The sequence below is a fragment of the Oenanthe melanoleuca genome, chromosome 18 (genome assembly GCF_029582105.1).
Source record: "Oenanthe melanoleuca isolate GR-GAL-2019-014 chromosome 18, OMel1.0, whole genome shotgun sequence".
Classification (NCBI taxonomy): Eukaryota; Metazoa; Chordata; class Aves; order Passeriformes; family Muscicapidae; genus Oenanthe; species Oenanthe melanoleuca.
This window is the reverse complement of record NC_079351.1, coordinates 2,002,396-2,145,119: the sequence shown is the minus strand read 5'-3', so window position 1 is coordinate 2,145,119 and position 142,724 is coordinate 2,002,396. Positions and strand designations below refer to the sequence as shown.

The window sequence follows — 142,724 nt, the reverse complement described above, 5'->3', positions numbered from 1 at the left end:
TGGGGATTGGATATTCCTTGGAAATCTCTTCACTGTGCCCATGGATGCACTTGGGGTTGGATATTCCTTGGACACCTCACTGTGCCATATTTTCTAAGCAAGCTGCAATTTTCCCAGGAGATGAGGCTGCCTGCTGGATGCTGAAATACAAACCAAGCCTGCAGGAGCTGCACACTGATCCTGCACTTGCTGGTAGAGCTCCCCCAGATGACTCCCAGCCCTGAGCTGGGGCAGGAAATGTTTTCAGCACAGTCTCTGTTGTTCAGTGTCCTTGGGACGGGCTGTGTGCCCACAGCTCCTCTGTCACCAGCAGCAGCAGCCTCTGAGCCAAGGAATAACTGCCTAAACTAAACACAGAGCAGGATCAAAGGCACTCTGGGCATCTGCTGTCATCGTTTGTGTGTCTGCAGGAGTGCTCAGCCCTGCTGGTGACTGATGGGTGGCTGTGTGACGCCAGAGGGATGGGCACGGGGAATTCTGGCAGAGATGAGGAGGAAGCTTTCACTTCCAGGGTTGTATCGACTTGTTCTCAAGTGCTTGATGGACTTTGGTGCTCTCAGAAGAGTTTTTTAGCTTGGCATTTCCTCTTGGAGCTCTGCTGTGTTATACAAGCCCTCCTGGCTTGCAGCTCTGGGTGCACCTCGGGGGAAGCTCAGGCAGCAGGACAGTGAGGTGTGCTGGAGTTGGAATGAGCCAGGAGCACGTCCCTTGGCAAGGCAGCCTCACCTCAGACACCAGTCCTTGAAAAAATCCAGCTTCCCCATTTCCCAGATGTGACTTGTTCTGGGAAAAATCGGATTTCTGCTCCCAAGTGCCTGATCCACAGAGTGCAGAGGGACAGAACCCCCTCAGCCCCAGAGGGATGTGAAGGGAGGACCAGTCCAGACCCCCAAACCCCAAACACTGCACCTGTCCCTGCTGTTCTTGCCCCTGCAGGAGAGGTGGAAGCTCTGTTGATAAGCTCATTAACATCAATTAGTGCATGAGATGGTTTCAGGAGATGGTTTCAGTGCTGCCAGGCTCAGGCAGGCACCTTCCTCCTCCTCCTCCTCCTCATGTCCTTGTCACTCAGGTGTCCTGGCAGGGCCACAAAGCAAAGTGGGGTGGCACTCACAACAGCCACCAGGCTCTGCTGGGCTCTGTCCCTTGGTTTTCAGCTGTCTCACCTCCTCACAGCTCTCCATGTCCAAACTCCTTTTACCACAGTTCTACCATCCCCAAAAACCACCACAGCCTCCAAACCCCTCACAGAGCACTTCCACCAACACACAGGAAGGATTGTGCAGAAAATCCACAGGACAGAGCTGGTGTTTGGATTTTATACCCCATAAAAGTCCACTCTGCCTTGGAAGCAGAGTCAAAGAAGTGGGAGATCCAACTGTTATCCCTTGGAAATTGCTCAGCTGACTCCAGAGGAGGATCAAATCTCCATTATGCAATAAAGCAGAGCATGCAAAGAGATTCTGTAATCGAGCTGAAATCCAAATTTCCCCCCTGTCATTGGGAAAAGGCCCTGGCCCCTGACCAAAAGTATGTTCTGTGCTGAGCAGCAAGTGATGCTCAGGATCAGGAGCTGAGCACTTTGGGAAAGATTGCACAGTGGCAGAATAAAGGGCTAAACTGATAATCCTATCAGGAAAATAGAACTTAATCAGGAGTTATGTATGAGAGATTGAACCCAAATCACAGCAAATTCACCAAATTTGCCTCTATCTGCTTCTCACCCCGGCAGTGGAATTGGCTGCCTGGTGTTTTATAACTAATTACCTGCATTACAAGCCAAGAGCACAGCTTTTCTAAGAAGAGAACTATCTTTTTTTCCCTGAAAGTTTAATCCTCATAAGAGGATTCCCATCCTGTCTTTGGCAGAGTCAAAAATCAAGCTTTTCACATGGCCCTTAGCAGGAAAAAACTTCTACACTGTTCCCATCTGCACAGTGGTGCTGGGCTGGAGCTTCTGGCACAAAGCTCCTCTGACCAAAGCCAGGCTTTGCTCCAGTTTAGTGCCCTTTCTTTCCACTTTTTTCCCATTTCTTTGCCTTTTTTTCCTGTTCTGGAGATTTCCCATGGCCTTTTAATGGCACATGGCTGCAAATTCAGATTTTGCCCTGTGAGCTGCAAACATCTCACCAGGGGCTGAGGGGCATCTTGACCTGGGTCAGGATGGACAGATGTCCAAACAACTTGGTTTTACTTCAGGGGATTAAAAAAACCCAAAACCTCAGACATCCTTGTCCTGAAAGGACAGTTCCACCAAGCCTGGCTTAAAGTTTTATTGTGTGGATGAGGAATATAACTGGATATAACTGGGTGTTATCTAAGCAAGCCCACGGGCACACACAGCAAATAAAAAACCGTTCATTCATTCATTCATTCATTCATTCATTCATTCATTCACTCACTGGCCTTTGCTGTCACTGGAGGAAGCTCCCAACAACCTGCAGCAGCCAGGGCTGTTTTACAGGAGCAGGGATGTCCATGCTGGGTTAACTCTTCCTTAAAAAAAGGATTCTCCTCCTAACAGCTGCTGGAATATCCCTGGGCATGGCTGTCCTCTGTCTGGACCAGTAAAACCAGCAGATCCCATTGCCATGAGGCTCTGGGGTCTGGCCCAGCTGTCCCTGTCCCCAGGCAGACAGAAATCAATGGGATGAATCTGCTGGAAACAGCAAACTCATGAGATGATGTGGAGCCCATGCTCAGCAGTGGTGACCATTGAGGCACCAGCCCTGCTGATGTCAATAAAGTGTCTTGGAATGACAAATAAAACTCATCAGGGCCTCCCCTGTGAAGAAAATAACTGGGGAGGGACAAGAGAGGAGAAGGGGAGGAAAACAGCAGCTCACAACTGGGTGGGTTTTATTTTCCCTTGGATTAAAAGTCTCATTCAGGGGGCTCTGAAACACATCTTCACCCCAAATAAGCCCCTTTTCCAGAGGGCATGAGGGTGGTGGGCAGCCAGAGAGGGAACAGCAGGGCCCAGCTGGGGGACAGGGCTGGGACAGGGCTGGGACAAGCTGGGACAGGGCTGGGACAAACTGGGACAAGGCTGGGACAAGCTGGGACAAACTGGGACAGGGCTGGGACAAACTGGGACAGGGCTGGGACAAACTGGGACAAACTGGGACAAGCTGGGACAAGCTGGGACAAGCTGGACACTTCCCAGAGGGTGAATGGACCGAGCTGGCCCAGGCTCTGCCCTGCCACTGCCCCTGGCTTTGCCCTTCAGAGCCAAAGCTCCAAGCAGGCTGAAGTGGCACACGGTGTTCTGTGAGCCCTGCCTGGCCTCTGCAGCTCTCAGAATCTCCTGTGGCACTTCAAATCTCCCTGTACAGCTGCTTGTGAATCTGCTGCCCTGAAGCATCGAGGAAGGACAAACACAACAGGCTTGAGGCACTCAGTAAAAATAAACTCAAGCACCACTCAAGCCTCCACTGAACAGAAGCAGTTCTTGGAAATGAATGGAGCGAGTTCATTGTGAAGGACAGGCCAGGAGGCTCTTTGGGAGGGAAGCATTTAGACCTCAGGCTTTGTGCTGGTTCCTGTGAAGTCACCTCATGGCTCTGAGGCTCTGGACAGATGTCTGTAGGATATTTTTGGATTGATATTGGGGCCATGACCATCCTGTGACAGTGGGACAGTGGGGACAGGCAGGGCACAGCCAGACCCCCAGGGCTGGGGCAGAGCCGGGCTTCACCCCAAATCCACCCCAAAATGGGGCTCTGGGACAAGCAGCAGGGGCTGGTGGCTTCTGCAGGGGTTGGGACAATGCTCTGAGCCCTGAGTGAGAGGAAAGGTGGATTTGTCTTTACAAATGAGCTGTGGGTCTGCTGGGAGATAAAACCAGCACTGAGAGATAAAAGAAACAATGGGATGGATTCCACTGATTGATGAATGGGAAAAGATATTTGCCTTTACAAATAAACTGTGGGCTTGCTGATAAATGAAATTGGATATTGGAAGATGAAAGAAGCAATGGGGAAAAACAATGAATTCTATAAGAATTAAAAATTAAAAGGGAGGATTGTGCATTAGAGGGGAATCTCAGGTGTCAGATGTTTGGGCAGTCTGTGCCTCTCAGGTACCTTAGCCAGTGGGGAAAGAGAGAGGGAAATTGGGATAAAAAGGAGGCTGCATCCTCCAAAAATCTGAGAGATCCCAGGGCAATGCCCCATGGCCTCTCCCTTTATTCCAATAAAGCAAAAAGGGCTCCTCAGTCTCCTTTTTGGACGGAAACCTCCAGTGTTTGTGGATTAATTTTCCTGATATGAGAAAAGGCAGCCTGTGCTCACCCCAAAGTGCCCTGCACAGCACCCAGCCTGCCCTCAGCCACCTGCCACCCTCCCACAGAACATCTTTATAAAAGATTTGGCATAAAGGATTTTTTTAAAGGCTCCATTGATGCCAGACAGAGGCTAGACAGAATTAAGGGAATAAAAAGCAGTTCTATTTATTATCTTCAGATACATTTTGGGATGGGATACACCCAAAATGGACAATGGGTTTTCACACTTTTATAAGTTTGATCCAAATCTCCCAATTACAGCTTCAGGTAATGAAGCCATTTACCCCAAATTTGCTCCCCCAATCACTTCTGTTTCCATCTCTGAGGCAGTGAGGTGTCCTTGATTCCCAGCCCAGAGAGGAATTGTTGTGTCTGCCCAAACTGGGAGAGCAGCAGCTCACACTGGTGTGGAGTTTGGATTATACACTGAAGAACTGCAGGGTTATGAATATATGAAAAATATAAAATCTGAAATGCTGAGGCATCACCATTTACTCAAACTGCTTTTATCCCCCCACTGCTGCTCTGCTGAACCTCTCCCATCTCCTGAGCTCCTCCAGCCACCTCCAAACTGCTTCCAATCCAAGTGACAAGTGCAAGAATCACAGAACAAACCCTTCCCACGGCAGAAACTCTCCCTGCTGTGTGCTCTGCCCAGAAAAGCACCTGTGGAAGGTGCAGGAGCTGCGAGGATCTCCCCAAACACCCCGGGGTATCTCACACCAGTAATTTGTTAATGATCATTTATGCAAATGTGGCAGATCAGAGCTCTGGGGCTGCCTCAGAATTCCTTTAAGGTTGCTAATAGAGCAGCGGGATTGATTAATTAGCCGGCAGAGCATCGTGACTTCCTGCTTTTGTTGGAATATCAGGGTGCTCAGTGAGTAAATAAGTGAGATGCCACACATACCACGGACAGTTTTGGCCAGCAAAATAAAACACTTCAGGTCTGATTAAAAAAAAAAAAAAAAAAAAAAAAAGTCCTGTTTGAAGATTTGGATGTGCTGTAATTAAATACAGGAAAAGTAAAAAACAAAAACAAAAACAAAAACAAAAAAAAAAAAAAAACAACAAAAAAACAAAACAAAAAAAAAAAAAAAAAACCAAACCAAAAAAAACCCCCAAAACAAAACAAAATTAAAAAAACAAACAAACAAACAAAAAAAACCACCCAAAAAACCCAGAGCTGCCACCTCCTCCCTCCCTCCCTGCACTGCTTACAACAGTTTGGGGCTGGGAAGATTTGGGGGGTCCAGGAAATGAAAGTCAGTCATGCTCAGCCTCCTTCTCTTGTGGAAAAAGAGCTCAAATCTCCAAATTCTGGTTCTGCACAGCAGCAGGAGGAGACCCCAGCCTTTGGCGGTGATGCCAGTAAAGGGCTTTTCCTGCATCCTCCCTTTAGCAAAATGCCATTTATTGGGGGGTTTGTGCCTGCAGGGCACAGCAGCAGCTCGTTTAAATACAGAGATTGGCTCAGAGGAAGTTTTTAATTCCCCCTCAGTGCCAGCAGCGGGAGGAAGGAGTTCAAACAGGGGGAAATACAGCCAGGCTATAAACAGGAACTTCAGCAAAAATAAGAAATCCTCAATCCCAAGACATGTCCTGCCCTTAATCACCCCCCACTCAGCTGCCACCATGCTGCTGCCTTTCCCTGGGCATCACCTCGAGCATCTCTGCAGGCAAAATGTCTTCAAAATGTCTTTAGTATTTCTAGTGCCATGGGAAAATCCTTCCCTTTTTTTTTTTTTTTTTTTTTTTTTTTTTTTTTTTTTTTTTTTTTTTTTTTTTTTTTTTGCCACCAGAGCTGTTCTGTTCATGAGTGGTTGTTCCATCCAGGCTGTGCAGGGATGAGCCAGGGTTTGCTCCCAGTGCTGTCACAGGGGATGAAACCCTTCAACATTTTTTTTTTCCCCCTAAAACTCTGTTTTTTGGCCTTGGGCATTGCAGTGCACAAACTCCATGGACATTTTTGGAGCAGTTTAGGAGATGAACAGCTCTACACAAACCCCATGGACATTTTTTGGAGAAGTTTAGGAGCTGAGCAGCTCCACACAACACCTGAGGACACTTTTTGAGGAATTTAGGAATTGAGCACCTCCATACAAACCCTGTGGACATTTCTGGGGAAGTTCAGGAGTTGAGCAGCTTGACACAAACCCTGTGGACATATTTTTGAAGAATTTAGGAATCGAGCAGCTCCACACAAACTCCGTGGACACTTTTTGAGGAATTTAGGAGTTGAACAGCTCCACACAAACCCCGTGGACACTTCTGGAGCAGTTTAGGAATCAAGCAGCTCCACACAAACCGCGTGGACAACTCTGGAGCAGTCCAGTGGCCGTGCAGGCCGTGGGGTGGCCATGGCAGGCCGTGGGGTGGCCATGCAGGCTGTGGGGTGGCCGTGCAGGCCCTGGGGTGGCTGTGCAGGCCGTGGGGTGGCCGTGCAGGCCATGGGGTGGCCATGCAGGCCCTGGGGTGGCCATGGCAGGCTGTGGGGTGGCCGTGCAGGCCCTGGGGTGGCTGTGCAGGCCGTGGGGTGGCCGTGCAGGCCCTGGGGTGGCTGTGCAGGCCATGGGGTGGCCATGCAGGCCCTGGGGTGGCCGTGCAGGCCATGGGGTGGCCATGCAGGCCCTGGGGTGGCCATGGCAGGCCGTGGGGTGGCCGTGCAGGCCCTGGGGTGGCCGTGCAGGCCGTGGATGGCCGTGCAGGCTGTGGGGTGGCCATGGCAGGCCCTGGGGTGGCCGTGCAGGCCCTGGGGTGGCCATGGCAGGCCCTGGGGTGGCCATGCAGGCCGTGGGGTGGCCGTGCAGGCCCTGGGGTGGCCATGGCAGGCCCTGGGGTGGCCGTGCAGGCCGTGGGGTGGCCGTGCAGGCCCTGGGGTGGCCATGCAGGCCGTGGGGTGGCCATGGCAGGCCGTGGGGTGGCTGTGCAGGCCGTGGGGTGGCCGTGCAGGCCGTTGGGTGGCCATGGCAGGCCCTGGGGTGGCCGTGCAGGCCCTGGGGTGGCCGTGCAGGCCATGAGGTGGCCATGGCAGGCCGTGGGGTGGCCATGCAGGCCGTGGGGTGGCCGTGCAGGCCATGGGGTGGCCGTGCAGGCCCTGGGGTGGCTGTGCAGGCCCTGGGGTGGCCGTGCAGGCCATGAGGTGGCCATGGCAGGCCGTGGGGTGGCCATGCAGGCCGTGGGGTGGCTGTGCAGGCCGTAGGGTGGCCATGGCAGGCCCTGGGGTGGCCGTGCAGGCCGTGGGGTGGCCGTGCAGGCTGTGGGTGGCCGTACAGGCCGTGGGGTGGCCATGGCAGGCCGTGGGGTGGCCGTGCAGGCCCTGGGGTGGCCGTGCAGGCCGTGGGGTGGCCGTGCAGGCTCTGGGGTGGCCGTGCAGGCCGGGGCTGGCCCAGCAGCCAGGGCACTGAGTCACGGGCACAGAGCTGTGCCAGCCCCGCTGACTTCAGCTCCTGAGAGAGTTCTTGGTGTTTGTCCCTCCTCCCTTTCACACAGGAATTGTTACTCATTCCCCACACAATGCCAGGTGGGTTTTATTGTGGAACGGGCAGTGACATGGAGCCCTGGGCATGGGAATGCAATTGACTGAGACTCTGTGTTTCCTACATGACTCCAGAGCACAACAATCACAGATATTAAGGTGCTGGCACTGGGAGCAGCCTGCGGGATAATTATGTGCTATGAGCTAATTTTTGGGATCTGTGCTCGTTGCCAAATCTCTGCAGCTTTCCTGTCTCCCTCGAGAGCAGCTCGAGCTGCAGGTCCCTTAACTCCCTCATCCCCTGGCTCATTCTCACTTTTTTCCTCTTTTTCCCCCCTCTTTCTCTCAAGTCTTATGGCAGATCCTCTATCTCTAGCTGGAAGTTTTCAGGCTGTTCTTTAAGGCCCTTATCACTAAAATGCATGGGAAAAAAATCAAATTAAACTGGGACAGATTTGGCATCTTTCAAATTTCCTGAATTTTAACTCCAGAAGTTGATGCTCCTGCAGATTTGGTAACTGTGCCAGGTCAGGGGTCTGTGGATGTAAACCAAAAACCCCCTACAGCTTTATCACTGGATGAAAAGAGACAAATGGCTGAGGAATCATTTTTCTGAGTCCTTGTAAGAATAGAACAAATGTGCAAGTCAAGAAGTGCATCATCCCAGAGCTGCCTGTGAATGGAAGGTCATGGAGAGCTGGGTTGGGATGATGAAGCCACACTTCCCTTCTGAAACCCCTCCAGTCCTGCCCCAGGGGTCCCTGCTGCCTTCCCCTTGGTTTATCTGTGCAAACACTGAGAGCTGAAGAGCAGGGGAAGTGTTTCTGTCTGCCCCTGCCTGTGCTCAATCATTGCTGCCCTTCCAGCTGAAATTGCTTCGGAAATGATCTGTGCTGTGATTCAGCCCTGAGCCCCAAACAGAGCTCTCCTGAAAGGCTGCTTTGCTCAACGTGACTAAGCTGGGCTGAGCTCCCCACCTTTTGAGCCTTGGCTGTTGTCACTCTCTGTGACATCACTGGCAGTGATGCTCAGGGACTTTGCACACCTGAGCCCAAAGGAAAATAAAACCGGATAAAGCTGGGATTTGTTGGTTTCCTCCTGCTGCTCAGTAAGGGCTGGTGCTGCTGGAACTTTGGTTTTCAGTCTAAAATCTGTAGGGTGACCACGCTGGGGGTTCCTAATCCCTGGAAGTGTCCAAGGCCAGGCTGGGCAGGGTTTGGAGCAGCCTGGGACAGAGGGAGGTGTCCCTGCCTGTGGAATGAGTTGGGCTTTATGATCCCTTCCAACCCAAACCATTCCATGATTCCATGATTCCATGATTTTGGGGGTCACTTTTGGCACTAGTGGCTGCTCACGCCTAAGGAATCAGAAATAATTTGTAAATCCATGAGTGTCCACGAGCCAGGCAGAGCCCAAAAGGCCTGGGGATGTCCAGCAGCCTGTGAGACAGTCACTGAAAACTTCAACCACACAAAGAGCTCAGCCTCTCTCCAGAAGGGCAGGGGAGGGAGGAGAGTGTGAAGAAACTTTTAAAAAGTCCAGTTTGATTTGGGATATTTAAATTTGGGATGATTTGCTACTTTTTGTCTAAAAATACCCAATTTCTAACAGCAACATCCCCCTCACAAGTGCCTCTATCCCTGCAGAGTTCTCAGAACCTCTCCCAGAGCAGCAGCTCTGTCCCAGCCCCAGCAGCCTCAGCCCTTGCTCTGGGATACCTGGGGTGAAAATGAGACAGCACCCGAGTCAACTCATCCTCATTTCCTGACAAAACAAACCAGCCCCCTCAGGCTTTCTCCCAGGCAAAAAAGAATCATTCAAACACCAAAATGACACTAAAATAAAGAGCACCCAGTGAGAAACCTGTTTTCCCTTGTTTTGCTGAGCAGGAAGTCAGCAGGGCTTTGATGTGGGGACACACATTTGATGGCAGTGCTGACAGACAAGCCCCCCAGGGCTGGGGAGCAGGGGCTGAGCTCACACAAACCCCACACCCACACAGGATACTCAGGGATCCCAGTCACCCACTGGTTTGGGCTCCCCCAGCCACCAGCTCCAGCTGCTCCTACAAAAACCATGTGCAAGGATAAATTTTTTTCATTTTTTATCCCCTTTTGTTCCTGTTTTGGCTGCAGATTAAAACCCAAAGTGTCAATGAGCTGCCCCCTCCCCTCCAAGGTTTGATCTGGAGTTCTGAGGAGAATCAGGTGAGTGTTGCAGCCCAGGAGCCCCTAAAAAGGGGATTTTTAAAACTTGTGATCCCACAGTCAGCCCCAGAAAATGTCCCACGCTTCTCTCCAGGGGCATTTGGAGCACAGAGAAAGGAGCTCTGGCTTTTTTCTCCTCTGGGTGCTGGAGAATGAGCAGACCCTGGGGTGGATAACAAAGTGCCACCCTCCTGCTGATAATCCCCTCCTAAAAGTCATCACCCAGCTCAGGATACTCCAACTGGAGAAATCCCAACACCTCCCAAGACTTTTCTCCTCCTGGATTTCAGGAGCTCCTCCTCACAGCCCTGTCACTCACACCACACAAATTGCTCACAACCAAAGCCTCAAAACTCTGTGAAAACACAAAAATCAGCTAAAGACACCTGAAGAAACTCTCCACACCATAATTTTTATTAAAAACTGAATTTATACCTGAGCTGGAACCCCCCAAACTTTCAGTTCCAAACACCATCCCCCTCTCCCAAGCTGGTGCTTGACCAGTGATGGTTTCTGTTGACACCAGATGGTTTTCATCCAAGTCACTATTTTTATTCTGAAATAATAACATCAGCAATTGTGAATGAATTAAGTTGTCTCAGCTCTCACTTTCCCACCAATTATAGTGAATTATGAACAACCCTTGAATAAGAGAATCTCCCTTCTCAGTTATTGCTGCTCAAAGATATATTTGCCTGGTGGCCAGCTCTGTATTATTTGACTGATTTATAGGCCCATAACTTATGGAATTAGAGGTGATCTTTTTTTCAGAGCTTTAACTCTAAGTGGTTTCTTTTTCTTTTTTATTTTTTTTTAAACTTTGAAATCATGTGGAAAATGAATATGATAGATTTTCCCTCCATATATTTTCAGCCCTCTAATAACAAGCTGAACTTCACTTGCAGCTTTCCAGCTTCACCCTCACCCCACATTAACTCTGGAACTCGTCATTCCAAACACACTCAAGCTGAAATGGGCTTTAGGTTGTCTAAAATATTGATCAACCTTTAACCCTGCAAAAAGCCAGTAAGAAACTCAGGAATCTCTTAATAAATTTGGGAATATGGTGGGGTTTTTTTCCATTAGAAGTCAAATCTGCAGAAGATTTTATGTGGGGAAGATTTTAAAGTGTTATCAGCAGAAAAAAAAAATCCTGCAGTGAGTGCAGCATTGCTGTTGCCAACATATATTTGGTCAAATTTATTTAGGACACAAAAAAAAAAAAACCCTAAAAAGTTTATTCATATTTCAGCAGAGCTGGCATAATCCTTAAATGATGGAAAGTTTTAGGGCTATTCTTTGTTGTGACACTGCTCTGTATGACCTGGAGGTGAAATGTTGGAGTCAGAATTCTTCCTGCTATGAAACATCCCCTGGTTCTCATCAGCCCCATCAAAATTTATGGGGTCTCCATGGCTGAGTGGAGTTTGGAGGGTGATTTTAGCAGGACAAAGATGCCAACTGCCCATCACTTATCTGAACCTGAGGCAGCCTCTCAGATTTCCCCAGAATGAATCTGTGCCTGGAAATGTTGATGAGACTGAAAAGGAGAAGTGTCCCTGTACTTCAGGAGTTATTCTGGGATTAAAAACCCAAGAGATTTAGAGATTTTAAAAATGTTCACCAAAGGAAACAGGGCCTTTGACTTATTTTCCTAAATCTAGAGAATCTGGATATTTTAATTTTTTCTGCTGTTGAGCTGGGATTCTGTTGAATTTCTCTAAATTATTTTTTCTGGTGATATCTAACAAAGTGAAAGCTGACAGTAAAGAACCTCTGCCTGCCCCACCTGAAAACAATGCCATGGAATTCCCTGTGTGCTGGCTGCCCAAATGCCTCAGGGAAGGATTTGTTGTGAAATAACAATAAACAAACAAATAACAAAAAAAAATTTAATAGATCAGGCTTGCAGAAATGTCTCCAGACAAGCTGGACCAGCAGGGACCAGCTCAGTCTCCCAGGATATGAGGAGTATTTTCCATGGGATAAATACCAGAAAAATTGGCTCTGGCTGCTCCTCCAGCACCTGAACTTCCTGTGATGATTTTTTGAAACAACAATTGTTTCTGGAGCCCTTCAAAGTGGTTATAAAAAACCAGTGACACTTTCCCTCTGTCCTCCCATGTCTCCTGTTCTCTGGGTTGCATTTTCCTTGACCAAAAATCACCTCTTTGATGGATGTCCCATCCCAAAACCATGGGGTATCCATCCTGCTGGGATATCCATCCTGGTGGGATTCCCATCCTGCTGGGATTCCCATCCTGCTGGGGTATCCATCCTGGTGGGATATCCATCCTGGTGGGATTCCCATCCTGCTGGGGTATCCATCCTGCTGGGGTATCCATCCTGCTGGGATATCCATCCTGCTGGGATATCCATCCTGCTGGGATTCCCATCCTGCTGGGATTCCCATCCTGGTGGGATTCCCATCCTGCTGGGATTCCCATCCTGCTGGGGTATCCATCCTGCTGGGATATCCATCCTGCTGGGATTCCCATCCTGCTGGGATTCCATCCTGCTGGGATTCCCATCCTGCTGGGATTCCCATCCTGCTGGGATTCCCATCCTGCTGGGATTCCCATCCTGCTGGGATATCCATCCTGCTGGGATTCCCATCCTGGTGGGATTCCCATCCTGGTGGGATTCCCATCCTGCTGGGATATCCATCCTGCTGGGATATCCATCCTGCTGGGATTCCCATCCTGGTGGGATATCCATCCTGGTGGGATTCCCATCCTGCTGGGGTATCCATCCTGGTGGGATATCCATCCTGGTGGGATTCCCATCCTGCTGGGATTCCCATCCTGGTGGGATATCCATCCTGGTGGGATTCCCATCCTGCTGGGATTCCCATCCTGCTGGGATATCCATCCTGCTGGGATTCCCATCCTGCTGGGATTCCATCCTGGTGGGATTCCCATCCTGCTGGGATATCCATCCTGGTGGGATTCCCATCCTGGTGGGATTCCATCCTGCTGGGATAACTGGGGTGGAGGTGCTGGGAGGGAGCTCTGGGATCATTCCTGCCCTGCACCAAAGGTGCTGCACTTTGGGAAAAGGCCCAGAACCACAGGCTGATGTTCTTAACTGGTGCTCAGCAGCCAAACCCCATCCCAGTTGTGAGAAGGGAGTGCAGCACTGAGAGCTCAATGTCTTTGGTGCTAATTTTAGGCTGGCACTGGGGCTGTTCCATCCACAGAGGCAGCTTTACAGAATAATAGTGGCTCAAATAACACCTCATGTGCAAGGAGTGAGGGGGAAGACTCTGGGTCCCTCAGCTGTGTGGGGTTTGAGCTGAGTTATGCAAACAAAGCTGCTTCAGCTGAGGAGTTATTTACAGGTTGGCTCGTGCAAGCCTTAGTGACAGATTTAAACAAATTAATTTTTCTGACTTTCATTCGCTGTCTTTCCCTCCAGCTATTGCATGTAATTACAGGAAATCTTCCTATATCACATCTTCAAAAAGCAATAGAGAAGATATCCACTTCTGCTTGCTTTCATGTTTGTTTTGGAGGGGATGAGAGGGTGTGGTGGAGTTTTTCCTTGCAGCACCTCCGAGCTCTGCTCACACCACCCAGCACAGGCACCCCAGCACTCCTCTCACTCAGCACAGACAGGACCTGGCAGCCCTGCAGCAATCACTGACAGCTTTCTTGGCTTTTAATGATCATGGGAGACATCCACAGTAATCAATCTAAACACAGCTTTTTTATTTTTTTAATTATTTTTTTATTTTGGGAGGATTAAAGAAGAAATGCAAGTGGTTGTTCTTTTAAATCTGGGTGTTTTCTTGCTCAGGGAGCAAAGTGTTGAGAGTTGTGCTGTCACATCTAAGAGGCAAAGTTCAAAAGCACAAACTTTATTTTGAACCCAGCATTAATTTAGGAGATGGAAAGACCTGGCCATACCTGCAAACAACTCCTAAACCAACATGTTTGAGCCCAGGGCTTTGGTGAGCAAAGAAAGGGGGAAAAAATCTGGAATTGGCTTTGATCAACCTGAAACATCACCAAGAGCATCTTTGTCCCCACTAGAAGGTATAAAACTAGATTAGGAGAGAAAGGGAATTAAATAAAAACCATGGTGCTCATAGCTGGATAAAACAGAGAGGGAGAGAGAAAAACTCTGCTGGTTTGGTTGCCTTCAGAGAAAAAAGTGGAGTTTTTTTTAAATGGAAAAAAAAAAAAAAAGAATTTTCCACTGGAACCTGGGCAGAAAGTCAGAATGGAATGGATGTAATTGAGGCACAGACCCAAATGAAGGATCACATTACTGATATGTTTTTTCCTAAATGATTCTTCTTTTAATCACATGTACTGTCAGGGAAACCTCTTAGACACATAAATACTGTTGGGAATTAAATTGGGTTGAGAAATGTGGGGTTTATCTTTTTTTTGACAGAGGCAAATCAAAGGATAAAGGCTGGATGTTTGATAGAAACATAACAGAGTTTGTGCCAGGGAGCTTTTACCTCCCCAACCCTGTGTGAACAACTTGCAAACCCCACTGAATGTCAAGGCACTGGTGTGGATATTTATAAAGGGAGCTTGATTTAAATCAAAGAGAGCCCAGTTCCTCCTCCCTGGTAGTGGGATCACTTCTGGACAGGGTTCAGACAGACCCCACTCCCCCACCCATCCCAGCCACCACTCTGACATCACCTTCCAGCTTCGTGTCTTTTTACCACCACATAAATTGCACTGAAGCCCAGTGATATCACTGCTCCAAAATCCCCTTAATCCTCAAAGCAGATACAACCACAGGGGTTTAAACACCTCTGCTAATCCCTTATGGGGAATAATAAACCATTTGTTGGAGGAAACTTTATCTCCCAGGCACTGACACGGACACGGCTGTGACATGAAACTCCAGGAGTGATCCAAGGGTTAAGCACAGGAAGTCAGGACTAAAAACTTGACTCAATTAAATCACAGATTTAGGCAATTTTCTGACCTGCAGGTGAAGGCTGAGTTCCTGGCAGGTGATGTAAGTTGTGCCTTGCTGATGGACACGAATGCACATGACACATTTCAGGTATCCCAGGACAAGTCCCTTAACTTGGCTGAGGCTCTTCTGCAAGAATCTGCTTTTCCAAAAGGGTCACCAGCATCATCAGCTCTCACATGAGGTCCAGAAAATGCTCTCTCTCTCTCTCTCTCCTAAAAAAAATCTCTAAACTGTGGATTAAAAAAATTTAATTTTACCTTATATCACCAGAAAGAAAAAAAGGAATATAAAAATCAGAGCAACCAAAAGGCACTGATATCTTTGTGCCTCATGGCAGAGGCACAGCCATTCTTTAGGAGCTTGGCTGAAGTTTTTCCAGCCAGGAAAAGTCCTCAGGGATGGACACACATCCCCAAGTCTGTGGATAACTGACCTGAGCTATGGCAGTGCCCCTCCTCACCTGCTCTTGAGCTGAGGAGAGTTGGGATGAGGGGCATTCCCTCTTTCCAGCTGTTCCCTGCTGGTCACCAAATATAAACAGATTTTCCATAGATTCTTGGGCCATTATGGTGATAATCCCAAATCTATTTGGTCTCATATTCTGAGAATTGTAATTACAAACTCTACAACACAAACAATGGGGTCAATAACTCAACCCATCCCTGAAACTGGCTGGTGTGGGAGTAAGCTGGGATGGAATTTTGGGGCAGGAAATTTTCCTTTTTCCATGGGAAATTGCTGGGGGAATTCAGGGAAGACAAACTGCAATCACACCCAGAGGACTCTGCCCAGCTGGTAAGGATATAAAAGTCCTTTTTGCACACCTTGAGTTTGATTTTCAGACATTTTTTCTTAGAAAATCAGACTCAAGGGCAGCCAAGGCATAGCCCCAGGTACCCAAGTCCTACAGGATGCATCACTGAAGCTTGATGAGCTTTGTTGTCTGTAAAACCATCCTGGAGATGTCCAAACGCTGCTCCAAATCCAAATGGAAATCTTAAATGAGGCAGCAGTGGAGGTGTTTGGAAAGTGAGGACAAGCAGCCCTGAAATGAGATCCCACCACAGATGCTGCCCTTGCTGGGGCTTGTTTGTTCTGCAACACCTTCCTAGCCCTGGATGGTTGCAATTTCCTTGGAGTTTTTAATTTTTTTTTTTAAGAATAAAGTGAGAAAACAGAAGAGGAAAAATGAAAAAAAAAAAAAAAATTGATTTTTAAATCAACTGTCATTCCTGGCAAGGCTGAGGATCCCAGCAAGGTATTTGTTTATTATCAGGTATTTCCTCAGGATCAAATCCAGGGGAGAGAAGTCTGGTCCTGGTTAAGGTCTGTTTAAAGCCCTCCTTGAAAAGAGATTTATGCAAGGAAATTACCTAACCTGGGGCAGGGGCTGAGTCAGCGGCAGCAGCTTCTCCTCGCTCATTGTTGGTGCCTCAGGGGGTTTTTTTTTGGTTTTTTTTAGCCCTGCCGAGGGCGCCCAGTGAGAACAGCGGCGGGTCCTGGCTCACAGAACGGGATCAAAGCTGTAATTGTTTCGGAGGAAATGACCCAGCAGGAGCAGAGTGCTGGACCCTGCGTGTGCTCCAGCCTCACCAGCAGCCCTGGCACCTCCTTTGGGGTCAGGGACCCACGGGCACCTCCTTTGGGGTCAGGGACCCACGGGCATCTGGCTGCCACAGCATCCCTTTGGTGCTGCCCAAATCCCACCTCTTCCCGTGCTTGGGATGGATGGCTGTGCAAATTTACACTTCAGCTGGAGCTTTTCCCAATTTTTGGTGCAAATTTCCACCTCAACAGGAGCTTTTTCCAATTTTTGGTGCAAATTTCCACCTCAGCGGGAGCTTTTCCCAATTTTTGCTACGTTTCGGAGAAGGGGACATCAATCTCTTCTCAGTTTTTGGCCACTTTTGTGACTGCTGACTCTGGAGATTCCCACCTCAATGGGAGCTTTTCCCATTTTTTGGCCAGTTTGGGAAGAAGAGGACACCAATCTCTTCCCAGATTTTGGCCACTTTTGTGACTGCTGGCTGTGCAAAGATTCCCACCTCAACAGGAGCTTTCCCCAATTTTTGGCTACGTTTTGGAAAAGGAGACATCAATCTCTTCTCAGGTTTTGGCTGATTTTGTGACTGATGGCTGTGCAAAATTCCCACCTCAACTGGAGCTTTTCCCAGTATTTGGCCAATTTTGGGAGAAGGGAACGTCAATCTCTTCCCAGTTTTTGGCTGATTCCATGAGTGGTGGCTGTGCAAAGACTCCCAGCTCAATGGGAACTTTTCCCAATTTTGGCTGATTTTGTGACTGCTTACTGTGCAGATTCCCACCTCAACAGGAGCTTTTCCCAATTTTTGGTGCAAATTTCCCACCTCAACAGGAGCTTTTCCCATTTTTTTGTCTGCTTTTGGGAGCAGGGAACACCAATCTCTTCCTAGTTTTTGGCCGATTTTGTGACTGGTGGCTGTGCAAATATTCCCACCTCAACAGGAGCTTTTCCCATTTTTTTGTCTGCTTTTGGGAGCAGGGAACACCCATCTCTTCCTAGTTTTTGGCCGATTTTGTGACTGGTGGCTGTGCAAATATTCCCTCCTCAGCAGGAGCTTTTCCCAATTTTGGCTGATTTTGGGAGAAGGGGACACCAATCTCTTCCCAGTTTTTGGCTGATTCCATGAGTGGTGGCTGTTCAAAGATTCCCACCTCAATGGGATCTTTTCCCAATTTTTTGGCCATTTTTGGGAGAAGGGGACACCAATCTCTTCCCAGTCCTTGGCTGATTCTGCGAGTGGTGGCTGTGCAATGACTCCCAGCTCAATGGGATCTTTTCCCAATTTTTGGTCTGTTTTGGGAGAAGGGGACCCCAATCTCCTGTCGTGGGGGGACATCAGGAGGGCAGCACCAAGTGCTGTCCCATCCCTGCTGCAGCATTCCCCAAGGAAGTGGCCCTGCCCCTTGCAGGCAGCAGATTTAAAGCCCAAAAGATGGAAAAGTTCATCCTTCCTGCCAGCAGCCAGTGGGACACATTTAATTGATGGGACTTCCACTGTTTCTTTGGGAAACAAAAACCACTTCCCATACACAGCTGAGTTCAGGGACACTTCAACCCACGGGCAGGGCAGCAGCTCCAGAGCACATGACTGGGGTTGAAACGAGGTTTTGGAGGCAAAGCACGGCCTGAGCAGGTTGTTGTATTATTTTTCCAAGGTCACTGCTGGAATATCTGGCAGCCTTTATCTCATGGCTGGGAAATTTTACTGTACTTGCAGAAAACAACCAATATTTCTCATTCTGCTGCCCAGCTCCTCGCTGTTTGTGTTGGTTTAACTTCCCTGACCCCTAAAACACGAAACTGGAGTAACGTGGGCTTGAAGCAGAGCCCGAGGTGGATGTGAGTGATGTGTGTAACACAGTAAAGGAGTGGGAAACAAACATCCAGCAAAGCATCCTGCATGGAAACTCTTTCATCTGCATCGATGGTTGACGTCCCTGCTGACAGAGCGTGGCTCTGCCAGCGGCCTCTGATCACTTTGAAATGCCTCACAAATGCGTCTCCCTGCACTTTAAGGTTTTCCGCTGCTGAGAAATATCTTCATGCTAAAGATTTGTTTACAAGGGGTGGCTGTTTCCACTTGCTGGAGCGTTTAAAAAGTTGTTTTTTCCAACCACAAAGTAGATCTAAACATTAAGTGTTTCTCAAGTTGGGTTTCCAGCTCCTAGACTGCTATAAACATTAGGTTTCGTTGGTTTAAAGCAAAATACGGCAAAAAAAAAAAAAAATTGCTGCTTTCACTGAGCCTCTAATAATGTAAAAGAAAAAGAAAAAAAGAGTGTTTTAAAAGAAGTTTTATTTTTAAAAGGCTGGTTGTGCAAAGCCCTGTGGTTGAAAGCAGGGTCATGGGGACAAAGCACTTCCCTGTTTGCACTGAGGGTGCCAGGGGTGGGTTTTGGTGCTGTCCCCCTTCCCTGCCACTCTGCTGGGAGAGGGAGAGATGAGGCTCAGCTCTGCTTTAACTCCTCCAGCCAGAGGAATTGAGAGCCTGGAGCTCCCAAGGCAGGGAGTTTCCTGCAGGGTTGTTTGGGGTGGATTCTTGGGGGCTGTGAAGCCCCAAAATGTTTGAGCTCTGCTCCAGGGGGACACTGAGCCCTCTGCTCTCAGCTGTCCCCAGTGCTTGTAACAATTCTCCTTGCAAAAAAAACCTTTCCTAAGCCTGGGTTTATTCAGGGATCTGGGGATGGGAGATCTTCTAAGTGCAGAACTGTCCTGAAAAATAAAACATTCCTGGAACTGTTCAAAGCTGGGTTGGACATTGGGCTTGGAGCAGCCTGGGACAGTGGAAGGTGTCCTTGCCATGGCAGGGGTGGAATGAGATGGGCTTTAAGGTCCTTTCCAGCCCAAACCAGTCTGGGGTTCAGTGGTGATGGTGATCACCATGATCACCCCACTGTCCAGGCTCAGCTCCTCTTCAGGGTTTTGTGATCATTGTCTGCAAACTGACAGCCCAAACAAGAGATTTCTGTTTGGAAACAAGGGCTGCTGCATCATCACACACTCCCAGCTGGATCATGGAAGTGAATGATCAAAAGGAAAAGAATTGCTGGTTTGGAGTGGAAAACACAGGGTCTAGAAAATATTCCTGTGATACAGAAACGTCCCTTGGATCAGCTGTAATGTCACCAAGTGCCTCAAAAAAGAACACAGCCTTTTTGTAGAAAAACCTCTAATTCATAGCCAGGTTTATTTGCTACAACATTTTTACAATCTCTGTAAAATTAAGAAAGTTCTGGGATTGGTGGGAATTAATTAATGACTTGAGTCTCCTTAACTTCCAGTAAATTCTGCTTAGGCTGCAGCTCCTTGTGCCTTCAATATTTGAATGCTGAAACCCAAGTCAGGCCAGAACTGCTGAGTGCTGGGGGAAGCTTTTCCTCAGGCAGGCAGGGAGAGCCACTCTCCCATTTACCATAAATCTGCTGTCACATCTCACAAAACTCCTGCCAGCCCACCCTGTGCTCATCCCCCTGTGCTGGATCCGTCCCCATCTCCTGGGGATGTCACCTGGCTCTGCCCCTGCCCCTCTGACAGGAAAATTCTCAAATGCTGCTTCAATGCTTTTGCTCTAAATTGTTTATTCTTATCAAGAAAAGCACATCAGAAAGCTCCTGGATATTTTGAGATGACTGTGAGAATCTCCTTGCTGCTATTCCAATGTCCTCTGCACGAAGCAAGGAGCTGCCCATCCCACAGTCTGGTTGAAATGCCAAAATTAAGTGATTTTTAACATCCTGAGAGTAAAAACATATTTTGCTTCCTGGTTGTTGTTCTTTTATGAGGCTTTGAATCAAAAAAAGTTGCACGAGTCTTTTCGTGATGAAAAGGAAAGCCACTTGTGTCTCCAAAACATTTCAAGTGGAAATTGTTGATACACTCTCACTTTAGCCAAAAATAAAAAAGCACTTCAGGACGACTAAACAATAAATGTCTGTCATTCTCCTCCACAGTCACTTCTCCATTTCCCTCGTGATGTTGTTCATTTAAATGTGACCACAACATCCAAGTTTCCTACGATCAGAGTTTATCCTGGTCCTTCTCATTTCCCTCTCTCCCCATTTGAAGATCTCCATTCTCTCTGCAGCTCAGGAACAGAGCAGGAAAATCCACACACATCAAAGCACCCACGTGGGGAAGAGACAGTTCAAGAGCAGCAAAAAAGCCTCTTGCTCTATTTCCCTGGTCCAAGTGAGCCCAAAAGAAGGATCCTGATGCTGGGCCGTGGCTCCCTTGGAGCAGGACAAGGACACCTGTGCTGGGCTGAGCAGGGCACAATGCTGGGAAATCAGGGAAAGTTCATCTGCAGGCAGGGATGGCTGCAGGGAGACAGTGCACTGAGTCCACAGAGCCTCAGCAACGGCACGGGCCAGCAATGGGAACAGGATATGTTTTTCCCATGGTTTGGGAACAATGTGAATACTTTCTCACACACTGTTGGTGAAGCACTTTGGCACACCTGTGCACTTGGACAGCTCTATTATAATCCAAGGCCTCCTGCTCGGCTGCTAAGGGCTCTTTTCCTCTTGAAGAACATGGATTGATTATGTGGAAACATGATTTGGTTTTGTATTTGTGCTGGATCGTGGATCAGGAGGAAGTTGCAGCATGTTCTGGCTCCTGAGCAGAGCTTTCTGCTCCACAGCTCAGAGTGAGAGAGGAGCAGGGACAGCCCAGAGATGTTTACACAGCTCCCTTTTTATTTTGACCATCCTGAATAAGGAAAAATTGTTTACATGCTCCAGAGGATGTTTTGCCACTGTCACTTCCTACAGAAACGTCCTCAAGTTTCGAGTGCTGGCAGAGACAAATTGCTGCTCGTGCCTTTGGCTGGAGTCCCCCAGGAGAGGGGACAGATCTGGGCCCATCAGTCCTGTAATCAGCTCTGCCAGATCCAAACAAACCACAGCTGCTCCAGGGCACCTGCACCTTGTTATTCCAGATGATTTTGGGTGGGATGCACAGCAACAGGAGATCTGGGACCCCTGGGCAGGTGGGATGAGCTTTGTCCTCAGATATCCCCATCCCACTCCTGCTGGAGCCACACAACCATTCCATGCCCCTGGCTTCTTAAACACCCCCTGCAATGGATTTAGAGCTGGATTTTATATTTAAGGATCAGTTTGGCATGGTCAAGGGGTGGGGACAGCACAGAGCTGCTGCTCTAAGTGGATCCTGCGTCACCTCCCGTTTTGAGAGTTAGCAGAGGGTCCAGCTGGTTTTTCCTTCTCTCCAGAAGATTCCTCAGCCCCCTCAGTCCCAGGTTCAGCACTAGAAATAGAAATCCCACTAGAAATAAAGATCCCCTCAGCGTGTAAATTTAGAGTCCATCATATTTGAGCACCACCAGCAGAGCCAAACTCTCAGATTCCTGAGCAGCTCCAGTCGTGTCCCCTCAGTGGGACAGCACGAGGTGTTTTCCTAAGCTGTAAAACAGGGTTTTACTCAGTTCAAAGTTTGCCATTTTCCATCCCCACGCAGAACCAAACAGGGCACAAAAAGCCAGAGAATTGCAACATTTTCCCCCATAAATGTCCTTTAAAAATGTTTTCAGCCATCGTTTGGCACGGCAAACACAATTTCCATCAAAAAACCCTTGAAGGACAGGATGGTTCCCCTCCTTCCCCTCCACAGCTGGGAAGGATAATCTGTCCTGCAAAAACCATAAGGAATTTTCCAGCTCAGGAACCAAGGCCCAGCCAATACCTGAGTGCAGGAGCACGGGGATGCTGAGGGAGCTCTGTGGAGCAGAGTGTGCCATGCTCAGCCTTGGAACGAGTCAGGAGGAGTCAAATGAAGAAAACACACCAGGCAGCATCACGCACAGGGCTGGAGCTACCTGGGTTTTATAACATCCACTCGGCTTCCAATTTCATCCGCTTGGCAAACGCTCTGCTGGTGGAAATAATTGAGAGTCAAAAGCGATGGAGGAAATATCTGAGCTATGAAATGTCAAGTTGCTTTCCAAAAGGGCTCCAATCTCCAACCACATCAAGAAGGGTGTCTGAAAAGACAATCAGGATTTTGGTCAATTAAATGTTTTGTTTTTTTTGGTTTTTCTTTTGGTTGGGAATGCAGGGCCAGAGGAATGCCCACCTTGGGGGGGTTTATCCTCTACACCCTGCAGACCTTGTTTTTCAGCTGCAGGTCCTGGGACATTTTCTCCTCAAGGATTTGTATTTTCTATCAAATTCCATTTAGGTTATCCTTAGTGAGCAATGTGGAAGCTTGTTTTCATTTTTGTTTTTCACTTGCAGGTCCTGGGATATTTTCTCTTCTATAAAGTTCCACTCAGGTTATCCTTAGTGAGCAATTTGAGAGTTTGTTGTTTTCACTTTTGTTTTCCAGCTGCAGGTCCTGGGATATTTTCTCCTCAAGGATTTGTATTTTCTGTAAAGTCCCATTCAGATTATCCTAAGTGAGCAATGTGGGAACTTGTTTTTATTTTTATTTTTCAGCTGCAGGCCCTGGGATATTTTCTCCTCAAGGATTTGTATTTTCTGTAAAGTTCCACTCAGGTTATCCTAAGTGAGCAATGTGGGAACTCGTTGTTTTCATTTTCGTTTTGCGTCAGGGAGGTGAAACCTTCAACACTTCCAAACTGCAGCCAAGGAGGTAAATACTCACTCTCCAATTAACTCCTACTAAAACTCCATTTCAACCTGAGACTGCAGAACCTGCTGCACAGGAGGGATTAATTTCAGATAAATATCAGCCACATCTGCTGCCCAGCAAACCCTTAAATAAATAAAGTGGTTCCGAGTGGAAAAGTCATTCCTGAACACAAACCATGAGGCATCATCCATGTCTGACAAATGGATATCAAAAGTACCAACCACTCACTCTTCCATGTGACAGCTTGTTTCTCATCCCTGAAGAGGCAGGAATTCTGTAAGGACTCTTTCAGTGTTCTTTGGAGCCTCTCAAGCTTCATAAAAAGGGGAAAGAAGGATGAATGTATTCTTGAATGTACCAAAAAAAAAAAAAAAAAAAGGCCAGCTTTATTTTCCTGGGGGAATAGAACTATATTAGTTTACATCCTGTGGTATGAATAAATAAACAATCCCTAACCAATTTCAGACTTGCTGCTGTTTTGGCTGGCAGAACCTTTGCTTGGAAAGGCTCAGCTAACGCTGCTCTGACCAGCTCCCATTTTCTCCTTCCCCTCACTTCCGTGCCCCTGGGCCTCCCCACTTCCACTCTCCCTCCTTGCTGATCCCTTTCATGTTTCCTGGTTTCCTCTGCTGCCTTTTTTTAAGAGACAAGGCCCTTTCCACATCCATATTTTAATTATTCCCAGTTGCCAAATTGTCTCTGCCAAGGAGGTGGCGTCCATAAAATTTGTATTTATGGTTTGGGGATTAATAGCACAGGGATGTGGGATAAATAAAATGTTTAAAACAAGCTACTGAGTCCTCCAGGATGGCTTGGGGTTCAAGGCCTTGCAATCTCTGCTGTCACTGATCCTTGTTTTCCCTGTGCATCCCCTCTGCCTCATTGCTCTGTGGACACCATTCCCAGCCCTCATCCCAGGATGCTGCTCCATGTGGGTGACAAAGCAGCAGGTCCCTGCAGTGCTGCAGTTTCTGGAGCTCTGAGAAGGCAGCAGAAAAGGAGGCACAAAAATAAGAGCCAGTAAGGAGATTTAAAGCTTGGGTATAATCAGGGAACTGGGTTGTGTGGGGATAAACTGCACCAGTACAAGTGGGGAAGGAGCACGATGGCTCCTCACCATCCCTGGGCTCACTGCCACACCAGCAGCCTCTAGGAGCCTCAGCTGTGGAGGCCAGGAGCTGCAGTCTCCATCATCCTCCTCCTTTGGGGTGTTGGGGATGCAGATCCCTGGGGAGCCTTTGGGAACAGAATCCTTCATTTCACAGGGCTGCCTCACTCCTGCCTCCATCCAGGAGACACCAGGGCACTTGGGGACAGGCTGGGGACCTCTCCAAAGCCCCAGGCTGAACCCACACCCTGGCAGGTGCTGAGTGCATCAACACTGGATTTCTTCCCTCACATAAATCCAGCAGGGGAGAAAACCATCCTGGAGGCGAAGCTGGCTTGGAAAACGCTGTTTATTCCCTTGAACTGCCTGCGAATGACACAATAGAACAATGGGCTGGAGGCGATGGAGAGCAGAGCCCTGAGGTCACCTTCTCCTGTCCCAGCTGGTGCAGCATTGTTCCCTGATGGGAATTTCTGCCCGTGGCTCAGCTCCCTGGCCATGTGTTTCCTACCACTGCTGCTCCCTCCCCCAGTCCTTCCGCCTCTTTGTTACTCCCTCAGCGGCCAGGATTATTAATTAAACCTCACTCAGCCTCTGGGGCAGGTTGGTTTGAGGAGCCTTTATCTCAGAGGTGGGGAACTGATGCAAAAGGAATGGGAATGACCTTGGTGAAGAGGCACCATCCATGGCAGGAGGATTGTTAATGGCACCTCGGGGTGCCTGAGCTCAGCAGATGTGCCAGGGGGGAGCAGGTTCCTGGGATGGCACTCATGGGGCTGTCCCCGCTCTGGGATGAGAGCTTGGATCTCCAAAAAGCTGGGTGGGCTTCATCAGAGCCTTTGGGATGAGCCACCCACCCGAGGATGTGGGACAGGTCCTTGGGAGATGGATTGAACCTCAGCCCTCTGAGCTCCTGCAGGTTGTGACAATATTATCTGTGTGGGTGGCTAAACCCTCTGTCCTTACCAATCTAAAAGAAACGTCTTTTCTTTTAATCTTTTTCAAATTACCTTCAAGAACTGCCCACAGGAGAGGAACCACCCAGCAACACAAAGTGAAAAACGACATGAAATAATCTCTACAATACATCCCATGGTTAGCAGGGGCTTTAGGGGACTCAGTATCACTTGCAGGCACAGCTGCACGTCCTTCCTGTTCCACTCAGGACTCTGTATCTCCATCAGGATGATTTATTACAGCAAACAAACCTTTTTGGGGAAGAGTGCAATGGCAGGGAAGTGGCAGCAGCTTGGGGAGGCACAGACAGCAAAGGATCTCCTGCTCTGGCTTGGGATCAGGGACAAGGCCAGCACAGGGGGCTCAGGGAGGAACTCGTTATCATTTATTAAATATCTGACACCCCTCTCTTAGCTCAGAGATAAATATCCATTATTTAACACGATCTAATGGATTTTGCAGGATTCAGGGAGCTCTGCTGCTCCAGTTGTCTGAGCTGGCGGCTCCCAGTTTGTGGCCATATGGTTGGCTGTGAATTGGGCTAATAAAAATGGAGTGAACTTTTTTCCTTCTTTTTTTTCCCCTCTTTTTTTGTTCTTCCTGACCCTACTCAGTGCCATAAATACCTGTGTGTAGCAGAGGGTTTATTAATAGCACAGTAGCATCCACTGACAGCAGACTGGTGTTAAGTCTGACTTAACAGTCAGGCTCTGGATCGCAGCAACGTGGAGCTGGAGAGAGCTGGGACAGGAATATGTGGCCAATAAAGATTTGGGAAGCTAAAATCATTCAGAAAGCTCAAAACTGGGCAAAAAAAAAATTTATACCAGTCTGCTGTGGGACAAGGTTCTGAAATGGAAACACCTTAAGCCAATATTGCCCCTCTGAGGTAGCCCTGAAATTCCATATAAATTTACGGCGGAGCTGACAGTGAGATTGAGTAACTCGGTGTGTCTGGACGTCTGGCCCAGTCCAATAATAACATGAAAGGGAATTTTGTGCATATCCTTTGCTGATCTGGAGACTTTGGACTCGAGTTTTGCAGCTTTTTTTTTTTTCTTTTTTTTTTTTTTTTTTTGTTTGACGGTTGTCTACAAATTGTCGGATTCTCGAACGGATCTGTGATTCCTGAGAGCCCATAAATTTTTCTCAGCAGTAGCTGCTGGGATGTGAAACTTCTGCAGCTGCAGTGCCAATCAGGAGTTATTCAGCTCCTACAGTAACAACCCCCTTCCCTTACGGGATTGCCTTGGTCTCTGCCTGTCCCAGGCATGCAGAAGCCGTGAGTCAATGCCCAAAACTCCGGCAACCAGAGCTCCAAACTGGATTATTTTTAGTAAAAACCTATCAAAATCAGTGCTTCTTGATTTGCTTTCTTGCTTCTGAGTCTGCAGGGCTTCCACATCCCCTCTGCTGGAAACTGAGCTTCGAAATGAAGCACGCTGCAGTTCCCACATAAATCCCACGCTCTGGAAGTCAGGAGGGAAAGGTTTTCCCAAGAAAACTGGGTTTTGGTGGATTTTTGGATCCTCTGACAGCTGATAGAAGCGTGAGTGCCAGCTGAGGCTTCGCACACTTGGGAATTTCCTTCTGTGTCTGTTCCCTGGGGATTTTGGAGGGTTGGATTCTTGAGGAACATCTTTCAGCAGAGCCAGTGAGAACATCTCACCTCTTGCTGCTCTTGTGAAAATCCTCTGAGTGGCTGATGAAGATCTGGTGTCTGCTGTCATCAGGGCAGTGGCCATGCCCAGATTGCACTGGTTGACTTAAAAAATCAGCTTTTTCCAGGAAAAGGCTTTTGAAGCTGAGTAGACAGATAATCTTTATCTCAGCCATGACTGAGAGCAGCAGCACAGAGCTGAACCCACACAGGTCAGCTGCCCTCTCACTGAACACTCAGACCTCTCTTTTCTCCTGAAGAATTGAAGGAATTGAAAAATTGTGAAGTCTGGAGGGGAAAAAAATAGCATTTTCCTGATGGCAATTGAGTGGTTCTTCCTAGGCTGTCTTCTAAGGGATACTTACACCTAGAGAGGCAGCAAATACCAGGATTTGGGTTTATCAGGATGAACCTCTGCTTCCACCACCCTTTCTCACGGTTCCACCATCCTTTCTCACGGTTCCACCATCCTTACTCATGGTTCCACCATCTTTACTCACGGTCCCACCATCTTTACTCACGGTTCCACCATCCTTACTCATGGTTCCACCACCCTTTCTCATGGTTCCACCATCCTTTCTCACGGTTCCACCATCCTTACTCACGGTCCCACCATCTTTACTCACGGTTCCACCATCCTCACTCACGGTCCCACCATCCTTACTCACGGTCCCACCATCTTTACTCACGGTTCCACCATCCTCACTCACGGTCCCACCATCCTTACTCATGGTCCCACCATCTTTACTCACGGTTCCACCATCCTTACTCACGGTCCCACCATCCTTACTCATGGTCCCACCATCTTTACTCACGGTTCCACCATCCTTACTCACGGTTCCACCATCCTTACTCACGGTCCCACCATCCTTACTCATGGTTCCACCATCCTTACTCATGGTCCCGCCATCCTTACTCATGGTTCCACCATCCTTACTCACGGTTCCACCACCCTTTCTCATGGTCCCACCATCCTTACTCATGGTCCCACCATCCTTACTCATGGTTCCACCATCCTTACTCATTGCCAGACAAACCTGAGAACATCTCATGGGTCACACACCACAAAGAGGCGGAAATGGAAGAGCTTGAGAGAGGCTGTGCTGCTCTTTGGAGGGGATCCCACCATGCTGCTCCTTCTGGCTTTCATGGTTTTCAGGATGAGTATCAGTCCCTTTCCCTCCCCTCATTGCTGTTAGTCCTTCAATCCTCTCTAATTCCCACTGCAGTTTTTCACTGCCTCACGCTGCTGAACAAATATTTTCAAATATTGGTTCAACTGAACCAATCTCTGGAAACATCTGAAACATCTCTGGATGGAGAGAGCAAAGCAAAGAGATGTTCATGGTGTCCCACTGGAACCCAAGGCTTGATGGAGCTACACAACTCCTCCAGTTCCTTATTCCTTCAGAATTCCTCCTCAGAACAGCTCCCCTGACCAGCACCTTTCTTCCTTCCCCAAACTCTTTAACCCAAAACCTTGAGTGCACTTTTCGACCAAGATGTCCAAAATGTCCATGTCTCATTTCTCTATTCTCCTCTTCCCTGTTTCCCCCCAACCTTCCCATTTTATTTTTCCACTGACAGGAGCAACTGAAAGGACACCCTCAACTTTCACATCCAGCTCCTGAACCTCAGCTCGTTTTCTTTTTCCTTTTCTCTACCACGTGAAATTGCTCTGACTTTCTGAGCAAGTTTTATCCCACAAAACAAACGGTGCTGAGCTTTCCTACAGGCAATCCCCAGCCACACTGGGCACGGCAGGATGTGTTGAACCGCCTTCTTCTTTGCTTCCCAAAGCAAATTCCACTTTCCTCCACACATTAAAGCAGACGGGAAATCATTTGAGCCCTTGGTATAAGTCAAACCTCTCCAGTAAGGTAAATGTTTTTCCTACAAATAATGCCCTGCATGTTTGATCAACTTTGAAACCACAATATCTATAAGCACCTCGAATGTTAAACAAGGCATGAGCCAGATGTATTTACCAGCCAGGAGACTTGAAAGCCATTCTTGACGTCAAGCTGTGAAGATCAAATATTCCAACTTGGTGGCTGCCAACACGGTTCCCAAGCATTGTCCAGATCCAAACCCCATTGTACATGTTTTTGTTTTTGGCTTTTCCTCAGACCACTGGTGTTCTTAAATAAATAAGTTTCTAGGTCAGCTTGCTGATGGATGTTAATATAGGCATGATTTAAATCCAGTGGTGATATCAGCTTCTAATAAGGGATAAATCAATGGCTGTGGTTGCTGTGCAAACATGTAGGGAATAACCTGGATTTCTGAGCGGCTTTTAGGGTGGGTTGGATTTGTACTGATGGCTTCTCTCTGCAGGTTACAGAGCAATTGCACAAATTCAGGCCTGGATTCTGAAATCGTGGTTTAGTGGTAGGAGCATCAAAAAGTGATGACACTGGTGGAGCCAAGGTCTTGAACCAGATCAAGTGTGTTGGATTGTAACTCTCCACCCATTGCCATCAGTGAGTCCATAAAAATCTGGCTCTGATATCTCTGGGACAAATTCACCAATTTTCCATATTCTGATCAACAATTTTATATATCCTGATAAACATTTATGGCCTTCCTGGAATTCCAGCTGGGTGTAATTACTGTCCTTGAGATAATCTGAAATGCCATAGGGTTGTTAAAAAGGCAATAAACCTCATTTGCATCTGCTCAGCTCTGATGGAATTTACACGTGAGGATTTTGTGGTGAGGGTCACATGAGGATTTTCTCTTTCCTGCTTTCTCTTCAGCTTTGTTTGAGGAACAACCTTTGTCCCACCTGGATGCAGGAGGGACCACAGGGGAAAACAAGGACACAAGGGGAGTGTTCCTGATGCCCTTGGCATCTTTTGTCACTCCAGGAGCCGATGGGATGTCCCAGGCTGTGTCCCCTCCTGCCCCAGCACCCTGGACATGCCCAGCAATGGGTGTAAGTGGTAAATAATCCCACATGGAATAATTACAGCATGTTCTAAATGCTCTTTTTTAAACGCAGAACGAGGAGAAAGGATGAAAGGATAAAACCTGGCACCCACTGTGCTGCTCAGGATGAACAGAGAGAGAAAAAAAGTACCTGGCTTAGGCATCCTCTGGGTGATCCAGACACCACAGGGCTCTGGAGTGTCTGCCTCTCCCCAAATTTAGTTTCCCAGTCTGATGCTGCTCAGCCTTTACACCCCAGTTCAAGTCTGAGCCGGATGCCCCTGATTTAGGGCTGGCTCTTTCTCCAGGAACACCAAATGTGTGGAAGGTCCAGAGGCACAGACTGCAGCATCCTCTCCTCGAGCCCCTGAAATACAAATTAGCCAGTCTGGTATTCGATCACGGGCTGTTCTTACAGCACTTTTTTCATTCTGCACTTTGATTTTCCATGGCTGTTGCCAAGACAGAGGCTCTCCAGGACCCCCTCCCAGCCCATCCCATCTTGTCCAATCCCCTGGTTCTTCATCCTTGCTTTTCCCTCTTTATTTTCCAGATCAGACCTTGGCTCCTTCTACCCCTTCTCTTCCCCACTGGCTTTTGTGGCCTGTTTGAGAGCTCGTTTTTGTGTCTGATGAGTGCCCATGAAATCTCTCCTCGCTGGCACTGCCTCGCCCCAGCGTTCCCAGCACTGACTGGGTTGGTGTTTTTTTAATATTAACTTCTTCTGCCTTCCTCCTGGGTGTTGGACTGCAATGAAAAGGGCAATGAATTAATGAAATATCTATTGCAGCTGACTTTAAATGATCCTAAGAAAAAATAAATTCTGAGTCCTACTTAGTCCTGATTAGCTCAATTACCTGCCAGCACAGGCTGCTTCTTTATATTTCCTAATTCTTTGCCCAAGCTATTATTAAATGTCTGAAGGAATTGCCTTCCTCTGCTTTCCTTGAGGAAATAATTCCAGTGCCTAATAGCTCTCCCTGGCAGGAAAACTCTGCTGAAAATCTTCTTTTTGCACCTCCTCCCTTCACCCGGACGACACTGAACAATTCCTGTCTGTCCTTGAGGAATATATGTCTTCACATATTCATAGCTAATTATTATTTTTTCCACTTTCACAAGGATTTGGCCACAACATGGTTACACTTCAAAGATCCCAGCCTCAGATACTTTGGGAACATTGCCTCATTATCTGCAGTTACTGGCAGAGACATCCAGCTTCTCATCTGAGCTCCAAAAGTTGGCACCAAACCCAGCTAAAGCAGCACTTTGGGCTCTACCCCTGACTTCAGGAGGAGTTTGGGACTTTGGGAAGTGACACCCAATCATGGCAACATTCCCTCTCCCTCTTTACTGGGTCCTCAGCCACAATCCAGCCAGACAGGACAACCTTGCTTGGAAATAAAATGTAAGGAGCTGCTTTTGCTCCAGGAGACTGTGCTCTTCCCAAGAGCTGTGGGGAGCAAGGTTGGATTCCTGGGCTTAACAAAGGTTCTTGGTTTGCCTGGATTGCCCCCACATGCAGCACCAGAAAGGTTTTCCTGTCCCAAGGTGTTGTTGCAGTGCAATAGCTGCCCCCAGGGTTTTTTGACATCTTTCAAACACAAGGGATGTGTACAGTGAATTTTGTCATAGAGAGAAATGCTTGGAAGGATGAAAAGAAAATCACACAGAGGTGAAGTCTGAGGGAGAGCCACAGAGAGTCCTGACACATCCCCAGGGCTGGGGAAATCCCTGCCTCGGGAACTGAACAAAGCAGAGGGCTCTGCTGGATTATTTTGGTCATCCCTGCAGTTAATTCCAGCAGGTTACAGGGAGCCTGAGAACGTTCAGGCAGCAGCTTTAGTCCTGGTTTTGGAGACTTTGAGCGGGGCTGAGCAGGGATGTGCCAGTGCAGCCATCCCCTCTGCCAGCACTGCACAGCTGGATGCAGGGCCTGCTGCACATCTGGATGCAGGGCAGGATGCACATCTGGATGCAGGGCAGCACCACTGCTGGAGGCTGTTACACACCTCACTTTTTAAATCAGCATCTTTAAAAGCTCTGACCTCAGACAGAGACAAACGTGGTTAATTACAGCTGTGATGGGGCTTTCCACACCCCTTGTCTTTGGGATTTTGGGGCTGGCAGGCTCCTGTCACCTCTCCAGCTCCTGATGGAGACATCCCCATTTCTCAGCCTGGGTTGCAAAGATTCTGTGGGGCAGCCTGGGCTGTGCTGCCTCAGCCAGAGCTTCACTGGAGCCCATCAAGCACAGAGCTCAGTTATTATTTCATAAAGTGCTCTGTAACTAAACTGATTTACAGCCTTCCTGGGGGCTGAGCATCCCAGCCTGCCAGACTCCAGACTGATGGGAATTTAAAGGGCTTAGCTGAAAACTCCCAGAAAATAAAATAAAACAGGGAATCATCTGCATCTGAATAATGGAAATTATTCCCTGCCACAATGGCATCAGCAGAAATGCCCAGTTTATCTATTTATAGCCTTATCTGGGTCTAAATAGCCATAAATAGCAGTGTAAAACACTGCAGCTCCATGGATGTGTGGGGATGTCTTTTCCAGCCACTGAGATGTTAAATCAATTTTATAACAAGTTGCTTTTCCAGCCACTGAGTGGCTGTAAATGTTAAGTGTTTTTACAGGCGATTTTTTCCCCAGCTGCTAAGCAGCTTTAAATGTTATCAAAAAAAAAAAAAAAAAAAAAAAAAAAAAGTTGCTTTTCCAGCTGTTCAACCACTCTAAGCATTTTTAATGGATTTTTTTTTTTAACTTGCTAAAACCTATTTATATTTTACTCACAAAGCAAGTGCAAAATTGTCCTGGCTCTTGTCTAGGTCTTGTTTTTATTGTATTTTTTTTTCTCTTTTTTTGAAACCTGTGAATAAAAATTCTCTGTCTGAGGAAACTTTTTTTTTTTTTTTTTTTTTTTTTTTTTTTGAGGAGAGAAGGGGCTTTGCTTTAACGAGTCCAAGATGAACATTATGAGTTCATCTCAGCATTTAGATACCTCAAAAGCACCGTCCTTGTGGTACACTCAATGGAAACACTGTTCTTGTGGTATTTTCAATGGAAAAAAATATTATTGTGGCTTTTCCAATTCAGGAAATGCTGGTCGGTCTTTAAACCAGGGGAAAAAGAGGGAGTGGAGGGTGAGAGAGCTAAATTGAGGTGACAGCGAAATGGAAGAATTATTTTATTGTAACGAGGTGGGGAGAGATATACGAAGAGTTTCGGGCAGGAAAATGGAAAATTCTTGCGGCCCTTGAGGATTCGTAACAGTGGGAGAAGGAAAAAGATCTGGAGCAGTGTTAAGGGAAAGGTGTAGGGCAAGGCTGGGAAGGAAGAATGGTTTGGTGGAAAAACAGAACAAAAAGAGAAGGAACAGCGTAGAGATGTTTTAGAAAAAGGGGGATAAAGATGAGAAATCTGTTGGTCAATGCAACAATTAAGAATAGATACGAGTATTCCATTTATTTTTGGTCCTAAAGTCAAGGATCCAAAGTATTCCTGCATGTTCAGAGGAATTAAAGGATTTTACTCCCCTGGCCAAACCCATCCTGGGACTGCATCAGGACTTGTTGTGGTCACTCTGGATTAAGACTTGTAGCACTTTGGATCTGTTATCCAAGGCTTGAGATCAGCCAGGGAAAGGTGGGGATGGTAATTTCTAGGTGGAGCCTTGAAATGCCATTTCTGCCTCTAAACCCACCAAGGTTCTGGAAAAAACATTCAAACTGCAATAATTAAAAAAAAAAAAAAAATAACAAGGAGAAAATTCAAATTAATTTTGATATCCATCAATTCTTTTGGGGGAAAAAAAAAAAAAGTAGGATTTGGTTTAGGCAGGAAATGGGCAAGAAGTTCTTCCCACTCTGAATAATAATGATTTTCAGAGTTGTTTGGGAGGTGGGTTTAGTTGCCCTGGTTGGATCAGCTCCATGGTTCATGGATTCAGATGCTCACTGACCCAACAGAGCATTTACAGCAAAATCCACCAAATATCCACATAAACACCACAGTTTTCCTCTATGAAAAGTAAATATTCCATATTTCCATGTGTGGAGCAGGGAGAATTGATTTTCTTTTCACTTAAACCCGTGAGATTTCCCTCTGCTCTCCCACCAGGTCAAGATCTGAGCAACTTCTCCAGTCTACAAAAATTCAGTTTCCAGCAGATCCAAAGTTTGCTTTAACCAAAACTGGATTGACCCAAATTTGCAGCAAAGTCCCTTTGGCCACGTTCTCATCTCTTTGTCTTTGCTTTCGAAGAACTTTGGAGTTATCAGGTTTTACTGGCCAAAAACATTGTGGAAAGTGAATTTTGGAATCAGACAGAGAAGTATTTACAGAAAGTGACATTCTGGGTTCCACCAGGAAATATTTGCAGCAGATGTGCTCCCAGATGCCTCCAGCCAGTTCTGAAAACCCATCATGTGGCCAGGCACAGTTTAGCAACTCAGATCAAATTTTGGAGACTCCCAACGACTCCCCAGGGCAGAGAGATCAGAAATTTGGTGTTTCTGGAACAAATTTATCTGGTCTGATAAAATCCAAGGCTCCAGGAAATCAGTGGGAAGATTTCTTGTCTCTTCAGGAGCTTCAGTCAGCACCATCAGGAAGGGATTTAAAAAAAAAAAAAAACAACAAAAAACCAAAATAACAGAATTTGCTTTTAGATCATCCATAAAGAGAAAGGAAAAGGTAACAAGTGGATTCATATCCAAAATATTTTAATCTTCCTGGAGAATCATTGCAGTTGTAAATCCTGTTGGATCTTCCTTGTGTTAATACAAAAACTGAGCTAACAGCTTGCATCACCTCACAGTTCTCCCCACTGACCATAATTTCATCAGCCTGTTACTAAACCCACACAAATCTAAAGCTGGAATTCCCTGCTGAACGTTGGATCATCTGGCAGGAGATAACTGGAAAAGCAAACCCAGGGTGGCTGCTGGTTCTGCCTCCAGGGAGCTGAACCTGGGCAGGTCCTTGAGGACAGTCACAGATTTTGGGGAAAAAAAATCTTTGTGTTTAGGCTCAGCTCTGTCAAACTGGTTTTAAATCCTTCTTGATGGTCTGAAACATCCCTCGTGCTCTCCCAGCTACCCCATGAAGGATCTCTGAACCCCAAAGTACAAATTGTCCCCTGGGCAGCAAAACAGTTCGAGTTTCTGTTTTTATTTTCCATTTTCCTGGTTTAGAATTGCTGTTCCTTGCTGGGATGGGAGGCCCTGACACCTCCTGCTCTCTTGGGTCCCACAGGTTTCTCTACAGCAGGTTCCAGGGTTGAACCCACCTGGGGGTGAATCCTTTGGCCACACAAATCCCAGAGATGCTCTCTGTCTCTGGGCATGGATGGATTTGTGGTCCATGAAATAAAGGAGGTGTTGGATAAATCGATTTCAGCCTGTCCACTTCACCCCCTTTGCTGGGGCAAGGTTGTTGAAGGTTTAATTTTTATTATTTTTATTCTTTATTATTTTTATTTTTTATTATTATTTTTATTCTTTATTATTTTTATTATTCTTACTATTTTATTTATTATTTTTATTAATTTTTAATTTTATTGTTTTTATTATTTTTTATTATTTTTTATTATTTTTTTATTATTTTTTATTATTTTTTATTATTTTTTATTATTTTTTATTATTTTTTATTATTTTGTCCAATCTAATGGCAAACTGCTCAAACAGCAGAGCTTCTCCCACATCCTCTGGAAGAATTTTCCACAGCCTAACAAGATTTCAGCACTTGGAAGTTTATCCTTAAACTTTCCTCTACTTAACGTTGTGCTTTGAGTCCTTATACCCTTTTCACCACCCTAAACAATTCCTCTTCTCCTCTGTGTTTACAATCCACAAGATTTCCCTCTGCCTTCCAAGGAGAAGTTTCCAATCAGCATTCATGAAATGGAAAAATAAATGACAAACAGAAGGTTCAGCAGAGAAGAACCTCCTGCCCTGCAGCTCTCAGATGTTTGTGCAGCCACGGGGTGTCCTTCAGAATAAACCCAATTTCCAGCATTTTCTGCTGCCCAAAGGTGGGAGACACATCTTCAGCCCAAAGGAGCTGCAAACCTTCAACTCTGACATGTGCTGTTTAAAAAATAAGGAAAAAATAAAGAATTTTAAGCCAAACCCTGAATTCTTTCTTTTCTGACTCTTTTGCTGTTGTTTTTTTTTTTTTTTTTTTTTTTTTTTTTAGCATGAAGTGGTTGAGTCTACACGGTCAAGGGTTGTTTGTGTGGAGTGCTGAGAAAGAGTTAAACCTCCCAGGATGCAGGAGCTTTGTTGTGTCTGATGAAGGCAGACTTTCATTAGGCCTTTTACCACCAGCTCTTGGAACCCTTCCACTTCATGCAAGTCAAAAAACCACAAATATTCCTCTCCTTATATCAGTACCAGAAGCTGGGAGCATGGAATGCTTCAGAATGCTTTGAACCCCATAATTGTCTCTTGTAATAATACATTTTTTACATTTGGGCTCGGGAGTTATCAAGGAGAAAGGACGTTGCATGTTGGTTAAAATGAAGAATTAAATTATGGCCATGGAAACAAAAAAAAAAAAAAAAAGTAAAAGAAAGAAAAAAAAAAGAAAATAAAGAAAACAAGAGGTACTTTCCACTGTTCTCAAAAGAAAGTGATTTGGGAAGGGATGAATCAGAATGGAGCTCTGGATGATTTTGTGCTGCATGGACAGAGGGGAGCTCAGGGGGATGGACCTGAGGAAAGCTCTGCTACAGCAGCTCCTGTGAAACAGAAAATGAGGGGTTGGAGTGCTGGGTCATTGAGTGTGGGGTTTCTGTTCTGTGTCAGAGAACATGGGGATGTTTCCATGGATCACAGAGCTCTGCTGCCCCTTATCCCATCATTAAAGCAGCTCAAATCCTCATTGCTGCTGGCCTGGCCCTTCCCAGCCCTGCCTGACCTCAGCTTTTCTTCCACTAAAATCACTTTGTGCCTTGATTTTCTTTTTTTTTTTTTTTTTTTTTTTTTTTTTTTTTTTTCTGTAGAGCTCTTAGATCTACATTTGTACCCAGCAGCACTTTTATAGGAAAACATCTGATTTTATTCCCTCTGGAGATTTGTGATCCCTGTGTCCTGAATAACTCCTTAGCACTTGGTTTTTTCCTTCTAGACCATCTTCCTCCTCTGGATTCTACCTGAGATGTGGCATCATTTAATCACAAAGATCTTCCCAAACCACACTGCAGAATTCCTCTTGAGTGATATTTAAATATTTCTACAAATGGACCTCAGGAAAGATTTTGACCATGGGAATTCTAATCCCTAAATAAGCTGCCCTCCTGAGAAAGTCCAAGATGAAGAAGCCAGAGAGAAAAAAACCCCAAAAACCAGTGGTGCAAGGAGGTAAAAGAAACCCAAACCCCAACAAAAACCCATCTTTCAGAAGCTGGTTCAAGTCATTGTTAGTACCCTGTCATTTGTTTGTATCCCAAATCCACAAAAGACATCAGAAAATGAAAAACAAGACCAAAAATGAAACCTAGCAATGTTATAAAAGAGTTTACAGCACAATAATTTTGTGCTAAATTAAAGGAGTATTTACATCTGGAAAAATGTAGATGGAAACAGAGTATTCTCTTTTTTTCCTAGATTGATTGGATGATGATTTCTGGGTTCAGACATCAGCATTCAAAATAAAAGGAGAAGCTCTGACCCCTGTGGCTGTGAAATGAGCAGGAACAGGGGGTGCAATTCAACACAGGAGGCAAAAAGAACTTTATCCCCTTGGTGCTGCACAAACAGCCCAATTCTGAATTCTGGGCAGAACCAGAGCAGGAGAACTCAGGCTTTTCTGGGATTTCATGGCCAGGTGATCCCAAATTATCCTTTAAGAGGGAACTGGGGTGTGACCCCAGCAAGCCTGTTCACAATTCTGTTTAATTCAAGCCATAATTTCACAAGAAATCAATGAGGGAGAGTGACCTGGACTGAGAAGGAGTGAGGAGAAACAAGGAAGGAAAATAAGGATATATTGTGATTAAAAGGGTCTTGTCAGCATTTTAATATTTACTTATCATTTCAGGAATTTTATTAAAGAACCTGGAAATTATTCCTGGTTCAACTCCATTAAAATTCACTTTGAACTGCCAGAGGGCAGGGCTGGATGGGATATTGGGCAGGAATTGTTCCCTGGGAGGGTGGCAGGCCCTGGCACAGGTGCCCAGAGCAGCCCTGGATCCCTGGAAGTGCCCAAGGACAGGACCTGGAACAGCCTGGGACAGTGGAACTGGGTGATCTTTAAGGTCCCTTCCAGCCCAAATCATTCTGGGATTCTGTGATTAGAACTCGGCGAGAACTTTGCTCCTTTTTCCACTCTCTATATCCCCTTGGGAAATGCATCCCTTGTTTGCTGCAGGGGAAATCCCAGCAGAGCCTTCCTGCTGGGGCTGGGATGTGCCCAGGGATCCCAGCACGGGGCTGTGTCAGAGAGGAGCAGAGAGGACAAAGCCAGGGCTGGAAGGGTCAGTCCCTGCTCCTCCTCACTCCAGATTACCCCGGAACAAACCCCTTTGTTCCAGGCTGCCCCTGCTATCGAGAGCAGGGCTGATAAAGGGGGAAAAAGCATTTCTGTGGCTGTTTGATGTCAAAAGTGCCTGGTTTGGCTTTTCAGCCTCCTGGGCAATAACTCACTGCCTGCCCTTATCTCCCCTAACCAGCCCCGGTGGATCCACAGGGCAAAGAGCAGGAGCAGAGTGCCAGGCTCTGGGATGGAAACAGGGCCACGGGAAACAAACCCAGAGCAGCCCCCAGAGCCAGGGGAACATGGAAATCCCTGGGAGATAAGCTGGCACCCCCTCACAATGAGCTGGGACAGCCCAGTCTGGAGCAGGGGCAGCAGGACAGGAGGGACAGGGATCCATCCCTGCCTCCTGCCAGCCAAGGGAGCTGCACATTTCCCACTGTGCATTTCCAGCTGCACATATCCAATTGTGCATTTCCAGCTGCACATTTCCCACTGTGCATTTCCCACTGTGCATTTCCCATTGTGCATTTCCCACTGTGTATTTCCAGCTGCACATATCCAATTGCACATTTCCCGCTGCACATTTCCAGCTGCACATTTCCAGCTGCACATTTCCCACTGTGCATTTCCAGCTGCACATTTCCCACTGCACATTTCCAGCTGCACATTTCCAACTGTGCATTTCCCGCTGTGCATTTCCAACTGCACATTTCCAGCTGCACATTTCCAACTGCACATTTCCCACTGTGCATTTCCAACTGCACATTTCCAGCTGCACATTTCGAGCTGCACATTTCCCACTGTGCATTTCCAGCTGCACAATTCCCACTGCACATTCCCAACTGCACATTTCCCACTGCACATTCCCAACTGCACATTTCCAATTCCACATTTCCCACTGCACATTTCCAACTACACATTTCCAGCTGCACATTTCCCACTGCACATTTCCCTCCCCTCCCACAATTCATCCTCCTTAATCACCCCAGTTAAACTGAAAAAAGTGTGAGCAATAAAGGAACACCAGGACAATTCCCAGCCACGTTTCTCCAAGGATCTTCTCCCTGTGGGAACCTCCAGAGCTGGTTCCTGTTCCTACAGGACTTCCTTGACCATGGATAGTGGAAGTTTTCTGTGCTCTACAGCTCAACAATGGGCTTGGGAACTCTTAGAACCTTTCATTTCCTCCCTTTTATTTGGAAAGGACTTTCCTTTAAGAATCCTGCTATTTAATAGATGGGTTGTGATGTCAAACTCTTTAATAAGAGCTCTGCTTTTTCCTCTGCAGTTTTGTTTTTATTCTAAACAAGATTTTTTTTTCCTAAACAGATACAATTTTAAGGAGAAATAAAAAAAAAAAAAAAAGAAAAAAAAAAGCCAAACATGACCAGAAAAGACCTTATTTGTTATGGAAAAATTATAACAAAGATTTTCTGTGGTTTATTTTTCTCTTTGCTCTTCCTGTTGTTGGTAATAAAGGAATTTTTATTGTTCTTTGGTGGTAATCCTAGCTTTATGTTGAAAATCAGAAAGGACTTTCTTCCTTTCTTTTTATTTTTTAATTTTTTTTTTCCTTCTCTGTTTTGGGTTTGGTTCTCTGGTTTGTAGCCTGGATGGAACTAAACCAAGCATTGAAAAATGTTGCCACACACGGTCAGGAATGGCTCAGCTCCTGAGCTGGGGATGCTGCTTCCCAAAATCCTCCCTCCCATCCAGTGACTGACAGGGAATGAGGAGCATCTGCACAGATTCCAGGATAAATGGAATATTCTGACCTGGCTTATGCAGCTGTAATTTCAGGAAAAATCCCAGAATTTGGAAGATTGAGGCCAGGTTTGTCCCCACTGAGACCATGAGTGAAGCACCCACTTCTACCTGGGAGGTGCCACCCAAGGATGGCTGAAAAAAACCCCCCAGTGACCTCCCACAGATAGAAACAGCCTTTGTGGAGATTTATTTTGGAAGGTTAGGCTGGGTTCATACTACTTTTTTTTTCCCCCTTTTTTTCTTCCCTCCTGGTGGTGGAAAGCAACAAATGGATGGAATTTTTCTTTCTGCAAAACTGGAAAATTAAATTTGATTTTTAATATGAAAAGTACCAGCAGCTGAAACGTTATAATTTCAAGACTAATTTAACAGATACTCTGCCTAAGTACAATCATGTGCTGATCACGATAACCTTTGTTTTCCTTCTCCCACAGAAGCTGTTCTGCCAATATTTCTGCCAAATAAGTCTAAACTTGGATCATTTAAAAAAAAAAATAAAAAAAATCCCATCCTTAATTAATAAAAACACGACACAAACCAGCAGCAAAACAAAGAGGCGCAAAGCAAGGAGAAGCTTCTCCCTCTCGTTAAAAATGACAAAATCCCAGTGTGGAGAGCTGGATGTGCTGGCTCTGCTCCATGCCAGGGCTGCCCCAGGAGCTTTTCCCACCAAGGTTTTCCTGCTCAGCCCTTCCTGGGGAGCTCCAGGGGGAGCTGAGCAGAGGGGGAGATGGATGAGAGTTCTACAAAACGCTTTTTGTCTTTCCCCTCCCATGATAACGCCGAGAGGAAACAATTACAAATAACATCTCTTTTATTCTAACTGCTCTTTGACATGATGGCTCTGGAGAGAGATCAGACCAATAAAACATCCTGAAATCTCAGGTTGGGAGGTGAATTCCTTTGGAGCCAGGCTCTTGTGCCAGCGAGGGAACTTCTGCACGGTGAGTGTTCGCGATGTTTCAGTGAGTGGAGGCTTCTGGAAATTATCAATATCCAATTTGGAGCCTTCTCACTCACCCTGCTTTGTGCTGGGGGAGCCCTGAGCATCTGAGCACAGAGCTCTGCTCCTGCCCCTTCAGAATCACAGAGCCTTTGCTGCCCCTTGCAACCAGCCCCAAGAGTGGTGCAAATAATTTCCATTGAAGACTGAGAGTGTATTTTTCTTGGAGCATTCTTAACCTTTGGGAACTTTTCATGTTCTCTAGCCATTGTGTTTGCTTCTTCCTTGTTTTCTTACAGGGAAAGCCGAAAGCGACTTGAAATTAAAATCTTTTTTTAACAGCTTTCTCCTGTTCCCTTGGCAAAACAAGTTTTTGAGCAGTTGGAACGATGCAGAGCCGTTTACTCCCTCCTCAAATAGTTTTCCCCTTCTTCCAAGAAATCCTGCTCAGTTTTGGATCTGATCTCTTGCTTGTGTAAGGAGGGGACACCTCCAGGTCTGGAGAGATCTGCCCCAGCTGAAAGTTGTCACTGTGAGGTCAGGGGACAAAGTTATTTATGCCAGGCCAGATTTTCTGAGTGCTGCTTGTTTGTTTTCCAGCATTGCAGGACCCACTGGTGATTGAGGGTGGTGAAATGGGAGCAGGATCTGGTGGAAGAATGGAAGGTGCTGATGCCCAGTCAGGCTGGAATGGGAGGGAGCCTGGAACCACAAATCTGTAAAATCTGGGATTTAGGATTCTGGCTTTGTCCATCCTGGGACAGAACACGACTGGGACACTCCCTGAGGGCTCTGCTGTCACCTCAGCTCCCTGTGGGATCCCAGGGTCACCTGCAAGTGCTGGAGCTTTCCCAGTTCCAGCCTTGGACTCGAGACCCACCTCAACCTAAGTGAGCCCCTGTCCCCTGCACAACCACCTGAGATGACCCAAAATCTTCCTTCCTTGTAATTCTCCTCAATGAGTGTGTTTGCTCCGAGGACAGACACATAAATCACACCAGCTGAAACCCAAGTGAGCCCTGACAAATATGGTATTTTTAAAGGTTAGCTGTTGTTCTTTTTAATCAAAGAAAAGCAAGGGGATGGGGTTGGACATTTATGATGTGCAAAAGAGGTTGTAACCACAGAAAAATCTGCCTCCAAAAGCCAAATATTATTCATTTTGGTGGAATGCACTGTTAAAATAGCTCAGCCTTTAAGGAAGAGGCAGGCTTATGTAAACCAGCGAGTTTACTTTCTTCTGAACACACAACCTTACAAAAACCCCATCTGTGTGCATGGGGTGTCTTCCTACAGACTCATGGACGTCCCTGGATCAGCTGTGCCCCTCAGGAGAGTCAGGGAGCACATTTAGGGGAGATAAGCACAGAGGAAGGTGATGCTTTAATCCCTCACCTCTTCCTGGGGCCATTAAGCAGCATCAGCAAATCCCAGTGCTTTACTGGGAGTCAATAATTCACCTTCCTGCTCCACCACTGACTTGACCAGGCTGGAAATCCATCCCCAACCCTCTGCCAGAGCTGGGAAACACCTGAGCAGTCCAGCAAAAAAGTATAAAGTCTGTTAAAGAGAGTGATTAAAATATTGCCATGTCTTCAAATTCAAACAGAATTTATTTAATCAACTCTGAAGTTTCCCGTGGAAGTTCTACAGGCAGGACTGAGGAGCTCAGATCTTTTTGTGCTGAGATTTTCCCTTTCCAGGGATCCTGAATGGGATTAAGGACAGGTTTGCATGGATTCACCTCTCAAATTTCTCTCCCATTGATTCCACCTGCGTTTTGCTCCCTGAACAGGGCAGGATCTTCTCCCATTTCATGGAGCCCCAAAATTTATTCTGACATTAATTCACACCCATAACGTGGATGCTGCTTTTCCTTCCCTACTGCTGCCCTTTTCCCCTCCCCAGCCTCAGGATCATCCAAAATTGATGCCTTGTCCTGTTCAATAAAAGGTTGAGGTTGGTCTTGCTTTACCTGGAACTAATTGTGATTTTCCATGATGCTATTTAATCACTTCTATTCAAGAAATGCTATTCAATAAATGTTATTTAATAATTTTATTCAATAAATGCTACTTAATAACTTCTATTCAAGAAATTCTCATCTATAAATGCTATTTAATAAATGCTATTTAATCACTAACTTCTATTTAATAACTTCTATTTAATAACTGCTAAGGGAACCAGCAAGGGGTGATTGTGTCCTGGGGCTTTAATTACTGTCTATAAATCCTGCAGTGTTTGTGGCTCTCAGGGCTCTGAACCACACAGATTGTGTTTCCAAACACTGTAATCTTCCCTTTTTCCTTTCAGCTCTCCACACTGCTGGAAAATAGGGATTGTTCCTTAAAAAATTGTTCTGGAGGCCAACCCAGGCACGTGAGGGAGGGGAGAACAAAGGTCAGTGTTGATTTACCACGTGCACAGTGGGATGAACAGCTGCTGCTTCCTGAGATGAGATGGCTCTGCAGAAAAGGGCAGGGAGATAAATGATAGAATGATAGAATAAATGATAGAATCCTCATCCTTGTGTGTGTGTGCAAACGTGGAATGCTGCTGAAAACCCATTTTCCTTCTGAACCAAGCTCTTAGGGAAATAGATAAACTGAAATTTAGATTTCTTTCACAGCTCGAGTGCCACAAAACACTTCAGGTGTCTGGGCATGCTGCTCCAAGGGGACCTTCCTGTCTTTCCTTCTCCCCAGTCTGCTTTTTGTTCTCCTCTGTTTTCCAGAATAAGGCTCATTTTCACAGAATCCTGGAGTGTTTTGGGTGGAAGGGCCCTGAAATATCTGATTCCACCCCTGCCATGGCAGGGACACCTTCTCCTGTCCCAGGCTGCTCCAGCCTGGCCTTGGGCCCTTCAGGGGTGTTTTTTTCCAGCTCCTGTGCAGGTGGAAGATGCCCCATTCCCACAATTTGTGCCAGGATGATGAGCTCTCCTGGATCAGGATGCCTTCAGCAGTGACTTTGCTGCTGGAAACTGCACTTGGAAAAGTCAGCAAGAGCAACAGGCAGATCAAACATCCCTGTTTCTGTTTTCCCTCCTTTCATTTTCATGTCCTGTAGCTGAAAATGTGATCATTAACTGAATGTGTCATTTGAAAGAGTTTAAAATAGAGACAAACTACTCAGGGTGATCTTTGTGTACTTGGTGTTGTTAATTTTCATACTTCAGCTTCTCTTCTCCCACCACACTCTGTCCCCATCAATTGGATTTATTTTTTTTCTAAATCCTGCTTAATTTTTGCTGGGAGTGGATGAAAAGCTGTGGCTGCTTTTCTTGGCCTCAGGAAAAGTTCTGTGTGTGCAGTAAAACTATTCCCTGCTATTATCACCCCAGGAGTCAGACACATAAAACCCATTTTATCCATGGGATAAAGGAGACTCGGAAATGCTTCTGACTCAGGGTAATTGGTGAAAAATGCTGAATTCAATAGGTGATCCTCACTGGAGAAGTGGAATAGAGTGGGCCTGTGTTGATTTATTTGTTTAGCAAGAAGGGAAAACCATGAAATCCTCAATATATAGGGAGAAGGAAGAGGAAAAGGAAAAGAGAAAAGAAAAGAAAAGAAAAGAAAAGAAAAGAAAAGAAAAGAAAAGAAAAGAAAAGAAAAGAAAAGAAAAGAAAAGAAAAGAAAAGAAAAGAAAAGAAAAGAAAAGAAAAGAAAAGAAAAGAAAAGAAAAGAAAAGAAAAGAAAAGAAAAGAAAAGAGAAAAGAAAAGAGAGAAAAGAAAAATCTTTCTTACTGTGAAATCCAGTTTTGAAAGACAAAGTGGGTAAAGAACAGAAATTTAGGGTTTGAAAGATGACAGAAAGGAAGATTAGTTGAGAAATAATCCAGCACAGGTGAGCCAGGACATTAATTTTATTATTGACCTCATGATGACACTCTGAAGTAGAGAGTCAAGCAGAGTTCTCAAGGAGTTTTTCAATGAAATGGTAAAATTGGCAATAATTAAGGGGTTACATTTAAGATGAGCAAAACTCTCATTGGAATGGGGTTTCTCAAAAAAGAGAAGTCCTGGAGAAAATGAGGCTCATCCTGATCCACAGAGATGGGCTGGTAGAAACACACCACTCATTAGTGACCATTAATTTATTTAATTTAGAGGCATCCACCCCACGGGGTATTTAGGCTGCAGAAGTGAGTTATCTTTCATTTTTGGTGGGATGTGTGTGATATTTGCTCCATTGCTGGGTGCTCACACACTCACCTGAAGTGACCCTGGCAGCAGAAAGGTCCCAGAGCTGCCCCAGATTCCTGAGCTCTGCAGAGAACCTTCCCAAGGACCTCTTGTGTTCCCACTTTGTGCAGCTCCTCTGCTGCAGGGTGTTTGTGACAGTTTGGTGCAGTTTGATGACAGGGGAAAAAGGGCTTTGATAAATATCAAACCCTGTCATTACCTCATTTTGGTGCACTCTGCATTTTTCCCAAACAAATTCCAGGGAAAAGTCATGTAGGAAACCAGAACTTTCTACAAAAGAGAACCCACAGGTTGATTTTTTTTTTTTTTTTTTCTTAATATGCAGGGATAAAATTTCTTCATTGAGAAATACATGGCAGTGAAAAGAAAAAATTACCCCAAACCTACCAAAGTCCAAACCAATTTTTCTCGGAAAAATATTCCCATCTTTAAGCTCCCCTGTGCCACAGTGCCCAGCAAAGATACTTCAAATGAAGAAAATGAAACCACTGTTACCAGGGGGCAATTATTGATAATTTCATTTCTTTTGTCTGCTCTCAGTGATGATGTTTCTTCAAACAGCAGGATGTATTTATTAATTATTTTGATATTAATTTACAGGCAACTTGGAAAATATGACAGCATGATAAAGAAAGGAATAAAATCACAGAGTCATAGAATTATAGAGTTGTGGTTTGGGTTGGAAGGGACCTTAAAATTCATTTAATTCCACTCCTGCCATGGCAAGGACAGCTCCCACTGTCCAGGTGCTGCAGCCCCAGTGTCCAGCCTGGCCTTGGGCATTCCAGGGATCCAGGGGCAGCCACAGCTGTGCCAGGGCCTGCCACCCTCACAGGGAAGAATTTCTGCCTAATATTTGATTTAAACCCACTCTCTGTCAGAGTGAAGCCATTCCCTGTGTCCTGTCATGCCTTGGTTTTGTCAATTGTCCCTTTCCTGCTTTCCTGCTCTCTTCAGGCACTGCAAGGCCACCATGAGATCACCCCAAACCTTCTCCAGGCTGAAAAACCCCACAGGAGCAGAGTTCCACACCCCAAACCAGCTCAGTGATCCTTCTCTGGACCCTCTCTGGCAGATCAAAGCTGATCTTTCCAATTCTCCACCAAAACAGCAGGCCTGAAGTTTAAACCAGCACTCACAGAATCACAGAATGGCAGAATTGGGCTGGAAGGGACCTTAAAACTCATTTAATTCCAACCCCTGCCATCAGAGCAGCTGCTGGTATCAAATCCATATCAAACCATTTTCCACCTGGAGCTCACTCCGGCCCCAGGAGTGCCTGGAGAGGAGTTCCAGCCCTGCAGTCACTCTGGTGCCCATGGCAGCAGGCTCAGCCACCCTGGCACATCCCAGCCAGATTTGGTGGGTGTGCTCTGCTCCCTGCTCAGCCCCAGCCCAGCCTGGGCTTTGCTCAGGGCACACACACCCAGCCCTGCTGCACTGGGGAGCAAATGCACCTCCCTGGGGAGGAAAGTGAAGCTTGGTCATTTCTTGGTCTAGGGCTGCACAGGGTCCCCATCCAGCTGGAAACCCTTCCATGGAAATCGTTAGAAAACACCAACTTTCCATGTGGTGATTTCCTGAGAGAAGTGTGGCTGAAATGGGGCTGAAGTTCAAGGGAACAAACACGAGAAGCAAAATAAAGGCACCAACTCCAAACCCAGCCAGATGCAGGGCAGCCAAAACTGCCACATTTCCATTCTTGCCACCATCTGCCTGGTTCCCAGCAGGGTACTGGGTGTTCACTGGGCTCAGGATCCTGCTGGAGATCACCCATGGTGGATAATTCCTCCTTGGCTTGGTCCTTCCAACATAGATCTCATATATATAAATAATATAAATGTAAATGTAAATGTAAATATAAATATAAATATAAATATAAATATAAATATAAATATAAATATAAATATAAATATATCTAAATATGTATAAATATATATAAATATATATTTATATATTTATATATAAATATATAAATATATAAATATATAAATATATAAATATATAAATATATAAATATATAAATATATAAATATAAATGTAATATGAATATAGATATAGATATAGATACATATATAGATATCGATATCGATATAGATATAGATATAGATAAATATAAATATAAATATAAATATAAATATAAATATAAATATAAATATAAATATAAATATAAATATAAATATAAATATAAATATAAATATAAATACAAATATAAAGCATCACTAAGTTCCCCCTGTGACAGGGGAGCAACAAAGATTCCAGAGCCCAGGAATGTTCATTTGGGATATTTGGGATGTTCATTTGGAATGTTCATTTGGAATATTCGTTTGGAATGCCATGGCTCTGCCATCCTGGTGACTCCTGTGTCCAATTTCTTCAAATTTACAGTTCCTGCTTCTTTTTCCTCTTCTTTCCTTCAAACTGGTTTTGTTGGCATTTGTTGAGCCTGGAGTTCTGCACCAAGGCATCCACAAGACACCTGGAGCAGCAACATCCTCTCTTCACCTCTGCAGCTGGAATCAGGGGTTGGGATATTGCTGCAGCCCTCCCAGGAAATGGCAAATCCTTGGAAAGAGGTGTGTGCAGAAAGGGAACAGGCAGGGGAGCCCCTGACATCCTGGGCATCACTGGTGTGGGTTAGAGGAGTTCTTGGTGTGGTGTCAGAAATAAAACAGCTTTGGATCCTTTGTTGGGGTTAGGAGTCACTTCAGGAGCAGCAACAGGGAAATCCCACTCCCCAGTGGAATGGAAACCCATGGCTGAGAGCAGCAGCACCCCCAAAAATCAAAATGAGGGTTTGTGGGGTTGTTATGGGAGCTCTGGGGCTGCTCCTGGAGCTGGGATTTGTCACAGGGGACAAGGACAGCGTGGGCACTGCCCCAGCTGTCATCAGCCATGGAAGTCACATGGACTCATCTCTGTTCAGTCCTGAATCCTTCTGGCACAGGATCTCCAGCAGCTCTGCCCCGTCCATGTAGCAGGGACAGCACCTGGAACACCTTCCATTCACTATTTAAAGGAAAAAGGAACTTTGTCCAGAGCTGCTTCTGTCTAAACAACTTCTGGTGAGCACTCAGGTTTTTAACTTTTCCCTTGTTGATGTAAAAACAAGTGTCTGCCTCCCTGAAAAATTGGGAATTTTTACTGCAGACTTTGGGCAAAAAGCAAAACTATTTTGGCTCCAAACCAAAAACTTTAAGCTTAAAATGGCAAACCTCTCATTTTCAGCCAAACAATGAAAACGTTGGTTTTGGCTGGACATTTTTGGTTTTCCAACTGAAGTGATCTTTTTCTCGGTCAAAAATTTTCCATGAGGTGAGGGATAAACATTAAGGGTAACAGCCTGGTGGAACTGGAAGGAAGGAGGGAAGGGAGGGAGATAAGGAATAAAAACAGTTTATCACAGCCACCACAAGGCTCCTGTTACCAAGGTCTGTGACAAGGCACAGCACCAACCTGCTCAAGAATCCCTGAAACCTATAGCCTGGGATATTTATAGCAGGATTCACGGTCACTGGATGTTCTCTAAACAGATTTATAGAAGTGTTTTTCTGCTGCTTGTTTCCTTTTTTAGAATATTATCACCAGGAGAAGCACTTCCAGCCTCTCCTACCTGGGCAGAGTTTTCACTGCTGTCCCCATGATATGCACAGGCAATAAAGAAACCCCAGGTTCCTGTGGGTGACTTTATTAATCCACAAAAATTCCAAGCCCTGTGCAGGCACTTGGCAGGCAGAGAGGATGCCCTGTTGGCTCTTTCCCAGCAGGCTGGAGGGAGAAGGGAACGTGTTTGTAGGTGGAAAAGCCATTCCAGACCAGGGCATGGGACACCCAGGCACAGGATGTCCCTCAGTATTCCCCAGATCCAGCTGGGTGTGGGTATTCCTGCAGTTTAAATCCCACCCACGACTCTGAAGAGTCTCAGAAGGGGCTGGAATCAGGAATCTCTGCAGATGGGGAAGGATGGGAGGATGAGGAGGTTGGCAGAGGGAGGAAGGGAAAGGTGAAGCCAAGAGCAGTGAAGCTCTTTCTGCTGGTCCATACTTGCTTTATTTGGGTATTTTTGATTTTCTGGCTACTATTTGGCTCTAGAGGGCCAGGGAGGCAGCTGGGCAGTGTGAGGGAAGTGCTGTCCCACGTCCCCAGTGCTTGTCCTGCTGCTTCCCTCTCCCTTCCCACTTCTCCAGGAAATTCTCCATCACTGTGGCAGCGCTGCTGCTCCCACCCACAAGGGATCCTGGCTACTTAGCAGGATAAAGATGGACTCAGCTGTCAAGAGCTGATGCTCTCCCCTCCCAGTTTTCGTGCAGAACCCACCAGCAGAGACAATTTTTTAATCAGTGCTCTAATGTTTCCAACAGAAAGCGGCTTTCGGGACGTGACGCAAACCAGCGGTTTAAAGCCATAGATATTTCTAGTTAATCTAAAAGATTAAGCACCTCACAGCCACTGGAAAGTGCTCCTTGCAACTACAGTATTATGGCCTTGGATAAATCTGATTTTATAATCCTGCTTAGTCTACACTGATCTGGATCAAAAGAGCCCCAGCGTGGAGAACGAGGCTCAGAAAAGCAGCATTTGGGCAAGGGGAGGGAAACAGGATTGTGTGCTTGGTGCAGGGACAGGAAGGTGGCCCAGACTGTCAAATCGTGTTAGGGACACACCATAATCCCCAGTTACCCTTCCCAATGACACTTCCCTGAGTCACCTTCCTATAAAGGCCCTGCAGGGAGAAAGGAGGGAGCAGAGGGGGAGGAAGGCTGAGGGTGATGAGTGAGGAGGGGCTGGAGGTGCTGGGGGTGCTCCAGACCTGCTCAGGGACCTGGGCAGGCGTCCCCTGCATCCCACACGGGTCTGGAATGTGCCTGAGGGCTGCTGTGCTCAAGGGCAGCCCCAAGGGGAAAAAAGAGCTGGTGCTTATCTCCCTCCTCACCTTGGGTGAGCAAACACACAAACCAGTGGTTTACCAGCAATCCCAGTTTGCCTTCCAGCTCTGGAAGGTTTCCTTCCAGCAAAAAGTTGGTGTGGCAGCTCCCTGAGGAAAGGCTCAAGTGCTGTCTGCATTCTCCACTAAGAACCTCCCCATCCTACAAAGTTTTCATTTGATTTAAGCGAGGTTTTTATATTCAGCTCAAGTTTAGAGTGCATGAGCTCATTCATTACATCACCAGTTTATCTACGGGGTTATTAAAGTGCTGATCAAATGACAAGAGCTGGAAACATTTGTCACAACCAAGGATCTCAGGAAATACTTTTTTAGCACTTACACAGCCCGTATGAATAGATGTGAATAGTGTGAAATAAATTAGTATTAAATGTATCTCCAAATCCAGCGTTTCCTGTATTTCTGAAGGAAAATGACTCTTGCCTGGATTTCTGATGTGCAGTTAAAACCCAAGTTACTGAATTAATACACAAACGACTGGGCAGAATTCCCTTGCCTGTGTTTTGCAGCTCATCAGACCCGTGGGTCACAATGGCTTTATATTCTGAAAAAGCTGTGAACAAACAAGCTGGGCACTGCCTGTGCATCTGCAAACAACCATTTCCCAGCTATCCCACAGACAAAAACCACTTTGAATTGCAGATCTCCTGCTCTACAGCCTTTGTCTCTCCCGAATCCACGCAGGATTTTTGGCAGTGAAGTGCTGAATGCACCAAACTTAGCTCCTACTCACCCGAAGTGATAATATTAAAATAATAAGCCTGCCACAAACTTTATGGCAGCAAAATTCAGCGAGAAGAAAAGGCAGCTTTTAGAAAACAAAGCAGCCCATGAAATTCATTACTATGAGGCACAAATTACTACTGCTATTATTATCATCCAGTGCCTTTAAGCTGCTGGGATGAGTAAGGACTCTTCTGCCTTGTACAAATAAAAGGATAAGAAATCATTGTCATCACAGATTTAGTGGATTAAGAAAATGATATGTGCATAATGAGTCTCTGGAAATGGAATATTGGCATGATTTTTTTAAGCTTGCTGGAACTCCTCGTGTCACACATGGCTTGAGCTGACCACTGATTAATTTAGACTTGAGACAAAAAAATCTCACTTATGTAACTTCAATCTCCCTTCCGTGGCAGTTTTTAAAGATCTGGTGGGGTTTGCCTCGAGAAACAGGAATTGTTCTGCAGGGGCAGAATTCCCTGCTGAGCCTGGTGGGATGTGCCCTGGGGAGGTGAGAGCAGAGCAGGGATTTCCAGGCTGCCTCCAGCTTTTCTGGGAGCACTTTCTCTCATGGACAATGTCAATTACAAGTAGAAGATCATCCTGTTGTTTGGACAGAGATGAGATTTAAATAAACAAACCACTCTTTTTACCAGTAGAGATTTTGGCTCCCTCTCCCAAAGGGAGAGGAGATTTTTAAAATTTGTTCCTGGCAGAAATCCTCAAACCCTGAAAGGAGAGTGGACACTGGCAGAAATCCCCAAATCCTGAAAGGCCAGTGGACACTGGCAGAAAACCCCAAACCTTGAAAGGCCAGTGGACACTGGCAGAAATCCCCAAATCCTGAAAGGCCAGTGGACACTGGCAGAAAACCCCAAACCTTGAAAGGCCAGTGGACACTGGCAGAAATCCCCAAACCCTGAAAGGAGAGTGGACACTGGCAGAAAACCCCAAACCCTGAAAGGCCAGTGGACACTGAACCAAAGAAGAGCAGAGGAGCTGATTCCACCCAAAGTGAACATCCCCAGGTCCATGTTCCTGCCAGGCTTTGCACTCCTGGTACCAAAAACTGAACACAGCTGAGAGTCTCCTTTGTTTTACTCCTGAGATTCTCCTGGTGTGGAAAGGCCCCATTTCCATGGAAATCAGCAGGGTTTTGGTGCTTCTGGCTGCCAGAAGGTTCCTCCATGGGTTCTGATTACCTGAGCATCTTTTTGGCTCACAAAACCCCCTGTGGGACCATGATAAATCAGGAGAGACTCAATTCTGAACACTCCTGTCATTAACCAGCACCTTGGGGAGCAAATTTCTGCTGTGACACCACCAGAGAAGATGATTTTCAGGTTGTAGAAAACTTTGGGGGTGCAGCTTCTCCTTTATTCTCCTCATTAAGACGTTTGTAGCAGCTCTGTAACAAAAAATGCCCAACCAGCACTGAGAATATCTGTCCTTCCTGTCTTATTCCCATTTCCTTGGAGGCAAACCATGTCACTGGTGGTGTTGGAGGAGTGGGATGTAGCTGGGGCTGAGGTCACACAAGCCAGGAAAATTTCTGCAGCCCCTACATTTTCCCAATAGAATTATTAGACTAGAATAATAGAATTAATTATTAGAATTATTAGAATTATTAGAATTATTAGAATTATTAGAATAATAGAATTATTAGAATTATTAGAATTGATAGAATTATTAGACTATTAGAATTAATAATAGAATTATTAGAATTATTATAATTGTTCGAATTATTAGAATAATAGAATTATTCCCCAAATAATCCATGTCCACAGAGCTCACCTCCTCTGACTGTGCTGCTGGATTTTAGGAACAGGGCTCAGCTTTTTATCCTCTGCTGCTTTCCCTTTTGGGAAATGGACAATGGGTCACAGGGTTTTCATCCTGTGAAAAGTTATAAGTTATAAGTTATATATATAAGTTATAAGCTATATGTTATGAATTATAAGTTAGTTATAAGTTATAAGTTATTAGTTATAAGTTATAAGTTAGTTATAAGTTACTTATAAGTTAGTTATAAGTTGTAAGTTAGAAGTTAGAAGTTATAAGTTAGTTATAAGTTGTAAGTTATAAATTGTAAGTTATACGAATAAGTTGTAAGTTATAATTTTTAAGTTTGTTCCATTTGCACATTGGGGGTCAATCTCCCAATTACAGCTTCAGGTAATGAAGTCATTTACCCCAAATTTGCTCCCCCAATCACTTCTGTTTCCATCTCTGAGGCAGTGAGGTGTCCTTGATTCCCAGCCCAGAGAGGAATTGTTGTGTCTGCCCAAACTGGGAGAGCAGCAGCTCACACTGGTGAGGAGTTTGGATTATACACTGAAGAACTGCAGGGTTATGAATAGATGAAAATATAAAAACTGAAATTTTAAGGAATCAGTGGAAGTGGTGGGACAGGGTCAGACTCATCCTGTTCTCCTGGAGAAGCTGCACCAGGAGCACACAGAATGTTTTGTTGGAGTGTCACTGCCAGGCACTGAGACTTGTCCAGGAGAAGGGATCAGAGCACAGGAGGTTTTCCCAAGGTCACCCGTGGTTAATTGTGAACCTGTTTACTGTTAAGTGGTTACTGAGCTTCTCCAGATAGGGGAGGCAAATTTACCTGAACTACCCCATGCAGAGAGGCAGTGAAAATCCTCCAGGATATTCATTAAACTAAAGATCCAGGGGAAGGAATGGAGGGAAAGGGTGTTTTAATCAAAGGCAGCACATGAGAAAAGAATGCAGCAACAAATCTCCTTGGGATCAATCCTCAAGTTAAAGTGATTTTTAAATTTGCATCAATGATGCTGAACTTCTTGAAAAGTCAGGGTTGAAACACAGATGGTGGAGGAGGGAAATACCAAAGGGGAAGAAGCCAGCAGTCCCAAGGGACTGAGTAAAGGCAGTGAGGTGGAAATTTAATAACACACAGGGCCAGAGCAGAAATGGCAACTGCAAGAATTTTTGATACATGATCAGAATATAACAGAGAGAAAAAAAAAGAAAAAGAGGAAGATGTGGTTATGAACAGAGGAAAAAGATTAATCCAGCTCTAGACTCCATCAGAGGAAATATTCCCAGACAGGAAATTATTACTGTTGTATTGCTGTAAGTTACTCTTTCTACCTGATGACTTTTTCTTTTCAGATATAACAATTAATTTGATATTCTGGGTAACTCTTTTAACTCAGTGGAATGGAGCATCAAACATGAAATTGGCACTAAAAGGTCAATGCACCAGTAGTTCTTTACTTTTGAAATTAAAGATTTTTTTTCTTTCCTTTTGATACCTTTGAAATCCTGAGTGTCAGAACACACAACTGACTTCCAAAGAAGAAATTCTGTGATTTCCTTCCCTCCTTTTTTTCTTTTCCCCTGCTGTTTCTCCACTCCCCTGTTGCAGTGATGTTCAGCATGTGCCTGCTGTGCAGAGCACGCTGGTTTCTCTGTCTCCCACTTCCTTTTCACATCACTCTTAATGGGCCTTTAAGGACATCCCCGTGTTCCTGTGCTGTTATTTATGGCTCTGACATCACCCCTCAAGGTGAACAGCTCTTTGCAGCAGGGCTTGGACTCCTTCACAGCAAATCTGCCTGCTGCTTTCTATAAAAACAGGAAAACAGCTGCACTTTTATAGGTGAGAATGAAGATTTCTCCCTCTCCTTTATGTCCACTTCGACATGGGGGAGTTCAGGATGAGTTTTGGGGGGAGAACACAAAGGCTGAGGGTGGCCTGTTAGGGCTGAATTTTATTTTCCAGCCTCCAGCTGACGTGAAATGAAATGCAAAAGCCACTCCAGATGTTTTTATTATCACCCATGACTTACATGGATGCAGTGTGGGCAAGCACAGTGCAGAATGTGGAAGGAAAAAGTGGCCTTGGCTCACAGGATCAGGTTTTTCTTTAAGAAAATCTTTAATCTTTAATGAAAAATGTGGCCTTGGCTCACAGGATCGGGTTTTTCTTTAAGAAAACATCTTTTAAAATATTGTGTGCACACAGTGTTGAGTGAAAATAAATCTATAAAGAAATGCAGTAAAATTAATTAATAAGCAAGTGGCTGCCAAGGTTGAAAGTCCAGGAGATCTGCTCTCATTAATATTTAATAATTTGCCTAATGAGCTTTAAATCACATTCAACCTGGCCAAAATGAAGGGACTGATATTTCAAATACAAACCAGGTACCAAGAGGTTCTCATTTTCAGATTCCTTTGAGATTTCTGGAATGTGGATGTGATGGGACAGAAGGGATGAGGAATTTTGGTTTTTGCTCTAAAACTCTGGGCAATTTGGGCATGAGTCTGTAAATGACACACAGAGATCAGGTACACCCTGCTGAGAGGGTGAAGCTGAAATTGAATGGCAGGAAAAAAAAAATCCAGATGGGGATATGTGGAGAGATGAACTGGAGCAAGAACAATGAATAAAAAACTTACTTAAAAATATCAACAAATCACAGGCATTGGGAGTTCTTTATTCCAGGGGCAGAGCAGGTTTATTAGATCTCCACTTGTCCCTCCAAGAGCTCATTTGGCAAAGAGAACTTGCAAACACTGTGTAAAGAATCTGGAGTGGCTTCTAGCACCAGCACATAATTAGAAACTAAATTATGTTTAATTACTCCGAGGTGTTGTTTTGTTGGGTTTTTTTTTTCCTCCTTTTTTAATTGCAGCTTTAAAAGAAGTTGTTCCTATTATTTACACTTGTAACTGTCTGAACAAAGTGATACCATGGAGTACAAAACACACTTTGGCCTCCAGCCCTTTCTGCACTTAACCCAACGAAGCTCTTGGAACAGCTGGAGGATCTGGGGGGTCAGATGGGAAATTCTGAGTGTTGCCACCCCCAGGATATGTCTTTGTGTTGGCAAATAATGAGAATTCATTAAACCCTTCTGCTCATCCAGGTGCTGATCCATTCAGGGAAGTTTGTTGTTCCAAACCTTTTCACAGAGTAAATCCAGGGTAAAACCAAAAACCAGCCCAGTTCTGATGGAAAATATCCACTTGTTCCCAGTTTCAGGGCTCCTAAATGAAGAACTAAACCTAAATTATCTTCACCTGCAGATTGCAGTTTGTGCAGGTTTCTGCCTCAGTGAATTGATGCCAAACCTCCCAAATCCTGCCCCAAATTCTGGGTTGTGTTTGCCACACCATGAGCACCTCCAGATATCAAACCTTCAAGCCCCTGAGTGTTCCTGGGTGGGTTTCTGCTCCCAGAATGGATAATTTGGTGTGGCAGAGCAGTGCTGAGCTGCAGCAGCCAGGAGAGGCTTTGTTTGATGGAGTGAGTGCTCAAACATGATTCCTGCAACTCCCAGCAGCTTTTCCTCTGTGTTCCCCAGCAGCTGAAGGGGATGAGTGAGTGCAGATCTGCTTAAATAAAGACAACTCATGGCAAATGTTCCTGGGGCACTGCTGCCTGTCCTGCTCAGGGTCCTTGCTGATGTGTGCAGCCTCATCCTGCCACCACAGCTTCCTCAGAAATTCAGAATTTGCTCTTTCCTTTTTTTCTTTTTTTTTCTTTCCACTGTCAGCCAGCCAAATATTTCAAACATTTTCCTCTAACAAATGTGTCCTTGTGGGGAAAAGTCCATTAGTAACAGAGTAGTTGCATCTTGTCAGGACCAGACTTTAATGGCTGTTTGAATTTTAACTACTATTTGCTAACTATTTCTGTTCAAGACCATCATAAAAGCCATTAAATCCCAAGTAAGTGGCCCCAGTGTAGCTGCAGGGTGTAACACTGAGTCTGAGCTGAATTTACCCGCTGCAAAGCAAAGCCTGTCACCCTCACAGACTTTTGGGAGCTGGAAACTTTTCTGTTTTCCAGACAGGATTGCCTCAAAGAATGAAAGTGCTCTGTCCCAGGGAAGGCTGAGCAGGGCCTGCAGGTAACATGACACACTGGAATCCATTCTTCTACTTGCAGCATGAATGAATTCACTGTCAAATCTCTGGCACCGAATTTCTAAAATGTATGGGACAATGCAAGGCAGTGTTTGGATGAGTGGAAAAGTTCCCTGTGCAGAGGGACAGAAAATACAGAGCTGAACGTGGTGGTGGGCAGGGAGGTGAGACAGATTGAATTTGGCATTTTTTGGGATCCTTTTTATCCAGTTGCTGCTCCCTGAGCACCTCATGGCATCATCCTAGACATTGCAAAGGAACAGCAGTTGGAAAATTCACCTGCAAGAGTCTCCTAAACATTTTCCATGGATGAAAGGAGGTGAGTTTTGTTCCTCACCTCCTCAAAAATGAGAGCACAGCCCTCCTCCAGCACAGCCTCCTCCATCCTGGGATAACAGGGGAATGTTCTGTCCATCTCCTGAGCCAGGAGAAATAAAACCCAACCCCAGGTTTGTCCTCTTGTTCCCTGCAAAGGCATGGGGACAAAAATTAACTCTGTCAGCATTTGCACTTATCCAACAAATCTGGTGGGTAGAACTCATAAATCAAAATTGGTAAAAGTTAAAAGGAGAAAAATTCAAGGCATGGCTCTGAACTGAAAGAAGTTTTATCATTAAATAGGTGTGAGGTAACAAATGAAGTAACAGGCAGTGCAGGAAGGGAGAAAGGTAGAACAAAGGTTAAAACTACTCAGATTTCCTGGTTGTTTACTTGTGGCCCAATCAAAGTCTGCTGAAGGAAAGAGAAAGCCTCAGTGGGCTTTGGAATGGGCTGCTAAGACATTCACACATCCTAAATGATCTCTGGATGGAACCAGTGCCTGGAGTGGAGGATGGAGAATTAAAAATAAGCTGCAGTGGGAGCAGAGCAGAGAGCTCACCAAGCCATTTCCCAGGCAGAGCCCTTCCTTCCCAAAACCAGCACAAAGACCAGCCCCAAACAGAGGCCAGCCCTCAGCAAGGAGAGCTCTGCCCCACGTTCCACAGCTGGAGACACGACCCCAAAAACGCTCCCAGGGTGGGTGTGCTGCCTTCAGCAGCTGGAACAGAGATCACAGAGTTAGGGGACATAAATGGGTATTTATTGAGAGGCCTTCAAAGGCCTCACCCTGGCAGCAGCAGTGCCACAGTGTGGGCCCTGCCCTGCCCGAGGGGCTCCAAGGTGGGTGCAAAGGAGACCTTGGTCACATTATTTCACATTTTTATAGACTTCAGTCCATTTACATATAGGAGTCAGCCATCCAATTAATAGTCTCAAACTGTAAGGTGTCCTCCTCCTCTTCTCCTGGCTGGCCCGCCCTCCTCTTCTCACATTGTTTATACTTTGGGCCTGGAGTCTGAAGAAACTGTCCTTGAGTCCATAGCTGGTATTGGATTATTTCACCTTTATCACCCTAAAGCACAACAGAAATCACACCCAAGCAGAACAGAAACTCGGATCTTAAGGCATCAGGTGGATCAGGGAGAAGTGGTTTTGCTGGGGGAGGGAGAAACATGGAGCTGCATTCCCCACCTGGCACACCAGGAGCTGTCTTCTGCTGGGGTGTGTGGATGAAACAGTGGAGGTGGCCCAGGAAAAATGGCATTGAGATGAAAGGGCTCAATGGATCATGCTGGAAAAATAATTTCCTTCACTAACAAAACCCCCCAAGCTGAGGTTGTTGCTTGTCACGCTCTGCTCAGTGTCTCAGTAAATCACAGCACACACTTTGCTAAATCCTGGAATGGTGTGGGGTGGAAGGGACCTTAAAGATCATTTAACTCCACCCCTGCCATGGCAGGGACACCTTCCCCTGTCCCAGCTGCTCCCAGCCCTGTCCAGCCTGGCCTTGGGCACTCCAGGGATCCAGGGGCAGCCACAGCTGTGCCAGGGGAGGATTCCATCCCAAAATCCATCCAGCCCTGCCCTCAGTCAGTGGGAGGCATTCCCCATGTCCTGTCCCTCCATCCCTTGGGAATTGTCTCTCTCCATCTCTCCTGCAGCTCCTTCAGGCTCTAAAGGCCACAATGAGGTCACCCCAAAGCTTCTCCTCTCCAGGCTGAACAACCCAAATTTTCTCCATCCCTCTGATCATCCTGGTGATCCCCAACATCTCCATGGCTGGGTACAGCCTCACAGAGCTCCCTCCTCTGCATCAGTCCAGGATCCCTGCCCTTCACCAGACCCATTTCCCAGCTCTGAGAAGCCCCCACTCCAGTTTCCATCACACCTGGAGCAGGCTGTGGAGAGCCCATGCCAGTGTCTGGGGTTCCTGTGGGTGTCACTCAGGGCAGGAACCCTCTCAGAGCAGCAAATCCCATCTGCCCAGGCTGGTTTCACAGAATGATCCTGCAGTGCCTCACTTATAGGCTAATTTGTTTCTAAATATGTTCATTTTTTTATTATTATTATTATTATTATTATTATTATTATTATTATTACTATTACTATTACTATTACTATTAATTATTATTATTAGCTCAAGGGTTTGCCTGGTCTCAGTGCTGTTTAATGGGGATTAGTTTGAAGTGAAAATGTGTTTTCCATTTGTCTGAGAAAGACACAACAGGGAGCAGAGCCCTGGAGATTACTGAGAGCTTTGGGTGGCTCTGGGAGGCCAAAGGCCAAGTGGCTCCAGCTTTCAGTGGAGTGCAATAATCCCCTGGAAAAGCACAGCCTGGGGTGCCCCGTTGTGCAATTATGGGATGGAAGCTGCAGTGCAGTGGGGATTATTGGCTGGGCTCATAAAGCAGGGAATGCTCTGCTCCCCCTCTCCTGTCCCTTGGGATGCAGAGCCCTCACTGCCCAGAGCAGAGCAGGAGCCATGCAGCCGATTCCCTCCCTGCTGGATAATGAGCCACTCACTGCACCCACCCCAGGATATTGAAACAGCTCAATAGTGGCACAGAGTTCCCTCTCCAGGCTCAGGGAGGTCACACTGCTCAGTTTGTTACTCACTCACGTCTGTGATCTATGGGAGATTGAAATCTTTGTGTTAATTAAATGATTTGCCAACAGAGGAACTCACTGCCTTGTTCTATCTCTGTTTATTTATTCACTTCTCTGGGGTTGCTGAACCTTTTCCCTGCCTGCAGGGCACTGCTCTCTGCTCTGGCTGAGGCACACCAAGGATGCTGAGCAGCCCAAAATCACACACACCAAGCAAGATAAATATGAAATTTTCTGGACAACCTTCCCACCTCAGCATCCTGAAAGAAAGGGTTGGGATGTGCTGGGGATGCAGCATCCCTGTGATCCTCAATCATCCACTGGATATTTGCAGGTGGAGACCCAGCCTGCTTTATCCACAGGGTGAGGGATACAGTAATATTAATACAATAATATTAATACAATATTTTAATACAATAATATTAATACAAGAATAATACAATAATATTAATACAATAATTTTAATACATAATATTAACAATATTTTAATACTATAATATTAATAAAATAATAATACAATAATATTAATACAATAATATTATTCCTGTCTCTTTATTCCTCGATCCCAGCCCTTTGCTGGCTGCATTTCTTGGGACAGGTCTGAATGCTGTCAGTGACCTTGTGGAAACACCTTCTTCATTATGAGCAGCAGGTCAGAAATCCCCCTGGGCACAGTGAAATGCCTCACCTGCAATTCCTCAAATACTTTCCACTGCTGTTAATCCCTTCAGGTGTACAAGGTCCTGCACGTGGCTGCTCACTGAACAGATATCATCTGGATCCAACATTCTGGCACCAAGCAGCCTGGCTGGAGAGCACCCAGAGGAATTATTTGTGGGTTTATCAACACCCCCAGTGATTTCCTGGGGTGGCTCCTCTGCAGGGAGCAAACCCAGCTCAGGACGGGAAAATCTCACCAGGGTTGGAGGTTCAGGCTCAGCTCAGCTCCTTGTGGAGACAGATGTTGAATTCCCATAAAGAATTGCATTTTGGGGAAAGTTCAAGAGGTTTTGGGGTCTGTGCTTTTGGCCTAGCTCAGGCTTTGATCTAAAACACCATCCCTGGGTAAAAGCCCCCAAACCTCTCAGAAATGTGCCCAAAATTTGATGTACAGAAGCCTCCGTGGGAAAGCTCAGGTCAGGTTCATTCCCAGAATCCAGGTGAATAATCTGAATAATCTCCTAATTTCACAAGAAAACCGTTTTCCCCATGCCCATGTCAGTTTTTACTGCCCTGTAGGTGTGTTTTGTTTTGATAAGAAAAGCTGTTGGGTTGGGATTGTCAAGACAAGCCTTGAGTTCCCATGAAAAAATAAAATCAGGATTTTTCCAATTTGTCAGTCATGAACTCCACTAAAGCAGCAGTTACTCAAAATTAATGTTATAAATATGCCCTTCAGACAATATTTTGTATAGTTTTAAATTATTTTTATTAGAAATGCAATGGCTAAAGTGATGCTAAATTTAAAAATTCTTCTTCAAGAAATTCTTGCACATTCATTCAGTGACTCCAGTTTGGGGTTTTGTATCCTCCTTTTAAAGGTCTGAAAAATCACAATTAATCCTTTTTGTGCAACATGTGGATATCAAACCTAGTCTGGGGATAAACTGTGTCACATACCCCTGAAAAATGTGGATTTATGTGGCCTCACCTAGTGGAGTTTTCTCCTGGGAAAGGTGTCTGGACCCCTTGCACAGAGCCAGGAATTCCCTATGGAGAGAGGCACCAAAAGGGGGCTATGAAATAAAAATTAATTAATTAATTAATTAAAAAAAAAAAAAAAAACTTGTGAAGAAGTGGCAGCCTGACCACAGGAAAGTTACTGGTCTGTGCAATTTACTTGTTTAATGAAAATAAACCCTTTAGATAACAGCCAATTCACAAGATCTCATTACAGGCCCAAGTAAAAAAATCTGATTATGGTGATGTGTTATGCAAACAGCACTTATGGATACTCATAAAAAGGAGTTTGGCTAAATGTTACCTCTTCAAGGCAGGGAAATATAATTTGCATTTTTATATGTGGGTGAGCACCAGGGCTGGCCACAGTCGTGTGAAACCTGGAGCTGACCCCAGGCTCCTTTTTCAGCTCTGTACAGGAAAGGAATTCACTAATTTATAACATTTTATAACATTTTCCACCCACCAGATATGCCAAAGAGTTCGAAAAATTGAAATCAGGCAGGTGAAAGGCAAAGGAAACATCTCAACAACAGTTTGTAAAGGGGTGAGGGTATTTAGTGTTCAGCAGGGAAAACTTTGTAAACTATTTCTCAGGCTGCAGAGGGAAATGAGGGGGGTCACATCTCTCAGGATATTTGAAAGTTTAACCAAAGCATCAGAAGCTGCACCCAGAGCAGGGAGGGGAGCTCCTGGTGGGGTTCAGGCTATTTCTGACTCCTCCAAGTGATGGATGAACAATTCTGTTCTTTTGCAGCTGTCAGTGAAGGAGAGGAAAACGTTTCCTGTGAGTGAAATCTTCCTCCCAAGGTGAGGAATCCACTGGGGACAAGTGCCAGTGTCACATTCCAGAGCTTCTCTCCTTATTGTGCTTGGCCTTGGCTTCCTCCCTGCAGCCCTGCCCAGAACCAGCCTGCTCTCTCTAATAAAACTTTATGGGGTTGCTTTTCAGAAAAACAACTCCTCTCTTTGAGAGCCAGGAAGGGACAGAGGCAGGAAAACAGCCCCCAGCTCATCAGGGATTGTGTGAAAGGGTCTGACAGTGCAGCACAGCTTGGCACTCCAGCTCCATTAATTGCTCTTTTTAAAAATTTATTTAATGAAGAACTCTCACCCCAAAACAAACTGTTTCCATAAGGGAGCACAAAGTTTAAATTGGAAATTAAAAAATCATTAATCTTAGTATGTGTAGAGTCACACCAGCACTGTTTGTTTGTTTGTTTGTTTGTTTGTTTGTTTGTTTGTTTGTTTTCCTCGATGACTTTCCAAAATTAAACCCAGAATTAAATCCCAGAATCACAGAAGGATATCAGAAGATCCCATGGAACCCTGCAGGGCACCAGAAGGGTCTGATGGTCCTGGAGATGCTGGGACACAAAGGGACTGAGGGATTGTGTTTTCCAAGCTTATTCCTTCACTTAAAAACAACAAAAAGCTGCCACATTAGTTTTTTTCTGATCTCCCTTTCTCTCACAGCCTTAAAAACACAAGGACAGACCTGGTGGGAATGGGAGAGAATCATTCTGAGGTGATGGCAAACAAAAACTCCTCAACAGGAAAAAAAGAGAGGAGCTGAGGATGAAATTCTGCTTCATGGAGATCTGTGGGATAAGTGGAACTACAGCAGCTAAAGTGAGGATGAAAAGTATAAAAAGTGTAAATATTCCCAATTTCCAAATATTGCATTATTTGAGATGTGTGTTTTCTCCCTCTGCAGGCAGAGGGGCTGTTGTGTTACCTTCTCTGAGATGATCTTGGGGTAAATTTTATGATTTTTATGATTTTTATGATTTTTCTGTCCTCTCCTGCTTTGGAGTGCTCCAGACTTGGCAGGAGGCTGCTCTGGGGCAATGAAGCCCTTTCAGGATCATCAGTATTTGAATTCTGACTTGTTTTGTTGCCCAAAGCAGAGATGCAGCCTTGCATTCCATGTGGGACTGGAATAAAAATCAAAACATTCCTCCAGATCCCCAAATATCAATCAGACATTAATTAGTTTGAAGTTTTGCACCTTTTAGATGGGCACAAATCGAGATGGAGAATGGTGAAAAAAATTCCCTCCTATGTCAGGAAGTTGAACTAAGTGACAAAAAGAAAATATTTAAAGGGTTTGATTAGGATTTCTGAAATTCTGTGATGTTTGAATGTCCCCTTGCCTGTGCTGAAGCAAAGCCATGATTGGTTTTCCACCAAAAAAATTGTGAATTTTAGTCGAATTCCCTCCTGGATTCTGGAGTTCTCAGGTTCCAGCTTACACAACAGCAAAGTCTCAATGCAGGGCAGATTTTCTTCCCTGAAATGGAAGTTAAATCAGGCTTGCCCAGAGTAGACAAAACAACAAGATCTGTAGACTAACTGGAAACATCGAGATTTGAAAATTACCTGATAGGAAAAGGGAGGGGAGAGGGATCAAAGACGTCCCAGGGAATGAAAAATTCCTTCCCAGCGCTTCCTGTTCTCTCTGTTATGTTAACCAAGGTAGGATTAGGTTTCAGCTGCCAAAAGAAATAACAGTTGGAGATTTTTTTTGGTCTGGGGAAGTGGGATAGAAAGATTTAAGACAGCTTTTTCCGAACTATTTGCTTTTTGTCAAGCAGTCAAGTCTAGTTATTGTTATTAATTTGAATTACAGAACTAGCAGAGTGGGGCTGGATTTGCAGTGTACCTGGGGCTGGGAAAATGTCACCTCACCCAGCCTGAGTGCAGCAGAAAAGGGAATTTTCCCTGAGCTGGGCACTCTGGGGAGTCCTGCTCCCCTCTCCTGGGGCAGGGCTGGCATTAAAAAACTCAAACCTGATTTTTTTTTTTTTTTTTAATCTAAATACAAACCCAGCGTGAATTTAGACACATTTCACCTTGTACCAACTCATCCCTGTTCAATTCTTTCAAGTTGTGTTTCTCACTTCACATCCAAGATCCAGCCTGTGCAGGGACTGCATGAACCATTCCCAGAAATCCAAAAGGTTTAAATTCATTTAAATTTAATTGAAATTAAATGGAACAGAGCTGGAAGAGAAAGGTCAGGATGCTGCAGGGCTGTGCAGGGATGGAGCTTCTGCCCCAGCCTGACTTCTCCCAGGTTTCTTTTCCTCCCTGAAATAGGATTTTTGGACAGCAAATTAATATGTTTATGTAGAAATTGATTCATTGTTTACTTTTTAGTTTTAATTATATATTTTAAGATTATTGTTTATGTGATCATGCATTTTTTGATTGGTGTTTTTATGTTGTTCACATGTTTGTACAAGTTTTTTGTACAATGGTTGCTGTTTGGAACTTTGCTTATTTTTATTTGGGTTTTTTAATTTTGATATTTTATATTTTAGGTTTTTTTTCTTCTTTTGATTCAGTACAATTTACATTTCAGTGGCTTTGAAGGGTTGCAGGAAAAGACTTAAAAATGGTTTATTTTGTGTACTTGTTATAAACATTGGTCTGAACTAAGAAATTTACAGAAAAACAACTAGGTAGTAAAATATGGAGAAAAAGAGTTAAATAAAATTTGGCTGGTGGATATGTACAGACTGTGGCATTACTGCAGGGCAGCACTCTGGGAAAATCAATCAGACATTCATTAGTTTGAAGTTTTGCATGTTTTAGATGGGCACAAATTGAGGTGGAGAATGGTGAGAAAAAATTCCCAGTGGTGAAAAAAATTCCCTCCTATGTCAGGAAGTGGAAGTGAGTGAGAAAAAGAAAATGCTGAAAGGGTTTGTTTAAGGTTTCTGTAATGTTTGAATCTTGTGTAGGTTGGAAGTACCTAGACTTCATACTAATCTAGAAATAAAAGACTTCTTATAGGAAAAATAAAATAAAATAAAATAAAATAAAATAAAATAAAATAAAATAAAATAAAATAAAATAAAATAAAATAATGAAATGAAATGAAATAAAATGAAATAAAATAAAATAAAATGAAGTAAAATAAAATAAAATATAAAATAAAAATAATGAAATGAAATAAAAGAAAATAATGAAATAAAAGAAAATAATAGAATAGAATAGAATAAAATAAAATAAATTAAATAAAGTAAAATAAAATAAAATAAAATAAAATAATAAAATAAAATAAAATAAAATAAAATAAAATAAAATGAAATGAAATGAAATAAAATAGAATAATAAAATAAAAATTAAATAATGAAATAAAATGAAATGAAATGAAATAAAATAAAATAAAATAATAAAATAAAGTAAAATAAAATAAAATAAATTGAAAAAATAAAATAAAATAAAATAAAATAAAATAAAATAAAATAAAATAAAATAAAATAACTCTAAATCTGAAGCTGTTTATTCCCAAGCTGTCTATCAGGGGCTCACCCCAACCCCAATCTCACAGGTCAATATTTGCAGAGCCATTTAACGACGAAGGGTTTTATTCCCTGGGATGTGCAGGTGGCCGCGCTCCCTGCCCGGGCCCGGCCGGGTGTTCCTGCCCCGCAGCCCCCGCGCTCCCGAGTCAATGTTTAACGGGGCTGACATCCCTGCCCTGCCACTAACCCAGCGCTGGGGACCAGCGGAGCCGCCAGAGAGCTCCGGGACACCTGAGCCAGGTAAAGCTGCTGGGGCACCTGAGCCAGGTAAAGCTCCGGGGCACCTGAGCCAGGTAAAGCTGCTGCTCCGGGGGCACCTGAGCCAGGTAAAGCTCCGGGGGGCACCTGAGCCAGGTAAAGCTGCTGGGGCACCTGAGCCAGGTAAAGCTGCTGCTCCGGGGGCACCTGAGCCAGGTAAAGCTCCGGGGCACCTGAGCCAGGTAAAGCTGCTGCTCCGGGGCACCTGAGCCAGGTAAAGCTCCGGGGGCACCTGAGCCAGGTAAAGCTGCTGGGACACCTGAGCCAGGTAAAGCTCCGGGGGCACCTGAGCCAGGTAAAGCTCCGGGGGGCACCTGAGCCAGGTAAAGCTGCTGCTCCGGGGGCACCTGAGCCAGGTAAAGCCGCTGCCCCGCGCTCCGGGTATACCTGAGCCAGGTAAAGCTCCGGGACACCTGAGCCAGGTAAAGCTCCGGGGGCACCTGAGCCAGGTAAAGCTCCGGGGCACCTGAGCCAGGTAAAGCCGCTGCCCCGCGCTCCGGGGGCACCTGAGCCAGGTAAAGCTGCTGCCCCGTGCTCCGGGTATACCTGAGCCAGGTAAAGCTCCGGGGCACCTGAGCCAGGTAAAGCCGCTGCCCCGCGCTCCCCTTCCCTGCGGCTCTGCCCTTCTCGGGGCAGAGCAACCTGGCACTGCCAGGCTTTGTGTCTCTGTGCATCAAACCCCTGCAGAAATCCAGCTGCTTCCATCCCAAACTGCTGCGTGTGTGCTCACAGCCAAGGGGTGTGCACTGGGAGTTCATTTATTTATTTATTTATTTATCTATCTATCTATCTATCTATCTATTTATTTATACACTCTTCACGTTGTTTATTTATCTATCTATCTATCTATCTATTTATTTATACACTCTTCACGTTGCTTATTTATTTATTTATTTATTTATTTATTTATTTATTTATTTATGCACTCTTCACATTGCTTATTTATTTATTTATTTATTTATATATTTATACACTCTCCACATTGGTTGCTTATTTATTTATTTATTTATTTATTTATACACTCTTCACGTTGCTTATTTATTTATTTATTTATTTATTTATTTATTTATTTATTTATACACTCTTCACGTTGCTTTCTTCTCCACACCAACAGCTTTGTCTCTGTAACTGGGTTTTATTTCTCTCCTAATAATTTTTGTATTTTCGTGTTTTATGCTCAAATGTGGGAAGGTTTGTGTGTTTTTCTCCCTGTGGAGAGGCAGGACTGCACTAGAAAAAAAATCTAAATTTCCATCAGTCCTTTCACTGAGCTCACCCAGTCCAGCTGTACCATTCACATTCCTCCTGCACCTTTGATTTTTTTTTTTCTCTCTGCTCTTGGGTAAACTGAATTCTAGAAGAATTCAGCACAGAAAAGCACAGGGCCACTCATCTCACGTGTGTTCTGGTTGCTGTGTCACTGTGGTGGGAATAATTGTGTTTAAATAATGAGTATTTGTTTTTAAATCATGAATATTTGTTTTTAAATAATATTTCATGCATGTATTCTGTAGTGGCTCAAAGCTGGTCTGCAGAGGGAAGGATTCACTTGTTCAAATATATTCTTTTTATTTGTTGTGACATAAATTGACATGAAAAATAACAGAATGGAACTTTAGCTGAAGTAGAACAAGGAGGGAAATTAGAATGATGGTTGAGAGTGAAAGTTGAAACAGGTGTTTTCAGATATCCAGAAGTAGCTGATTGTTGTGTATTAGACAAATATTACATATTTTTTAAAACAGTGGCATTTTAATAGAAATGGAGTTTGAAAAATTGGTGAAAGAACCAAATCTTTCCTGTCTCCAGCTGCTCTGAATTCCATTCTGTTCCTGTAAATCCTGTAGGACAGGGGTGATCCCATGAAGGCAGAGAACATCTCAGCCCCAATTCATCCTTTGGTGCATTCTCCTCTCTGTCCTCTCCCTGGTGAGGAAAACTCTGATGTTCTGTGTTCAGCCAGCTGTTTATTTCAGGGATCATGGCTCCATTAGTAAGGGATGCCAATGGGGCCAGTGGATGTTTCCAGACCTCCCACCTCTTCTAGAGAGGTTCAGTCATTATTCCCCCACTGAAAAATCCTGGAATTAATGGGGGTATTGGTGGTATAATTAGTATTTATTGGAATATTGTCAGTACAGGTCCAAGTGACCCTGAAAATCCAAATCATAACACAGAAAAGATAAATGAAGAGTTGCCTGATTTGAGGAAATGGAAACCTTGGCTATGAATTAAGTGAGAAGCTTTGAACCCCTTCTAAAATATCCAGATTCAGACCCTGCAATTTCCCCAAAGATTAAGAGATAAACAAGCAAATAAAACAGAATAAAACACAAACCTGGCCTCTAAAAGAATGAGGGAATTGGCAGAGTGATAAAGAACTTTGTGTCAGTTCAAAGGTGACCTGGGTCAGCAGAGGATGAATTTGTCACCGTTTTTTTATCAGGAGTTTAATGTTTGTTAAGGTTCCAGAGATTTCTCCATTTCCTGAGTGGATTTTTTTTCCCCCCAGTCTGGCAATTCTACAAAGCACAAATTAGACATTAAAGGAATTTGCCTGGCTTGTTCTGGGTGCCACGAAATGAGAGCACAGCTGGATGATCCCTCAGGCCAGTCCAGCTGCCTCAGCTTCAGAGCTGAAGTAGTTAAGGAAAAAAAAGTGGAAAAGGAAATTTCCAGAGGGATCTTCTGGAGAAAAAGGAGGGAGAGGAGAAGTGGCTTAATTCTATTTTGCTCGTATTAAAATCAGACCAACTCCTTGTGCCTGAGTTAACTTCTGGCTCTGCTGGTGTGGGAGCAGAAAAATTCCAACAGGACCTGGAGCTGTGCATGGGTTTTGGTTCATTGGTTGGTTGGGGTTTAGTTGAGTTTTTTGGGATTTTTGGGTCAGGTGTGAGTGCCAGCAGTAAAATTCCCAGTCCAACAGGACCTGGAGCTGTGCATGGGTTTTGGTTCATTGGTTGGTTGGGGTTTAGTTGGATTTTGGGATTTTTGGGGTTGTTTTTTTGGGAAGACTGTCCCCTAACCACGCTGCTGATACTGAACATTAGGATACATAGGATTTCACTTTATTTTCCTTCATAGACACAGGAACAGAGAGCAGAAAAAGCTCATTTTCCAGCACCACTGCCCTGCCCAAGCTCGGTGCCATTATCCTGACAATAAATAGCTCAGAATTTCTTGGGGGAAAAGTGCAAAGTAGGAACTGGTTCTCATCTCCCACATAACTCCACAGCACCTTGTGTTCAGCAATCAAGCCTTAAAACACACAGATAGCAACAGGAATACATCCCATGGTGCAACCAGGGTTTCCTTATCAGCATTTAATGATGTTAAAATAAATGGAATTATGTTGCTTTTCCTCTTTTTAAGTCAGTAAATTCCCAAAGAGGATTTGCCCCGTTTCTACAATGTGCTTAAGGACTTAGAGCTCATGATCAAATGCAGATTTATTATGGCAGTGAGAGCTCAGAGCTGCTCAGAGCCTTTTTGTTCTGCTCCAGGAGGGTTTTTTCCATCTTCATTGTGATTCCCCAGGCCAGATGTGGCCTTTTGCAGGGTTTATTTATTTTTAATTGCTCAGAAAAAGTGATAAATGCTTAACAACAAAGAGCAAGGCAAGGTGGGGCTGTGGACCAGAGCTGGAAAATATCACTCTAGTGGGAAGTTTTTTCTTATTTCCCACCTCCAGGGTGGTGGGAAGAGGAAAATGAGAAGGGAATTGAAAGAAATTTCGGGAGGGATTGTGCAGTCTGAGCTGTGCCTGCTCCCTCCTGTAGCTGTGGCTGAGAGCACCTGGGTGAGGAGATTGTTGGAGAATTCAGGAAGGGCACCTGGGGCTTTACAACACTTCCTTTGATAACCCAAATCAGCTCCCATCACTAAACAAACAGAGCACGAAATTATTCCCATATTTTGAAAGGCAAAATAAATAAAATCGAAGCAGATAAGATTGCCTCACATCCGTTTGAAAGTCACTGCAATGCACAGAATGCACAGCACTGGTCTGTCGCTGAAATATCATTTGGAGATCTCAAAAATTAAGATTTTTTTAAAGTGCACGAAGACAGGATTGGAGCAGATGAAATGTTGAGTTTTTGTGCACATGATGTGAGGGTTCTTTGTCTGGCAAGAACATTTTCCTGCTCCTGTTTCTTGAAGGAGATTTTTTTTTTAAATTCTTAGTCTGCTCTGCACAATTCTTTGCTTTGTTCAGCAAAAAGACTTGAAAGTTGCCAAAAGTAAATGACAAACTGTTGGAGGAAGAGAAATGCAGTTCTTTAAGCAAACTTTTCCACCAGTGTTTAGAAATTCCCTCTCTCCATGGGATGAACTTAAAAGTCCCTTCCAACCCAAACCATTCCATGATTTTATGAAACAGTCTCAGCCCAAAATTAATTATTAATGTTCAAGACATATGTCTTGGACAAATTAATTCCAACCTTTATTAAACCAAATGATGGTCTTATTAAATTATCAGATCCACAGTTTTAGTGGCTGCTGAGTTTTCATCTGATATAATTCTATGAACAGAAGCATTTTTTGGGGAAGAGGAGAAAGCACAACTAAATACTTTACTGAGAATCATTTCCAGGCAATCTTTTCTGCAGCAAAAAGGCACCTTTCTCTGTTTTCTTTTAGTGCTGATGGAAGGGCTCAGAGGAGCATTCAGAGAAAGGATTTGCCAGTCGAGGCCATGGGCACATTTTCAAAACTCAGACACTTCCACCTTGTCTTTTGTTCCCGGCTCGAATTCCCCAAATCCTCTTAGGTTAATTTGTTTTCCAGCACAAACCCTTATGAAACCTAAACCGCGAGAAGGACATTTTATGTTTTTTATTATTATTTTTTTAAATTTCGCTGTGCACGGCGGAGGATGGAGCTCATCCCGCTGGGATGTCGGGGTTTCCCTTCCAGCGCTGCCGGAGCCGCTCCCGCTCGGGGCTGCGGAGCCGCCGTGGTGCTGAAGGGATAGCGCCGGCCCGGGGCGGCATCGGTGTGAAACCGTGTGGGATCCCACCGGGACAGCATCCATCCCGTGTGTAACCGTGTGTGATCCCACCGGGACCGGGACAGCATCCATCCCGTGTGTAACCGTGTGTGATCCCACCGGGACAGCATCGGTGTGAAACCGTGTGTGATCCCACCGGGACCGGGACAGCATCCATCCCGTGTGTAACCGTGTGTGATCCCACCGGGACCGGGACGGCATCGGTGTGAAACCGTGTGTGATCCCACCGGGACAGCATCCATCCCGTGTGTAACCGTGTGTGATCCCACCGGGACCGGGATCGGGATCGGTGTGAAACCGTGTGTGATCCCACCGGGACAGCATCCATCCCGTGTGTAACCGTGTGTGATCCCACCGGGACCGGGACGGCATCGGTGTGAAACCGTGTGTGATCCCACCGGGACAGCATCCATCCCGTGTGTAACCGTGTGTGATCCCACCGGGACCGGGATCGGTGTGTAACCGTGTGTGATCCCACCGGGACCGGGGCGGCATCGGTGTGAAACCGTGTGTGATCCCACCGGGACCGGCATCGGTGTGTAACCGTGTGTGATCCCACCGGGACCGGCATCGGTGTGTAACCGTGTGTGATCCCACCGGGACAGGGACAGCATCCATCCCGTGTGTAACCGTGTGTGATCCCACCGGGACCGGGACAGCATCGGTGTGAAACCGTGTGTGATCCCACCGGGACCGGGATCGGTGTGTAACCGTGTGTGATCCCACCGGGACCGGGGTGGCATCGGTGTGAAACCGTGTGTGATCCCACCGGGACAGCATCGGTGTGTAACCGTGTGTGATCCCACCGGGACCGGGATCGGTGTGTAACCGTGTGCGATCCCACCGGGACCGGGACAGCATCCATCCCGTGTGTAACCGTGTGTGATCCCACCGGGACCGGGACCGGGACTGCATCCCGTGTGTAACCGTGTGGGATCCCACCGGGACAGGGACAGGGACAGAATCCCGTGTGTAACCGTGTGTGATCCCACCGGGACCGGGACCGGGACAGGGACCGGGACAGCATCCATCCCGTGTGTAACCGTGTGTGATCCCACCGGGACAGCATCCATCCCGTGTGTAACCGTGTGGGATCCCACCGGGACCGGGATCGGTGTGTAACCGTGTGTGATCCCACCGGGACCGGGACCGGGACTGCATCCCGTGTGTAATCGTGTGTGATCCCACCGGGACCGGGACAGGGACAGCATCCATCCCATATGTAACCGTGTGTGATCCCACCGGGACCGGGACCGCGCCCACCCCTGTGTTCCATCCGTGTCCCGCCCGCACCGGGACCGGCTCGCACCCGTCCCTGCGGCCTCCCCAGCTCGGTCCCGCACCTGTCCCGTGTCTGACCCGCTCCTCATCCTGCCCATCCCTCCCCTTCCCCCGAGCCCCATCTGCTCCTGCCCCTCGCCTGCCCCGCCGAGACTCATAAATCCCTCCAGGGACGGGGACTCCACCTCTGCCCTGGGCAGCCTTTCCTGGGAAGAAATTCTTCCTGATATCCGACCTGACCCTCAGCTGGTGCAACTTGCGGCTGTTTCCCCTTGTCCTATCCCTTGTTTCTCGGGAGTGGAGACAGAGCCCAGCTCTCTCCATGCTCCTGTCAGGGAGTTGTGCAGAGCCAGGAGGGCTCTCTGAGCCTCCTTTTCTCCAGGCTCAGCCCCTTTCCATCTCCCCCAGCCACTCCTGGTGCCCCAGACCCTCCTCTACCTCAGCTGTTTTTTTTGGGGTCACTCCAGCACCCCAATGTCCACTGAGCTCCATGGAGCCCAGTTTCTCTTCTCTTGTGAAAAACACTGAGATTTTAAACACCAGCAGTGCTTAACACCCCCAGTGCTGGGCTCTTGTTCTGCTCCACCAGCACAGGGCCAAGAATTCGTCTCCAGCCTGAATTGCCTCAGCCTAATGAGCAGGACACAGGTCAGCCCCGGTGCTAAAGTGCTGCAGGGGGGTGTTGGCTGTTGTTGAACAGCTGCTGGATCCTGCCCGAGAGGGAAATCCATTCACGGCTTGTGTTTGGGGTTGTAAAGTTTGCAGCCGTGCTGGGGAAAGAGCAGAGCCGTTCTGAATTATTAAGAATGTTCAGTCACACAGAACAAGGGCCATAAAGAGAGGGGTCAGGTGCTGGCTGGCCCCGGGTGGGCAGGGACAGGAGCACAGGTCAGCCTCGGGGCAAGGGCTGTGCTGAGCACAGAGCCCATTAGCACTGCCCTCTGTCTGAGCACTGGCTGCACCCAGACAGTCACAAACAACGTGACCCTGCTGCAGAGGCTGGGCACAGGCAGTGCCAGGGGCTGGGAGAGACCTGCAAGGGATACAGGACCTGGAATTATGAATGCTGGTGAAAATTCAGGATTTTTCTTACTCAAGTGCTTTTAGAAAAAAAAAAACCCAACTTTCTGATTCTCAGTAACACCTGTAGGAGCAGGGGGTCAGCTCTGAGGTTGGTTCTGTTTATCAAATATCCCACCTGCATCCCCCTGCTGAGGGCTGAATATTTAGGATTTCCATGGCAATCAATTTCTGAGCCCCTCTTGCAGCCAGACTGACTCCTGTCAGCTGATCCAGGGGTGCTGGAGGTGGTGGCTGAATTTATTCAAGCAATCACATTCTCTTCCCCAAGGCTAATGCCCATGAATACAGAGCTAGCCGAGCGAATTGACAGGGATTCCATCCCCATGAACATGGATAATGTTCCAGCCCTGGAGAGCAGCATTTAATTGATGAGTGGGATTATATTTACACAGCAATTATAACAAAGTCAAGGATGGTTTTCTGGGAAAGGCTGTTTGCTTTATCCTTGCTGCCTGCTTGTCCAGGAAAGCTTTTCCTTTGTGGACGAACAAAAAAAAAAAAAAAAAAAAATAAAAGCAGATGCACTCAGCTCTTTTCATAGCCCACAAATAGCCCATGAAGCCAACTCAGGAGTCACACTGGGGTTGCCTTGGCTACATCCATTAATTTACTCCATCCTAACTGGGATGCTGATTGTTTACCCACTGAGGAATTAATAGTCAGGCCCTGCTATCCTCAGATGGCTGCTTGGGGACAATGCAAAATGGATAAGGGCTCATTGTAAATCCCACATGAGTCAATGGGCATCTCTGTCCCCGTTCCCTTCAGAGCTGGAATTAGCCAGCCCCGCTGCTGGGCCCTGAAATATGGATTTTTTTGTCCTCAAGGCACCTCTGCAAGGTAAGGTAAAGCCACTGACTCAGGTCAGGGATGGAAGGCTGGGGCTGGAGAGGCGACCTCAGCATCACCCAGAAGTTCTGGCCCTCGCTGTCCCTTCAGCCTGGATTTCTTTCCATGGGTAGTGGGATGTGGGGAGAGGAAAGGAGCGTGCCTGAGGCTTGTGCAGCATGTCCTGAGGTTTGGAGCTGGAAACTGGGAGGGAATTTCACATCTTGTGCAGTCAGAGAGACCAACAGCTGCATTCAGGTGGAGCCTAGCTGGAACTGAGGGATGGGATGGAGTGGAATGGAATGGAATGGAATGGAATGGAATGGGATGGAATGGAGTGGAGTGGAGTGGAGTGGAGTGGAGTGGAGTGGAGTGGAGTGGAGTGGAGTGGAGTGGAGTGGGATGGGATGGGATGGGATGGGATGGAATGGAATGGGATGGGATGGAATGGAATGGAATGGAATGCAATGGAATGGAATGCAATGGAGTGGAATGGAATGGAATGGAGTGGAGTGGAATGGAATGGAGTGGAGTGGAATGGAATGGAATGGAATGGAATGGAATGGAATGGAATGGAATGGAATGGAATGGAATGGAATGGAATGGAGAATGGGGTGGAATGGAATGGAATGGAATGGAATGGAGTGGAGTGGAGTGGAATGGGATGGAATGGAATGGAATGGAATGCAATGGAATGGAATGCAATGGAGTGGAATGGAATGGAATGGAGTGGAGTGGAATGGAATGGAGTGGAGTGGAATGGAATGGAATGGAATGGAATGGAATGGAATGGAATGGAATGGAATGGAATGGAATGGAGAATGGGGTGGAATGGAATGGAATGGAATGGAATGGAATGGAATGGAATGGAATGGAAAGCTGGTGGAAACAGGGTGGTGAGGAGCTCAAAGCATCTCTGAGCCCTGGCAAGGAGAGCAGCAATGTGCAGGAGATGCCCAGGGAGCCCCTGCAGACGTGGGGGGAAGGAGAGCTGTGGCCAGCAGCCAAATCCCAGTGCCAGGCTCATCCTTCCTCAGGGACAGACAGGGAGCCAGCACTGACATCCCCAAATATCACATTTATCCTTCTCCTGAAGTCTGAATTCAGGCTGGTTTGGGTCCATCTGAGTTCTGAAGAAGGGGAATATCCCTGCATGGCTTATCCTGTGCCAGACACAGGGAAATCAACCTGGGTGTCTTGAGCTTTTTACCACAGAAAGAGCTTTTATTTTCCTAAGTCCTGACGTGGAAATTTTCTCCTCAGTTGACATTAGAATTAACTTGTTGACATCATTAGCAGAGCACATAATAGATAGCTGAACTGCTCTGATATTTATCTTTAGGTCAACAGCTCTTGAGAATCCAGAGGGAAATTAGAAAAAAGCACAGACTCTTTATTAGTAGAACTTAATTTAACTGTATTCAAACTTCATTAAGGAGTAAAAAAAAATGACCTTTCCTAATGCACTCTTGCTTTATAAAGTATAGACTAAGAATATTAGATTAGCTTGATCCTGGTTCCTTTTAGGCACCACAGTAGATGAGAATGCACAAATTCCCTCCCTCAGTTAGGACTCTTGGAAGTCAAATCAAAGCCCAGGTGCTCCACAACCCATTTCCTTTCCTCAGTGTTTTATGTTTCCTAGCCCTGTAATTCTCCCCAGGAAACCAGCAGAAATCTTAATTTCTTACCCCCCTCCCTGCCCCCAGTAACAGCTCTGGTGGTTTAAACAACCAAGCACATGTTCTCACACTGTCTGCACCTCCTGCCAGAAATGTGGATGTGGTGGGGAAACCATGGAGGGAAGGAAAGGAAGTGGCATTGACCTTTTCCATCTGATAAATAAGGGCTCCATTCAGCTGCAGTAATCCACATCCTTCCCTGGAGATCCAGTTCATGGAATACCTGAGGGCTCACTTAATTCCAAATTATTTCCACACTGGCCAGCTGATTTCTTGGTGAATTATTCGGTGCCTGTGCACATGGGGAAGGACTGGAGCCCTGCTGTGATCCCAACACCTGAACAAGCTCCCAGAGGTGCCAGAGGGGCTGTGACACCCCCAGGGCTCCTCTGTGCCCCCAAACAGGGACTTCTGTGCTGATTTTCGTGGGACCACCCCTCTGTAAGCACTGAAGGTCCCACGAGCTGCTCTTCTCTGCAGGGAGCTCATCCAACATCCAGCACCTGCAGTTTTTGTGGAATTAAAGAGAGTTTGAGCTTGGAATGGGTGGAAATTTAGAGCAAGAGCCTCAGCCAGGCTGCAGAAAGGGTTCTGCAGGTGTTTGAGGTGGTGGATTGGGATCAGTGGCCACTGCAGGTGGGTAGAGGGATCCCCACTCTCAAAGGATAAAGGCTGGGGACTGAAATGTGGATTTTCCCCTCTCTCCCTTTGCAATACACAGTGTCAGCCCAGCTGGAGCAGCCAAGGAACCTGTGGGACAAGAGATGTCTGCAGCATTGAGGGAGGGGTTTCCAGAGCAGGACAGGAATCAGGGGACAGATCCACTTGGAAATCAGTGGGAAACAGCAGCCTGCTGTGAAAACATGGGATTTATCTTTGTGGCAGGAAAATCAATCCACAAACAGCAGAGGTTTCTGTCTGGAAAGGGGACAGAGGAGTCCTGTGACTTTATTTGAATAAAAGAGAGAGTCCATGGGCACTCCCCAAGGGGTTTCTCAATATTTTTGGAGGATGCAGCCTCCTTTAATCCAAATTTCCCAGCCACATTTCCCTCTCTCTTTCCCCACTGACTGAGATCCTTGAGAGCTACAGTCTTCCCAAAAGCCCCTTCTAATGTACACCCCCCCTGTTTTCCTTTTCCTGGTGTCTCTGCTCTTTTTCTCTAAATCCAGAGATGTAGCACAGTCTTGAGCAACAGTCTGTTGCTGAATTTGTGCAATTCCTATGGAATTTATGGTTCCTCCACTGCTTCTTTCACTTCTCCCTATCTGGCCTTATCTACCATCAGTTTGTAAAAACTCCTCCTTCATTCCTCTCAATCCCTCCTCTTCTTATTTCCTCAATAATTGCCTTAACAAACCTTAGTCATCATTGACTTAACTTTTTGTTCCTGGGTCCTTTTTGGTTTTGCAATTATTGCCAGTGACATCATTTTCTGTCCTTTGTAGCCATTTCTGGGTCTGCAGGCACAGCTCCCACCTGCATCCCTTTGATCACCTGCTGAATGAGTTGTACTAAGCAAGGGGTCATGCATGGGCAAAAGATGAGAGGAAAAAAATAATTCATTTAACCCACAGTCCACCAGGTAACCATGAAAACACATCCCACTCTCATCTTTTCCACATTTGGACTAGTACATGAGCTGACTTTTTAACTCCCTTTGTTATTTATTTCACTTCTTTTCCACTGTCATCTATTTGCAATCAGCAGTTTGAGTCATTTAATTTTCCACACATTAGTATTGATCCACAGCCCACTGAAACCTTGGGAATCCTCTCACTGGCACCAAGGCATTTGGGATTAAGTTCCTGCATTTTGAGACATGTTCCTTCCTCTTTGATTTTTTTTTTTTTTTTTTTTTTTTTGTTCCCTTTAGGGAGTGTAACTAGCAGAACATAACAACCCAAAGTTGGGTGCAATTTTGCAACTTTTCTGATGCTGTAACGAGCTGTGCTCCCAGGGTTCATTATGAGGCTGTCTTGAACTTGCTGGTGAAACAGGAAAAACAAGAAATCCGACCTGACTGCAGTGCTTAATTGAAGTGCATTTATTGACTGCTTTAAGCTCTTACAGCAGCTGTGTTTGCTGAGAGCTGAGGGCTCTTGGCTCTCATTCACCCTTAGCAGACACAGCCTTGACAAAAACCTGTCACCCTCCAGGCTGGACTGGGCTGGGAGCTGCAGCTGGAGATTGGAGATTTCCCTCTCCTTGTGATGCTGCTCAGCTTCTCTCCCTCTCCAGAACTCCCATGTGGGATGAAAATGGCAGAGGTTAAATGAGAGCATCGTGCTGGGCATGTTCTCGGTCATTTCTTGGTGCCAGGGCAAGTAACCTGGACCAACACAGAGAAAAACTCCTTTTGCTAAAGGATCTTAGAGATTGTTCAAGCTGCAAATCTTTTGAAGAGTTTGGATCTCTGATCTCATAATGCTGAGGAGGGAGGACTGAGGAAAATGTAACTCAGAGCCAGAGGGAGCTGCAGTGGGATCTGTGCTGGGAAATCTGCTGACCCTGGTGTGTGCTGGATGCTGCTGGATTCCTCTCCCATCCCTCTGCTCTGGGAATCCAGGCAGAGCTGAGGGCTGTGACCCTGCTGGAACCTGAAGAGCAGCTCCTCACCTCCCTCAGCACCCTCCAGCAGCTCGGAACTTTGCCCAGCTTTGTCTGGGTTCAGGGAACTTGTTCCCCTGGCAGGAAGGAGCTCTGGGTTTGTTGTGTTATCTCTGATCTGAAGGGGGGAGCTGAGCACAGCTGAGAGCAGCTGCCTGAGGCTGGGGCAGGGAATGTGTTCTGCAGGAGGCAGGAGGGGTGAAACCAGTCCTGGAATTGATGGAATTGATGGAATTGATGGAATAGATGGATGTGGCCCTCCCCTGGTGCAGGAGATAAAGCTGAGCTTGCAAGAAGTGCAAAGGGACATTTTTGGGTAACTCATTTTTGGGTATCTCATTTTTTACATATTTCATTTTTGGGGATCTCATTTTTGGGTATCTCATTTTTTACATATTTCATTTTTGGGGATCTCATTTTTGGGTATCTCATTTTTAGGTATTTCATTTTTGGGTATCTAATTTTTGGATATCTATCTCATTTTTGGGGATCTCATTTTTTAGGTATTTCATTTTTGGGTATTTCATTTTTGGGTATTTCATTTTTGGGAATCTCACTTTTGGGGATCTCATTTTTTAGGTACTTCATTTTTGGGAATCTCACTTTTGGGAATCTCAATCTATTTTTTGGTATCTCATTTTTGGGAATCTCATTTTTAGGTATTTCATTTTTGGGAATCTCATTTTTAGGTATCTCATTTTTGGGGATCTCATTTTTTAGGTATTTCATTTTTGGGTATTTCATTTTTGGGAATCTCACTTTTGGGGATCTAATTTTTGGGGATCTCATTTTTGGGAATCTCATTTTTTAGGTACTTCATTTTTGGGAATCTCACTTTTGGGAATCTCATTTTTTGGGTATCTCATTTTTTGGTATCTCATTTTTGGGAATCTCATTTTTGGGAATCTCATTTTTTAGGTACTTCATTTTTGGGAATCTCATTTTTAGGTATCTCATTTTTGGGGATCTCATTTTTTAGGTATTTCATTTTTGGGTATCTAATTTCTGGGGATCTCATTTTTGGGGATGATGTCACACTGGCTCTGTGTGAAACCTCTGTAATGTTAATTAAATTAAACTGAATGAGTTTGGGGTTTTGTGGTTTTTTCCCCAGAGTTTTGGAACCCTCTTGGCTCTGCAGAGCTGCAGGTGCTCAGCACAGTGAGGCAGGTAAAGGAAATCTCTGAATCCTCCAGGAGCAAATCTGACCCAGAGGAGATGGGGTCTGTGAGTCTGTGATGGAAATTTGTGCAGATGAAATCATTCATCTGTGTGTGCTTTTTCTGCTTGCTGGGTAAGGAAGAGGCAGAGATTCTGCAGAGAACAGGCCTGGAAAAGGCAGATTTGTGCCCAAAGTGCCAAGTTAGAAAATCTTTAGAGACTGAGAGTCAGTTCTTTTGGAGATTGGCTGGAAGTTGTTTCATCAGCAGCCACCAAGCTCTTGGCTGCTCTTTCCTGGCATTTTTTAGCAGGTGCTCGTGCCATGGGCTGCCAGGAGCAAAACTCCATGGCCAGGAGGACACAGGCAGCACTGGATTAATTTGACACCACCCTAATTAAGAATTTATTGATAAAATCAGGATAAAATCAGTTATTGGTTCTTCTAAACCAAGAGCATTCCCAGGGATGAGTTTTATCCCTGGAAAGGCCTGTGGAAGTGGAAGATTTTTACACAGATATTGTTTTTGTGATCATTTTTGTGACCTGTTCTCTGGGATCCTCTCAGGTGAAAGGGACAGGAGCTGAGCTGGTCTCTGTGTGACCAATTCAGAGCAAGAATTTAAAATAACCTGCTGTGAGCAGCAGCACAATGTTCTGAGAGGGAAAAAAAAAAAAAAAAGTTTTCAGACATCTCTTGGTGACTTTTATTACCCAGGCAGGTGCTGGGGTGCAAGGATAAAATCCAAGATATCTGTGCTGCCTGCAAAAAGCCCTTTGCCCCTTTCCAGCAGCCCTCAGAAGGGGCTGTAATTACTCTGGATCACTTATCAGGGAAATGGGGGAGGTTTGGGGTCAGGCCGGTTCCTGGTGAAAATCCTTTGGTTGCTTCACACTTCTTGCAAAGCAGACCTTGAGCCTTTTTGAGAAAAACAATTGGAAAAGTGCTGGGCTCCCCAGAGCAGCGTTTTTCTCACCAGTCTGAATGTGCTGAAAGGACAGGATTTTCTGTGAACTTTTCCCAAACAGTCTTGCTTTTTTTTTTTTTCTTTTTTTTTTTTTTTCTCCTTCTCTTTGAGAGGGGGAGGAGTTGTGTCTAAAAAAACAAACCCAACCTGTCGTTCTCAGCTCTGCCAACCTGTCAGTCCAGCCATGCAAGAAGAGAGGGAGAGAGACAGAGCAAAAGAAATGAGGGAGTGAAGCAGAGATTCTTTCAGAGCTCAGCAGGACATTAAGGTAAAGCCATTTCTCCCTTCCTTAATCACCCTTTTCCTTGTGTTTGTACACGAAAACAGAAATTCTGCTGCCTTAGAGAGCTGCAAACTAACCAAACACCCCGTGTGGAATAAAGTGCTTATGGTTCATCTGCAGGGGTGTTTGGAGTGGGAGCTGGCAGCTCCTCAGCTGCTGTTTGGAAACACGGTTTGTGTGCCTGGAATTGCTGCTCATTTGAGTGCTGGAGAGAGGCAGAGCTTGCTGGAGCCCATGTTTAGGGAGGGTGCTAAGCTGTGTGATCGCAGGGCTGAGCCAGGCTCTAATTAGCGCAGATCAGGGTGAGAACTTGTCAGGGAGGAGGGAAATGCAGGGCTGGCAGCTCCAGCGCTCTGCCACCTTCTCCTGGAGCACCTGGTGGGCTGCGGGAGCGCCCGGACCTGGGGCTGAGCCCCTCTGGCATCTCTCTGTGCCCTCTGCAGGGCTCAGCCCGGCTCTAATTAGCGCAGATCAGGGTGAGAACTTGTCAGGGAGGAGGGAAAGGCAGAGCTGGCAGCTCCAGGGCTCTGCCACCTTCTCCTGGAGCACCTGGTGGGCTGCGGGAGCGCCCGGACCTGGGCTGAGCCCCTCTGGCATCTCTCTGTGCCCTCTGCAGGGCTCAGCCCCTGTTTGCTGCGGGTTCCCGGGCAGCACAGGCACTCCCAGCTCTCCCCGAGGAAAATGAGGCTTGCAGGGTGTGAGAAAAGCTGCCTGGAACGAGCCAGAGGCATCGCTGTGCCTCGGGAGCCTGCTCAGGGTGTGCCGGGACCTCTGGGCACAGTTAACTGGATCTGAGTGTCCGGGCATGAGCACCTGTGTGACCCCGTACCTGTGCCCAAATCTGTCTGTGCAAGGAGAGATCTCCCCCCTCCTATGCCGTGAAAACTCACAAATAAGAAAGGTGAGAAAGCAACAATCTTCCTCACCCCCCTAGGAAACCCCCCAGTTTCCATATTCCACATTTCTAAACCCTGAGCAAACATTTTAAACTCTCGTTTGCAAACTCTGTGGCACCTGTGTGAGCAGGCTGAGGCTCTGGGAAGGTGGCACAAGGGTGGGGGCAGGATTTCCTCTCCTGGCTGACCCTTTGGGGTTTTCACTCCTGCAGCAAGCTGCAGCTCACCTGGCACTCGGAGCAGGCTGGAAGGTGGCAGGGAAAGGCAAAGAGATGTCACTGAGGCCTGGAGTGCTCTGCCAGGGCTCTGGTTACTCCATCCCAGCTCCTGCCCCTTCCCTGCTGTCCAGCTGCCTCAAATCCCTGTGCCTGTGCTGGGTATAAATCTCTTCTCCAGGCTGTGAGGACCTGGATAAAAAACCTTTGCAAAGTCCTGGTGTTCCATCATTTCCCTTTCTTCTGGGATCGTGTTCTCCTGGGAGCCCTGACTCATTCCCGGTGGAGATGGTGATATAGAGAGTGATTAGGAGCATTTAATAAACAGAAAAACCTTTTAGGTGTTTTCTGTAGTGTTGTTGTGAGCTTTCTCGCCAGGGCTGGGATGGAGAGGGAAGTGCTTTGTCAAGTGAATGCAGTGGGTGGAGAAGAGGAAGTGAATATTTAAGTTTTGGTGGAGATAAACTTTTTTTACTCCTTGTTACAGTAACAGAAATTAGTCACTGAAAGAAGGAAAGGAGGAAAATTAACAATCCTAATCGGCAAGGACTTCACTAACGAACCTCACAGCACTTCTGCATTCTCTTCTCTTCTCTTCTCTTCTCTTCTCTTCTCTTCTCTTCTCTTCTCTTCTCTTCTCTTCTCTTCTCTTCTCTTCTCTTCTCTTCTCTTCTCTTCTCTTCTCTTCTCTTCTCTTCTCTTCTCTTCTCTTCTCTTCTCTTCTCTCTCCACGATGTTTCCGGGCTTTCCTGAGTCATTCTGGTGCACTCTCCCAGTCCCAGCTCTGGAAAAGGTGTGAACGCAGTGAGATAACGAGCTCGGTGCTGCTGAACCAGCCGAGCCCCCACAGCTGATCTATTACTGACAAACCCAGAACCAGCACAGCCCCTCTTGATGGATGGTTCAGCAGCACTCAGCAAACAGCGGATCAATCAGGGTTAACCAGCTGCAAACTCGCTAAATTCAGGCAATCCACATTTTAAATGGGCTTCAATTCCCAGCCAAGCCCTGCCCAGGATTTCTGTACCTGAGGAGGGACTGATGGATGGGTCATTTGTTGGGGGAGCTTCTCCTAAAGAAATAAACTTTAGCAAAAAAAGCCAGCAGAGGTTGTGAGCAGCTCCTGGAAGGGTCAGGTGAGAAACTTTCACACTGAGAAAGTTTCTGCCTTTCAGCAGGATGCTGCTCCCTCCCCTCCCTTTTAAAATCAAGGGATAAAGAGGTAAGGGTTAAGGGGTAAAGGACTTTTATTTTCGTATTTGATAAGGATTTTTATGGTGCAGCAGTTTGCTAAGGTGGAATATGCTGAAATGCACATTTATTGTAGATTGCATATATAGTTATATAGACCTTGTAAATTAGCATGTTTAACAAAGATGCTCTAATGAGGGGCTTGAATGAATAGCGTGACATCTTTTTATCCTGAATTATTTTCTCTTAGCTGGGTTTAATTTGAGTTTATAGGATGTGTTTTAGGGGGGGTTTTGTGCCAACCTTTCACCAGGTTCTGCTCCCTCACCTCAGTTTTCCCTGGCATGGCTGAAATTCTGGAGACTGGCTGATGCTCTGCCCTTTTTCTGTTATTAGTCACCTTTCTTGCCCAATATTCTCACCCTGTGCCTTTGGTGAGAGGGTTTGGTAAGAGAACACCCTTTTCCAGTAATTAATTGTGCAATTAAACCATTACATGATAAATACAAACGAGCACAACAAGCAAACACCACCTCCCGTTTCTGCCTGCTTTTAACCCGGGGTGAGGCTTGGTTTGATTCCTCATCTCTTCATCTCCAGTTTAAAGGAGGATTTTTCTGTCCTGGCTGGCAGGAGGCAAAGCTGGAGCTCAGCAAGTGGCCGTGCTGCATTTCACAAGGTTCATTTCTTGTGTTTCCCAGTCATGAGTCCATCCCTGGTTCCTCTTTTCAAAGATAAATTCATGTTTGAGGGGAGGAGAATCTTCAGCTCCTCAGCTGCTCTTTGTGGTGACATGGTGGGGTGGAGAATTGGGACAGTGGAGAGGGTTTCAGCCTTTAATTTCCTGTGGAGAGGTTCAGCAGGGGACCCGTGGAATTTTGGGGCAAAGGAGAGTAGCTCAACACTTCCCAAAGAAGATCTAGGGACTGACATTTGATAAAAATCAGCACTCTGGCAAACAAACTGAAAAAAAAAAAGTAATTTTGGTAGACAAACATTTTTTCTGGCTAATTTTCTTCAAGGGAAAACCAAGATGGGCTCACAGAGCTGTGTGAAGGGATTCACCTGGATAAAATAATTTTGTAACTGGAAAACAGCTGGAAAATTTCCATGTTTAATAAAAGCATCACCATTCTTGAAACAACTTCACAAAACATCTCCAGTTCCTTGTAGAATATTCTCTCCCAAACTGGTTTCAAGTGCAAATCCAAATGTGCAGATCAGCATCAGGGCACTGTTTGGGAGTGGCAGCAGCTGCATCTGCTCACTCCTGACTTTACAGACCCAGTTCTGCATGGCCAAGTGGCCCCTTGTGCTCCCCAGGAAATGCAATCCTGGGAGAAAGAGCAATTTCCTACCTGGCTCTGTCCCACTCAGAGACAGATTAGGACAAATCTGAGCCACGGAGATGATATTCACTTAATAAAAGTAGAGGCCATAAAACACAGGCCACTTTCCACCAGAAATCTCAACGGGGAAATTCAAATATTTCTATTTCCACTCACAAACCTTCACCAGCTGTTTGACTAGTCATGAAAATCCTTTCAGTTTTCCACAACTGAGTGAGGATGCTTTCCAGGAGCGGCCTGTGGTGAGATTTCCAGTGCACTCCTGCTCTGGGTAGACTTAGAATATTAATCTTTTCATGGTATTTTGTCACCACAAGCCATTATTCCACGAAGAAATGAGGCAATTGGTGCCTCATGCAAAAAAAAACCAAGTAACCCTCCAACAGCTCCTGTGAGTCTCTGTTATTCAGGCCTCAGAAAGGTTTAATTTGGATTTTTTCAGTGGGAATAAGTAATTAGTGCTTTGCTTTATCTCCAGCCTGTTCAAGTGGGGCTGAGTGACTGGTGAGGCAGTTTTGGATGGAGGTGCAGTTGCCCTGGCAACAATCGGGAGTGAAATCAGAACCTTCTGAGCAGCCAGTGGAATGTGGTTCCACTTGGATGGCAATGGGTCAGAGCGCTTTAACGGGAGGATGGAATCCAGCACAATGGGATTTATTGCGGCTGTGACATCACATCCACACCATTCCTGCGAATCCTTCAGCTTGTGACAGAGCTCGGTGGGAAAACTGGGGGGAATGCCGTGAATCGTTTTGTTTTCCAAACCCTCCAGAGCCTGTCCCAGGGGGTTGGCAGGGATGTCTTGTGAGTGAGTGAAATCCAAGCCCTGTGAGAGGCTGTGCTGGACACCAGCAATGGTTCTGACAACCAAAATCTCCTTTCTGCAGCGTGCTGGCCCAAATCTGCTGGAGAACTTCCCCACTCGCTGGGGTTTTTATCACCAGAACAATTCCCAGTCATTTCCAGGCTGGTAATTCAGCCTCTTAAACCTGATTGCTTTCGCTGACAGACAAGACCTTGCAGGAACAATTCCTAGAGCAACGCTGGAAGAAAAGGTTCCCTGTTCAGTGGGGAGGGGAAATATTTCATCCCTCCTGCCTCCTGGACATTCTTCCAACTCCTGCAATAAGGATTCTTTTATTCTGGAGGATCCCAGAGTTCTGTCTGAAGGGATCCAATGCCCAGCAGCAGGAGAATGTGCTGCCTGCAGCTTTAAGGAAATGCAGGTTAGGGTGCCAAAATCTGTCCCTCTACCCTCAACCATGAGCACAGAAAGGTTGGGATCCTTGGGATGTCCCTACAGACCTCTGTCACACATAGAAATCCAGAGCCACCTGTTTTACTGGCACCAGCAGTGGCCCTTAGCACTCATTTCATCTGCTGGCCCTTGAATCTTTTACCAGTTTTCCTTTTGAATCAATGGAGGTGATTCCCATTCATTTTTTGATATGAAAAGCAGATTTTTTTTTTTTCTCAGTCACACAGGCTGGTACCCTGCACATCCTTTCATTGTTGATAAGAGGCTTTTACAACAACAAAGCCCCAATAATTCCTCTCCTTGGATTTAGTCCTGGAGAACAATTGAGCCAGACAATGACACAACCTGTTTCTTGTCTTCCTCGGTGGGAAATGGGCTCAGCCAAGGGTGTGGAAGTGAGTGACCTCAAAGCTGGGTTTTACACAGCAGAACAAAGAGATCTCCGAGCCTGATTGGAAAAACACCCCGAGATCGATGGCATAAGGTCATAAATGTCATAATTACCATAATTATCACCACACGTCACGGCCCTGGGTGACTGCAGGGCTTTGGCAGCAGCAGGACATCCCTGCATCCCTGGGCTGGGGGCTCTGATCCATCAGATTTTATATTTTTCATATATTCATAACCCTGCAGTTCTTCAGTGAATAACTCCAAACTCCTCACCAGTGTGAGCTGCTGCTCTCCCAGTTTGGGCAGACACAACAATTCCTCTCTGGGCTGGGAATCAAGGACACCTCACTGCCTCAGGGATGGAAACAAAAGTGGTTGGGGGAGCAAATTTGGGGTAAATGACTTCATTACCTGAAGCTGTAATTGGGAGATTGACCCCCAATATGCAAATGGACCAAACTTATAAAAGTGTGAGAACCCATTGTCCATTTTGGGTGTATCCCATCCCAAAATGTACCTGAAGGCCCTTCAGTAAATAGATCTGCTTTTTATTCCCTTAAATCTTTCTGGCCCCTGTTTTTAGTAGCCCCAAAAGGCACCAGCTCATCCTCAGGGGTGTTTCTGGCCATGATTGCTCTCAGATAATTTTCCCTTTGTTCCAGCACTCCTGGCATTGTTCCAGCACCTCTGAGGTCACTTTTTCTTTCTCCTTAATCCAAATTTTCTTTCCCTCCCTTGATCAGCCTTGCAGTTGATCCCAAATTAAGACATTCCAGTGATGTTTATTTATTAATTCATTTATTTTATTTTTTTTTTCTTTTCCCATGGGAAACACCACATTGTGTTCCTCAAAGACTTCACTTCCCAAAGTTCCTCTCATCCCAGGTGATGCAGTTTAGCACCATAGGGAATGTTCCAGAAAATGGGCTGAGCTGCCTGAGCTCATGATTTGGGCTGGACAGGCCTTGGGAGAGATTTGGGGTTTCATTAATCACCTTTGGCTTTGTGTGAATTTGGAAGGACTCTGGCTCTGAGCAGGAGCAAGTGATGCTGTAATTCCATTTTATTCAGTGAAAACAGGAGTAAAAACGACCCAGGAAAAATACAGGATACAAAACAGGATAAATCTCCCACTGAGGCTGTGTACATCACTCCTGAATTTAATTTAATTCTGATGGCTGATCATTTATCCAACTCCCAGCTAGTCTGAATCAGGGGACAGTGGCAGTAAATTTCAAACCAGAGGGTGAAATTCTCTTTATCCATGCTCTTGTCTCTGGTGACAGCACCACTGTAAAGGTAATGTGGAATAAATGAGAGAGACATTTATTTCACAAACCCACAGCACCTGTGAGGCCAAACAGAAAAGTTGTCTCTCAAAACAATCTTTGGGAATTGCTCTGGCAATAAAATCAACCCTACTGCAGTTTAGATATCAGGTTTTTTTGTGTGAGGAGTGTTGACATTTGCAATGTAGCAGGTTTTTATTTGATGTGTTTTTGTTAACACGGGCTCTGATAAGATCTGCTCGCTCCTTCACACTGTTTGCCTGGAGAATAAAACAGGAAAAGCACGGCTGGCTGAGCAGCTCGTGGCAAACAGCTCAGAGTGGCTCAATTCCCATCAAGGAGCTCCTTCACCCAGCAGAGCTGGGGGAAACCTCCCACACAAAGAGAAACCACAGAATTCCAGCCCTGGAGGGGCACAAATCTGTGCAAGCCACAGGGAGGCAAAAATCCCGTTTAAAACAATCCCTACATTAAATATTTTATTAAAGGCAGGTTCTAGGTATAAACATTTCCTACATCTACAGGCCTGAATAAGTGGCCCAGGAATATTGGAATATCCCTGGATAAGGGACATGAATGTTGAATATCCCCCAGTAAGGGACACAGGAATATGGAATATCCCCAAATAAGGGACACAGGAATATGGAATATTCCTGGATAGGAGGAACAAGAATGTTGGAATATCCCTGGTTAAGTGGCACAGGAATATTGAATATCCCTGGAGAAGGGGCACAGGAATATTGGAATATCAAGGGGCACAGGAATATGGAATATCCCCCAATAAGGGACACAGGAATATGGAATATCCATGGATAAAGGCCACAGCAATATGGAATATCCCAGATAAGGGACACAGGAATATTTGAATATGCCTGAATAAGGTGCACAGGAATGTTGAATATCCCTGCATAAGGAGCATAGGAATATTGGAAAATTCCCCAATAAGGGGCACAGGAATGTTGAATACCCCTGAATAAGGAGCACAGGAAATATGGAATATCCCTGAATAAGGGACACAGGAATATTGGAATATCAAGGGATACAGGAATATTTTAATATCCCCCAATAAGGGACAGAGGAATATTGGAATATCCCCCAATAAGAGGCACAGGAATATGGAATATCCCCCAATAAGGGGCACAGAAATATTTGAATATCCCCCAATAAGGAGCACAGGAATATTTGAATATCCCCCAATAAGGGGCACAGGAATATGGAATATCCCCCAATAAGGGGCACAGGAATGGTGAATACCCCTGGATAAAGGGCACAGGAATATGGAATATCCCTGGATAAGGGGCACAGGAATGGTGAATACCCCTGGAGAAGCTGCACAGCAGAGGCTCAGGCTGTGCTGGCCCCGTGGCCTTTCCTGGCTCAGCAAACAGGAAGGTGAGGAGCTCCTGCCTGCTCAGGAAGCAGAGCTGCTCTGGGTGACGTTAGGGAAGCTGTCCTGAGCTGGAAGAACCCTTCTGGAATATCAGCCCCCAGATCCCAGATTATTAATAACCTGTGGTGTTTTGGGAAGGGACAGAACAGCAAATAACGGAGCTGAGGGTGTTGGCTCCTTAAATGAGTGCTCAGCACTCTCTGATCTCGTTCTGTCATTGTTCCTGACCTGCCACTCACCTACTGCTGATTGCATTAATTCATTAATTACATCATGGCTATTCAGGGCTGCAACAAACTGTTCTCCTGTTCCTGGCCAGCAAAGGCCAGGGGGGGAAAAGTTCCTCGAGGAATTTCGCTGGGGCTCTGAAGGCTGAGGGAAATCCAGGGTGTGCAGTGTGGGGTGGAATCTGCAGAAGGATGCCAGGGGAGGAGGAAATGCTAATTAGTGCTGGCACTGCTTTTGATTGCCTCACAGCTAATTTGCACTAAATGCTGCTGAATTAAGGAATAGCTTGGTTACTGATTTCCAAAGGGAGAAGCCTGGGTAGAAAATTCATTTTTTTAGCTGTTCCATCTCTGCCTGGTTTGGAAGTGTCCCAGGCCAGGTTGGAGCATCCTGGTCCAGTGGGAGGTGTCCCTGCCCATGGCAGGGGGCTGGAAGAAGATGATCTTCAAGGTCCTTTCCAACCCAAACCATTCCATGATTTTCAGCTCTAGGATGTGTCCCAGCTGTGGCAGCTTTAAGAACTGGAACTGCAGGGGCTGGAGTAGAAATGGAGACTCTTGAGCATCAAAATGTGAATGGGAAGAGAAGCAGGACAGGGAATTTCCAGGCAGGGATGACAGTGGTCCTGGGGGGATCCAGCTGCCCCATTCCAGCTGGGATACACAGCAGGACCAGTTCTGGTTGCTCTGTTTCCCTGCTGGGCCATCCCAGTTCAGTCCCAGTTCAGGTTCATCTGTACTGGGGATCTCAGCCAGGACCCCAAGAGGGGAGGCTGAGCTGGGACTGCTGTGCCCAGTCCCTGCTGTGCCCAGTCCCAGCTGTGCCCAGTCCCCTCTGTGCCCAGTCCCTGCTCTGCCCAGTCCCTGCTCTGCCCAGTCCCCTCTGTGCCCAGTCCCCTCTGTGCCCAGTCCCTGCTGTGCCCAGTCCCAGCTGTGCCCAGTCCCTGCTCTGCCCAGTCCCTGCTGTGCCCAGTCCCCTCTGTGCCCAGTCCCTGCTCTGCCCAGTCCCTGCTCTGCCCAGTCCCAGCTGTGCCCAGTCCCCTCTGTGCCCAGTCCCAGCTCTGCCCAGTCCCTGCTGTGCCCAGTCCCTGCTCTGCCCAGTCCCCTCTGTGCCCAGTCCCCTCTGTGCCCAGTCCCAGCTGTGCCCAGTCCCAGCTGTGCCCAGTCCCTGCTCTGCCCAGTCCCTGCTGTGCCCAGTCCCTGCTCTGCCCAGTCCCTGCTCTGCCCAGTCCCCTCTGTGCCCAGTCCCAGCTGTGCCCAGTCCCTGTTGTGCCCAGTCCCTGCTCTGCCCAGTCCCTGTTGTGCCCAGTCCCAGCTGTGCCCAGTCCCCTCTGTGCCCAGTCCCTGCTGTGCCCAGTCCCTGTTGTGCCCAGTCCCCTCTGTGCCCAGTCCCTGCTGTGCCCAGTCCCAGCTGTGCCCAGTCCCTGCTGTGCCCAGTCCCTGCTGTGCCCAGTCCCAGCTGTGCCCAGTCCCTGCTGTGCCCAGTCCCCTCTGTGCCCAGTCCCTGCTGTGCCCAGTCCCTGCTGTGCCCAGTCCCCTCTGTGCCCAGTCCCCTCTGTGCCCAGTCCCTGCTGTGGCCAATCCCTGCTCTGCCCAGTCCCTGCTCTGCCCAGTCCCTGCTCTGCCCAGTCCCCTCTGTGCCCAGTCCCAGCTCTGCCCAGTCCCTGCTCTGCCCAGTCCCAGCTGTGCCCAGTCCCTGCTCTGCCCAGTCCCCTCTGTGCCCAGTCCCAGCTGTGCCCAGTTCCTGTTGTGCCCAGTCCCCTCTGTGCCCAGTCCCAGCTCTGCCCAGTCCCTGCTCTGCCCAGTCCCAGCTGTGCAGGAGTTGATGGTTAAGAGGAGGAAGAGACTCCCCAGAGGGAACAGTTTAACTTTCCCCCCTGCCAAAGTGTCTGGGACAAAGAATGGCAGCGAGGCCCCAGATCCAGAGCTCCCAGTTGCCAGCACTTTCCATTTCTCCTGGTATTTCAGTGTTTCCACTGCTGGCTCCTGGCTGCAGCCATGCAGTGCATACAGTGCAAATAAATTAAAATAGACATTCACAGCTTTCCATGGATTTTGGGAATTGCTCTGGGTGGGAAGCTGGGAGCTGCTTCCCTTTGAACCTGTCCTGTGGCTCCAGAATGGGCAACCAGCCTTCACCAAGCAGCAGCTTCCAGTCTGTCTTCTCCCACTTTAAGGGGCCAAACTTCTTCATTTTTTTTAATGTTTTTATTGGTTTTATTGTGAGCAGATCTGGTTTCACTTAGATGAATTAAATGTCAATATATGTGTTGCTGTGAGTTGTTCCACGGCACCATTGCGTGACTCAAAAATCTCTGCAGACTCTGCTGCTCTTTGGTGTCTCTGTCTGGTCTTTAAAATGCTCAATAAACACTTTGATATTGATATTTTGGGCCTCTGTCTGTATGGAGACATTGAGTAAGGAGTTGAAGAAATAAGTGATTTTTTGTTCTGGGTTTGGTGTATTAGAATCAGAATGGTTTGGGTTGGAAAGGACATTAAAGATCTTCCACTGTTTTCTTTTATTTCTTCTTTTATTTCTTTTATTTCATTTATTTCCTTTATTTTTTATAATTATAGATAATATATAAATATTATATATATGAACATTATCTATTATCTATAATCTATTATCTATTATCTATCTTATATCTTATATCTTAATATTATATATTATATATTATATATTATATATAATATATTATATATTATATATTATATATTATATATTATATATTATATATTATATATTATATATTATATATTATATATTATATATTATGAATATAATTTATGAATGTCATATATATTATTATATAATATATTATATATAATATATTATATATATTTTGTTCTTTTATTCTTTTATATTTTTTACTTCTTTTATTTGCAATATTTTCTTCTGCTGAAAGGGTTTTGTACAAAAGCTGCTGGAGGGGACAGGTGTGTGCAGAGCTGGTGGAGCCCTTGCTGACCTGCAGCACTCACTGGGCTCAGCTGCAGGCATGGGAAGAACAACATTTCTGCTTTCAAGGGAAATTGGAGAATTTTAAAAGCTTCACTCTGGTGGCATCGAAGCTGCCCCAGGGGATGTAGGGCTGGAGCTTCCATTGGCTCTGGGTCCAGTTTAGGGCATTTTGTGTTCCCCTTCAGTGCCCTGGGGGATCTGAACTGACATTAAACATTAAATATGTTGGTTTAAACTGCCAGAGGGCAGCGATGGATGGGATTTTGGGATGGAATTCCTGTGGCTGCCCTGGATCCCTGGAAGTGTCCAAGCCAGGCTGGACACTGGGGCTGGAGCAGCCTGGACAGTGGGAGGACAGATCAGAAACAGAAAGATTGGCTGTGAGTAGCAGGAGAAATCCCTTTGCAACAAAAAGAGTCAGAGGAAGGAAGGAAAGAAAGAAGGAAAAGCCTTAATGCTGCCCTACAATGGATTTATTTAGTTTTTGTGGGTGGTGGATTTTTTTAAGGGAACAAGTGTTGGAGCCGATCCCAAAGCAGCTCCGAAGGTTCTGACTTGTCACATTTCTGGTCTCAGAGCTGAAACCCTTCCAGGGTTACACAACAATGACTAAAACTGGAAACCTTTCAGATCATTCCCAAAATGAGGCAGGAAACTGAGGTGATTGCTAAAGGAGCACTGGGGGACAGACAACTCTGTGTGTGGGGTGAGAGCAGCACCCAGTTCAGTTCGAGGGTTTGGGGTTGTTTTCTTTCTGATTCGATCTCAGGACAGAATTATCCTGGGACCCAGATCTTCACATTGTTTTGCTTAATGTTTTACAAACAGGCTGTTGAGTGGAGTTGTCACCGAACAAAAATTCACCCCTATTGTTTACACGATGGGAAAAGGGAGTCATAGAAGGGGTGTAGCAGCAATTTGTTAGGTATTAGGTTACGGTGCAAGAGGGATTATCCTCACAAAACACTGAGCCCTGAACTCCAAATATCGGGATTAAATTGACAATTACATCCACTGAAAGTCTTTGAAAGGCTCAGCTTGATGCTGGAAGCTTTGGAGTGACAATCAGGAGCTGCTCTGCTCCAGAGGAGCTACATGAAAATATAAATATACAAGAAAATCTGCTCCTGCTGCTGTTTGCTTTGTGGCAGCCCTGCTCTGGGTTAAAGCAGGTGCTGGGTTTGTTCCTGGTTCTGCCACTTCATGACCTTTGAAATACAGGAATTTCCTCCCATGTCTGGCTGGAGTGAAATTGTTAAAGAATACCGGGTTCTGAATTTGGGGTTCAGTGTGGAGGCCCCTGAACACAAATCTCTGGGCAGTTCTGCATCTCCCTGAGCATTTCAGGATCCAGCACAGCAAAATCCTGGCCTTGGCTTAGATAATTTGGATTATTCCGGTTTCTGAACATTTATTCTTTATAAGAAATTTATTCTTTATTCATTTACTCTCTGCCATTTACCCTAATGAAATCTTTTGAGATTTCTCTGTTTCTGCCTTCCTACCACCCTGCCTGGCTTTGCTGCTTTATTTTTAACTCTGACAAACTTCCATTTGAAGGGGGGAAACACATTTATATGAATGGAGAGCAAAAATCCTGTGAACTTCAGCTGTGCTGCAGTGCCAGGGGGAGGCTCATGATGTGCACAAACATGCCCAGCAATCCAGGAAAAAACCCACAGAAAGTAAAAGCAGGGCAGAAAAGGGGGAGGGTTTATGTGTCAGTGTCAGAGGAAGGTGAAAAAGCTTCCTGGCAACATTTGAGAGTCATTTGCAACAACAGATCCCTGAGCTTTAGCGAGTAGAGAATGTTTTTAAATCCTCCCCCACCCCCACTGTTAATCTTTACCAGGTAACAGGACCTCTCATGGAATATTGAGGCTTTCTTAGGGATGTGTCAAATATTTCCAGTTTGGAATATCAGATTTTTGAAATGACTCTGGGCTTGAAGGCCATCAGTCTCTCTGGTCTTTGGTAAGAATTTGGTAATAATCAGATTCTGCTGAGTGTTCTGCAGGAGTCAGAGTGCCTCAGCAGAGGGAGGGGGGAACATCTGGGTTCCCAAACTCCCTGTCTGGAACAGGGAAATCACATGTCTGCTCCATGGTGTCCCCAGGAACACATCCTAATCCTGATTTACATAACCCAGGAACACTGCAGGGTTCGCTGGACCTGAATGTTCTGAGCAGCATCAATGTCACTGAGTTAATCACCATGCATGATTATTAATTATTGTGATTATTATTGCACTCCAGAGGCTTGAAGAGGTGGCCTTGAAAAGTGCAGGTTTGGGTTGTGTTTAAGCACACCCAAAATCTGGGCAACGTTTTTCCATACTTTGGAGTGGCTGAGGAGGTTCTTCCCAGGGATTTTAGGTCACTTGGGGCAGTTCCCACTGTGCAGTTTGATATTTTAGGTCACATGGGGCAGTCTGCACGGTTCAATTTGGGGTTTTAAGTCACCTAAAGCAGTTCCCACTGTTCAATTTGAGATTTTAGATCACCTAAAGCAGTCCCCACTGTGCAGTTTGGGGTTTTAGGTCACCTAGAGCAGTTCCCACTGTGCAGTTTGATATTTTAGGTCACATGGGGCAGTCTGCACGGTTCAATTTGGGGTTTTAAGTCACCTAAAGCAGTTCCCACTGTTCAATTTGAGATTTTAGATCACCTAAAGCAGTCCCCACTGTGCAGTTTGGGGTTTTAGGTCACCTAGAGCAGTTCCCACTGTGCAGTTTGATATTTTAGGTCAGTTGGGGCAGTCCCCACTGTTCAATTTGAGATTTTAGATCACCTAGAGCAGTTCCCACTGTTCAATTTGATATTTTAGATCACCTAGAGCAGTCTGCACTGTTCAATTTGAGATTTTAGATCACCTAGAGCAGTCTGCACTGTTCAGTTTGGGGTTTTAGGTCAGTTGGGGCAGTCCCCACTGTTCAATTTGAGATTTTAGGTCACCTAAAGCAGTTCCCACTGTTCAGTTTGGGGTTTTAGGTCACCTGGGGCAGTCTGCACTGTGCAATACCAAATGCCTCTGAGAAATCCAAGTTTTAACAAAACCAAGAAAGCTGAACTCAGGTCCTGGGAGCAATCCTTGTTGGAAGCTCTGCACTGGTTCTCTTTGCTCCATCCAGCTCCAGGGCTGATATTTGGGTTGGTTTAGGGGGTTTTGCAGAACTTTCTTACTGCAAACATACTTTGAATTGTTTTGTGAAATCCCAGCCTGTTCCATGGCTTCCTATACCCACAACTCATCTCAGGCATTTCTGTAATCACAGCTTGTGAGAAATCCTGTGTAGAGCCAGAGCTCCCAAGACAAAAGCTGTGTCCTGGTTGTGGCAGGAATTCAGAGTGGCCTTCAGCCCATTGCTGTGTGTGCCCCACCCAAGGCTCTCCCCACCAAAATCCCGAGGTGGTGCCACAGAAACACAATTTTGGAAACGTGAAGATTTTCTGATGGTGACAGCAATGAATGGAATCCACTCAGGAGCCTTTGATTCATGAAGTTGAGTCTCTTTTAGAGGCTTGGGGTGTTTGGGAGTATTTTCAAGGAGTTCTGGTTTGAAGCCAACAATCAGTAATCTATAATCAGTAGAATCATGGAATATTTTTGGGAGTATTTTCAAGGAGTTCTGGTTTGAAGCCAACAATCAGTAATCAATAATCAGTAGAATCATGGAATATTTTTGGGAGTATTTTCAAGGAGTTCTGGTTTGAAGCCAACAATCAGTAATCAATAATCAGCAGAATTATGGCATATTGGGTTGGGAGGGATGAAGGATCATCCAGGCCAGCTGCTGGCCCTGACACCCCAAAATCCCAGCCTGGGCATCCCTGGCAGTGCTGCCCAAACACTCCTGGAGCTCTTGGGGCTGTGCCCATTCCCTGGGGAACCCCAGCACCCTGTGGAGGAAGAAACTTTCCCTAAAATCCAACAAAACCTCCCCTGGTCTGGCTCCAGCATTCCCTGATTCCTGTCCCTGCCACAGAGCAGAGATTGGAGCTGCCCCTCAACACAAAACCCCACAAATGTTTTTATTTAAGAACAAATCGGCTCCTGATTACAGCTCACTCTATTTTCACACCTCACATTAGAAGATCCTTAAAAAAACACCCCAAAAAACCCCCAACTCTTAACAATTTCCAGTTTTTGTTTGTTGTTAAGCACGACTTTGAAAATGTTGGGTCAAGCATCTTCAATCGACCAGGCTGCAGTGTTTGTTTAAAACTCTGAGTAAAGCAAGTCCTATGAATGTTTCCAAAGCCCCTATTCCAAGAAGTATTTTTGGAAACATTAATGTTGTGTTTTTTAATGAAGGCCACATTCTGAGGCTACGACACCATATGTCACATTCATTTCTGGACTGGAAAAAAAAAAAAAAAAAAAAAAAAAAGAGGAAAAAAAAAAAGAAATGGAAACTATGTTTGGCTTTTAAGTGTTTTTGGATGAATGTCTCTGCATGCTTGTCATTGTTCCTGGGATGAGGGGAGAGCTCTTGGGCTGTTAATCCAGTCCATCCAATATATTTTACACTCCTCTGCCTGGAAGTGTGTGCAGTCATTTCTGCTCAGGCAAAGGGAGCGAAGACCTGAGGAAAAGAATTCCCCCAGGAAAGTTGCTTTTTCTGAAATTCTCTTTCCTTAAATTCATTTTCCATGGATTTCTTGGCTCCACTGAAAACCTACATCCAAACTCTGAAACCAGCTTGAAAATGGGAAAAGAGCTTGTAATTCTTCCATCAAAAACTTGCAGTTTCTGGAATAATAATGACAGGTTTCCCACAAAATTATTAATGGTGGGGGTTTTTTTTCCTTTTAGAAATATCAGTTAGAAGCATGAAATTAGCAAAAAATTGGAATTTTTCTGCTGTGTCCCCATCACTTCTGATTGGTTTTTGTGTTAAGGGTTGGGATGTCGTGCAATGAGACCTGCAGGACAAGGATTTGACTTTTTTAATGATGTGGTTTTTATTGGATTCCAGGTGATGAGGTCTCAATTTCTGACATAATTCTTGTTCTTGGTCACTAAATATGGCCCAGGACTGGCACAGCTCAGTTTTTCTCTGCTCTGACAGAGGAATCTCCTCATCCACATCACTTCCTAAATTTGTGTCACCCACAACTTCCATTAACACCCTCCATGTTTGTTTCAAACTCATTAATCAAGATTTAAATATTTTTGGCAGCCGGATATTTTTTTTGTTTGCTTTAAGGAAGGATTTCAGAGGCTTCCCAGGACCTCAGAGAGGTTTCTTTTTTTTTATTTGAAATGTAAATAATTTTCTCCAAATTGAACAAACATGTCTCTGTAGCACCAGCTCAGTTAAGTTCACAAGAGCAGGTTTTTCTGGGCAATGCTGGAACATAAATAATGATGGATAACCCTGTGTTTGATACATTTTTTTGTTAAAACACACCAGCTCTGAATTTCCCTGCCCATGTGACTGAAGTTTTAGCTCTAAATAAGGTGGGGGTTTTTTTGTTTGTTTGTTTGTTTTTTTTTTTCTAATGGAGGAAAATTGCAAAAAGCATTAATTACCTCTAATATTTGGCCAAATTTAGGTGGTTTGTGCCATATGTGACTGCTTTTAATGTTGTTTCATGGGATCATTAAAGGAGTTACTCACAACAGGGTCACCAGAAAGGTTTTGATTTCTCTTTTAATCTACAAACCAAATTTTAGGGTTGATAAGGACGTTCCCATCTGGTTGAATCTGTTGCTGTCTCCTGTTTCCAGGCCTGGTTTTGAGCAGAGCTGTGCAATGGATGTCACAGCCTGTACCCTTCCAAAAATGACCCGTGATGGGCACGGAGTAAACGGGATTTGGAAAATCATATAAAAACCGGCTTTCTCCTTTATCTCACAGATTTCCAATGAACCAAGAAAACAACTCGTGGGCCCTTGTGTGAGCTGAGGCAGAGATGAGGAAGATGGGCGACCAGAGCGGCTGCTACAGGCCCGTCAATATCCAGGGAAACACGGCCGGTTACGGGGAGAGCCCGGGCAAGGAGGTGCAAAGGCTGCAGAGGAGGTTTCTGCACAAGGACGGCAGCTGCAACGTCTACTTCAAGCACATCTTCGGCGAGTGGGAGAGCTACGTGGCGGACATCTTCACCACGCTGGTGGACATCAAGTGGCGCCACATGTTTGTGATCTTCTCGCTGTCCTACGTGCTGTCGTGGCTGCTGTTCGGCCTGGCGTTCTGGCTGATCGCCGTGCAGCACGGCGACGTGTTGGGCGGCCAGGAGCTGACCCCCTGCGTGGCCAACGTGCACAGCTTCACGGGAGCCTTCCTGTTCTCGCTGGAGACGCAGACCACCATCGGCTACGGCTCCCGCTGCGTCACCGAGGAGTGCTCGCTGGCCATCCTCGCCGTCATCCTGCAGTCGGTGCTCAGCTGCGTCATCGACACCTTCATCATCGGCGCGGCCTTGGCCAAGATGGCCACGGCCAGGAAGAGGGCCCAGACCATCCGCTTCAGCTACCACGCCGTGGTGGGGCTGAGGGACGGCAAGTTCTGCCTGATGTGGCGCATCGGCGACTTCCGGCCCAACCACATGGTGGAGGGCTCGGTGCGCGCGCAGCTGCTGCGCTACCGCCGCGACGGGGAGGGCAGGACGGCCATGGAGTACCGCGACCTCAAGCTGCTCAACGACCACATCATCCTGGTCACGCCCGTCACCGTGGTGCACGAGATCGACGGCGACAGCCCCTTGTACGGCCTGGACCGCAGAGCTCTGGCCAAGGACAGCTTCGAGATCCTGGTGACGTTCGTCTACACGGGCGACTCCACCGGCACGTCCCACCAGTCGCGGAGCTCCTACGTGCCCGGGGAGATCCTGTGGGGCCACAGGTTCAACGACGTGCTGCACGTCAAGAAGAAGCACTACAAGGTGGACTGCCTGCAGTTTGAGGAGACCACGGAGGTGTACGCGCCGCACTGCAGCGCCATGCAGCTGGACAGCAAGGAGCAGGACTGGAGCCGCGCCGGGCAGCGCCGGGAGCCCCAGGAGAAGGCAGCCCTGGAAATCAAGCCCAGCCAAAAGTCCTTCAGCGCTGTTGCCCTGGTCACCAGTCGTGAGGATGCTGAGGAGCCGGTGAGAGCTGCCAGCCAGGCTCCCGAAGAGGTGTCCTACAGGAGGGCAGCTGTGACCTTGAGCAGGATCTCCATAGAGTCCCAGATCTGACTTTTCCTGCCGCTGAAACCCCTCCCAGCAAATTCTCCCCTCGCAGCTCCTCGAATACAAACAATGAACCCGTGTGCAGCACTGTTTATGTCCCAGACCTTGCTGACAGCGTGCCCACCCTGTCACACACTGTCACACACTGTCACACACTGTCACACACATCACACAATGTCACACAATGTCACACCCTGCTGTGGGCACAAGGCTGCAGCTTCCACCTGGGATGCCCCAAGAGCCCCTGCCCTTGAGCAAACCCTGTGTGACCTTCCTTCCCCTGCAGGGACCAGGGCTGGCAGTGCCCAGGGACGCAGAATGACCTCGGCTGGGCACACAAACCGTGCCCTGTGCCCTCTGGGGAGGGGTTCAAAGCTGCCCCACTGGTTTGGAAAGCCCATTCCCAGTCCCTCCCAGTCCCAACAAATGGTTCCTCATCCCAGAGCTCCTCTGGGGAATCCATGGAGCTGTTCTTCATAAGACAAAGGAATAACTGACCCTGGGTGGCTTTGGACACCTGTTCACAGCCTGCCCAGCATCCTGTGGGATCCACAGTGGGATCCTGCAGAGCTTCCATCCCCTAATCATGAGCCATTCCCTGAGGTGCCACTCCCTCAGCAGCTGGAGGGATGCAGGAGGTTAAAAATAAAAAAAAAAAAAAAAAAATCAAAACAACACCTCCGGTTTTAAATCAGCAAAATCAGGTTGAGCCTTGAGGAGATCATGTCTGGTGTGAGCTGTGCAATATTTTATATCAAATCCTCTTTCATTTCATTTCGCTTTTCTTTTTAGCGCCTTGCGCTTCCTTGCAAAGACAAAGATCAATCTGGAGAACAAACAGGGTGATTTTATCAAAATGAAAAATGCCTGTCTCAGATGGCTGCGTAAAAACGATCCTTCACAGAGAAATCCAACAAAAAAAGGAAAAAAAAGGGAAACATTGACGCTCTGAAGGTGTCTGTGACGCGGCAGCTCCGAGCTCTGCACGTCTCTGTAATTATTCTGTGAGCAATGCCTCATCGTGCTTTTTGCCCCTGATGATTGCAGTTCATTTGCACTGTGTTTAATTATCCTGCAAACACAAAATAATCCTCTGGGAGTCTGGGGGGGTTGATCTCACCCGGCCTTAGCAGCGAATAAATTCAGTGTTTGCCTGCTCTCTGTGACTTCTGGAGCTCCTCTGTCCCCACAGGGAGCTCACCCCACCTTCCTCAGGATTTTAGGGAGCTGAGTTGATCCTGGAAATGTTCATCCCTCTCCTTTTATTGCTGAAGAGGATGAAACGACTGCTGTGGAAATGCTGGCTAACTTTAGGCTGCTAAAATTAGGTCTGACGAGTCATTCACATCATTCTGACTAATTAATTGGGTTTTTATGAGCTCATCACGTTTAATGAAGAAAAAAATAGCCTGCTGAGTGTTGGTTTTTTTTTTTTTTCTTCCCTGCAATTTACTCCATATAGTAGTAGTAGTAGGATTGCTGGATTATTTTAATGTATTTCTCTTTTGCTAGCACTTGTCTCTGGATACTCATGATCCCTTTAGATAAAACTGAAGCCTGGAGGGTGTTACTTATTCCAAAACTCATTAATTAGATTGTTTTATGTGCTGATTCATCAGGAGCAACCACTTATAAGTGCAGTAAAAACCATCTTCTTGTATCCTGGATTTAAACACTGGCAGACATGGGGGAAAGAGTCTAGAAAAAAAAATGGAAAGGAATGTAGGAAAATGTAGGAAAATGTGGAAGGGTCTCAATATTTCTGTGGTGTTGGAAAAAAAACCCCATTGGGATTGAATAAAATAGAATATCACCTTCCAGACATGGGAATTAACCCTTCCACTTCTTCCTTCAGGAAGAAACTCCTCTCCTGGGCAGGTTAATTCATAAAAAGCTACTTTATATTTTATTCTGTTTTGATCTGCAGCTTCTGACCCCAGCCTGTCCTGGAGACAGGATGCTGGGGAACCACTGCTCTCAACCAGCCTGTTTTTTTTTTGTTTATTTTCTGTTTGCTACTTTAATTTCATTTATCCCAGTACAAGCACTATGTATAATAATGGTGAATAGCAAAGCATGCAGTCCTTCTGTAATTTTTTTTATGAATAAAGGCATCAGAATAAAGAACATTCCTCTGCCACACACCTTGTGAGAGCACATTGGGCTTTTCTTCTCTTCAGCTACAAGTTTGAAGCTTCCATATCCAGTTTCTCTGGGTAACCTGTGCCAGGACCTCACCACCTTCATAATAATAATAATTCCTTCCTAATTCCTCATCCTTCCCTGCCCTCTGGCAGTGCCCTGTGTCCTGTCCCTCCATCCCTTATCCCCAATCCCTCTCCAGCTCTCCAGGTCCTGGAAGGGGCTCTGAGCTCTCCCTGGATCCTTCTTCTCTGCAGGAAGAGAGAAGATATTATACATTTAATATTTATATTAATTATATTTATATTTAGGTGGGCCCTGACTGTGTTCTGGGTAGAGCCTTAATCCTTCCTCCCCAGGAAAGGTTCCTGCAGGACACTGGACAATGGAAAAATAGAATAAATATGATAAATAGGATAAACAAATAGGATAAATGAGAGGGTGACTCTTCCTCCCCCATCTGCTCTTTCTCAGTGAGGATTCCCAGGGATTTTTTTTCCATCCCCACTGTGGGGCTGAGCAATAAGGAAGCAAAAAAGGCTCCCAGAACCCAACCAAAGCAGCAGCACGTGCATCCCCCAGCAGGAACACACAGCTGGGCCTCCAGTCATTCCCAGTTCATTGGAGGAAAATTCCCACCAGCCCAAGGGGAATTTTGGGTGTATTTTGGGCAGTTCCATGGTGAAACAACAGGACCTTCCTGCTCTTCCAGAGCCTTGCACATCTCCTTGGGGCTGCCAAAAGCCAATTCCTGGAGCTGAGCTTCAGCAGCTCCTCCCCACTGAGAGGCAGGAATTCGAATTTCTGTGTGAAAGTTGCTCACCCCGGCCCTGACTTTTCCACAAAATTTACCAGCTGAAGCAAAATTCTAAACAACAAAGAGCAAACACAAACCACCCTGCACTGGCCTCCTGACTCATGATTAAAACTTCACCCTGGTTATTTTCCCTTGGAAAGCAGCACCGTTGTTCCAGGTCAAGATTAATTTATGTCAAAGGGGATATAATAAGAGATTATTATATAATTTATTTTTCCAGCCTTGCTCACCACCATTCATTAGGGCAGCTGGCATCTCCTTCCCCGTTATCATGTGTCATTTAGTGCATAGTTCTTGTGAAGTTGGGTTTCAGATGTGGGACAGGATCTTATCCCCTTGTTTATCCCTTGTTTCTCACACGCTGTGCAGGAGGTCTGAGCTCACTTCAGGAAATAACAGGTACCCCTCAGGCCATCAGAAATGTTGTGCAGGAGGGAAAAAATGGTTTGTAAGTTTATTTTATCTCTTAAAACTTTGCTGGTTGGAGCTGGGAACCTGCAAACAGAAGGAGTTGGTGTCTGTGGGGCAGGAGAGGCCCAGAGCAGGGAGAAGGAGGAAGAAGAAGAAGAAATCTGACAACAGAGTCACTTCCAGGCAGGGAAGGGGAAGTGTGACAGAACCAGGCTGAAACAAGAAGTTGGAAGTTTTCATTTGGGCTGAAACTTGTGTTTTCATGGGGTTTAAACCAGTGCAGGAGCTGCTTCCAGGATTCACAGGTTTTGTGAGGTCAGTCCTGAGGCTGAGGAGCTGCTGGGGATGAGCAAGGGCAGGGTGAGGCTGGGCAGGTCTGGTCTGGGCTCCTGCTGCTCCCTGGGAAGCCAGGAGGGTTTGGAACCCTAAACTCGACACCTCTCAGTATTTTCTTTAGGCCAAGCAACACAAAGTCACCTTGCACTGTCAAAAGTGCACAAGAATTTCCCAGCCAGGAATGGGATCCTGGGATGGTTTGTGATGGGAGGGCCCCCGTGGGCAGGGACACCTTCCCAGACCTGCTCCAGCCTGGCCTTGGACACTCCCAGGGTGGGGCAGACACATCTGATGGGATTTTGGGATTTCTCCCAAATATCTCAATTCCCCTCCTTCAGTTTAAAATCATTGCCCCTTCTCCTGTCACTGTCACCCCACGTAACAAGTCACTCTTCCTGTTTTTTGTGATCACCCTTTAAAGTCAACCCCAATCTCAGTTCTGATTCTAATCCTGATCCCAGTCCTGATCCCAGCCCTGATCCCAGTCCCAGCCCGGTCCTAATTCTGATCCTGATTCTGATCCTGATTCTAATCCTGATCGATCCAGTCCTGATCCCTGTCCCGATCACAATCAGTCTGATCCCGATGCCCGTCCCCATCCCCATCCCTGTCCTGATCCTGATCAATCCTGTCCCAATCCCTGTCCCGATCCTGATCCTGATCCCTGTCCTGATTCTGATCCCAATCCCAATCCTGATCAATCTGATCCTGATCAATCCGATTCTGACCCCGATCCCGATCCTGATCTTGATCCAAATCAATCCAATTCCAATCAATCCAATCCCAATCAATCTGATCCCGATCCTGATAAATCCGATCCTCATCAATCCAATAGCAATCAATCCAATCCTGATCCCCATCCCGATCCCATCCTGATCAATCCAATCGTGATCAATCCCACCCCGATCTCGATCAATCCCGATCAATCCCATCCCAATCCCAATCATTTCAATCCCATCCGGATCAATCTAATCCCATCCCGATCCCGATCAATCCCATCCCGATCCCGATCAATCCCATCCCGATCAATCCCATCCCAATCCCGATCACTTCAATCCCATCCGGATCAATCTAATCCGATCCCGATCCCGATCAATCCCATCCCAATCCCGATCACTTCAATCCCATCCGGATCAATCTAATCCGATCCCGATCAATCCCATCCCAATCCCGATCACTTCAATCCCATCCGGATCAATCTAATCCGATCCCGATCCCGATCAATCCCGTCCCGATCCCGCTCCCTCGGCCGCCACCTGGCGGCAGCGCCCGGAACTGCGGCGGGCGCCGAGCGGTCACCGGAGCATCAGCGGCGACAGCGGCGACAGCGGCGACAGTGGCGACAGCGGCGACAGCGGCCCGAGGACACGCCGCTCCCGGCCGCCCCTCCTCTCGGCTCCTGCAGCCCCCACCCGTCCCGAAGTGTCACCCCCAAAAAAGCGGGGCTGTAACCAGACAACCTGCTGCCAGTGAATTCCCAGTATTCCCAGTATTCCCAGTATTATTCCCTGACTATCCGCAGGAAGTGCGGGCACAGCCCTCAGATTCAGCGCCCCCAATCAGCGCAGAACACATTTTGTTATCAAATCGATGCGGTGCTCGCTGGTTTATTTTGTATCCTTCCCCTTTATATATAGCAGCAGAGCCGGGAGGGAGCTGGCCCGATTCGCCAGCTTAGGTAAATATAGCCGGGCAAACCTGGCTGCACTCCACCAGGAACCTTTCAAATAGGGCAATGAGCTATTTGTGGCCAAAGGGACAGACTCGGCGACATATCAGTGACCCAGAGCCGCCTGTTTGTTTGGGCCAGGGAACGTGTGTGCGTGTGGAAAGGCAACGCTGACATTTATTATTGTGTAAAACTCCACGCAGAAAAGCTCCAGAATAGAAATGCCTTAATAATTATCTCATCCCCAGTGCCATGTCCACTCCTGGATGCACATTTTCCGCCGAGCGGCTTCGTGCGTTCTCTCACGCACGGGAGCAGCTCCAGTGGAACATCTGCTGAGCCCTCGGTGTCATCCTCCTCCTCCTCCTCCTCCTCCTCCTCCACATCCTTTCTCCGGGCTCTAGGAAGCTCCACAAGTGTCAGGCAGCTGCTCTGCTGCGACTACTGGGCAGTGCTTTCTCTCCCCGTGCTTCCCCAGCTCTGATCGCAGGGTGTCTCCAGCCCTGCCCCATGGGGGAGGGACTATTTGCGGTCTGCCAAAAGGAGCTGGTGGCCTCTGTGTGACCGTGGTGCAGAGCAGCAGCACAGGGGAGGATGCCCCAGAGCCTCCCCGGTCCCTGCTCTGCACTGGAGCTCACTGCAGTGGGCGTCTCCAGCAGGAGTTTTGGCCTTGATGGGGCAGGCGGGGAAGGAAAAATGGGAATTCTGCATCAACGCTTTCAGATCTCCGAGTGGAAGTCAGGAGGAGCCCAGGGAGTGTCTCCAAGGGGAAGCATTCCCTGCCCTTACTCATGGGAAGCAATTGTGACCCCACCAGTTCCATGGGAGGCTTTCCAGAGTGACCTGTGGCAGGGTGTGAAGAGGGAAGTGAAATTTGGGAAGTGTTTGATGGCAGTTCCTGCAATTACTCACTGCACTGATTAAACTTCTCTCCAGTGGTCGCTTTTTCCACTCTGTTAGAAGGTGGTTTTTGTCTTTCCTCCCATTTTATCCTTGTTTTTGGAGACAGGTAAAGCAGAGAGATGTGGTTCTTAAAAATCCCACACAGCCCCAGCCACGAGGCATTTCCTCCAGCAGACCTGCTAGTACAGAAGTCCAAAACCCACAGAAATCCTTTGCTCTGGACCAAAAATGGTTTGGAAAAGCCCTGGTGACAGCAGTCCTCAGGATCTGAGGTGAGCAGCTCCAGCAGGGCAGTGCCATTTGTGAATTTGTCTGTCTGCACACGTGGACTGGTGCTGGAGCAGCTCCCATCCCTTTCCTCACAGTGATAAAGGGGCTGATCCCTGCCAATTCCAGCTCCAGTTTCACCCCTCTGAAACACCTTCACCTTCCCCAGCCCTGTGTTGGGGTAATTACCACAGTGCTAATTGTACCTGAGCTGATGAAAGCCCTGGAACAGCCTCTGCACATAAAGGGAGGATCCACTGCCCCAGCCTCCTGGGCCTGGTTTGAGCAGGGGAAATCACAGCTTGGGCTCGTGGATTTGCTCCTTGGGGAGGTTTCTCCATCCCACAGTTATCTGAAGCACAGCTGAGGAAGAGGAGAGCGAGGTCAAGGGTGTTTTGTGCTGGGAACCCAAAGCATGGAGGGCTGAGGTGCTGCCTCTCAGTAAATTACCTGGTGCAGATTAAATTACTCTCCCAGATCTGCTTCTTCTCTTTGCTCCCCTGTGAGAGGAGCCACTTCCAGACACCAAACAGCACAGAGATGCTTGGAAGCCTTTCACTCCTTTCTGGGCCTTCCAAAAAGTCTCAAAGTCAATTGCCATTTCACATGGAGATTCAGAACAGACACTTCTTCAGCTTGAAAAAATTACAGCTGAGTATGGTCAGAGGCTCAGCAATTTGCCAGGGCTGGGGGAGTGTGAATAATGCAGAGCAAAGAGCTCTGTGCAGCCTCCAGTGTGAAATCCTGCCCTGAGCACCCACCCTGGAGCAGCAGCACAGGTGGGGGTGAAGGAAAGCTGAGCTCTGGATTCTGGAAAGCTGGAGGATGGATTTGTAGGTTGGGTTTTTGGTTTTGGTTTGGGGTTTTGTTTTTGTTTGTTTTTTTTTTAACAAAAAGAGTCAGAGTTGATTGGCATGGCATTGATTGGAACAAAGCCAGCCCGTTGTTCCCTGCCCCAGGCTGCTCTGCACAGGTTTTGATGTCACCCCTGGTGGCAGAGAGCACAAGCACCTTCCAGCACTGTCACAGCTGCTGTGACCAGCCCCTGCTCATTCTCTGTCCCTTTTTGTCTCCCCCTGTGCCTCTGACTGTCCCTACATGTGACCCCTGCCCTTTGTCACACCAAGACAGTCCCAGCCTGGGTGCTGGCTGTCCCCTCTGCCTGGCACAGGTGACCTCAGGAGGCATTTGGCCCCCAAAATGTGCTGGGATTAAAGTGAAATCTCTATCAAAGCTCAGCTCTGAACAGAGGTTTGTGCTCTGAGGCCTCTGGGGAGGGATGGGAACTGCTTGGATCAGCCTTGGCTTCTTCAGAGCCACAGAGCTGTGGTGGGATTCTGGACACCTGCCCAAAATGTTGGGTGCCAGCCCAGAGGGAGGCAGGGGAGGGATCCAGGGAAGGGAAACAGGGAATGGAACCAGGGGAGGGTTTCAGAGAAAGGAACCAGGGAAGGGACCCAGAGAAGGGATCCAGAGGAGTGATACAGGGGAGGGGATTTAGGGAAAGGATCAGGGAAGGGAACCAGGGAAGGGATCCAGGGAAGGACCCAGGGAAGGGATTCAGGGAAAGGATCCAGAGAAATGATACAGGGAAGGGATCCAGGGAAGGACCCAGGGAAGCGATCCAGGGGAGGGATCCAGAGGAGGGATTCAGGGAAGGGATCCAGGGAGGGATCCAGGGAAACGATTCAGGGAAGGAACCCAGAGAAGGGATCCAGGGGAGGATTTCAGGGAAAGGAACCAGGGAAGGGACTCAGGGAAGGGATTCAGAGAATGGATTTAGGGAGGGATCCAAGGAAGGGATTCAGGGAAAGGATCCAGGGAAGGGACTCAGGGAAAGAATTCATAGAAGGGATCCAGGGAAGTGATCCAGGGAAAGGAACCAGGGAAGGACCCAGGGAAGGGATTCAGAGAAGGGATTCAGGGAATGGATCCAGGGAAGGAATTCAGGGAAGGGATCCAGGGAAGGGATTGAAGGAAGGACCCAGGGAAGGGACCCAGGGAAGGGGCCCAGGGAAGGGACCCAGGATGCTCCTGCAGCTCCCACCCCACCTGTGGGGAGCAGTCCCAGCCCTGTGGGGACCCAGGGAGCTGTGATGTCACCACAGCACCACGATGTCACCAGGTCTGGATGTCACCAGCTCTGACACTGATCAGCTTTCCATGCAGATTGCTCAACAGCTGATGGGAAAAAGCACAACCTTTCCCCCTGCAGTCCCTGTCACAAGGTTGTTTAATAGGGTTTGGGCATCAGCTCAAATATTACCAGGGGATCAAAGCCAACTGCTGAAGAATTAGGGAGATTACAAAGAAACTCATGGCTCATGCTGAGGTGCAGAATTTCCCAGTACAAACTGGGACAGAATCTCCTCCTGCCACCATCCTTCCCCTCCTGGCACCCAGAGCAGGCTGGGCCAGGGCACAGGACATCCAGTGTTGCCCAAATTCCAGCTCAGGATGGCCTGGGGTGGGTGGGGAATCCTTCCCCTGTGCGTCAGTGAGGGGCAGAGCTGGGCCTGGAGGCACAGAAATGGCACCAGAAAAGCAAACAAGCAGCACTGGATGGTGATAGCAGGGAAAGGAAGCTGTGGCAGTTACTTGCTGAGGATAATTTCCCCTCTGACGACAGATTTTTCAAGTGGCAGAGGTGCTTTAACGGGTGGGCCTTGGAGGGCTGGTCCAAGTAATCAGCCCAAAACAATCTCAGGAAGTTTAAGCAACACTTTTGAGCTGGGTTTGGTTGCACTCATCTGGTCAGTTGGAGTTTGGAGGCACGTTCTGAGAGGTGCCAGCTGATTGAATTTGTCCTCCTCTTTCCCAGCCCTGCAGGGGTTCTGGGGAGGGCTGAGCTCCAGCTGAGCTCTGGGTGTCCTGGCCAGCATCTCCTTGGCAAAAAAGGGGGGAAAAGATGCTGTGAAGGCTCTGGAAGGGCTTCAGGCTCCCAAAAAAGCTGGGACTGCTCCCCAGCAGCTCTCCAGCATCTCCAGGACCATCCTTGCTGCAGCTGGTAGAGAAATCCAATTTTATTGGTGGGTAAAATCCAGCACAAAGCACCCAAAGCTCCCCAGTGCCCTCTGATGGGGATGGAAGTTCCCACTGGATGTGAAAACCCCAGTGCTGGCTCCTCAGGAAACTCCAGCTTGTTTTCTGCTGTGGTTTTCCTTCCACAATGGCCAGTGATCTAACCCTCTGTTTTTAGCACAGTTTATTTGCTTTCCAGGAGGGAAAATAAACTCTGATATTGTCATTTATGTTGTGGCCACAGGCCCCAGGCGAATTCTGAGGCTCTGGTACAAAGTGATAGAAAACACTGAGGACATTTGATCTCAGCTAATCTGCTGGAATAAAAAGTGTGAGAAAGAGAGGAGAGAGTGGTGTTAGCAGAAATCAGATGCTTTCAGGTTTATAAATGCAGTTTTCACTGGAGGATCCCCTGATAGGTAATAAATGAGAGTGGCCAGCAGCAGAAATGCAGCAGCACAGTGCAGGGAGAGCAGGGCACAGCTGGGGCAGCTCCCACCCTGTCCCACACCCCACACCATCCCCTCCCCTCTCAGGAGCCACCTGGGAGGGTGAGGCTGCCCCAGGTGTGAACACAAGCAGGAGGAGAGATGCAGAACAAGCAGCAGATCTGCAATAATTTTGCTGAGAAAAGACAGAAACTTTCCAGCTCTTTCTGTCACAACCGAGTCCTTGTTCTTTCTTGCCACTCCCTTTCCCATTGGAAGTTTTCCACGTCTCTGCCCATGGTGGCACCCTCAGGTCTCTGCTTTATCCCTGCCTGGTGCAATTAGGAAAACACAGCCCAGCCCCTCTCTCTGAGCCTCCTGGGCTCTGCAGGGGAAGTTTGGAATTTGTCTGAGCACCACGAGGTGCTTTGGAGCGAGCAGGTGACTTGACTCGGCTGAACAATCCCAATTCTCTTTGCCTTTTCTCCTAAAGGAGAAGAACTGGGGTTGGAAAATTTGGGAGGTTTGGGGTTGTTCAGCCTGGAGAAGCAAAGCTTCGTGGTGACCTCGCTGAAGGAGCTGCCAGGAGAGATGGAGAGAGGCTTTGGACCAGGGATGGAGGGACAGGACCCAGGGAATGGTACAGAACTGACAGAGGGCAGGGATGGATGGGAAACTGGGGAAAAACCATTCCCTGCGAGGGTGGGGAGGGGCTGGGATGGAATTTTTCCAGAATTTCCCTGCATCCCTGGAGTGTCCCAGGCCAGGTTTTGGGGGAAAATCATTCCCTGTGAGGGTGGGGAGGGGCTGAGATGGAATTTTTCCAGAATTTCCCTGCATCCCTGGAGTGTCCCAGGCCAGGTTTTGGGGGAAAATCATTCCCTGTGAGGGTGGGGAGGGGCTGGGATGGAATTTTTCCAGAATTTCCCTGCATCCCTGGAGTGTCCCAGGCCAGGTTTTGGGGGAAAATCATTCCCTGTGAGGGTGGGGAGGGGCTGGGATGGAATTTTTCCAGAATTTCCCTGCATCCCTGGAGTGTCCCAGGCCAGGTTTTGGGTTTGGAGCAGCCTGGCACAGTGGGAGGTGTCCCTGCCATGGCAAGGATGGGATGGGATGAGTCTAAAATCCCTTTCAACCCAGATTCTGGGATTTTATGGCTTTTCCCACAGCATAGAACCACTAAAAAACCCAGTGGATGTCCCTGAGAACCTCCTGCTCACAAGATCCACAACCAGAGGATTTAAAAGCTGGAGCCCATCCTGGTTTGGGAAAGCTGGCACTGAGCAGCTGGAGCTGGCACAGAATGGAAGTGCAGCCCCACACTTGTGTGTGGGCTGCTGGCTCTTAACCCTTTTCCTTCCAGCAATTGTCAACATCCCCATGGCAGCTCCCTGAGCACGTTCTCACCACTCTGGCAGGTTTTATTAACCATTGACTCCCTTTCCCTGGAGATATCCAAAGAATGGGAGATCAACAGGAAAATCTCAGCTTTAGGCAGATGTCATTGCCTGGTCACTTTGATCACTCACACTAATTCCTCTTTATTAATCTGCCAATTCCTCCTTATTAATCTGACAATTCTTCTCATTAATCTGAAAATTCCTTTTAATTAATCTGACAATTCTTCTCATTAATCTGAAAATTCCTTTTCATTAATCTGACAATTCCTCCTTATTAATCTGACAATTCTTCTCATTAATCTGACAATTCTTCTCATTAATCTCAAAATTCCTTTCACTAATCTGAAAACACCTCCCCACTGCTGTCTTTGAGCACAAAGTGTCTCAGCTGACTGATGGCTTGAGAAGGAAAAATACAGATTATTGCTGTGCCACAAACAATGCCAGATGTCCTTCACATTTCCTGCATTTCTGGAGGATTATCCCCAGATCTGGATTGTGGGAGCAGGTCCCTGAATGGAGCTGGACCTGTCTGCTTGGAGAAAATATGGAATGTGCCAGGTGCACATGAAATATCAGGTGAACATTTCCTGATCATTTGAAGGCCTTTGACCCTGCACTGAGAGCTCAGAGTTCCCTTTTTAGCAACACCACGTTTTATTGGGTCTGAAAGTTCAGCTGGGAGCTCAAGATGCTTTAAATTAGGCACCTTAATTTGGTGAGAACCGAGCCACATGGAATACAGCTCTGGAAAGGAGTTTTCCTTGGCAGAATTTGTGGGTTGCTGTTGGATTGGGAGCTCGATACAGCTCCTGCTAGAAGTGGATTTCTGTTTGGAATTCAGTATTTCAAGATTTCTTCACCTTGCTCCCAACATCCCTCTCCTGCAGCAGCAAGGACTGAAAATATATTTATTTTTTTTCCAAAATACAGTGACTGGCTGGTGGTTTGCCTTTAGGATAAGCCTAACTAAGGCAGCCTGAAATCTTAAATGAAGATTTTGGACACAGTTTAGAAAACAAATGTGATTGGGGAATGTGAGTTCCACTCTTCTCATGTACATAAAACCCAAATTCAATTTCCTCTGTCCAATTTCATCCCTCCCATGGACAAACCCATTTTTATGGAGCAGAACTGCACACCTGTAGATCCCATTTGCTTGCAAATCTATTTATTTGCTCTCTCAAGTCTTATCAAGCTTCTCTCTGTGGAGTTTTCATTGGATTTCCCCACTCCTTCTGTTACCAACGTGGGTTCATTTTCCCCTGGAGATCCCAGCACTGGACCTATAAAGGTCCAGTTAAACCCCAGGAGGTCACTGGGAATGGGGAAACCACCTTTTCCTGAGGAATTTTTTCCAGTTGACTTCATGGCTAGGGAAGAAAGGCAGACTCATGCCAGTTTACATGCATGGAAATGGTGAGACCCAACAAAATCAAAGCCCAGCCTGTTATTTATGGCATTTCTTCTCCTCTTGTGGAAAGCTTTGATTCCCCCAGCCCGTGTTTTCTTTGCAAGTACAATACAATTAAGCCATTTTCAGCTGGCAATAAAATCCTTGAGAACCAAAGCAGATTTGGCCACTTGAAGAGATGAGGACTAATGCAATCTGATAATTAGGTCCTTTCAGCGCCAAGACAGAAAAAGCAATTTAATAACGTCTCCCATGGAGTGAGACAGGGGCTGAAGCCTCTGGTTCAAGGTCTGGGCCTGCAACACAACTCCCAAATTTCCTCCCAGGGGGAATCTGCAAGCTGAGGGACAGGCTGGCTGTGGTGACAACCGAGGGGAGAACTGTGACAGAAAAAGGGGAGAAAAATTCCCCAGTGTTCTTCCTTGCTAGAGCCCTTCCTCTCCCTTGGCACCATTTTTTCTGCAGATAAAGGGTCTTGCCTTGAAAATCTCTCAGCCCATGATCATTTCACGTTGCTTTTCTAATATTTCAGTGGGAGATTTCTGAGGCAAGGCTGCGATTGGAAAACCACTCGTGGAGAGAAGGAAAGTGAACCCCTCGCTCTGCACTGAGGGTTAAGTTTTCAGCTGTCTCACCCTCTTTGTCCTGGCTTGTTGCAACAGGAAAGGGTTTTTTAGAAACTTTTCTTGTAACTTCAGCTTCCCTGTTTGGAAGTTTGGAAGGGCTCCTCTCGCTGGAGCCCAGGCAGGCTCTGTTATGGTTTTCATTATCTGTGCAATAGGTTTACAATCGATATTTCATTCGAAGAAGAGCTTTCTGGGCAGAGCTGCCCCGACTTTGAGAAAGCTGTGAAGCAGTGCTGATGTATCTGCTCTCCCCTGCCTCGTGTGAAATGCTGAATGGCTGAGTAAGCCTTACTCATCTGGGCAGATAAATCTGTAGTGGGGCTGTATTTTTTATCAGCCGCCTCGCATGAGTAAAGGCTGAGTAAGAGGCTCCAAAGCCGGGCTGCAATCTGAAATATCTTGGAGATTTTGCACAGGGAATTGCTGCACCCACCCCCCAGCACAGCATCTCTTAGCAGGAGTGGCTCACAGCTCTTTATTTCACTGACACATAGCAAATACTTCAAGGTGCCTCAAATTGTTGCTATTTCGGTACTTGATGGGAAGTGCACAAAGAGAAGCACGAGGGATAGTTTTTCTCTGATACAGGTACAGGAACTGTGCCCGTCTCTTTCAAATCCTGTGGATTTAATCATCTTCCACTCACTAAACGGATAAATTAATTGCAGTCGTGCCCCTTATAGATTTTGCTTTCCAGATCCATCACTCAAAAGTTCTGGACTTCTCTTGCCCTTGCAAACAGAACGGAACCACCCAAGAACAACTCGCAAACGGCCGATTGCCCAACTTGCCAGATTGCCCAACTTGTCGCTGCTTCCCCCTCCCCACCACGCACACTCTGCGCCTCCTGCGCTCGCAAATGCGGCTCTGGTGAGGCAGCTGCCCCGTGTTTATCGCTGCAACAATGCGGCACTTCCTCGCTGGGGATGCGGGGAGCTCGGCGAGCCCCGGCGGTGCCGGGCGCGCTCGGGATGGAGCAGCAGCAGCACGGAGAGAGTGTTTGGGCAAGGCTTTTCCAGCGAGTGTTCAAAGACAGCTCACGGCAGACCTGGAGACTTAGCAAACTAATGAGGAGGAGAGTTTAAGCAAGGAGGAGCGCCTGCAGGCACTGGCATTGCTGTGGAAAGTAAGGAATCGTATTTGCAGCCTGCTCTGGACATTGTTCGGAGCTCTCTGGAGGCCGACCCGCTTGGAGCAGTCTATCCCTCAGCAGCTCCAGGCTGCTGGCTCCCCGGAGCATCCCCAGCTCTCATTTCTGGGTGTTTCGGGAGCTGCTGTGGCAGTGCTGGGTGCAACTCAAGGTGTTTATGGCAGTTCCTAAATCCTGGGGTGCTCTGCCCCCCTGCACTCAGCAGTCACCCTGTTCTTCCAGCACAGCACGGGCTCCCCCGCGGGTTTCAGCTGTTGTCCCTTGCCGAGGGCAGGGACAGTGTCCTGCTGCGGACACCTGCCCCGGAGCCCGACAGCCCCGCACTGTCCATCAGAGCCGGGGCTTGGCAAACTTCAGGCTGTGCTTACAAGGCTGTTTTTGTTCCTGCGAGGCTCCCGGCCAGGCATTTCATCTTTATTTTCTTTGTCTTAGGCCACGTCCACTGTAGGGAGGACAAGCTGTTAAAAATCATTTGGATTTCTGCATATTTCAACTCTGGCCAGCCTGACCGAGCTGCCACAGGTGACTCAGGGAACAAAGCCGTGGATCCCACGCACTGCAGCCAGGCTCGTCCTTCCCTCGCTCCAAAAGATCTTAGTCCGGGGATCAAAGCTCTTGTTTTGGAAGGGATGTTTCACTTAGTTAAAGAGAAGGATTTTGGGTTTAGGAGCGGTGTTGTGTCGTGCCTGCTAGGGTCGGGAGTTTGGGATGGGACACCCTGCACCTTAGCATTTCCCTTCACTAAAATAAAGAGAGGGACAAAAGGAATGAAACTTTTCCATCTCCGCTATTTTTTTCTCACTGCTCGGAGCCTCAGATATCAGCCCAAAACACGGGAACAGGGGAGCGGGCAGCCAGCTCTCGCAGGGGAGCATCCCAAACTCCCCGACAAGTCCCGCAAAAGCCTTGACCGTGCCGAGGGACGTGCGGGGATGCGGGCGGCAGGTGCCGGTGCCCGCGGGCACAACCGGAGCGTCCCGGAGCCGGGACACGGAACCGCAGAGCCGAGCGAGCGCCGCCGAACGCGCTGCCCACCGCGGCTTCTCCCGCACCGGGCACCGGGGAACCCGCACCGGGCAACGGGAACCTGCACCGGGCAACGGGAACCCGCCGCCTTCTCCCGGGACCCCCCTTCACACGGACACCGGGGTCCCGGGGACACGGCGTCTTCTCCTGGATACCCTCCGCACGGGGATCCAGGGACCCGGTGCCTTCTCCTTCTGCAGCGGGGACCCGCTGCGTTCTCCCGGGACCCTCGGCACCGGGAATCCAGGGTTCCTCTGCACCGCAGACTCGGGAACCCGGTGCGTTCTCCCGGGACCCTCGGCACCGGGAATCCGGGCATCCTCTGCACCGCGGACCCGAGCACCCGGTGCCTTCTGCTGGCACCCCTTTGCACCGGGGATCCAGAGACCCGTTGCCTTCTTCTGGGACCCTCCGCACCGGGATCCCAGGGACTCTCCGCAGCGGGAATCCCGGAACCCTGCGCCTTTTCCCGGGACCCTCAGCACCGGGAACTCAAGGACCCTCTGCAGCGGGGACCCAGCGCCTTCTCCCGAGCCCATCGTGGCAGCGGGAAGCCCGGCTGGGAGCGCCGCTCCGGAGCATCCCCGGAGCATCCCGGCTCCATCCCCGCTCCGCTCCCGGCGCCGCTCCCGGTGCCGCTCCCGGTCCCTCCTTGGCCCCGCCCCCCGGCCCCGCCCCGCGCTGTGATTGGCCGCGGGCTCGCGGGGGGCGGGGCCGTTGGGGCCGTATTAAACGGTCCATGGCCGCCCGCAAAAAGGGGCCGCGGGCGGGCGGGAGCGCAGTGCGAGCGGAGCGGGCACCGGGCACCGGGCACGGCCTCGCCACGGATCTTTTACCCCTTCTCCGCACCGGCACCTCCCTCGCGTCCGCCGCAGGTAAGGGTCGCCTCCTTCCCCCGCTGCCTGCGCGCCTCCCCGAGCGGCGGAGGCGATGCGCTGTCGCGATACCCCCCCGCGATAAAGCGGGCTTGGAGAAGAGGGGCAACTCCTGCGTTTCTCACGGAGCTATTCTCAGCGCCTAAAATAATTCGATAGGTATGGCTGGAGCGCCCGAGCATCTGCTTGCAGCATCTGTTTGTGCTCATAACTTTCCATGCACCAGCTGCTCCCCCCGCTTTTTTTCCTCCCCCCTCGGGATATTTTATCCTGGGGAAGGGCTGGAAGTTCGCATGACAACTCCGCGTCGCACAAAGCGCACCGCTCCATCCCTTCGCCTTCTTCTCGCCTGTTGTTTCGTGCACGGAGGGAGGGCAGGAGCGGCGAGTCCCGGCGCTGGGATGCGTGGGTTTGAGCGCCCGGGATGGTTTGCAGGGCTGTGAAATGGACCTGTAGCTTCATTCATCGGCAGGGCTTCTTTCTTTTTGACCATCCTGCCAAAAGAATGGGAAGCAGGAAAGAAAAAAAAAAAAAAAAAAAAAAAAAAAAGCATCTGCGAAGGCAGCGAAGAGCTGTATTGTTTCAGCTTAGCTCATGACAGTGAAAGGAAAAAAATACTGATAAGCAAAGGGAGATGGATCTGGGGGGTCAGTGACCGGGGGAGGTGCCACTGGGGACCCGCAGGTGTCACCGGGCACCCGCAGGTGCCGCCGGCCCGGCTCGATCCGGACCCGCAGCTCTGTCCCCACCCCGCAGGCTGCCCGCACTTGTCTCCGTGGCTCAGCCTTACCTTTACACTTGTTTGCTTTTCCATCGCCGCGGCCGGTGCGCCGCGTACACCCCCTGGTGATGGCTGCTCCGCTCCGAGTTATTTTGTCACCAGCTACAAATACCCCGAGCCCGTCTCCTTGGCAGGACAGCAGATGCGAGCGCCACTTGTCCTTCCCTTTCTCCTATTTCTTCGCACCCATTTCTCTGCATCATGTGCTCTTTTTAAAATTTTTTTCTCCCCCCTGCTGCCTGTCCCTGAAGGTCAGATCCTTCTCCTGAAGGCAGCTCGCCACTCGCTGTAACTTGAGTCGTGCCCGGAGCCGCGGAGGAGCCCTGGGGAATGACTTTTAAGGAGAAAGGTTACAGGGGTGGCCGTGCCCGGCAGCGAGGCAGCAGGAATGCGGGAGCAGGCTTGGCTGGGGCGAGAAGCTGCTTTGTTCTGCCTTCCGAGCGCTGCTCAGCTTGGCTGAGCTGCTGCTGGTGCTCTCTTGGCAACATGTGCCCGGCTCGCTCCGCAGGGCTCGGTGGCGTCAGCCGGGGAATAACCGCTCCAAGCGCTCCCTGCTGCTCCTCTCCACCCTCCCCTGCTCCTCCGCGCTCCGGAGCGAGCCCTCGGTCCGTAACCTTTGCACAGTTCCCCTCCTGCCGTGCCCTGCGCTGTGAGCGTCCGTCCCCAGCCGAGGTTCAGAGGGGGATGCTCAGGGGAAGGTGAAGGTTTGGGCTCCTCTTCGTGGCATTTCCCCAAATGCTGGCTCAGAAATGCTGCAGATGCAGCACAGCCCCGTTTTCCTCCCTTCTCCAAGCATCCCCTGGCCAGGCTCTGCCATCCCATCTCATCCCTTCCCAGTTATCCCGTGTCCCTGCCACTGCAAATGCATTGCTTGTCTTCCCTTCCAGCAGGAAAGTTCACCGGGATTATTATTAATAATAATCATCATTACCATAACAGCACACCTGGTGATGATTGAATTTACAGCTCTGTGTGTGTGTGGCTGCACTGGGCCCAGTTTGACTGGGGTGGGTCAGTGGTACTGGGTTGGTTCCCTCTGCCCAGGGAGGATTGCTGGGCTGCTCCCACACCAGCCTGGGATTTTTGGTGCCTCCAAAAACTTGTGCTGGGGCGGAGTGAGGGGCAGCAGCACTGCCCAGCCTTGGAGCAGCAGGTGGATTGGCACAGCAAGGAGTAGCATTAGGTTTTCCTGCTGCTTTGTTCCTGGGTTTTTTGGGAAACTTTTGGTGGAGGTGTTTGTGAGGGTCAGGGTGAGCACGGAGCAGGTGCTGGGGCAGCCAGTGGATCCCCAGGGTGTTTCACAGGACCTGTGTTTCCATGAGCATGGAAATATGTATTTCCATGAGCATGTATTTCTCTGGCTGATCCCTGTGCATCCCACCCATCCCATCTCCTCCTGGAAAAGCAGGCAGAGAGCTCTGCTGCCCTGGAGCATGCCAGAGCTGTGTGCTGTGAGCTCCCAGCAAAGCTGTCCCCAAACTCACCCCCAGGTTTGGGGTCCCTGGGACCAAAGGGGTGCAGCTCCACTCCCACAGCACATCCAGCCAGGAGGGATCTGACCAGGGAATGGAAGAAATATGACAAATTTGAGTCCCAAACTTCTAAATGCAGCCACAGGATGCTGGTGTTAGGATTTCAGGGATTTGTGGAATTCAAACAAGTGTCCTCAGGTCGAGACTTTTGTGTCTGCATATTCAGACTCTTTAAATGTTCCAGCTTATCTTTCCCTCCACCCAAAGTTTTCCTCTAAAATCCAGGAAAGAAAAGGGAAAAGAAACCCGAACTCCAGAAGAAACTGTTTCCTAGGCTGTGTTTCCATCAGCTTGGAACAAAACAGGCTTTGACTGTGCAAGTCGAACATGACTGTGATTATAGGATGTGGTTTATGAAAGTGATCGATTTGCAGAGCAGTGCAATGGCTTTTCAAGAAGTTTTTTTTTATGTGGGATGTATTAACAGTAATTTCACTTCCCTGCTGTGTTCAGGTTTCTAATAAAAGCGGGGTTTTGGCCAAAACAAATCGTTTAAGTGAGCGTTAAACGAATTCTTTTGTATTTTTGAGCACGATATCATGACAGGAATGAGAAAACCCGGGAACAGAAAGGTGTAAGAGGGGAAAAAAGTGGATCCTTACACAGTGGAGGCAAGACAGTTGTAAAAGTAAGAATAAGTGCCCAGGGTAAGTAGGAGAGCAGCTCCAGAAGTGTTCAGTGCTGAGAGCTGCACTCAGACGGGCATTGCAGAGCCAAGAGCTGCCAAAATGTCTTGTCTGAGCTGAAGTCACAGATGACTAATCTTGGCAAGGAGGCATGGGGACACATTCTTGCACAACAAACAGGAGCGAGGGGAAAAGAGGAGGTGAAAGCAAACCCTGAGGAGGTCCTGGAGCGAAAAGCAGCCTGCAGCAGGCTGGTGATGTTGCTGTTTGTCACCTGCCCTTTTCCTAACAAGTGTTTGCTGAGCTCAAGCCTTTGTAATGTGGCTGGAGGATGTGGGAGGGCTGGAGGAGTTGTTTGGAATAAGTTTTTGGAGCACCTCAGCAGGGCTTTAGGGGCTGCTGTGGTTGGGAAAGGAGATAACATCTCCAGCTGTTGTCAGATTCCAGTCAGAGGAAGAGCAGAGGTGGCTGCGGTGCTGTTGGCTTTTGGACAAACTCAGATGAGTTTTGATAACATTAATTTAGGAAGAGCGCCGTGGTTTCATCCCCTGCTACTGTAAATGGTTCTGGAGCCTCCAGTGCCGTGCCAGAGGGACAGCAGGCATTCCTCTCCACCTGGGTTTAGCTTTATTCCCTCCGTGGGCCATGTGTGGCTGGAGCAGTGGCTTTAATACATCCCTTCTCCTCTGCAGTATTCCAGTTCCATTTCCTGATATGCAGTACATGACTTAATGGATGACGCACTTGTTAAAAGCTAGACCTGGGTCTAAGCCAGACCTCCCTGAAACAAGTTTTTGGTGGCCTCTCCCCTCAGGGACAGGGTTTTGTCGCCTTTCTGCCGAGTCTTGATGGGTGACACCTCAGACCCACGGGACCCTCGGGGAGATGGAAGGGGCTCCCCAGGGGAAGGTGCTGGGACTCGCTGCTGAAGGTGTCAGGAAGGCACTCAGCTGATTCTGCTACTTTTTACTGCTGCCTTTAGCAGGAGCAGATGAGAGGTTTAAAAAGTTTATTTTTTTTTTGGTACGACTTAGGCCAGACTTGAGCGTAAAATCTACAGAGATCCCGATGAGTTTATGGAGTTAGAGAGAAGCTACTGCAGCCCTTATTCCTGGAATTTGCTGGGAATACACAGCTCCTTCTTTTAGCTTAATTAAAACAATTGTAGGTGCTTTAATTTCACAGAATCACCGCTATCTGCACTTCCCAAGTTTATTCCCCATCTCCACCTTCCCTTCTGCTTTGTCATGGGTCAGACAGTCCACGAGACACATCACAGCTCGCTGCAAACCACTTCAGTATTCGTTAAAGGGAATTGTTTGTTTCAAAAGAAGCAGAACTCACAGTTATTAATAGCAGAGAGATCCTTTGCGTGCCCAGCTTTGAAGTGAACGTTGCTCAGAGCGGTGTGACACGATCCCTTCACGCTTTCCTTGGGGAAGGACAATTCCTTCCTCGCAGTAGCACAGCTGCGGGCATGGAGCCTTGCTGAAAATGCCACTAAGGGAGAGGAAACTTCCTGCAGGTCCACAGGTGCTGTTTTCCTTGGTGCCTAAAGTGCCGTTTCTCTTTCTCTTGCAGACCATGCCCTCCCTATGACGGCGGCTTGCTGAGCTCACCCTGCATGCCAGAAGACCGTCCTTGGTTGATCCGAGGGCTCCTGGGGACTCCGGCCTCCGCCCGGCTTTTCCGCCTGTGTGTGTTCCTGTAGAACTTTCAAAACTGTTTCTCCAAAGGGTTTTGCAGAAACTCAGACTGTTTTCTAAAGCAGAAGCACCTCAGTCCCCGGCAGTAGTGATGGGCAGCGTGCGAACCAACCGCTACAGCATCGTGTCCTCGGAGGAGGACGGCATGAAGCTGTCCACCATGGCCGTGGCCAACGGCTTCGGCAACGGCAAGGGCAAGGTCCACACCCGGCAGCAGTGCCGGAGCCGCTTCGTCAAGAAGGACGGGCACTGCAATGTCCAGTTCATCAACGTGGGCGAGAAGGGGCAGCGCTACCTGGCCGACATCTTCACCACGTGCGTGGACATCCGCTGGAGGTGGATGCTGGTGATCTTCTGCCTGACTTTCATCCTCTCCTGGCTTTTTTTTGGCTGTGTGTTTTGGTTGATCGCGCTGTTGCACGGGGATCTGGAGGAGCAGGAGAACAGCAAGCCTTGCGTGTCTCAGGTGAGCAGCTTCACCGCGGCCTTCCTGTTCTCCATCGAGACCCAGACCACCATCGGCTACGGCTTCAGGTGCGTCACCGACGAGTGTCCCATCGCCGTGTTCATGGTGGTTTTCCAGTCCATCGTGGGCTGCATCATCGATGCCTTCATCATTGGCGCCGTCATGGCAAAGATGGCGAAGCCAAAAAAGAGGAACGAAACTCTGGTGTTCAGCCACAACGCCGTGGTGGCCATGAGGGACGGGAAGCTGTGCCTGATGTGGCGCGTGGGGAACCTGAGGAAAAGCCACCTGGTGGAGGCGCACGTGCGGGCGCAGCTGCTGAAGTCCAGGATCACGTCGGAGGGGGAGTACATCCCCCTGGACCAGATCGACATCAACGTGGGCTTCGACAGCGGCATCGACCGCATCTTCCTGGTGTCGCCCATCACCATCGTGCACGAGATCGACGAGGACAGCCCTCTGTACGACCTGAGCAAGCAGGACATGGACAACGCCGACTTCGAGATCGTGGTCATCCTGGAGGGCATGGTGGAGGCCACGGCCATGACCACGCAGTGCCGCAGCTCGTACCTGGCCAACGAGATCCTCTGGGGCCACCGCTACGAGCCCGTGCTCTTCGAGGAGAAGAACTACTACAAGGTGGACTACTCGAGGTTCCACAAAACCTACGAAGTGCCCAACACGCCCATCTGCAGCGCCAGGGACTTGGCGGAGAAGAAGTACATCCTCTCCAACGCCAACTCCTTCTGCTACGAGAACGAGGTGGCGCTCAGCAGCAAGGAGGAGGACGAGATCGACACGGGCGTGCCCGAGAGCATGAGCACGGACACGCACCCCGACATGGAGCGCCACAGCCAGGCGGGGGTGCCGCTGGAGCCGCGGCCGCTGCGGCGCGAGTCCGAGATCTGACTGGCGGGCGCTGCCCCTCCGGCGTGCTTGGCGGGCTGACCCCGCTCCGTGCCGCGGGCCCAGGGCTCCCCGACGCGAGCAGCTGGCCCACAAGAGTTTGCAGACAACGGTACTGTGCGAGAGTGGCGTGAAGGCAGCAGACCCGAGGAACCCAGGCTGGTTTTAGGGCTGTCCTCAGAGGAAGGGACGACAGGAAATAAACTCTAAACACAAAGCACTAAACATGTCTAAGTATGAACAGAAGGCACATATGTTGTAGAATAAATTATGTATATATTTTTTTACAAAACTTGAACTTGCAGGCAAGCTTTGGTTGGGTTATTATTATTTTTTTTTTTTTTTTCAACTTTTTCCAGAATGCTTCTCTCTAGGGAACAAGAATGTTTTTAATGGCATAACAAAGGCAAGAATCTGCCTTATTATTATTATTATAATTATTTTTTAAAAAGCTGCTGCTAACTACATGAACACAAATGGTTATTTTTGTTGCAGTGTAGTTTTTATTTTCTCTTGTGTAATTTAAAAAGAAAAAAAAAAAAAAGTCAGTGTTGAACTTTTTGGGTTGAAAAGCTCATGATCAGTTCAGAGAGGCCAATGTTGCCAGAAAAGTTTAAACTCCTTTTGAGGCCAGTAGTTGATAGCTAGAATCAATTTCTCTCTTTCCAATTACATAAGGGGCATTATGTAATATCAGGCCAATCAGTAGCCTCCAGCAAAATTATTATTTTTTTGGGGGGAGAATTTAATTCTCTGTCTAAAGGAAAAGTGAGACAAAAGATATGTATGCATAGGAAAAAGTACTAAGTTCAAACTACCTAAGTGGATACCAAAGAAAATGCACAGTTTTGCACAGTGGAGTTTATTTAAAAAAAAAAAAAAAAAAAAGGAAAAAAAAAAAAAGGAACAGGCTGCTTTAAACAACAACAACAACAAAAAAAATCAAACCTCAGACACTTTTTTTGGTTTTGAGTTTTTTCTTTTTTTTTTTTTTTTTTTTTTCTTTTCTTTTTAAGACCTTTATTTTGCACCTTATTCTAAAGGCTTAAGGCTGGGATCTAAAGCGAGCTGGGCCTCCTTCTCTTTTTCCCCATGTGGGGGGGAATAAAATCCCTGTTTTCTTGTAGGGGGAAGCAAACCAGCATCACCTGTGTGTCCTCCCTGGCCTGCCCCAGCTCTGAGCAGAGGAGCTTTCCCTGAAACTGTGCCATGGACACGCCTGGAGCTTGGCCAGGGATGAGCCAAGCAGCAGAGAGATCCCCAGGAAGAGATTTTTGAGGAGGAAAGGGCAGCACAGCACCCAGGAGTGGCAGAGGGATGGCAGAGATTTGTGCAAGATGCTCCTCTCCAGCAGGGCTGGCTGTGAGGGAGGATTTCCTCCTGCTGGAGAGAGGGATTCTTTGGGGAGGATGAGGCTGGTGGCAGCCCAGGCAGATTTTGTCACCTTCAGCAAAGCCCTTGGAGGTGTTTTGGCTTTAAATTCTCTGTGCCTCTAAGCTGGAGGAGACAGCAAAGCTGTGCTTGGCCCCTGCTGCTGCGGGGCTCCAGTCCCAGAGCACTCTTGCAGTATTGGATCACTGTATGCCATTAAAAAACAGCTTGTTCTAGGTCTGGTGTCTTCTGCTCGTGGATGTCTGCCGAGGGCTCGGGCCCCTGCCAGAGAAACGCCTGCAATGAGCTGGTTCCCGGTGAGGAGAGGGTGGGAACTGGGGGATTCCGTGCTGCAAACACGGGTTTGGCTCCTGGAGAGGGCAGAGGGTGAAGTGCGAGCGCTGGGGCTGCTCCTGGGGTGGGAGGGTGGAGGTGTCAGGGCAGCCCGGTGGCAGCTCGTGGGTCAGCAGGGTGCTGCAAGAGGGGAAAAACCAAACCAAAGAGGGTTCAGTGACAGAGGGGCACGAAAACACCGTGGGGAAAGGGAGGCTGAGCAGGAGAAGGGGGGTCTGATGCCACAGCAGCATCCCCCAGTGCACAGTGCTCCCACCACATGATACTTGAGATACCTGAGGGAGGGAAGAGAGATGGGAGGGGATGGAAAATGCAGGATTCGTCTCATTTCTTTGACACACGAGAAATCCAGAGAGTTTAAAAAAAAAAAAAAAAAAATCCCCTCCCCCTTTAACGTTTCTGGTGCAGAGGTTTTGGGTTTGTTTTTGGGGTTTTTTTGGTGGTTTTTTTTTTTTTTCTTGTTTGTTTGTTTTGTTTTTCAAGTCGGTTTTTCAGAAATATTTTTAAAAATTGTACATTTTATAAAGTTTATCAAGTATTTTCATATTTAAAGCCAAATGTAAATAGAAGTCTGTAAAGGAGGACAAGGAGAAGACAACGAAAAGGCCACAAAAAAAAAAAAAGTATCAATTCAGCTCAGCAGTCTCGGCTCGCTAGGACTAGATGCTACAGGTTAGCATGATTTTTAGCAAATTACTTGCAAGCCTTATAGGATTCCTAATGCTCTGAACTTTTCTTTATTTATTTTTTAAGCATGGACTTTTCATTTGAGAACACGTTCTAGTTACTGGTGTTTCTGCAGAGCTCCCAGAGCCGTGTCCAGGGGGTGTGTCCAGGTGTAATCCATTTTTAATCTCTGCTTGTTCTTTCTTTCACAACCCTTTGTCTTTGCCCAGGGAATCCCACAAGCTGCTGGGGAGAGCCCTGCCAGTGGTCCCCATCCCCTTTTTGCCATCCATTTTTGGCTTTCTCAGCAGCAAATTGGAGGAATCATTAAAAAAAAAAAAAATTATTTTTGAGGACTGGACAGCGACTGAGCTTTCCTTCAGTTCTCGTTGATCCTGGGCCAAGCTTATGCTGAACTTTAAAAACTTTAAACTTTAAAAACTTTAAACTTTAAAAACTTTAAACTTTAAAAACTTTAAACTTTAAAAACTTTAAACTTTAAAAACTTTAAACTTTAAACTTTTTAAACTTTAAACTGACAGAGCTCTACCCCCAGGCTCCCCCAGGCCTCGGTTCAGCCCCTTTATCCAGGATAAATTGGATAAATTGGATAACTTGGCTCGCATGGAAGCTTTTATCCTGTCTTTTGCTTAGGGGCTGGGGGGGAATATGTTATTTCTGCCCTTCCCTGAAAATACTTGAATGAGACACTTTGTCTGACCCATAATTCTGTGTACAGTGGCAGGAGCAGAGGCAGGTGGGGGTGCTCCCCTCCCTCCTTCTCTTCCGTGCGAGTTGTCCTGGGTTAATTGAGTTATCCTGGGTTAATTGGGCCAGGGTAGGGATCCTCACTCATTAGCTGGCTTTAATTACTTTAATTACTGGCTTTAACACTTCTGTGTCACCCTCGGAAAAAAAAAGACAAAGGGTTGAGATATTTAATTCGTTCTCTTAGGTTTTTCTTTTTTTTTTTTTTTCACGGTGGATTACAAGGTAAAACTGAGAAGTACTGTAATGTCTTTAATTCTGGCTGCTCACCACATTGTGGAGTAGAAGGTGCTGCACAGCTGCCACCCCACAGCCCACCAGAAGCTGATTTTTGTAAGGACTTTTTTTTGGCCTGCAGCTCTTGTAAGACGAACAATCTCGGCATCTGACAATTGTCCATGACTCTATTTTCCTGTTTGCAGCCTTTTTGTATCAAAGTCTTCCTAATGTACTGCACAAATTGTGGATTGTACAGATTTTTATATATTATGTCTTATTTTATTATTTCTAAATAAATAATAAAAAAAAAAAAATAATTTGAGGATGAGCTGGGTGTGTGCAGCCCGTGTGTAAAGGAGGGGGGAGATGGGTCTGGAGGGGGATGTTGAGCTGTGTTTGTGGTTGTCTGAGCACAGCAAAAAGCAGGAGGAAAGGTGGTCCCATCATTCTTTCCCAAGGGGACAACACAAACCAGATTTGTACCAGAGGAAAATCTGCCCCAGGTGAATCCAGGACCTTTCCTGGGAGTGCAGAGCCCCAGGTCAATCCTTGCCTTGTGTGGAAATGGAAGAAAAGCTCCAAAGCAGGGAAAGGGGGGAGGGATGAAAGCAGCCAGAGCATCAGCAAGCACAGTGGAAGATTTGGGAAGGGATTAAAAAAGTCATCTTGAAATCCTCGTGTTTCGTGTCTGCCTGGAACATCTTTTATTGGAGTGTAATCTGCACTGCTGGTGTCACAGCAAGGAGCCCCAGAGCCCTGAAATCCTCATTCCTGTGCTCTCCGGGGCAGAGACTGAGGCTGCAGAGCTCCCAAGGGCAGATCCAGCAGGGATCAAACATTTCCAAGCAGCTTTGACCCCTCTGCTGACTTCCCATTTTTATCAGCCCATAATGCCATTTACCCGCAGAGCCCTGACCCCATTTACACATTTATTTTACTTTTCAAATGGAATGCTCTCTCTGAGAGATCATCATCATCATCATCATCATCATCATCTCAGGGACAGGGCTGGGGACACTCCCTGCTGCTCTGGCCCTTCCCTAAATCATGAGCACCCTCTCCTGTCAGTGCCTCAACCCCAATTAAATAATCACCAATTAATTCTGGTGGCCAAGAACTGAAGTTTTCTTCTTTGCACCCAGCTGAGCTGAAAGGGAGGAAGGGAATAAAACAGCACAGAAAACCTGGGGAAGCTGCAGGACATGGGCAGTGATGCTGCTGGGTGCTCCTGTAAAAGCAATGAGAATTATAGAAAAATCAAGAATAAAATTATAGAAAAATCAGGAATAAAATTGTAGAAAAGTCAAGAATAAAATTGTAGAAAAATCAAGAATAAAAATGTAGAAAATCGATAATAAAATTATAGAAAAGTCAATAATAAAATTGTAGAAAAGTCAATAATAAAATTGTAGAAAAATCAAGAATAAAATTATAGAAGAAACAATAATAAAATTATAGAAAAATCAAGAATAAAATTGTAGAAAAATCAAGAATAAAAGTGTAGAAAAATCAAGAATAAAATTGTAGAAAATTAAAGAATAAAATTATAAAAAAGTCAAGAATAAAATTATAAAAAAGTCAAGAATAAAATTATAAAAAAGTCAAGAATAAAGTTATAGAAAAGTCAAGAATAAAATTATAGAAAAACCAAGAATAAAATTGTAGAAAAGTCAAGGATAAAAATGTAGAAAAATCAAGAATAAAATTATAGAAAAATCAAGAATAAAATTATAGAAAAACCAAGAATAAAATTGTAGAAAAGTCAAGGATAAAAATGTAGAAAAATCAAGAATAAAATTATAGAAAAATCAAGAATAAAATTGTAGAAAATTCAATAATAAAATTAGAGAAAAGTCAATAATAAAATTAGAGAAAAAATCAAGAATTGTAGAAAATTCAAGAATAAAATTATAGAAAAGTCAATAATAAAATTGTAGATAATTCAAGAATCAAATTGTAGAAAATTCAAGAATAAAATTATAGAAAAATCAAGGATATAAAAATTAAATACAAGTCTTGAAAATATATATATATATTTTTTTTTCTCCTTCCAAAATTTTTGCTAAATTGCTGATTATAATCCCACACTGATGTTTTCAGCTTGTTTGAATATTCAAATCCAGGGTGTCACACACAAGTAAATGCATCTTAGAGGTTTGGGTGGGCAGGACAAACACACCTGTTCCAGCAATTTATGGATTTTATTTTATCATTTCAAAATAAAAATGCTCCCCTTGCCTTTCCCTTCCTTACTGGCTTGGATTTCAACCCCCAATGGATTTTATTTAAAAATATCTCCATTGAGATTTGTACAAATAATATATTTATATCAGAAAATTATATAAGTATATAATATTTATATCATTTATTTCTATTATTGACATCTTTGCTGAATCTCTCTGGTTGGGAAGTTGTGTCAGGATTGGTTGGGATTGGATCTCCCCTTCCTTCCACCTCCCAGCTGCACCAGATCTCGGGATAACTCAGGAATCGAGGTCTAAATTAAGTTTTAGGTCTGGTATGAACCAAACCTGGCCTAATTCTGGTTATTCCTTGCAGGTAAATCAGGTAAATCAGGTAAATCAGGTAAATCCTGCTGCTGGAGATGTGTTGGCTGCTTGGGAAGCAGGGATTGCTTTCCAGGATTTTTTTATTTTGTTAATTTTTTTAAAAAATAAAAATAAATAAATAAAATTTTTCTACAAATACCCTGCTGTGCATCAAGTTCATTTGATATGCAAATGAGCTCCTTAACGAGGGATTCTCGGTGCCTCTGGTTTCATGCACACAGCCTGGGGCTCACTAAATAAAAAACTCACCAAACCTGAGCACTCTGAGGTCACCACCTCCGAAATCTCCGGATTTTTGAGCTGGGGAAAGACCTGGCTGAGATCCTGCGGCACTGAGCTCAACTTTAATTCTGCTTTAATTCTGTTTTTGAAGCCTTTTCATGTTCTGGAGCAGGGCAGTGCTGCTGCATCCAGGAGGGATGAATGTCACTGTGGGAAAAGCAGCACTCTGCATTTCTGTGGGATTCTTCCCATTCACTCACAGAATTCAAGAAAACCAAAAAAAATAGTTTTTTACCGTTTTCCCACGTTGATACTTGCACTGCCTTCACTTCTGCTGGAAAGGTGGAAGCAGATCAAAATCTGTTATTTTTCTCTGTTTACAGCTAAATCAAGAGAGTGTTGGTTGCTGCAGGTGACAGGATTCCTCTGGGATGGAAACAGGGAATTCCATCCTGCCTTCTGCAGGAGAGTCTGGCAAGAGATGCCTGTGCTCTAATAAAAACCCCTCAGCTAATTGAAAAAAAAAAAAAAAAAAAAAAAAAAAAAAGAAGAAGGAAAACTTTACAGGAAAACTAAAGTCAACAAGAGCATGGAGCAGCAGAAGTGCACAGGCTGCATTTCAAAATGATAATTTGGAATAAAAAGAATCCCTGTCTGCAGGAGGGAGCAGCAGTGGGATACTGAGGGTTTGGATCCCCCCAGTCTCTTCTCCTCATTCTGGGCATGGTCACTCCTGTCAGAAGAAACCAAAGGATTAAAAGCAATTAGGGAAGCCCTGATTTATCCTAATTAGAGCCAATACTGGAGCTCTATTGGAGCATTTATCTCCAATTCTCCAAGGCTTTTCCTCTGCCCTTCTGATCCCTCCCTCCTGGCAGAGGCAGCAGGCTGTGATCTCAGGACTCTGCTGGTTTTGGTTTTTACCTTCAGAGCTGCAACATTTCCATGCAGTTGGAGTGTGTTGGCATTTATTGATAACTCATTAAATGCTGGGGTGAAATCCTGCTGCTGCCCCTGCCCTGGGTCAGGGCTGCCAGGACTGCAGGGCCTGTGATGCCTCAGCATTTCAACTTTTATATTTTAATCTATTTGTGATTCTGCAATTATTCAGTGTATAACTAAACTCCACACCCAGTGTGAGCTGCTGCTCTCCCAGTTTGGGCAGACACAACAATTCCTCTCTGGGCTGGGAATCAAGGACACCTCACTGCCTCAGGGATGGAAACAGAAGTGATTGGGGGGAGCAAATTTGGGGTAAATGACTTCATTATCTGAAGCTGTAACTGGGAGATTAACCCCCAATGTGCAAATGGACCAAACTTATAAAAGTGTGAGAACCTGTGACCCACTGTCCATTTTGAGTGGGGCTTCATCTGCCCTAAATGTACCTGAAGGCCCTTCAGTAAATAAGTTCAATAAAGAACTCATTTTACAAATTTTTATTCCTTTAATTTTGTCTGGCCTCTGTTTTTAGGCATCACCTGTCCCATGGCATCGTATGTGACAGATTTTCTGTCGAATTAACTCCAGGTATGCACTGACTAAACATCCTCAGAACCTCTGGACAAAAACCCTGGGTGAGATTCGTGAATCCATGCCAATGAGATGAGATGTGCCAGCCCAGCTGCCCCAGGAATCCCTGGAGCTCAGCATGTTGTGACAGCTCTGAGCTTTCTGTGCTGATGATGAGAGTGGCCTCAGCAGGGATCCATGCCCTGCTCACAGCTGTGCTCTCAGGCACACTCTGGGACAGAGCAGGAGGAGGAATGTGAGCAGCATTTCCACGTCTTGTCCCTCCTTTCCACCCTCTGCAGGAATCACTCTGTGCCTTGGAGAGAACCTGGAGCAGAGGTGGACAGTCAAGAGAATAAAAGTAACTATTTATTAAAGGCTTTCAACAGCTGCACCTTGGGCAGTGCAAAAGCTGCACCCAAGATGAACAATGGTCACCAGTTTTTCAGACAATTAAAGTTTGATCTATTTGTATAAAAGTGGTTAATTCTCCAATTAAAGCTGCAGGTAATGAAACCACATTCCCCCAGTTTGCTCCCCACAAATTCACTTCTGTTTATGCTTTCTGGGACCTGAGGCTGTCCTTGGTTCTCAGGCCTGGAAGGTTTTTTTTTGCCTGCCCAAAATATGAAGAGACCTTGCTAGCACTCTGTGGAGCTCAGTTATGCACTAATGCACGGGATCTGAAAAAATAAAAGCTAAAAACTTAAAGCATCACCCCCAGCGACAATGCCACTGCTCCAGAAATGATTAACCAGGGCTCTTGTGCCCTGGGTTTTCACACTTGGACGTTTTGTTACACATTAACACCATTTGCATGTGTTTGAGGTGTAATTAATTAGTAGAGTGCTCTCAGCCTGGCAGGTTTCCTTCCACAGATATTTTTGTGTCACTGAAAAGGTTTGGATGGTGCTGGGGGGTCAAGAGGAACCTTCCCAGCATTTTCCCAGATGGTTTTATTGGCTCTAAAGGTTTGTGGGGTTTTGCTGACAGCCAGGTCATCATCCAAGGAATGTCTGTACCAGAGAATTTGGGATCCCCCTCCTGCTGCTCATCCCCTCCTGCCCTGCCCCACACAGGAAAACATGCAGAGAGTCCAGAGCAGGCACAAGGATGATCAGAGGGATGGAGAATTTGTCTGAGGAATGGCTGAGAGCTGGCACTGCTCAGCCTGGAGAAGCTCCTGGGTGATTTTATTGGAGCATTCCAGGGAATGAAGGGGCTCCAGGAGAGCTGGGACAAGGGATGGAGGGACAGGACACAGGGAATGGGTTCAGACTGCCAGAGGGTGGGGCTGGGTGGGATTTTGGGGTGAAATTCCTCGTTTGGAGGGTGGGCAGGCCCTGGCACAGGTGCCCAGAGCAGTGTGGCTGCCCCTGCATCCCTGGAATGTCCAAGGCCAGGCTGGATGGGGCTGGGAGCAGCTGGGACAGTGGAAGGAGGTGACACAAAATCACCTCTAAGGTCCCTCCCAACCCAAACCATTTTGTGCCTATTTCCAGCAGCGCTGTGAGAGTCCCCAGAGTTCCCCAGACAGGAGCCTGCCCTGGGAGATTTGTGCCAAAAACCACTCAGGCTCCCCTCAGAGCCCTGCCTGCCCCAGCACCAGCCACCTCAGCAGGGCAGAGCTGAGATTTGGTCTCTGATAGGAGATGGCCACATTCCTTCCTTGAAATTTGTCTCCTCCACCTATCAAAAAACCATTAACCAACAGGCATAACGTGTGCCCTGGGGAGCAGAGCAAGCTGCTTTTCTTTTTCTTGGCTGGCTCAGTCCGTGCTGGAGTTGTGGGACTTTTCATCCCTGCACTTGGAGGAGCGGAGTAAAAAGTGAGGATGATGAATTGTGGAAAAATCACTGGCTGGCTTTCCTCAGAACCTCTCCTCCTCTGGCTGTACTCCTTCCAGCACCCCAGAATTCCCTGCATGTTATGGCACCTTTGGGATGTGTTAGTCATAAGAGTGAAGCTACTGGTGCTTTGCAGGGATATTTTAACCCTGGCTCTGGCAGGAGAGCTCTGACACAGCCCTGCTTCGCTCGCCGGTGCCTCCTGAGATTCTGCTCAAAAAAAAAAAATAAATGGAAACGTCCAAATTTATTTCCTCAGGTATGCTGGAGGTGTTTCTGCCGTGCTTTGGTGGTGGGGAGGGGTTTGGGGTGTGGGGTGGAGGTGGGATGGGGACAGGAGTGGTGGCTCAGAGGGAGCTTTGTCACATCCAGCTCCATGAGATTTCTCCTCCGAGCAGCATCACCAGAGGCTGGGGGGACTTTGCTTCTCTCCCTCAATCCCCTGAGGGCTCTTTTCTGCTCTGGGAAAATTCCCATTGATCCTCTCAGCCTCCCTGGCACTCTGGGTGCTCCATGGGATCCCCTTTTCCTGGAGCCTCCAGGAGTTTGCAGCAGCATCAGGAGGCACCAAATCCCCTCTCGTGGTGCCCAGACCCAGCCTGGCCTTGGGCTGAGCCTAAATTTGCTTTCTCTGAGTTCATCTGGATCTCAGGACTCAGGTAATTCCCTGACTTTTTGGACAGTTGGGGACTTTGGAGCCATTTCAGCAAATATTCCAAAAAGTGAGGTCAAACCCAACCCTCTGACTCTCTGCTTTTTCATCCTAATGTAGAATTCCTGGTTTATCCCAGCAGGTTTAGTGCCAGCCCTGGCTTGGAAAACTTTTCCTGGGCATTTTAGGCCCAGTTCAGTAAAAAGCAATGACTGGTCAAACATTATCTGATATTATTATCAAATATTTTCCACCTGGCTTTTTATCAAGGAGTGCATTGTTCATCAGCAGAAGGCGAGGAAGACTTAAAATCCCAAAGGATTTAAATTAAAATATTCAGGTATTATAGGCATTATTCAGGTATTATTCAGATAAAATACTCAGGTATTATTCAGATAAAATATTCAGGTATTATAGGTATTATTCAGGTATTATTCAGATAAAATACTCAGGTATTATTCAGGTATTATTCAGATAAAATATTCAGGTATTATTCAGGTATCATTCAGATAAAATATTCAGGTATTATAGGCATTATTCAGGTATTATTCAGATAAAATATTCAGGTATTATTCAGGTATCATTCAGATAAAATATTCAGGTATTCAGGTAAAATACTCAAGTATTATTCAGACCTTTCATGTTTCAGAGTGATTTCCTAATGTTTTCCACATAATCATTATGGATATGATGGAAAAAATGGAATAAAAATGGTGTGAAGGAAAAACTTTTCCAGCTTGTCCACACTGAATATTCTCACACTGAAGAGGCTGTGGCACAGAGAACATTTAAATATTTCTCTCCTTCAGACAGAGATCTGGGGGACAAAAATACATTAAAAGAGCAAAGTGCAGCGGTTAGAAAAGGTTTTGTTGAATGAAATGCCATTTTTTTTGTTTTTCCCCTTAGGGAACAATAAGAAAATTTCTCTTTTTGAGCCAATCTCCTTCTGAAACGAGCTCCAGGAGTGGTCATAGCTGCCATAAAAATGCCATGTGCAAGGGAATATATTTCATATCAGGCAAGCAGGCTGGGACGATACGATCTGTTTGGGCTTTGAAGGTAAATGTTTGGACTTTTTTTTCCTTTGAAATAATCTGGGAGAGATGCTGGTTGGCCCAGTGGGAAATGAAATCACGGAGGATTTATGCCATTAATGACAGGCTATGATGTCAAAGACATTTGGCCCATGGCCATAACCTTTTGTGTGGCTCTGCTTGACTCTTATAAATAAACAGCCCCACTCAGCTGCTGCCTGCAGAGGAGTCCCCAGCCCTGAAAAGCAGCACTTAAAAAAATAAAAAAATTGAGGTAAAAATGGAGGGGAAGGAGCTTTCTCCCCTCAGCATCTGTGGGTTCTGCAGCAGGGCTTGGTTAGTGTTTAAAGCAGCAGCACCAAGCTGAGCTGGCTTTCTGAAACTCTGCTGTTGATTTGCAATTAATCAAAAAGCCAGGCCCGTGGTCAGCAGTGTCCATCACCACGGGTTTTGCTCCTTCTGAGCAAAAAAAGCAGATTTGGTTGGGTTTTAGAGTCACTCCAGTGGAACCCAAGGGGTGGGAGTGGTGAGGGGGACAGGGAATTCCTGCACCTGTGCCCACCTGTCCCTCGAGGCACTCCCAGCCATCATTCCCACACCTCATGCAGGATTTGCCTGCAGCTCCATGCTGTTGTCATTGCTGTCATTTTTCTCCTCACACAGAGCTGTTCTCCTCCTCTGGGGTTTTGTCCCTGGGGGTTCTGTGGCTGATGTTCCCCAGGTGCCAGCCCCTCAGCTGGGTCACCCGTTTGATGCCACCCTGGGAGGATGCAGGGCCTTTGGTGACCACAATCACATCATCCCTGTGGCCAGGGAGCCAGAGGGGCATGAGCAGCCTGAAGGGTTGTGCCACAGCTGAGCCACAGCCAGGACTTTAAACATTCTCCCTTCTCCCCTTTCTTCCACTGAGCAAAGCAAAGAAAAACATCAAGAAGGCACAAAATGCTTTTTTTTTTTTTTTTTTTTTTTTGGATCTGTGCATCCTCAGGAATAGCCAAAATTCAATCCCTTCCATCAACTGCAGGCTGAAAACCTCCCCAGGGAAACCCACAGAAAATCCTGGAATGGTTTGGGATGGAAGGGACCCTAAAGCTCATTCATTAAAGTGCACCCCCTTATTCAGGGTCTGCTTTTTCTTTTTTTGGTTCAAAGGGACCTTAAAGCTCATCCATTAAAGTGCATCTCCCAATTCTGGTTTTTCCTTTTGAGGTGGAAGGGACCCTAAAGCTCATCCATTAAAGTGCATCCCCCTGACTGAGGATCTGTTTTTTTCCCTTTTCTCTCTCTCCTGGTACCTCTTTTCCATCCTTTCTTTGTCTCTGAGCACAGACAGTTGGACTTTGAGTCCTGAGTGTCGTGGAGTGACTGTGGCACAGCTCCCAGGGGCTCAGAGGGTTCCAACCAAGAGATGGGTCAGGTCCCTTTGTCCTGGCCAGGAGCACACTGCCCTGCCAGGTGTGCTATTAACATACAGCTCTTAATTAGCTCACACCACTAATTAGCACCACTGTGCAAAATGTAGCAGAGCATTGAGCAGAAAACATCTCAATTTGGGCAGATTTCTACCCTGTGAATATTATTTCTCTTTGATTTCAGGTCCTTTCAGCAGAAACATCTTCTCCCCCAGGGGTGGAGTCTCCTGGGCAGGACTGCAGGGTAGAATAAGAAAATAAGAAAATAAGAAGAAAATAAGAAAATAAGAAAATAAGAAAATAACTTTAACCCATGCTGTAAACCATTTATTAATATTGAATAAGTCTCTGCCTTCTTTCAACACAAATAAAATATTACTGCTCTCCAGGCTGAAATATGCTGAAATGGAGCAAAGATTTCTATTTTTCCAAAACAAACAGTCTTCAAGTGAGGTCCTTTTGCAATTATTTTAGAGATCTTTTTGTGGATTGGACGAGGGCCTAAAAATAATGTTGTAGATTTTAAGCTCTGGCAGTAGCAATAATTAGAGTGCTGTAACTCAGCTCAAGCACCCCACTTTCCTCTGGGTATCAGGGCTCCCTTTTTCTCCTGGATATTTAGAGCATTTTAATGTATTCTGGTTGAACATTTAAACCTCAATCACCAGCTTCTCTGGAAAACACACTCTTGTATTTTTAGGACTGGAAAAGGACAGAGGGAACTTGTTTCTCCCTATTAAAGCTGGAATAAGTGTCTCTGCTAATCAAGGAGGGAGGGAGGGGGAGAAAGGGAATAATGTGGCAGATTTAGTGATCCAATTCTGTCACAAAACAAGAATGTGAAGAGAGAAACACGAGCACCAAAGTGTGGAGCTGCTCTGGCACTGGCAGCACTGGAGGTGCCAGAGCTGCTCTGTCCTGGGGCAGGTGGGTGCAAGGTCCAAACTCAGCCCAGCCTCAACCTCCAGCCTGGGAGAGCCTTTTTTGTCCTGCTCGTTTTTTTTTTATTTATTTTTTTGTCCTGAATCAGCCCCCAGCAGGATCCATGAGCAGCACTGGTGCTCTCTGGAGCAAAACTTTTAGAGAAGCTGTGGTTGCCTCATCCCTGGAATATCCAAGGCTGGGTTTGGAGCATCCTGAGACAGTGGAAGGTGTCCCTGCCCATCCCAGGGGTGGGACTGGATGAGCTTTTTGGCTTTCCAGCCCCAACTGCTCCATGATTCTGTGATTTCAACCCATGGTTTTATCTCCCATCCCTCCCTGCCATGGGGAGATGGAGCCCTTCGTGCCAAGGAAGCAGCAGAGGAGCCAGGGCTGTTTGCTGCACATCTGGATGCAGTTCAGAGCTGCTCCAGAAGAAATCAAGGTGTAATCTTGGTGGTTTGGTTAATTTTGGATTAATTTTTGAGGCTGTTTTGAGGCTCATCTGATGAGAGGCTCCTGCTGAGGCAGGAGGGGCGAGGGGCTGGTGAATGCAAGGGAACTTTGTATTGTTTCCACTGCTCTGTGCCACAGATTGGAAGGGGAAAATAAATACCCTGGTAGCTGAGATAATGCTGGTGGAACAATCCTGTAATATCTGCTGAAAGCTGCACGTCAGGATTGGGAACTTCCCAATGGGAACATTTCCAGTGTGCAGTGTCTCGCCTCTGACTGAAATTCCCTTAATTCTACCCTGGAAGTTTCTAGTCCTTTACCCTTAAAAAGGCAGAGCTGCTTATTATTTGTGCTTGGGAAAGGAGACAAGACCTTAGAGTCTCAAAATGTGATTTTTTTCCCCCCTTTTTCTTTCCTTCAGAAAAATGTAATTGCACACAAACTCCTCTAAACAATTCTTCTCTGCTGCCTGAAGAGTCCCTTGGCTGAATTGTAAATCACTGCAAAGTGCACCAAAATAAAAAAAAAAAAAATAGCAAGATCAGGGCATAAATGAGGTTTGGAGCTGTCTGGTCTGGGGTTCTGTGAGGTAATTAAATCAAGGAGACTTTGTGATCTATAGAAGGGTCAATGTAGCAGGGCAGTGCTTTGAACCATGGGCTCATTAAGGCACAATTGCCTCCTTTGCTGCCCGGATTGTTTATAACAGAGCCTCATTTCAGAGCAGTCAATAGCTGGAGAGCATAAATCACGGGGCAGAAAGAGTTATTCCCACTTTCTGGGCCAGATCCTCAGCTGGGATGAAGCCCTGCTGCCCCAGAGGTGCCACCTCAGTGCTTTATTTACACCATCCCAAATTCAGGCTCGTGCTGGATTCGTGGACTGGCTCCCATTGATTCATTCTGTGGGCACAGATTTGCATGGATGGGATGCAGGTGGGGATCAGAAAAGTCATTTTGTCAAGTCTGAATAGTTCTCTTCCTGCACCTTCATTTTACTAAAACAGGAGTTACTCTGTGAATTGTTGTCAGCTCAGAACCATTTTCCTGAGGCCCACTGTGGTCACTTGGAACATTCCCATTTCTGTTGGGCTTTGGATGGTTTACTGGTGGTGGTTCTAGATTTTAATTCAATACAGAAATCCCCAGACTCAGCACTGGCAGGGCAGTGGGGGCAGCACACCCCATGTCCATCATTCTTCAGAGGGTTGTGCCCAGCAGTTTTGGGAATGTCCAAGTCTGGTTTTCCATGTGATTGCAGCCCCAGGGCACCAGCTCTGCTCCTTGGAACCCTGTGTAGGGTTGGGTTTGGCCAGATCACAGGCAGATTTCCAAAATCTCCTTCCAAGCTGAAGATCAATCCCTGTAAATGTCCTCTGAAACTGAAAAAGAATCTCCAAAAACCTCCTCCAAAGCTGAAGATCAGCTCCAGAGCTGAGGATTTGGTTCATCACCTGAGTGATGGGCTGGTGTTGGATGTGCCCAGCAATTTTGGGGATGTCTAAGTCTGGTTTTCCATGTGATTGCAGCACCAAGGTCCTGACTCTGCTCCTTGGGAACCTTCCTATTCCCTGTTAGGGTTGGGCTCAGCCCAACACAGACAGATTTCCAAAACCTCCTCCAAAGCTGAAGACCAATCTCTGAAAATCCCTTTAAAAACTGAGGATGAATCTCCAAAAACCTCCTCCAAAGCTGAAGACCAATCTCTGAAAATCCCTTTAAAAACTGAGGATGAATCTCCAAAAACCTCCTCCAAAGCTGAAGATCAGCTCCAGCTCCAGCTCCAACCACCTGAGGGATGGGCTGGTGCTGGATGCACCTGGAAAAACTCCTCCCACAGCCCAGCTGAGCCCAGGATCTGCTGTAAACCTGCTGTAAACCTGCTGTAAACCTGCTGTAAACTCTGCACCACAAATGCCAAGCACCCCCTGCCCCAGGCACTGGTCCAGCCCAGCTTTGCCCCCTCTGTCCCACCTCATCCTCCACCAACCCTCACCAGCAAGCACTAATTAACCCTAATTAACTAACTTCCCAGGGCTGGGAGCAGAGCTGGCAGGGTGAAGTCATTTTTGTGCCCTGTGTCACCGTGCTGATGTCAGGGCTGCTGTCAGCACTGCCAGGGTGGTGGTTATGAAGCTGCAGATCAATATTAAACACAGGATTTGGGATCCATTGGCAGGGCTGCAGCTCGGACTGTGTTTGACCTTCCTTGGCTGACAGGGAGCCAGAGGGGTTTTTCCATGGCATGGAGATAAAGGAGTTTCCACTGCCCAGCCTTCTCCTCTGCCTCCACCATATCACAGTCCCAGCTCTCACTGGGAATCATAAAAAAAGATTTCTCGGAGGAAATGATAAAAATTTATGGAAGAAATCTCCAGAGAACAAAACATCAAACCAGCAAAGAGACAGAACACGAGGAAACAGCCAAGGAATAATGTGAAAAATTGATGAGCAGAGCTGCAGATGCTGGAAAACAATAAACAAGCAGAATCTGCTTAAGCAGGGATGGTTGTAATGTTATTTCTCCGGGCTGCAAACACAGAGTTTTGTATCCATCCAGGATTTTGGCACTCACACAATGGTGTGTCCAGGCATTTCAGCTCTCTGCTGTTCTCTCTGAGACACACAGAAATTATGTCCACTGGTTTTTCCATGAAAAATCACCGGCGTTTTATTCCAAGCTGTTCCACAAATCAAAGCTGTCACTGCAGCGAGGGTGAAACATTCACTGTCCTCCTCCCCTGCTCCCAGGGGAGGGAAGAACATGTGTTTGAGAGCAAATAATCAGCACTGCTTGCATTTAAATACCATTCTCTGGCAGAATAAACCTGTACCTGGGAGGAAAAGCAGAAAATCTGCAGGAGCAGAGAACTGGATATCAGGACAAATATTTGCACCCCAGCCCTGGCTGGCTTCTCCTCCTTCCCTCTGTGCTCCTCCAGCCCTCCAAACTCAGCTCTAGGGCTGGGCAAACAGGTTTTGTTCCCCACCTAAACTTAGCTCAGGTGATGCTCCTGGTTTCTGCCACATCATAAAACCTCCAGAAATGCTGATTTGGTTCTCTAAGCAAATTGAAGCCTGGAAATGTTTCAATGCTGCTGATTTATAAACAATCCCCCCCCATCCATCCCCATACATTTGGCCATCTTCCCCCATCTGTAAATCCACCCATTGTGAATCTGTAAATGCACTAACCTATCCTTTCCCCACCATCTTCCTCCAAATCTCCCCAGCAATTTGGAAGCCTCAGCCCCTGAGCATTTCCTCCTGAGCCCATGATGGCACTTCCTCTGAACGTCCTCTTAGCCTGGAGATCTCCTAATCTTCCCCAGACCATCATTTCTTATCCAAAGCTGCTTAAGCCCTTTGGGGAGGGATGCTCATTTCCAGGCAATATGTGCCCAACCTTGGCTGCTTTGCAAGTGGAGCTGCCCATAATCCAGAATAAAATTAAACCTTAATCACCGTGTTCTGAGGGAAGATTTGTCACTGCCCAGCGAGCAGGGATCTTAATGAAGACATTGGTCCTTGCAAGGCACAAATCCATCCCTATCCTCTGGCTCAGAGGGATGTGAGGGGGGATTTTCCCCCTCTGAAGCAGCCTAGAGAGGTTTATATATTTATATATAAGCACTGGAGACTCTTAAAAATGGCTATATAATTATATATATCTGTGTGAATTCCACACAGGGTTCACCTCAGTGCAGGGCAGCCTTGTACAAACAGACCTGCAGATGAATTAAATCTCTTTTTCTCGCTGTGACACTGTGACAAGGTCAGAAATCAACCCAGGTCCTCCGAGCCGAGCACGAAGCACGAGGATTCCCATTTCTAACTGCTGGTAATCACACTCAGAGAAGCTCTGGAAGCCAAAACAAACAGAGGGAGATGTTTCCAGAGAGCTGTGAGTCCTTCCAGGAGGGATCTGCAGCAGGTTCTCGTGTTGCTGAGCCCTCTCCTCGTGTCCCCGTGCCCGAGTGACATCTCCCTCTCACATGATGGGAAAAACAAATTCCACCCTGAATCAGGACCCAGCGCACGTGATCTGGGTTGGTGTCAAGGGACAGGGAATTTGGTCACTCAGGAGCTACCTCAGAACCCACTGGAAGCGATTTTATGCATTTTTTTATTTCTCATCACACTAAGAAGTGTTGCCTCATGGGCAGAGCACTCCTGGGTAATGTACAGTAAATGTCCTATAATTCCTATGAATTATATTCCATTTTAAATGCAACCACTGGATTAAAAAAAAAAAAAAAAAAAAAAAAAAGGCATTATTATCAGATTTTTCTATGCTACACTATTTTTTTTCATGGATGTGAAAACCCCAGCACCTCCTCGCCCTGCACTGAGTCACTGCATTGTGCTTATCACTGTGAATCTCTTGGAGAAAATCATCTGTATTGCTCTTTATTCTCCTTGGAGCCCGTTCATCCATGACCTCATGGAGCTTCCCAAGAGCTGGCTGAAGTCTGGGCACCTCTCATTAGTGATTAAATCTCACCTGGCACCGCATTTTACCATGGGCACAAGTTATCTGGGAGATCTCATGCCAGAGAAACCTGTGGGAATGTTTCAATCCTGTTATTGACTTTTCCTCCCAAGCTCTGTAATGAATTCCCTCTGTAATGAATTCCCTCTGTAATGAATTCCCTCTGCCCCAGGCTGAGCTGGGCTCTGGCACAAACCCCTGTGCCCATCTGGGTGTCCCTGTCCCTCCTCTGGTGACTCTCCAGGGTCTGATAAAACCATGGAGGTGTCCAAGTGACACATGGTGACATTTTCCAATGAATATCGAAAATAAAGGAAGCTCCAGCCCACATGGTGGGAGACACCCACTTGCCTTTTAATTCCCTGCCCTCAAACCTCACAGATTTCCAGGAATAAGCATTCCCTGCCACTCTCCAGTCTGGAATGTGCAGGTGAAAGGCACAACAGCCACTGAGAAATTCCTTTGGTGAGACATCAACTTCCAAGGAAGTGATTTTTGTGAGTTTGGGCCAATGGCACAGGTAAAAGTGGTGGAGTTTCTGCTTGGCTTTGGGACCAGTGAGTTCATTCAGATAACTGGGATTTAAGCCCAGAATTCCCTTTGGAAAGGAGCAGTGGCTTTGGGACATCCTTTCAGGAAAATCTGACTGCAGGGTTTGGTGCTCAGTGTCCAACAGTGCCCACCCCAGCTCCCCTGGGTGCTCTGATCACACAAAGTGACAGAAAGTCCACATTAAACTGGCTTAGGGACAAATTCAACCTTCTGGGACACAGTCTAGTCAGGCTGATGCCCAGATATCTGCCCAGCCACTTGAGCCCAGCCTACAGATGGTGCTTTACCTCAGAAATCAGCACCTGGAGAAGCGTGGGGGTGACTCTGAGCCCAGGTGTGCAGAGCTGGGCACAGCCTGAGCCCCCCAGCCCTTCTGGGGAGCAGGCAGAGCTGGACTCAGACTGGGGACACATTGAAATTCCAGGCTCCCTCTGCTGAATTCAGCTGGCCAATATCCTTTAGTGCTGCCCAGACCTGGTTTAGTGCTTCTCAAACCTGGTTTAGTGCTGCCCAGACATGGTGATAGTGCTGCTCAAACCTGGTTTTAGTGCTGCCCAGACCTGGTTTAGTGCTGCTCAAACCTGGTTTAGTGCTGCCCAAACCTGGTTTAGTGCTGCTCAAACCTGGTTTAGTGCTGCCCAAACCTGGTTTAGTGCTGCCCAAACCTGGTTTAGTGCTGCCCAGACCTGGTTTAGTGCTGCCCAGACCTGGTGTTGGTGCTGCCCAGACCTGGTTTAGTGCTGCCCAGAGTGGTGATAGTGCTGCCCAGACCTGGTTTAGTGCTGCCCAAACCTGGTTTAGTGCTGCCCAGACCTGGTTTTAGTGCTGCCCAGACCTGGTTTTAGTGCTGCCCAGACCTGGTTTTAGTGCTGCCCAAACCTGGTTTAGTGCTGCCCAGACCTGGTTTAGTGCTGCCCAGACCTGGTTTTAGTGCTGCCCAGACCTGGTTTTAGCCTCTCTGGATGGATCAGGTAGAGCTACTATAAAACAAACACTGAATCACTCAAATTTACATTTTGAAGCCAAATTGAGCAGATGATTTTATGATCTGACCACACAGCAGTCCAACCCGCGTGAAGAGAAGGCTGCAGCACCAACCCAACCCCTCTTGGCCAACATGGCACTGCTGCCAGGGCAGATTTCCTCTGCCTCAAGTTGCAAGATGTTTATGAGAAGCAAAGAGAGGTTGAGATGATGTGACATTTAATTTTTTAAGGCAGCAATCACCAATTTCCTTACCAGGATTAGAAAAAATGCTTTGTAAAGCTCTCCCTCCAGCAAACTCTGTTGTGATTCAGATTCTTTTCTTGATGGCTGGGGCATGGATTTCTTTTCCAGGAGGAGCCCAGGATGGGCTGAGCTCAGGTTCAGTGCCAGGGGCAGTGCCAGCTCTGAGCTGCTGCAGCAGCCAGGTGAACATTCCTGCAGGGAATGACTGAGGCAGCTGCAAGGGATAAGTTTCACCTCCTCCCTCCTCAAGGAGAAAACAACTTCACTCACCATTTGAGTCCTCCTGGAAGCTGCTGTGCCTCAAAATGAAAGGATGGGAATGGATTTCTTGTGGGGTTTGTTCTGTCTCACCACTCAAGCTGCAGAACTGTTGGTTCAAATTTGAGTATTTGTGGGGATATAGAGAGAGAACTGTGGAATGGGACTTTAGATTATCCCCAGGGACATTCCACCATCCCAGGTGGCTCCAAGCCCCATCCAGCCTGGCCTTGGACACTTGGGATGGAGCCTCCATCCATGGGATGGACATAACTTATGGCTGAAGCTTTAATTAGCACCTTTAATTAGCATCCTTTGACGAATGAGTGTTACTGAGCTGACATCAATTATGCCTCCCTTCAAACCCTTTTTGCCACATGCCCCAGCTGCAGGTATTTGCAAAATGCCTCAGTTAATGAGAAATTCCAGAGTCCTGCAAAAAAAAAAAAAAAAAGAAAAAAAAAAGAAAAAAGAAAAAAAATCATGCTTGGAATGCAAACCAAAACTAATGGGGGATCATCATTCTCAC

General features: G+C 46.8%; 2 protein-coding genes and 1 long non-coding RNA gene across 18 annotated transcripts; all 3 read left to right on the top strand.

Annotated features, from left to right (window-relative positions):
- The first annotated feature begins 65,749 nt into the window (after positions 1-65,749).
- Positions 65,750-101,283, top strand: KCNJ16 (potassium inwardly rectifying channel subfamily J member 16). 16 transcript variants are annotated; one of them, XM_056505924.1, is made up of 3 exons: positions 65,750-65,878; positions 80,678-80,785; positions 97,840-101,283. In XM_056505924.1, exon 3 carries the CDS (start codon positions 97,895-97,897, stop codon positions 99,158-99,160), a length of 1,266 nt encoding a protein of 421 aa, XP_056361899.1. In that variant the 5' UTR covers positions 65,750-65,878; positions 80,678-80,785; positions 97,840-97,894; the 3' UTR covers positions 99,161-101,283. The 16 variants fall into 16 exon arrangements, with proteins under 16 accessions (XP_056361899.1, XP_056361908.1, XP_056361909.1 ...); XM_056505927.1 differs by having other exon boundaries at positions 65,803-65,905; XM_056505926.1 differs by having other exon boundaries at positions 65,844-65,931.
- A 14,237-nt stretch (positions 101,284-115,520) lies between these two features.
- Positions 115,521-122,937, top strand: KCNJ2 (potassium inwardly rectifying channel subfamily J member 2). The gene is made up of 2 exons (XM_056506110.1): positions 115,521-115,639; positions 120,160-122,937. The coding sequence occupies exon 2, from the start codon at positions 120,376-120,378 to the stop codon at positions 121,657-121,659; it is 1,284 nt and encodes a 427-aa protein (XP_056362085.1). The 5' UTR covers positions 115,521-115,639; positions 120,160-120,375; the 3' UTR covers positions 121,660-122,937.
- An 8,384-nt stretch (positions 122,938-131,321) lies between these two features.
- LOC130260559 (uncharacterized) lies at positions 131,322-134,921 on the top strand. The gene is made up of 4 exons (XR_008841812.1): positions 131,322-131,445; positions 131,722-131,845; positions 132,748-132,900; positions 134,472-134,921. It is a non-coding gene; the product is annotated as an uncharacterized LOC130260559 (long non-coding RNA).
- The last annotated feature ends 7,803 nt before the right edge of the window (positions 134,922-142,724 follow it).

Excerpts from the sequence above, each read along its gene's own strand:
- KCNJ16 (XM_056505933.1), top strand. The coding sequence starts at position 97,895 with ATGAGGAAGATGGGCGACCAGAGCGGCTGCTACAGGCCCGTCAATATC.
- KCNJ2 (XM_056506110.1), top strand. The coding sequence starts at position 120,376 with ATGGGCAGCGTGCGAACCAACCGCTACAGCATCGTGTCCTCGGAGGAG.